This window comes from Acanthochromis polyacanthus, chromosome 18, assembly GCF_021347895.1.
Source record: "Acanthochromis polyacanthus isolate Apoly-LR-REF ecotype Palm Island chromosome 18, KAUST_Apoly_ChrSc, whole genome shotgun sequence".
Lineage (NCBI taxonomy): Eukaryota > Metazoa > Chordata > Actinopteri > Pomacentridae > Acanthochromis > Acanthochromis polyacanthus.
In genome coordinates, this window is record NC_067130.1 from 26009369 (window position 1) to 26153547 (window position 144179).

The 144179-nt window shown below is 40.0% G+C and overlaps 1 protein-coding gene across 2 annotated transcripts; it reads right to left on the minus strand.

Annotated features, from left to right (window-relative positions):
- Nucleotides 1-2069: 2069 nt before the first annotated feature.
- On the minus strand, nucleotides 2070-120174 carry LOC110959476 (leucine-rich repeat transmembrane neuronal protein 4). Of its 2 annotated transcripts, none has more exons than XM_022206356.2 (3): nucleotides 119323-120173; nucleotides 105705-107266; nucleotides 2070-8224 (listed from the first exon to the last, which is right to left on the minus strand). In XM_022206356.2, exons 1-3 carry the CDS (start codon nucleotides 119324-119326, stop codon nucleotides 7901-7903), a joined length of 1890 nt encoding a protein of 629 aa, XP_022062048.1. In that variant the 5' UTR covers nucleotides 119327-120173; the 3' UTR covers nucleotides 2070-7900. The 2 variants fall into 2 exon arrangements, 1 of the variants encoding a protein (XP_022062048.1); XR_002596230.2 differs by having other exon boundaries at nucleotides 8110-8224; nucleotides 105642-107266; nucleotides 119323-120174.
- Between the last annotated feature and the right edge of the window lie 24005 nt (nucleotides 120175-144179).

The window sequence follows — 144179 nt, forward strand, 5'->3', positions numbered from 1 at the left end:
TATTTCTAAATGCTCCCAAACTTTTGAATAGTTCAGTTAGTGTAACCTCAGTCTTCTGAGTGAATTCCTGTTGCTGACTTGCCACCGTTCTCCCCTAATGTCTTCACGCTAACTTTAAAACAAACCTCTTAAATCGGAAGCCTTTCCTGCTACGTCACAGAGGTATCTTTTGATGAGAAAATACATTTATTTCAAAGTGATACTACACTTCTTCCATAATGTAAATGACAATGTAGTTTAGTTTCATAGGAATGTATTATTTGGAAGACAGAACTATAAATTCATATGAGACTGACGTGATTATGTCGGCAGCTGCCAAAGAAAACTAACTTTCACTTCTATGATGCACAATGTGTGTTGTTGACTGTGCTTGCAGATCACAGTGTGAGAAACAAGAAAATTCTCGACCAAAATCCTTCCAAGATTTATTACTTAAAGAGCTGCAGATGTGTCATTCAGCATCGTTCTGATTCTGACATATAGGCCTCTCCAATGCATCTTGTAGGCAAATGAAGGCCTAGCTTCTCGCTCTTTTGTACACTTTTGAAGCAGCATAGACACTACAGCTCAGACCATGTTTTGTTGAAGAGGCCACTGATGAGCCTAAAGCCCAAAGCAGTCTGAGCATATTAGATGGCTGTCTTTTACCATTGTAGTGCAGGATCCAACAGTTTTAACTGCTATTTTAGCTCTGAGTGTGCCAAAACACTGACAAATAGTAGTTACTGGATGTTACTGCACTTCTGTGAGCATGGAGGCAAGAGAACAATGGGAAGTTTATTAAGTTTGCCTATTAGCTGACTATTATGTTTAAGATGGTGATGTTGGAGAGATAACTACGACTCAATGAGAACATCAGGAAGGCAGAAAAATGGCGAAAAATTGATATTTCCACCAGATTTAGCCAACAGACCTGCACAGTAGTGTTTCGAGGTTGGTGAGAAGTAGCTACCCTAGAAAAGGTACATTTTTGTACCCCTAAAAAGACATTCTACAGGGGTGGTTCTTGTGATTGGAGCATGCTTGAAGGTTCAGGCAGCCTTTAAATTGCCCCCAAGCTCCTGGAGTGGAAAATTACCTAACGGCAGTGTATTGTACACACTGGATGACAATCTCCTCACACATTGGGAGATTACTGTCACAATGTGATCACACACCACAATATGTCTCACACTGTGGTCTGTGTTCCTTGTTCTTCGGGTGCTCTTTGTGGATTCTGTTCTATTCTGAGGAAGCATCTTTCAGAATAGTCACAGGCCATCAAACCCTGCTGAGTGTGATTGTGTCCTCTCTTTGGACCATGTGATTGCATTCTCACAGGCGATAAAAGGTCCAAATTACATTAATTACTGTGAATTTGCTTGGAACTTTTCAGCTTGTCGGTTAATTGCAACCCACAACATTTTGTGTTTATACATTTTTTGGACACTTTACTACGAGTGAAGCGAATTTCCCCAGACATGCATACATAATTCTTTCACAGTTTGCTAGGGGATCCTTAAATTACAGTGAGTAACTGAGAGGACAGTGAGGATGCTACCAGTCTAAGAAATAACTGCATCTGCTTGAAGATGTTTAAAACCGAGCACGATTCCAAACAGCTAGAGCTGCTTTCTGTGTAAAAAACCAGAGAGCTTGTAAAATCTTGCAGAGGCCACAGAAACAACTACAAAATGAGATGATGAGAAGAGTTTATTTTACTGCCGGTGTTTTCAGGGTAAATCATCACAGTTAACACCGAAAGCTGGCACTGTAAAGCACTCCCATCCCCGAAGTATTTGGTTCAGTTTCTGTCTGTGTTTATTTGCTACAGAAACTAACACGGAGCTCTGCACACAATTAACAATTCAAGAAAATGCGGGCTCCAAGCACTCAGCATTCTCACTTTTGCTCCTGAAGAAGACCAGAAGATTAGAAACTCCTCCAAAATCAAAGAAAACCATGTACTTCTACACCAATATTATAGTTGTGTTCACATTCTGAGTAGTTCTGTCTATGACTTGTTGTAAATTAGTAGAGCTCCCCATTCCCACAAGCTCAAATACAACAGACAAACAAGACACCACTACTCCCATCTTTAGATGTTTATTTCTGATATCATCATCAAAATTTTTACAAAACATTTTCTGACAATAATATACTCAAAGAAGAGCCATGTTTTTGCGCTTGGACCAGGTCTCCACAAAAATGCTTTAGGTCTGAATACAGTAAAAATAACAAAAAATAAAAAATAAAAATCCAAATTAAAAAAACTAAATAAAAATCAACGACAAACCAACTACCAAACAATGCAGCGCATATTTACACCCTACAGAAATTGATTCTCTCTGCAGGAAATGGATGAGAAGGAGACAGCAGGGTTCCCATGGTTTATATGGAAAGCATTTAAGAGGCAGCAAAAAAGAGGGGAAAAAATAAAAAAGGGAAAGTGCTTGAGCCTGCAAGGAAAAGAAAAAAAAGACTAATTCTGATATTGCTTTCTGTCAGGTTCCCTCCTTTTGCTCTCGCTGCACTCTCAAGCCAACTGCAAGAGAAGAATGCAGCCCATTTGAATAAAAACCGTCCTTTCTTCAGTGCTCACATTAAATCCAATTAGGGCTATAAATGGGGCTTTGTACGACAAACGAAAAAGTGTGTTTCCCCCGACAGAGGTTAATGATCATGCCTTGGCTTTCTGTGTACCCTCTGACAAGAGCAATGGCCAAAAAACAAAGTCAGAACAATACGGGTCAGAGGTTAAAGACTTCATGCTAATGTGAAACAGCATGGAACAATAACAATCAATGGGGACTGAGCTGGCCTGAACATCAGTAATGGTGACGTTGGTTCAGAGGAGGTAGAGGTGTAGGTGCTGCTATAGATACACACATATAGGCCATCTGGGTACATGCAGGGCGGCTAACTCACCAGCAGAGCTTCCAGTGTCTCTTGAGTGTGACAGGGTTATTAATTCTTACCATTTTTTTTGAGTCTGTACACACATTAATGGCACGCGAACAGTAATAGAAACTCAAATTGGTAAGATAAGGGGCAATCTTTCTATTCCCTTTAACATCTTTTCTTTTTCTTTTTTTAGCTCCCTTACTCATGTGTCCGCTCCTACGAGTCATGACTGTGTGCCCCCACACTGCCTGCTGGTAAGATGCAGATGTATGGCAGAAGAAGAAGAAAAGCAGCAAATAAATGTCTGGCTTGGAATAAATTTTTCAAAACCTATTTATCAGGGAATGGATTAGAACCTACTGAACCATCACAGATGGCCTTGGGTGAACTGGAATGGATGTGAGCGTCAAAACCTGTAGCACTTTATCACCGTTCATCAAATCTTGTGCAGCATCGCCCATGTCTTTTTCTTTCTGTGTGTATGCATTTACACGTGATTGTTTCTGCGGTTAAAGACCGACAAGTCACAGTGGATTCTTGCCGATAGTGTAATTTATAACACGTTTCGAAACAAGGTGTATCTTTTGTGTGAGCATGCATAATATGCACAGTTTCTGAAGATACAAGTGCGTGACTACTGAATGCTTATGTGTCAGAGCCAGGCGTGAACTAACCGTGACGTCACCCGTTGGTTTCAACGCTGAGAAAATGAAGCCTGGACTTTGCTACTTCCTGGTCGCCATTTTGGATTTTTTGGAGCCAGTGACGTAAAAAGCGTCATCAAACAGGCTGGACCGGAGAGCAACTAGGGGCAGGACCAGTCAATGGGACTGTCAATCAAGTATAGCCACGCCCCCTGGCTCTGCCAACTTTAACGATTTATTTAAAATTTAGTATTTATTTATTTTAAGATCGGCCACCTGATCTCTCATTTTGACCATGAAAACTAACGGGGAAAAAATCCTGAGCTGTAGAAAATCAGTCTATCAAATTTTATTTTTTCCAAAAATGAATTGGGGTCTATGGAGCAAAAGCTTTTTGGAGCCAACCCTAGCGGACGGTGTGATATTGCAAGTTTTTGACACTTCCGGGTGGGCTTCAATTTTGGAGCCAGATGCTACGTCCATCTTTATATACAGTCTATGGTCAGAGCTCGGTTGAAGCTGTTTCTGTTACAGTGGAAATAAAGCTGCCTGGGACAGAAGAAGTATCACAAAGCTTTCATTGTAACAGAAAAGTGTCCTTGCACTCACCCATTTGTCCCGCTATGTCTGCCCTATTAGAAAACATCTCTGTGCACCCCCACTTCTCATCTCCTCTGCTTTCCCTTTCCCCTCAGAGATGTGCATTTAGCTTTTCCTCTGAGCATAAACACTGAAATATGAAAGTTTTTACTGCAGTTCCTCAGACCTTTTTTCACCCCACCCCAAGCAACAAAAAGAAAAAAGAGGCGGAAAAAAAATTTAAAGAATGAAAAAAAAGGTTCCCAGTGGGGACTTCAGCCCAAACTCAAAGAGTGAAGGGGGTTGGGGAGTTTGGGGTGTACAAAAATCAAATCATAAACAAACAAAGCAGAAGAGAAAATAAAGCCTGTTGGCATTGTGGGGCAAGCGCAGACAGTCCTGGAGTTCAGCTCAAACATGCATCATTAGCATGCAGCGCTTGTGCTTCCAGCTCTCTGATGGCAAAAAAAGGAAAAAAAAGACGTAAAAATGGACAAAAAAATGAGATAATTACTGGCAACAGGATTCGAAACATCCTGCTGAATGTATCAGATTTTATCAGGGAGGTATTCATGATTAACTGATCGTTTATTAGTCGCTGATTTAATTGTGAACATAGGAAGATTATATTAGCATTTCATAATTACACATGAAGGGCAGACCAGCTTTGATCTCGTGTTTAGACTGAATTGAACCATTTTCGGAAAAAGCTGAAGCAATTACTGCACGTGGGCAGGGATATATAGCATTGGACTATTAAAGGGAAAGTATGTGCCCAACACAAGCCTCTTTCTCTGTGTAGCAAGCCTATAGTGCCGGGAATTTAAGGGATTTAAGGGCATGAATTGGTCAGCAGACAATTTACTTTAAAAATGGTGAAGTTGCCCATGACACGTGCTGCTGGTTCTAGGGCACTCCAGACAGGAAATATCTCCCCGTAGTGTTTATCTCTGGTTCAGCGCTCTTCCCTAACTGGGCATAGTTTCCCAAAATATCAGCATGCGGACAGAAATAGAACATCATTACACAGGTTCACCTGTGTCACCAAGCGGCAGACATGAAATTCAGGCCAAGGAGTTATCAGGGGTGATATAGAGCAAGGCAAGACAATACATGGATAGAATCGAGAGAGCTCCCATTATCAAGACATTGGCACAGCTGCTATTACAAAGTAAACTCCACCAGCACTATTAAGCAACTGTACTGAGCGAATCAACTGCTTTTTTATGCAATGTCCTGTACACGAAGGTGACCCCCTTCTTAGTAGTGATACCATGAAGAGTTTTGGGTCACTTTTTATGTTTTGGATCTGGTTTTTGGTAAAAAAAAAAAAAAGAAAAAAGAAAAGAAACAAATACACACATACACGCACACAAAAAAAACATTTAACGAAATAATGGCACAAACAGAAACATCCGTCACCAGTTAAACTCTTGGTATAAAGAACAGCACACTTCTTCTCCCCGAGTAGACCTTGAAATGGCAGATAGTGTTGAGATTCTTAAACAAGAGGATTGGGATGTAACACATCATGCAACCGCCACCTGCAAGGTGAGCTCTCAAACAGAAAATCTATGAAATTTTGGCGCTTGAAGTACATCTACGAGGACATGGCTCCCAATCTTCCCTTCTTCACATTATTAAGTAAAATGATTGGATTTGAGAAATAACCTCAGTTAACATAGCTTGTGTTTAATGGTACAATGGTAGAATAGTGAAGGGAGCAGATAGAAAAATATTTATCATTGAAACAACAAGAGTATTACAGTAGGAACCTCCTCACCGAGTCATCTTGGTAATATATTCCCACTGGAAAGTGAATAAGGCTCCTCTTCTGTTCACAAGCAGTTTGTGTTTCAGAAGAAGTGAAGTTCATACGTGTTTTTTTTTTCATTTTCTCTTTAAAGACTCATTATTTACACGATAAATAAGTTCTATTTGATTTTTGTCCTTTTTGATAAGTCTTATAGAATTTCTTGACATCATCTTTGAACACCTCAAAAACTGTCCTTTTTGTTCCATGACAAAATTATGAAACAAAATAAAATCCCTTATTTACTCTCTTATATTGAGGATGCACCCACTTTCATTGGGGAGGGGGGAGTTTTGGCCCCTCTCAGTTTCATTAGTGGATCAATCAGTCGCTCTGCGGGAGGACCAAGCACGGCTTCCACGAAACTCCACGAAAACGACCCCTGGGTGCACTGCTCGGATGAAGCCGGAGATGAAATTCGACATATCTGAAGTCCTCGATGGCTCCGTGAGTCAGTGAATAGCGGTTTGCTTGACATAGTGGCCAACGGGTTACTGAGTGCAAAAAGGACCAATACTGCAGGCACACTTTCCGGAAACCCCCTCCCCCCCAAAAGAACGAGATGTCAGGCGATATTCCCAGCACAGTTTGTGGGTTCATATGGAGGTCAAAGAGAAGTCAATGTTCTGGTTCATCATTGCCCCCAGTGGGCACCATCACTCTGTTGGTTGGAGAGTTGGGGGAGGCAGGAGCACATGGCCTGAGCTTTATTTTGCCAAACCAGCAAAGATGGTGCTCTTCAAATGCTCCAGTGTGATGAAAGTCAAACACTGACTGTTTCAAATGACTGTTTGGGGCAGTGAGAGTGGTTTGACCTTCAATAAAAGTGGACCTTTTGTCAATAATATGTACAATACTTTTCATTCAAATGTACTTATTTTCACATAAATTGCCCATGATTGCCTTTTTAAAGCGCAGTGATTCATTCAGCTGGGATATACTCATATACAGTGACTTGCTATTCACCTGTGTAAAGGGTCCCTGTTTGTTTAAAAAAAACGGATGGAATATACAATTTATGCTGCTCTGGCTGATGTCGTTCATAGCTGAGGTCATAGATCGCAAGTGACTCGGTGTTTTGGAGGTAAGATACAACACTATGATAAATATCTTCTTGAATTTTCAGTTACACTACTCTGTTTATGTGTAATTACTTTGCTAATTTGCAAAGACGATCTCAGTTCTTCTGAAACTAGCAGGGGGTTAATTGTAAAAGTGAGCTGGCAATGGCTAGTTCAGCAGTAGAACAACTGACGTGAAAAATTCCCTTAGCTAAAGTAGCTTATGTGCATTAAAGAAAAATATATTAGTAAACTCTTTGGTTTAACATGCACATAAATGGAATTCAGATACAACATCCAAAGAAACGAAAGAAACAGAATCACCATGTAAGTATTTGTCTGTATGAAATAATGGTGCAGGTTTGCCTTTTTTAACAGCTAGTGTGTAGAAATGTATAATAATAACAATAATAATCACAGTACAAAGCCTCCTGCTCTTCACATGGTGTCTAGCTCCGTCTCTTAGATCTTTTACCGCTCCGACTTGTTTTGTGACGAGAACTTGTTGATTGCACTTTCCCTTTCGCTCCTGACCCAGTGCAAGTCGACTGCAGTTGCTGTGAACAGGTTCGCCCATGATGCTGACACGGGATGTGGCAAAAGACCAGAGCTGGAACAAGGTAATAACTTTTTTTTCTCTCTCATATGTTGAATTACCTCTCATGAGTCAGTAGTAAGGGGCTTTTCTATGAGATGCTTTGGAAAAAAAGAAAATCAAAATGATCAGCGAGGGTTGTCCCACCCCACTGTATACTGGGAGTGTTTCCGAATCCCTCCAGGCATAATTTGAAAGTTCTGTCCTCTTCATTTTCATTTACTCCTGTAATAAAAACAAGGCCCCACTGAACAACCAGCTCACCTGCCCCTTCGTTTCAGTCAGTCGGAGGCAACTTGCCCCACTTCTGTAAAACCCAAGCTTGCTAGCGTCCAAATTTGAGCGTGCCAGTGCGCTCGACGGGAGGAAAAGGCCCACCACTGGGACCTTCGGTCGGTGGTCTGAGGGTTGCTGGAGGAGAGTGAGGCCCTGGTACAGGGGCACCTATGCTGGCAGCAGAGGGCACAGCTGGCAGAGCCACTGTCTGTATAGTTCCCCTATCACATGGCCCAAGGTCCTCCAGGCCCTCCAGGCCCTGGGGAGGTCCCTCGTAGCCCATGTTGAGCCGCAGGGGTTGATGGGCCTGGCAGTAGTCTACAATAGGCTGTTCGTAGCGGTAGAAGGTCAGGGCACCCATCTGGTGAGGGACCTGTTTGAATTTATAGAGAGCAGAGAGGAGCGAACAGATGAGGTGATGACGGCGTGGAAGACACATGTGAATGTACAAGAGTGAAGACAACACAGAAGGAAAAAGAGGGAACACATGGGAAAGAGAGAAAACAAATTAGTGATATAGGTTCATAGCCAACTGTACATTTAGATACATCACCAAACAGATTGTTGAAGAGCAGCTATGTACTTATGTCCTCACACTAGGAGAAAGTGTTGTTTCTTGCTACAAGACAATACTCATAAATTTTGCAAAGCAAAGAAAGTTCTTCTGCAGGGAGTAAAGCTAAGAACATTTTTTATTGATGAGTGGGTGGTTATTCACCAGGACTTAGTCAATCGACCCTCTAAAACCCCCAAACCTGCAGGCGGGTTTGAAAGTCATGGTATTTAAAAAAAAAAAAAAAAAAAAAAATCACAAAAAAACTATACACTTTTCAGAGCCAGAAGCTGCAAAAAACTAAGAGAATTGTTTGATTGTCAACTTCTTGATGGCCCTTGAACTTATCATGTGCAGCTTTTGGTTACATCTGGGAAATTAACTAAATGTTAGCTCAAAATTGTGGAATGTCACTTTATTGAAATCATTTCATTCTGTGCTCCTTAGCACAGTCATGAATTGACTGCTGTGACCAAAAAGCACTTGGCGGAAATTCAGGAACTTTTTGATTAAACTGCAGGCTGTACTTACTCAGAGCAGATAGAAATCAAGTATGAAGCCAAATTCAAAATGGGGTAAAATGTCTTCAGTAGATGTCAATATGTAAACACCTTTGGACACTGGGAAAAAAATGTTGTTCATTCTGACTCCAGATTTTATTCAATTTTTTTGTAACAAAAATAGTTTTTGAGTTCTTTCTACTTCTAGTTACTGTGCTGATTCCATAAAGGTGCAAGACTTTATATTGCAGAGAAAAATGAGCACATAAGAATAAAACTGTACCAGAAGCAAAACTGCTTGGGGTTTGGAGGGTTAAAAGCAAAGTCAGTAGCTAGATCACCTTATTATTTCCCAACAAATTTTCAATATTTAATGTGTATGTTTCAACCAATCATAAAGTAAAAGCCAAATTTCACAGTTTAACCTTTTAGTCCCTGAGCCGTTTTTGAGGCACCTCCACAGCCCCCGCCGGCGGGGGCTGTGGAGGTGCCTTAGTCCCTTAGTAGGGACTAAGGGGTTAATAATTACCTTTCAAAAAAATGAATAAATGTGAGAGTAAATTCTTAGTGGTGGTTGAAGCATTTACAAAATTACATGTTAGAAGCACAGTTGTAACACATCTTTCCACATAATAATTGCCCTGATTACTTTGCCAAAGCCAACCTAAATAAAACGTGTTTTTTCTCATAGAGACCCCTCTAAAAACCCCAGGTACAGCAGCCACAGTTGCTTTGTTTTCACATAAATATTACGTACTTCCAAATGATGCTTCATTTTTCAAATGCACTTAATTTCATACACATTTCGTCGTGTCTTCTGTATGACTCTGAGTCTCACAGCTCAGTCAGCTTGGCAGCTCACTGCTGGCTCTCCGTAATCATCCTTGCATGGTGACCACCTGAGCCTCCAGTTAACCAAAACCTATTTGGAGCACAGGCCCTTTGAAATATGCTCTGCAAAGCATCTGTGACAACCACTTTTTTTCCTTTCTTTGCAAAGAAGTAAGAAACATCCTCCCTTGAACTTGGACTGAAATGCCCATTGTGCCGGACTTAAAAAATTCAGAAGATGAGAATTTGCTTGTGTGTGGATGCCACACAAATCAGGCTACAGATGACAAACCCCCAGATGGTTTTGCGCTCAACCTTTTGGTACAAGAGCTGAAGCACATAAGACTGTGCTCTCTCCGGTGCCATGTCACTTGTGTCACAGCCAGGAGCACTTATCACATCTGGCTGTGTCTCTGGTCTTGTGTTCCCCTCCACAGACCTCGACACAGTGCCAGACAAACAGATGAGCCTCCTGTGCCACTCTGTTTCCCTAACTTTAATTCACACACTTATTCGCCAATTAAGAGATTTCTAACAGGCCGTGAAAACAGTGGGGTAAGATGGCAGCTGACCTGGATTAAACGCTGCAGCCTGGCGGAGAGACACATCATCTGATCCGAGCGCACAGGCGACAAGAAGCGGCACAACAAATGCAGGAGCTGCAGATATGACACCGACACGGAAGCCATGAATAATACAACCCCTGACTCTTGCGGAGGCATTGGAAGCAGAGCAAAATGTCACAACCGTACCATCTTTCATGCAAATCCCTTGGCGTTGTATTTCTAACCTTAACTAGTGGTTGGAACCAGATCTGGAGAACATGATGCTCTTTTAAATAATCAGTTCCCCCAAATTTGGAAAAAAAAGAAATATTCTGCTACTCTCTACGGTATCTAGCAGATAGTATTGGTTTTAAGCACAGGGACGCTGGCATTTTCGTAACTTTGCTGTCTTCCCCCTTACAAAGAATTGGATTTTAATTGTGCTACTCCATAGCACTAAAACAAACACCAAAACATCCTACCAGCAACAATGGGCAGGGTGTCCTGGACAACAGACAGACATTTGTCTCAAAAAATCGGTCTCTAAGAATATAGCTGAGGGAAGAAATTTGAGCTACAAGCACCTACTCTTGAAGTGCAACAGTCTGGAAGTCTAACAGTCAAATAAAATCTAAATGATGTCAACAAAATTACGTTAAATATAAGAACGTCTTTGATATAAGCAACTCAAAAAAGGTGTTTTCCCATAATCTCGTAGCTTCTTTAGTTTAAAGCACACAAATGATGGGATTTCTATTCAGTCTATTTGACTCAAAAATCGGTCTCTAACAAAATAGCTGAGAAAAGAAATTTGAGCTATAAGCACCTAAAGACAGCTGGCAAATAATTCAAAAAGCAACAAGGGAACAGACCCTTGAAGTGCAACAATGTGGGTGGCTAACAGTCAAAACAAATCTAAATTAGGTCAACAAAGTGACATTAAATGTAAGAAAGCCTTTGGTATAAACAACTTGAAAAAGGTGTCTCCAATATCCTTGCAGCAGATAGTATTGGTTGTAAGTACAGAAATGACAACATTTCTGTTCCTAAAGTCTCTCCCATACAAAGACAGTGAATTGAATTTTATTTGCACCTCTTCATAGCATGGAAAGCTCAAAAGCAAAAGATCCTTTCAGTAACAATGGGCTAGTTATCCTGGATGTGACTCTAAAAGCAGTCTCTAAGAAAGTGACTAAGAGAAGACATCTGAGACAGAAGACAATTCTGGTACATGAAACTAAAAACTAACTGGTGAACAGACCATTTGAGTGCAAGAGAAACAGGTGTAAATAGAAAAAAAACTGGCAGTCTAACAGTCATAAAATCTTAATTATGTCAGCAAAATGACATTAAATTACAAGAGTCTTTGGTATAAGCGACTCAAAAAAGGTGCCTCCAATATCTTTGTAGCTGCCTTTTCTTATTTCTTTCTTCTGATAAGAGAAGTCACATTTAAGGTAACAGAAATGAATTTAGGGCACAAAGAAAAAAGCCGACTGTGTCAATGAAATGCAGATATATGCAGACTGAGATGGGGGAATAGCGTGTGTGTATGTGTGAGAGCAAATTTCAAAGTCCATTGGAAGCAGTCTGGCCTAAGCAGCCTGGCAGCTCAGGAACTACCTTGAACCATGGAGCTAAGATAAAGCCACTCTGAAAGTATTAACACCATCCATTCATCCATCCATCCATTATCTATACACCGCTTAATCCTTATTAGGGTCGCGAGGGGGCTGGAGTCTATCCCAGCTGACTTGGGGCAGAGGCAGGGGACACCTTGGACAGGCCGCCACTCTGTCACAGGGCTACATATACAGACAAACAATCACACTCACATTCACACTTACGGGCAATTAAGAATAATCAACTAACCTCAGCATATTTTGGACTGTGGGAGGAAGCTGGAGTACCCGGAGAAAACCCACGTGTGCACAGGGAGAACATGCAAACTCCATGCAGAAAGATCCTGGAAAAGCCAGGACGTGAACTGGGGATCTTCTAGCTGCAAGGCGAAAGTGCTAACCACTGTGCCTCTGTGCAGCCCAGTATTAACACCAATTCTGTTTAAAAATAAAAACCCAACAACACACCAACAGTGTCACTTGTAGCCTCAAGCTGCACTGTAACACGCCTTCATGATGCACTGCAGCCTTATTCCTACACCTTAAAACAAATCTGAGAGCATGTTTGTGTGGTGTGGCAATAATGTAGTCAGGCAGAACTTTCTATTTTCATAAAACACCTTTCCATCCCAGGCCTTTTCTTTCAAGTACACCTCCAGAACCGCAAGTCGGCTCGTCTTTCTATACCTCTTTCCTCCTCAAATGGACTCCATTAAGCGGGGCTGACTCATTACATTATAGGCACTCAGTGAATTACTCCCCTCATTCTCCTTTCAGTTTAAACCCCTTCACCAACCCGCCGCCATCACCTCATCTCCTGTCACACACCTCAGTCCACCTCAGCTCTGCCTGCTGATGTCCAATGAATTAATTAGCCAACATTAACTCCTGACCATTTCAGTAGATTCTATCAGATTGTCAGGGCATAAATCTGGCCTTGTGCAGAATGTGTGTGAGTGTGGGTGCACGTATCTCTACATGCAGGGTGTTTGATGGGAAAAAGAAGAACTGTCACGATCATCATGTGCATTCTTTACAATTCAGGGCACCCAGAACAGTGAATGCTGAAACAGTCATAAATATAAAATAACCTTTCTTGTCCGACAAATTTACTGATCCAGAATGCTCTTCAGGTTGGATTTTTCTGTTGTGCTGGTTCTATTCGAGCTCATAAGGAATGCTAACAGCCCCTTCTCTTTGCCTTAGGAAATTAGTAATTCTTTGCACTCAATAGTCTGTTGACAGCCAAATATGTAAATGGACAACATCTGGTCAGACTAACAAAAATACAAAGTAGACACGTCAGTTTACTTACCAAATGTTCTCAAAATACGTGACATGAGTAGGGATGAGCAGTGCTAAGATAGGGCTTATCTAACGCTGTGGAGGAGTCGCTGCTTTTCTTTTTTTTAAAGATAATTTGAAAACAGCCAATTCTAATCCATTATTATTCACTCAAGTCCTCATCCAGGCTCTTTTGACCCTTTATCTATTGCTGACATCCATTCCTGCCTGCTAGATTAGTGCTTATATGTGTGCGTGTGTTTTTTTTTTTTAGAAAGTTAAGACCAAAATAGATGCATGTATGAGAAGTTTGACTTTAAAATTGAGCAAGAGTTGGAGTTTCGCCGTGCCGTGCCAATCTGCAAAGCATTCATGCATCTGATTTCAGCATCTTTGCAGTTTTCAGCCGTGAATTACAGCTTTTTTAGCATTTCTTTGAGCAACATTCAAGTGCGCAGTGTGTGTGATTTTTGATTTTTTCTTTTTGTGCCGAACTCTGAGGAAATGCCTACCAGTTTCATCGTCTGATAGAAGGAAACCGGCTGTCTAACTCACTAAATCTGTAGCTTTCGGGCTTGTTGAGACATGAGCGCATAATTTACATATTCAACTGTGAATGGGCACCCAATTATGTTGCCACTATAAGGGGGGAAAAAAAGTAAGAGTAGATGAAATATAGCAATTGCAGATTCTTGACAAATCTGTTATTGTCCGCTGAGTATCATGTTTTGTTAGGGATACTTATTCTTATTCTTTTCTTAGTCTTTATTCGGATCATACTTGATGGAAACTGTAGCATGATAGCAATACATTTAAGTACGAGTCCTGGTCCAAGAGTCTTGCTGCATTTGGAGCTTGTATTTGATTATGCTTTCTGTTTTTAAAGTGCTTTTGTATATTTGCATGTGTTTTGTCATTTTGCAGCATTTTTACCCCAAAAGCTAAGCAGTTTCTGGTAAAATAGTGAAGACATTTTCTTTTTTTCCCTGATTTTTTTTTTAATATCAACAGCCACATTATGCGGAAGGTAGCAGGAAAGCACGAGGACATTTAAAAGACAAAGCTATTAGCCCAACATTTATGAATTATGACTTTCGGTTTAAGACAGAAGAAAGACCTGGCAATTATCCTCCTCCTGAGAAGAAGTCGTGCAAGAATGATGAAACATTTGTTGTTATTTTTGGTCATGTTTAGGTTACAATATGAACAGCTGGCGTCCCTTAGAACAATAACTGACAAATAAGAATCTGCAGTTCCAAAGGTACTGTGACTAGAAGGTTTGTGTCTCCGTAGAAAACGGATAAAAAAAGAGAAGAAACTGCAAAATTATCTGAGAGCCTGAGTCTGTGCAGAAGCAACCTCCATTGTATACTGTACACTAAAGCGCCTACCTGTCAGAAGGTATTAGCATAAAGAAAAGAAAAGAACGACAAAGAAATCCCCTCAACTCCCTGTGATGCACTGCTGGATGGATGTTTGCCCCTTTGGATCTCTGCCATCATCACCTGCTTGCGTTTCAACTGACAATGACTGGCATCCTGCCTCTCGGTGGATCTTTATCTCTGTATGTGTGAGCACACTGTAGAGTTACCTAAGGCTCAAAAAGCTCCGACACATCCTGCCAAAGGAGATTAAACCACATCTCTAAAGCGGAATCTCTTCTCAAATTGCTTTTAATGGCTCTTATTTCTTTTCTTGCACATTGTGAGCAAATGTGTGACTTCAAAAAAAGGTGCTGTTCAAATGAGGTTATTATTATACAGTGAGTATCTATTGTTAGCATATTTCTCTTCTTCAGCGACACCTCTGTGTACCATAACCAGAGGCTGTAAAAACTTGATCAGATGATTGCAAAACATTTTCGTTCTGTGGGTGCCTAGTTTCTGCTTTACTTTCTCACAACAGCACTAATTTGTTAGAGGAGTCATCAGTGACTTTTAAAAAAGCTCTAAATCCCATAAATTCATTTTTTTATAGCATTCTAGTGCCCCTTAGAAGTTTTGTTTATTTTTTGCATTCACGCTTTTATGAGCAGCTAAGGAGGCAGTAACAGTGCCACAGGCAGACAATTCTAATGCCTCCCTGGGCTTTAGGAGCATTACGGTTCAAAAGTCTGCCGCTTTCCCTGCCAAACACTTCGATTCTCTCACGTCATTGTATTGTGGCACACAGAAGCATAACAAAGTGAAGAGGAGGTGAAAAAGACTCCCACTAAAATGTTGCTTTGGCTTTACTTTTCTCCCCTTAAGTTTTCTGTCTTTATTTTTATTTTTTGCTTCATTTTTTAATTTGTGTAAATCCTTGTATTAAGCAGGAAATTGTTATTGTATCATTTCGAGTGGGATTTTCTTTTTTTGTTTTTTTATTCCCAAAAATCCAACAAGGCTATTACCATGCATATGTAGTATTATAATTATTATTGCATGCATCTGTCTGTATTGTTTTGATTTTTTTTAAAAAGTAGAAATGGCTGTTTAACTACTGCTCTCTTTGTCTATTCTTTATCCCTCTAGTCTCCTTTGTAAAAGTCTAGAGATACTACCATAATTCATTTCGGTTCATCCATATTTAAAGCTGGCAGTGACGCATATTTGATGTAAAGGTTCAGTGTTTATACTGAAACTGTTCCTACAATGCTGTTATTGCACAACTGCAGCTGACAATTATACATTTCTCGTAAAATGATTTCAGAAATAATGAGGATTGGAATAAGAGTTGGTATAGTAACCATATTTTTCATAGTGTCATCACATTGACTGCAATCCAGTCTTAATTTAGTCAGTTTATACTAATTCAGAGGTAGTAGTGGAAGCAGTTGTGCTATTAATAGTTGTGGTAAAAGTGTTGTGTAGTAGTACAAAAGCAATAATACGTCCAAAAAAATGACAAATAGGGAATCAAGAGTATTGTTCAGTAGCTGTATCAGCAGCCTACTCTTGGTTAGATTTCCTCAGCAAAGCAGGAAAAAGCAATTAACAGTTGCGGCTTACATAATTCCATTCTTGCTAATAAGCAATGTGTGCAAATATATACATATGGTACTCGTGTCTGTACATTACTGAGTCCACATATTCAACTGTTCATTATGTGTTCAACAATGTGACTGAGTGCAATCATAAACCAGCAAATTAACTCAAAGAACCTCTAATAATTCGAGCACCTAAGCCGTAATCACGTGTCCTCTGTGAGGCCGCGACTCTGTGGGTGCATGCATGTGCAACAGCGTGTGTGCATGTGATCGTTCACGTGCACGTTTGGTGTGTGGGAGAGTGTTGCCTTTTCAAATGCACGCTGCTCTAGCATTGCGGGGGCAGTCGGCGCAGATGTTGCCAGGCGGGCATCAATGACACGGAGCCCACCAGTCAGTGTGCATGGACGTGTCTGAGGAGGTGTGAAGGTAAACACCATCAGTTTGTTTTCAGACAGCGCATCCCAAGAGGTAGACTTCCCAGCTGCATTTGAAAGTGTGTTGGTGTAATAGACCTCAGTGCATGTAGTAGTGCACATTAGTGGTGTTAACATCTGTGGCAATTGAAGGTTGCTTTACAAAAAATACAAATATTCGTCACAAAAATACTACTTTTGTGACTTAGAGAGAGGGTAGAGACTCATTATGCATATTTTTACCTCCATGCTTTTAATCTGAAATTCCTACAGCACCTTTACATGATAAAAAGGAACCTTATTTATCTCATATTACCTGTTATGCAGCCCATTACCTGTTTATAGTATGACATAACGGTGAATTTGATCTTTCAATCACGACTTAAATTTTTTGCCGCGTGCCTAAGTAGATAGGTGTCAGAAATGTGCTAGAAAGCCAACTGAAGTGGAAAACATCTGTTGAAATACCAAAGGTAATATAGCGAGAAAACATTTATTCATGCTGTGGGAAAATTACTGTATAGTAAGTCACTGCACTGTCGGTTATTTGTATGCTCAAGTACAACAAGTGCCTATAATATTACTCAAGTAGACCACTTCGCAAGAACATGTGCATCCATTTGCCAAAACAATCATAATTTGATTTGGTAGATGGGCTGTGAATGGTGTAGTAGATGGCCATGTAAAGGAATTACAGTGACGTCAGCTTGTCACAAAATTGGAAAATAACACCAGTAACCTAGGATTTAAGTGATTTTTCAGCCATGGGTTTACTTTTGCAAACACATCTAAATAGTAAATGCAGTATCTCAAATTTTTATCTTTGAAAAGTTTATTTTAAGTATTAAAATGCATCTCTTTTCCCTTCCTTTTAATAAATATATTCAGTTTGTTGTAGCTTGCGGTTTGCACTAACTGCTAAATTGAGGTACGCAATGTTAATTCATGGTTAGATCAACTGTAAGATTACTTTTCTTTACAATTACGCTCAATCATGTTCCCAACCTGACATGCCAGGTGATATGGGAGGTCGCTCTTGGAAGCAGTATAAAAAAACGGCAGCAGCTTTCAGAAACTAGTTGGCAGGTGATTGGATGAACCATCTGTCCATCTTCATCTATCATGAGCTAACTCACACCTAAAACAGGCCTGCACCTGCCAGTAGTTCCTCATAGGACGCGGTTCATCCAACCAACCCTGGAACAGTGACAAGTCCATAGTTTTGAAGCCTGGCAAGATGGGTTCTCTTGCGATTGCGAACTTTCTACCATGCAAAGTAATCATGCTTCGGCATTATGGACAGCTTTAGTTTGTTTCTCCTCCGCAGAAACCAAGAAACCAATAAAAACCTTCAAAAAATATGAGCATTGGTCCCTACTGGTCATAACTGTGTTCTCCAAAGACTGCACTTGCCAAAAATGCACACTTTAAGGAGATCAGATTTAAACCTTTTTTAAAGCTTTGATAAAAGCTTTCCTGAAATTACATCTTGCTTTCATATTCTATTCCATTTTTATGTCACATTACAGAAGCTGAAGTCATTCTAACTGCCTTTTTGACTGTCTTTGAGGATGGACGACTACTACCTGGGATGTAAAGAGGCCTCCCAGGACTGTACTAGTTTTAGAGTCATAAAGGGTCAGTTAACTTCAGTGGCAGAATGTACAAACTTGACATTCCCTTGCAGAGCTGTGCAAGAAAATGAGCCCACATGTCCACATTTTAAACTAATTGATTCTCTAAACAAGCCGTTAGCCTCCCACTAATTCCTTAATGACTGGAGGTCCCTTTATGTGCAGTGACTCTTGATTACAGGTCTCTGACACCACACACACACACACACACACACACACACACACACACACACACACACACACAGGCAAATACACTAACAAATACATACACAACCAGGCTAGTTTCACAGAATAAAAGTGAGAGTGAAAACTGGTGAAAGACAGGGAAGGAGAAAGCAGGATCGAGGAGCCCCTTCACGCACTGATGAGCGCCCACTGTCGGCTCATCATGGCCTCCTCCCATTCTGAGGTACGTATAGTAAAGGAGCTTCTGCAGGCCACAGCAAATGGGCCATGAAATGTTATTCAATGCTCAACACGTTCCTCGGCCTGGTTTTGCTTTCAAACATAAACCGGGCACAATATATAATTACAACAGCCTAATGAAGGCATGGGCCGAGTGTCTGTGGAACAATGGAAAAGGGACAGAAAAGCTCACAGTGTACAGTATGTGCTTGCTGTTGTTGCAGTTTTTTTTTCATTTGGAGTGTCATGTTGTTTTCCTTTTGTCAGAACAGATTACGAGCTGCAACTAACAATTACCGTCATTGTTAATTAGTTTTGGGGGTTTTTCTCAATTGTTTCTGTAAAGAGGAAGATGGTTTGAAGGCTGCAGCTGCATTTTTGTGTTTCAAGAACAGTTGAAACCCCAATGGCATTCAATTTACAATGACATATTTAGTTGATATTCTCCTAAAAACCTGCTAAAATCAAACATAAATCACAGATAAGGCAGTAAATGACTGTGATACTTGCATTTAAGATGCAAATACAACGTGGTCTAACAAGTATCAGGTATTTTAGAACAGTAATCATGAACGAAGCTGAATGACATTTCTTTCTTTCTTTTTTTTTTTTTTTTTTTGCTAATTCGGGACAAATTTTCCACTGCAGGAACTTGAAGGTTTTTTAGGGTAACCTGAACCTTCGTCCATGTTCTGAAGAACCAAAAGTAGAACCGTTGCTCAGGTCCAACGGTTTCCAAAAAGGAAAGGATTTTTTTCTGAGTGCCATGAAAATCTGCTGTGTGGGTCTTAATGCTGACTGTATAAACTCAGACAGGTCGACAAACACCACTTAACGTTACCATCAACAATGTAAAATCCTCATATAGGAATGACAAAACTCCATTATTCTAATCACTGCATGCTCAAAGAACCCAAGTAACATCCAGTAATAACTATTTGTTGCTGTTCTGACACTGAAAACAAAAAAAAAATTGGCCAATTTTGGGACTATTCCTGGAAACATTTGTTCCTCGTCCCACCTGCCCCAAATTCGTGCAGTAGAAAGCCATGCATTGTTCCCCACTTGCCACCATTAGAACCAAACCGATGCTCTCTCATTTCGCTAAATAGAGACAGAGCATTATGAACACCATACTGGCTAGCAATAACCGTAATGATTAATCAGTTTTTATATTTATTTCTTGCCATCATCCATTCAGTGAAATAACTCTTCAATTACAAGTGAATCCAAACATGTAACCCATCACTGGAATTAAATATCGGTGTTGTAATACAACATAGCCCTATAGCAGGAACCTTGTGCAGCTAAAACCACCTATAGTATTTCATTTTTTACGTTATCTGTATGCAAATATTCAATGTCAGGATGCTCAGATGTTATTTCATGGCCTAACAAACAACCCTCAATAGCTTCCAGCTCCATTTATACAGTAAATCTCCTGCGACCATCAAAGAGTACCCAAACGCATATTAAGAAGGCCGACTGACAGCTTGTGTCAAAGGAGAACAATTTGTAGTTTCATTTCTGCCGTCCCATAATGAATTCAGAGTTCTCCAAATCTCCTGCCTGGTGATGTCTTGCATTAGGTGCTGCTTCCAGTCACGGCGGCACTGTGCAGTGTGTCTGAGTAATGAGCATGACCCAACATAAACGCTGTGTGGCCAACTTCGCTCTACACTGGGAGCGTCAGTCGCACTTTAATCAGGGATATTGGGGAGGAGTATGCCTGGGAAGGCAGGCTGAAGCTTTTAAAGACCTGACTAATAAGACATGTCAAAGGGAGCTGGGCAGTAGCCAGAACTGATATGCAGACTTTCCCTATCTGCTTCCCATCCTGCCTCAACAGCATTCGGACACAGATGGCCTTTTAACAAAGCTGGATATTCACTGATGCAAACAAACAACGCAAAGCATCTCAAAGCAGCATGTGGCCTTCCTGGTTAATCATTTCCTCCCTTTTCTCTCTTGGCTCCTCTCACAGTTTTTGTACTCTTGTCAGGCTGTTTTCAAAGTTAAGATAAGGTCAAGAACTTCTTAATTTTTTTTTTGGAAATAGTTTAGCGCGGGGTCCGGCTTTTCAAATTAACACATTCTGTTTTCCCAATGAAATGTGTGAAATGTTACTTTGTTTTAATTATTGCTTGGCAAAATGCTCCTTTCTCAGTCACGCATCCGTCTCTTGACGATTGCATTAGTAAGGAGGCATAGCAATGAGGGGGCTACTTTGATTGAGTAGGTATTTCATTTGAGACGAAGACTGAAAGCAAATGAGCAGAGAGACGAGGAGGAAAAAGAGGTACAGTGGAGAGAGCTGCATTGGTAATATGCTTCTGACTGTATAGCACCATGCAATGCAGAGAGCTGCATTGCTAATATGCTTCTGACTGTATAGCACAATGATATACAATCATAGGTAATTGACAGGCTTTTTTTTAGTCCATCAGATGCAGTAAAAAGTGGAATGACTACTTGGGTATAGATGTTAGATGACCTAAAAAGACAAGAAAAACATATTTTTATTCTACACTTAAATTGCCTAAATTGATCTTCCTGTTTTCCATATGAATCATTCATATAAACCTGGGTTCTTCCTAAGATTTATTTCTATGATATCTCTGTAAGTATGATTTCGAGAGCCAATTCCGGAAGTACTTGGCATGTAACTTTTTTCATTTTCTTTTTTTCTTTAGCAGACAGAATCACAGCCACTAACTTAAACTAAAGGGATGGCAATAACTTATTTGGCAGTAATTATGATAGATTGTGGAGTGTTGAATTAATGAGGAGGCGTATGTTTTCAACTGAAAAGGTAATTAGCCATAGGGCTTAAGTAATCGCAGGAAAATCCAGGTCATTACAGGCGGTCCCTGAGGGGACAGTTTTTGCACACACTCGCAGCAGAGCAAATCCCTTAAGAGAGAACCTTTCCACTGAGAAACTTTGACCTGACAGTTCCTTTGAGGCTATAAAATCTCTAGTCTGAATTTTAATAAGAAGCCGTGCACATGTGAAGGGAGACATAGTCATCTGGAATACAGAGGAACTGCGGCAAATAACCTCTTTGATGACCTCGCCATTGTTTGACAAGAAGTGTAGTCTGGTGCCTGTTTCACCTCTTTTTCATTTCCTTTTGATACAAGCAATGTAATTCCATATTTAAGACTATAAATACATCTTTCTATATTTGCTTCTATTTATCTATGTGCTTTATCAATTAAATGAGACATAAATAATATTATTAGAATAGAATGACACGGTTTTTATTGCATCCTGTCAATCATTCCCCAGCATGTCTTGCATCTTCGCTTCCCATCCTCTTCAATTATTTCTTGCAGCTTGACTGACAGGAGTCCGTCTTATATGGTGTCTGCTATTTTGCTGTTTTCGTCGCTACATTGCAACTTCCATTCGGTTTTTCCTGAGTTCCTTGCAGCAGCTGTAGTGGTTGTACATTGTAGTTATGGGTCTCTGCACTGTAATTCTACCACTGGTATATCTGCCCACTCTGTACATGTGAGACCTGACACTTCTGTCTATACGAGAAGCAGAAGAAGTACATGTTTTTCTGAAGCTCTTCCCTTATCTGAATTGAGGGTCTGGGGATAAATAGTGTCAGATACTGAAGATTGCAAAACTTTCAAAGACAACCTGGACTTCACTGGACTTGTGTGGAAACGTCACAGGCGAATGTAAGCTGCAAGAAAAACCAAGTTTACCAGAAACCAATTAGTTTCCTTTGTTGGGTAATCATGTTGTTCAACTCGTAACGCACACCGAAAACAGAGCACAACATGTCGCTGTGAGGAGAAACAAGCAAACACTGAGTGACTGGACCGATGGCACAATGGTAAAGCTCACGAGCTGCCTGTTTAGCAAATGGTAATTAAAACCGCCTGAATCCTCAAATCCCTGATAAATATTTCATCAGGTGGCTCTTGGTGATTGCTATTGTAATGGAACAACAATATTCAAATTGCCTTTAGTGAAATTACTGCAGCACCCCTATCGGCACCTCCTGCTCCTAATGATTCTCCCGCCCACTCTTCTTGTCACGCACACACATACACGCCGACACTTGTCTATACACACACAGATAGCATACACAAGCCTGCTTAAACATGCAGTGTACAGACATATGTACACATGCACACACAAACACACACACAATGAATAATGCTTGTACACAAACACACAGTGACAGGAAGCTACTGGACACTGTAACAAAAGCACTAAAATTGCATGTATTAAAGCACTACAATTAAAAGTGAATGCAACAAAAACAGGAATTCCTTGCCCTTCTGCATGCGAAGGCAAGCACCTACATAGAAAGTATGCAAAAAGAAAGATTATTTCATACATTGATGCACAATATGCTAATGAGTATAAGGATCTATAGCCAAAACTCCCATTTTTGGAGTTTGTCCACTCACTTTTTTTTTAAGCATCAGAGTTGCACTCTCACCTCCAAAGCGTAAAATGACTCTTGTACCACAAGAGGAGTTTTTAGGCAGGACCGCTGCTGGACTTCAGAGCACTCCTGTTAACAGATGAGGTTACACAACCAGAATGGGGCAAGCCAGGGGGAATCCAAAACCTGACAGAATTTTTCAACAGCAAAATGCCCCAGTCTAGTGCACTTTGACCACAAGTCTGTCTGAGCCTACAACGATATTTCCATGCACTGTCAGGCTCCCTGTCACCGTCTCTCACCTCTCAGTTCTTCTCTTACATCATTTTATGTATTTATTTTTTTTTGCCTCTTTCCCTCGTCTGTACCTGCCATCTTGTCATTTTTCCATGCTCCGTTTTTACCAGATCAATGAGAATTATACGCAAACTTTAATAACGAAGGAGGCGGTCATCATCACACCCTGATCAGTTATATTTGAAACTGATTGAAACCAGTCTTACTCTTTAAAGAGCTTATTTTGTCTATTGCATGCCTTGATTTGCACCTCAGACACTGAAATCTAACTTTATTGTTAACATATGATTTCAATGAAATGGCTTCTCATGTCATTTCCATCAGTGTACCACCTAATCTACTCTTTCCCCCCTGCTTAGCAATTCTTTGATTGCTGAAAATAAATGAATTAACGTGAGCCACTGCTGCTACTGTTGAGGAACCTCTTCGTGTTCTGCAACGGCAAAATCAAACTCCCCCTTGTAGCTGCTTCAGAGGCCAACCTTTTTCTGCTTATCTTACACTACTTTCCTGTTCAAACATTTAAGTGAATGCGAAGATGTGATCCTGCCTGTTAGAAATGAACCTCAAACCCACAAATATTAAACAGCAACGCATTTTTTTCCTCGTGCTTTTTAAATTAACCAAAGTTTCACGCTGACAGCGCTGTAGATGTTTCATCTGGAGGTAAGCGGGTGTCATGATTTCATTTTCTCTACTCAAAAGAAATTTGGGACGAACCTGACAGGCCTGTCCTCCAGTGACTGGCTGACTAATGAGCTGGCAGACTGTAGACACAATGAGCATATTGCTAAGAAACATCAGATATAATAGCGGCTCTGGTGAGCAAATTCTGTCATATCTTTAGTGCTTGGAAACAATAAATAGTTGAGCTTGTAGGCATATTATCAGATCTTCTTCCAGCCAAGTCATGCTTCAATGCAAACTCTTGAGTCCAAGAGTGCTGATAGTGGGTTTGGCAAGAAACAATCACTCACTCAATCAACCAAACAGATATTCTTAAAAAATTTAGATTCATATACTGCATCATCGGTGCCCTCTCTGTTCTCTGGCTTTGTCCTTAGTTTTACCTCAAATTTCCTTCCAATGATTGGCAGATCCCCAAACTAAACGTGAGACAAACCAGCAGGCAGGCGTGATTTGTATCCTGGCATGTACTTCCACAGAATTTAAAGCTGACAGATGTACAATAACTGGGCTGCTCTGCCCCGACTACAAAATCAAACTTTCCCTGCATCCGGTGCAAATGTGTGGGCAGATCTTTAGTAACACAACGGATGATGGAGGTGACAGAAATCTGGAAGTGTGCATTAAGGACCTGAGGGATCTCTCATGTCCTTGGCAGACTCCACTATCTTCTCCACAGCGGCATCTCAGACAAATTCTTCTGTTTATGAATATTAGAGAAATAAAGAAATTCATTAATACAGTCAGATCTGTCTCCTGGCGTGATATTACTGTATTTGAATACTAATACCCAGTTTCATAACCTACTGAGACTTAAAATTTTAATAGAGTGTATTTGGGTGTCCTTGTCAGAATGGTTCATTACCTCCCGCAACAAAAGTAAGAAAAAAAAGATGAAAAGACAAAATAAAACTGCTTTCCAGTATTTGCCATTTTTGCAGCAGTTGGGGGTTATTTCAGGGTAATTTCGTTCTTGTTTCTGTTTCAATTTCACTGCAAGTAAACATGGTAAAACTCTTTATATGGGCATTTGTGGAAGGCGGATTGAAATGATGTATCATCACTGATGTATTGCCGCTATCTTTTTTGTTCCCTGGCCCAGTTTTCATGAGTCACCACATACCTTGGCATACCATATATTGCTTTTTAGATTAAGTTTTGCTCCTTAAAAATGTTTCGCTCGTCATGCATGTGGCACTCTATGTGTTCTGTAGACTCTCTATCTCTCTATCTCCATGAACATTTGCTTGAGATGTGAGGACTGGTGAGACAGAGCACTGAAATTTACAAAAAAAAAAAAAAAAACGTTCTACAGTCTCCAGGCATGGCATTACTAGTATACAGACAACAACCATATAGAAAAAACAATTAAAAAGATTGTCTTCAACATCACAAAAGTAACTTTGTGCAAAAAAGAAATAAAATCTATATCAAAATGCATCTCAAAAGACCACTTCCTATCTCAGTGACAGAAGTATTGCACAAATGAATACTGTCGAAGGAGGTTATCGCTCACATTGTGATTTCATTGGTGTGTCCTTATGAGCAGTGACAGAGCAGAAAACTCAACACAAAATAAGCACTACTGCAGATGAATGCATAAAAACTAACTCAAAACAAGGAATAATGATATAAAAACTCTATGAAGATAAATATGAATTTTGCTCGTTCCTGTTCCTGTATATGCTGTAACCATGAACATACAGATGACAGAACTGTGCTACTTTTGGTGCTGAAGACAATAAGGGAGCTGTTTTTGTACGATTATTAGGACAACTTAAGGATGTTTTGTTCTTCTTAAATTAAAGTCATGTCTACCACTGGAAATGATGATATTTCTTTTGTTTCAGCTTAAAATAAGCACAAAAAACTCTACTGATGTGGCAGTCAGGTGCTAAGAGTTAATACCACAATGGAACTTTGAGATGTTATGATCTGGTGCTAAAACATCATCAACTGGACAGAATGTGTCAGATATCTGTAATATGGGGGGGGGGCATATCTCTGTATTCAATTCAGCTCCTCATCAAATGCCACATACAGGCTGTATTTCATGCAGCACATTGGTGAACATAGCCCTGCGACAGACTGGCGACCTGTCCAGGGTGTCCCCTGCCTTCACCCGAGTCAGCTGGGATAGACTCCAGCACCCCCGGCGACCCTAGTGAGGATAAAGCGGTGTATAGAAAATGGATGGATGGACGGACATTGGTGAACATGACATGTGGTCTGCTGATCATGTTAGGAGTCTTATCGCATCTAAAAGCCTGGAAATGCAGCACATTGTGTTGTCCAGAGCGAAGAAAGAAAGAAACAAAGGATTGAAGACACTTCCTTCAGCCTCACTGATGCATGTTCGCTTAGACATGAAAGCAGCCTGATGGCTTTTGCCTTTTTACTGCATTTCTTTATTTTTTTTCTGGGTAATTGCAGTTTCTTCCTTACTTTTAAAGCCCTGCCAGTCTGCCTGAGCTAAATGACGGCCTAGTGGTAACTGAATTACAGGGAGGAGAGGAGCCAAGAGTCACCTTCCTCTGACTTGCTCACTAAGTGGTCTGGTTGCGTGGTCATGTCCCGGGCATTAAGATGAGCGTTTCCATGGCAATTTCTCCAGGCACATATCAAAAAAAAAAAAAAAGTTCTTGCAAGTGTCTGATGCAAACCCAACTCAATTAATGCTTGATGTTGCAGCTTTGTGCCACAAATGGATCATTTTAATATGTACACAAATCACCACAGTTCGTGGAAATGTGGAATTCCATTTGCTGTTTTCCCACTTTACTGTAATGGCAATGAGACTGAAAATAAATAAATAAATCATTTTCTTAAAAAAAAAAAAAAGACAAAACCAGTATGTTCATCTTGAATGTCTTGGAGAAAACAAATGGTAAAAGGGCTTTTTTTGTTTCTGTCATCTCACTGTGATGATTTGTATCATTTGTGGCTGTGAAATGCTGTTTGAAATCACATAATGTGGCACCCACCGAGTAGCTGTCATTATTGCACTGTTTATTCATAGCAAGTCTTGTAAATGTTCAGCTTTCAACTGTGGCGTGCTTCTACGATGAGGGGTTTGTGCTGGTTTTAATACAAAGACATCAGGTCTTCATATTAGCAGGATGATTTGGCGTTGTGTTCTGCTAAGAGAGACGGTTCAGATGGCAAGCAAGTGCTACATTAGCAGAGGGCTGTTGGAATAAAAAGCCCTTCCAACAAACTGAGCTCGAGAGAATGCTCCTTTTGACTAAATATGAATGACTGAGAGCATCATATTTATTGTACAGCATACATACATATGCATTATGCAGAAAATCTGCCAAAACTCCAAATTTCCACCAAAACTGTCTGTAAAACCGCATTTAAGCAACCAAACAAAATTCCAGCTTCCTCATATATTCATAAAAATGAAATATGCAGGCAAGTTCAAAGGTATATTGAATTAATAAATCCATCAAACATTGCCACAGCATCTTTGTAAACATTGTTCTAGCTGTGGTAAGGGAAGGATTTCCATCATATCAACAGTAAAGCAGCATTTCACTACCCGGAGGGAAAAAAAAAAAAAAAAAAAAACGTTTGGCAGCCCAGCTACAGTCAAACTCACCAGATGTTTGACTCTAGATAATTCCAACAATGGTTCCAGCAGGTTTTGGCCGCCGCTCTCTACTTATACTCGACGCTGTGTGCTACAAATTTCCAACCCCCCCTCATAAAATCTGAAACAACAGAAGCCAACAGCACTGCTAGCCACAGAACAGGAGCAACTTTGTGATGGCAAAACTGCAACCAGCACTTTGATCTGACAACTCCTGGCTCATGCCGGTGAGTCGGTTTTTAGCTTAATTATAGTACATGGGAAGCTTGCAGGACTGTGTGTAACAACATCCTTCTGACCATTTCTGTTTTTATGAATAAAAGGTTCGAGCAGCAGGTGGATACTCAGTCGGGAATAACTAAAATGTTAAAGCAATTACATCTTTTATCCAAGCTAAAGTATCAATATGGCAGTGAAAAAATACTCAGTTACAGGTAAAAGTCTTGCATTTACAATCCCACATAAGGAAAAGTACAGCGAATGTAGTTAAAATACAGTTAAAGTGCTTGTTTGGTCCCTTTGGCTGATATATTATTATATTTGGCATTATTAAATTATTAATAGTAAAGCATTAGTGTGTCATGTTACTGTGTAGCTGCAGATGGATCTAGTTTATATGACTTCCCTCTTCTATGCTTATTATTATTTCTGCTGTATCACATTTACACTTTTTAAATACTATCTAATTGTAAAATTTCAACACAATTTTGCACTTTATTTCTTCTACCTGCACGGCTTGCACCATCCTTTGCACCTTGGTCTATTTTTCCTTAAATGTAACATGCGTAATCACCTCACCTTTTGACATTTCTCTTATTTTTGAGATAAACTGCAGTAATCAGAACATTCTACACCATGTATGTAGAAAAAAACTAAACTCGAAGCAGGTGGAACATGATGGAAACTCTGCTTTAAACATAAACTACATGTTGATGCAACAATTTTTTTGTCTGTTGATTACATCATCAATTAATCATCATTTCTAATAACAAAATTGGCAAACAATATGGTGTTCCAATTTTTTTAAAATGTCAGGATTCTCTAGTATACTCTGATTTACCTCATTGTAAATTAAACATCTTTCTGCTTTGGACAAAAAGAAACAATTGGAAGTTGTGACATCAGCCTCGGTTTTCTATATTCATGTTTTTCAGTATTTTTGAATTAAGTAGTCTTTAAGGAACACTGTATCAGCACTGATTTATGTTTGCACGTCTATAACATCGTCAGACATATTATTACTGCTATACTGCATTTAGACTTTTTAATACTCTTTATTATGAAAAAATACTGGCACAATTTTGCACCTTATTAATTCTACCTTACTAATACTACTATAAAATTGAGGAATAACTGTAAAAGTAACTAAAGCTGTCAGATAAATGGAGTAGAGTAGAAAACATATTTCCCTTTAAAAAAATGTAGTGGAGTGGCTGTATAAAGAAGCTTAAAATAAAAATAGGTAAGAAAATGTACCTCAAAACTATTAATTATTTACTGGCTGGCTTGAACTCATTGCTTGCTGGTTTGGTTGCAAAGATATACTTTCTCAATGCTAGACTGACTTGTGTTCTGTCTGCTTGAGCATCTGTGTTTTGTTTCTTTGGCTGAATTTATTACTTAGTGGTTACTGATTATTATGCTGTATGGTTTCACCAAACTATTTAGTTTTCTTATTTGTCTGACTTGACTCTTGACTTGAGTGTCAAGGCTGTCACAATTTTTTGATGTCTTTGGGTTTTAATGCAATTATAATGACATTTATTTAAGAAATGCATTACAAAGTATTTTAAAGTGATTAATAAAGAAGAAAACATTTCATATTGGAAATGCCAAGGGGTGAAATTTTCACCTGTCAAAATAATATCTCTCACTTCCTGATCTTTCCTGAAATTGTTCCATTGATCATCCAGTGAATTATGCAGGATCATGGATAAAAAGAAAAAAAAATAGTTTTTTTTCCATGACTAACTAAAACAAGTTATGATGTAAAACTCCTTAAAAAACAAGCAAATTTTAACTTCTGTTTTTCTACATTAAGTAAAATATTCAAATGTGTAAATTATTTTGTTGTAGCCACTGTTTCTTTATGAATATATAAAATGTATTTGACCATTTCAATTGTAACGAGACACCCTGAAACAACTGTCAACCAAATTTTAAATCACTATTTTGTCAAATGTAACTTGTTATCTAAAAACAAAAAAATAGATGAAACTGAGCAACCCAACAGCTTATTATATGACTCTATTGCGACAGTCAACACTGTTGCAACTGGGGATAACAAGAAAAGCACTCAGAGAGCACAGGACCTCACCAAGACTGCTCAATTCTTGTATGAGTTCCGATGGATAAGTCCTGATAAGTCTGCCGTAGTGGATCTGTAGTAGCATCGCAATCATGTGATCATCGGCAGGCAGCGGACTTAGTGTCCACTTGTTGTCATAGTTACAGTGACGCTGTGCTGCTACACAAATGCTCAACAAATCATTGCCAAAATCTAATGAGGTGGTTCCTGTGTCATTTCTGACGTTCCCTGAAAATTCCACCCAAATCTGTCAGTTCGTTTTTGAGTAATGTTGCACAGAAACAAACAGAAAACAGGAAGACAAACGTACACCCATCATCACATAACTCCACCGCGTTCCTTGGCGGAGTAAACATAACCTTCTTGTTGGTTCTATAGTGTGTGTTAGAATGTTGATTGTTCTAGTGTTAAAAAAAACATTGAATCATCATGGAATTTGGCTATCAGTGTTTAGTTTTAGCCATATTGGTTTAGTATTTTTTACTAACTACAAACCCACAAAACACAACTTTCTGGTGGTGGTAGGGGGAAAAGACTACCAAAGTCATTAGGAGTCATCATCTGGGGACCATAAATGTAGACACAATAGTGGAAATTCATCTAATAGTTGCTGAGTAATGTTAATCTGAATGAAATTTCTTACCAAAGTGTCACATTGATGCTACCATTCATGTTATCATGCATGACAATATGGATTTACTTGCATAGAGGAAAGAAGCATAAACCTCATCACAACTTGTGGCAATTACAGCACAATGTCTTACAATTTTGGTTAATAACATTGTTTTTTTGGCATATTTAAAACATATTGTCTATGATATGCCAATGCTTGGTAAGCTATAAATGTGACCTCAATGACGGTATAGTAGATTCAAAAGGCGGGTATGACAGGTATCACGTTTTAATTGGAATACAGCACTTCCTGTCTTTTCAATAACCAACTTCATAGGCTGATCTGAAGTGATGAGAAGTCTACCTCTCTGATAGTTCCTGCATTATTAAAGACCTGCTGCTCATTTATCACTATATCAAAGTTGATTTTCAGCCATAGGGGATTGCAAAGTTGCAAGGTTATGCATTTCTCCTGAGGATTATAACAGCAACTGTCATGCATGTTTTCCTGTGTTGGTTTTTTGTTTGTCAGATTAACCGCTACCCTAAATACGTGATGCTTCCCCGCTTAATGAAACATGTAAAAATGAGATAACGCCATAAATACATCCCTGGATGCTTCAATGTAACTACCTCCAGTTGGTTCTAAGCGGATTTAGGTGAAGAAGAAGAAGCAGTGAGGCACTATACGCTGACTTTCCTCAGTTTGTTTTTGTTCCCCTTCTCGTTGATAGACATATCACTGAGCTTTGATGTGTCTTCATGAAATCTTGAACTGCATTTTAGTGTCACACTGTCATGCCACCCATTGGTCTCCAGATGCTGCAACATGTCAACAGTCACATTTGCCCGCCCTTCAGATTTGACTCCCTTGCCATTTTCTTAGCCTGTATTTATGCAAAACAAACAGTTTGGAAGCAAAATGCTAGTTTACTGTTGCAGCAGCTCAAAGGGCATGTTTTTTTTAAGTTTCTATTTCACAATGCAGCACATATTTTGCAAAGCTGGAGAAAAAAAAAAAAACAAGCAAAATTATATTAGGAAACAAGGGGAAACTGCAGATTTAAGAAGCATGCCAAGAGCAACAACATTTAAATTCAAATAAAAATGAATTATTTTCTTAATAGCCTTCAAGTATTCGGAGTAATTTTCTCCATTTTGGTTGCTTTCTTGTTAAGTAATGGCTGAAGAAGCTCACCGCTGCATAAAAACATAGGTCATATTATCTGTTGGTTAATGAGAGCTTCCTTTTTCGTATTCTGTGAAACATCACAATATTTACTAAGAATGCAAATGCAAAGGAGTCCAGAAAACCCCTTCTAGCATCAAAACTGCGCTTGTGTTTCGGGATACAGTAAACCCCTACTGGCTTTTATGCTTCGTTTAGCATGTAAAGGCATCCCGAATAAAAATTAGGACAAACAAATTTGCGTCAGTGGGAGAGATTGATATGTGCAGTAGAAGTGAGAATGGAGGGGAAAAAGACAAGAGCGAAGGAGGCAGAATAAAGATAAATTGGGGGAAAGGTAAAAAAAAAAGAAGCGGGAAGAGGGAGAAATACAGGGAGAAGTAGAGAGGACACATGAGAATACAGTCATGCGCCTACTGAGCCATGGCGCTCATGACTGGGCTGTGGCACTCATTATTGATGTAGTAGAAAATTTGCGCTGACAGGAAACGAAGCTGCCAGCTGTTCTTCCCACCCCCCCTCGCCAGTATGACATTATCTCAGAAAGATGGGCGACGGCGGCAGTGTATCCCATCACCTGAGCTGCCCCCGGCGTGTTCGGAGGAGAGCTCGGTCCCAAAGTGGACACTTACACCATGTAGGAGGCTACGAAATGAAATAAGGGAAAAAAACTGTATAAAGACTCGTTCACGGACGGACGCATGCAGTCAAACACACTGCTAGAAATTCAGCGCCTTTAAACAATATTAAGTGTCCCAATATGGTGCACCAAACAGGCACTGCTGTGTGATGCAGGATGCGACATGAAGCTAAGTGTAGTACTGTAGTAAGCTGTGAAAGCAGAACTGGACATGCGGCACATTGCAAATTTGCTTCATCAAGCGCTTAGTCTATAATGTTCCTTCAGTGTTCATTGGGTATTGACTGTAAATTCCATAGTTGCAGCTTTGTGCAAGTAGAGAATATGATAAAGTGAAAGCGAATAAGCCTGGACCTGACAAATGACAAAACACTATGTGGAAAGTACTGGAATACAGACCACAAGTATAATTGCCTGCACATTGTCTCATTTTGACACCACAAACCACTTTTTTTGTCATTGCTGTTCTTGTACTAGTAGTCAACCACAGGTCAAAAACTGCTCATATGGGTGTTATGAATCCCACAAACAACCTGTTTTGACATTGAGGCATAACAGAAAAGAAGACTGCGATGTGCAATATCAGGCACCTTTAACATTCTTAGTCGATAGTGTTCTTCATAGCACAATGGATAATGACACTGAAATCCAAGATTGCAGTATTATGAAAATAGGAAAAGAGCGAAGTGAGACAGCCTGTCATCCTGGCGCAAGCAATACCGAGGCATCCAAACAACTTTGGAATCACCATGAATGCGCTGCCAGATAAAGCAAAAAAAAAACCTGTAACTACCCAGGTAGCTTCAAAGAGTGAAAGGACTGATTGAAAAGAAGTAGATTTACATACATTTTAATGGCATATCGTGTCTGAGGAAGGAATGATATACATATCGTAACACCACCTTGGATGGAGGGAGAGCGAACCATTTATACATCCCCCTGCCACCTTGTGTTTTATGCACATACTAATAAGCCTCCTCATGCTGAGGTAGTGGAGGTGACATGTCTGTTTATAGGCTGATCTCATTAAAACAGAAGGAGAATGGACTTTTCTGGTTGCACTTTGGCAGCTTCTGTTACATTCCAGCGTGCACTTACAGGTATAGCTGACATTCTGCCGAGGGGGAGCAACCCCCCAAAAATCTGCTACAACAGACAAAACTAGATTTTGAACTCTGCCCGGCAACCAGGGGCCACTGCAGATCCCTGCACCAAGTGTACACCACACTAGTGGGAAAAATTCCCCCCAGAGCTATAAGAGACTCCACCAAACAGGACAGACGGAGCAGGATGAACCTCCTCCGCACCAGCTTTCCACTTGAACTATACAAGTGCCACCAAGATAATTTTTTTCTGGATTATTTTTTACTTTTTCTCCTATGCAAGCTCAGATTTAGTTAAACTTTACAAAAAGAAAAAAAAAGCCTAAAAGCTGCTTCCCATGGAAAAAGAAAAAAAAGAAAAGTGGACATAACAGGTTTTCCCCACTGCTATCTTTTAGTGGCTGTGACTGCCACTGAGTCATCACCTGGGGAGAAGATGAGGAAGCATTTTCTCACTTTAAAATTTCTCACTACATCTACATAGTCATGTAGTGACTTGTCAAAATATCTTCAGCGCCCTGTCCGGCGAGACCTGAGAGTTATGCTCTTAAGTGCAAAAGCTCGTCATTGCCGAACAAGTAAAAGTCGTCTCTGACCTCTGTAGTGTGTGAACCCCTCTGGTACAATACAAAGCTGACAGCCTGGCTTACACCACAGAAAACACAGAGACACACTCAGCAGCACCACCAAGTACATGCTCATACAGCCATTCATAAAAGTGGGTGGAGGCTGTAAAAGTAAAGTTTACCTATTCTTTCAGACGTAAACCGACTTCAGTGTGTTTTTCGGCAAAATTGTGATGCTTTTCTTGGAGTCTAACATTTACACCGTGATTCAATTTATTGATAGAACGTCCATTACATTGGCTGCTTAGACTACATTAAACATTGCACTTACTGCAGCACTTAATAGCTGTCTGGACTTATTTTAATTTGTCATAGACACAATTTAAAAAGGCTGTATAGGTCCAAATCTGTAATAAGGGACACTTAATTAACTGAGTATAGTTTGGATATATCCTGACAAGATCTGCTGTTTGAAATGGATTGGTATCATAATGTGATATAATGAAGTTCCAGCATTGATGCCGTAGAACCTCTCCTGTTGCATCTGGAACATCTGTTTTAAAGGTGTTTGCTATGTATGTTTGTATATTTTACTAGCTCTGCCATCTCTCAGTACAGAAAAATCTCAACAACTACTCAACTACCAGTCCTGTACATTCACGGTCACCAGAGGATGAATCCTCATGACTGACAATCCCTTTCCTTTATCTGTAGCGTAGCCACTCGATTGTGAAATATCTAAGGATCTATTGCATGGATTAGAGCAATAGATGCAAAAATTTTCTGCGGAAATCCATGGTCCTCAAAGGATCAAGTCTTAGAACATTGGTGATCCCCTGATGTTCCAGTAACAACATTAAAAGGCTGACATTTGTGTTTGACAGCTCTTTGATCGGTTATTAGCAGTTTGACCAGTACTTTCCTTTCTAAGCAAATAATTCCCATCAAGACTGGCTGCACTAGTAGCGTGATAACACGTTAAATGAATCTGCTAAACTAGGCCAGCATTGTATGTCCTGATTTTTTGCACATTAGTATTGTCTTTGTGTGCATGTGCTCACATTTAGCACTTGACTCAAAGCACCACTGTGCAGAATACAACAGAGCTGCTGGCATTGCTGTAGACTCTTCATTTATTTTGCAGTATGTTTTTCTAAAAGAGAAACCTCTGTGTGTCCCTTTGCATGGCTTCTCTGAGGTGGCATAGTTTGTAAAGCCCGACTATGTTCTGTCTAATCTTTTCAGTTTCATTTTTACCATGTTAATTTCACATGCAAGATTTTTAGTTCTCTCCACACTTCTTTCTAACTCCTTTGTTCGGCATGAAATTGCTGAATCCCAAACACTTTCCACTCGAGTTACAGTGTGTTTTCACAGCATAGACATGACTAAGAGACAGTTTACACCACCATCCACCAAATATGTGTTTTACCTGAGGAAACCAATTGGCTTCTTGTTCATATTTTCCACTTTAGGATCATATTGGGGATGGTTTTATAGTCTAGGAAAAAATAATAATAAAAGCAACAAAAATATACTATTATAGCTAATTTCAAATGTTGCATGCCTTTGGATTTTCTTGTTTGCTTGCTTGGGGTAAATGCCACATCACATACACTGCAGATGCGTGTAATGGGGGGAAAAATGTGGAGTAGAGGTCACGTTTATTCAGCAAATAGGTAATGCAATGTGCTCTTTCGGGCACTAGCATGAGTATTTACAGCTTGCCTCTAATGGGATCTTGCTTCGGGAAAAAAAAAGCAGCCGACTTATCAGCGGGGCTTTGAGCTCTTTTCTATAAAGAAACATTTCTCACTTTTTTACCACTCTGCTGCTGAGGGAGTTTCACATGGACTGTTTTTGACTCTCTTTCACCCCCACGTTGCACAAGAGTGCATTCTGGAGGTCCAATGAATAAAAATGCCATGTCAACTAGGAAAGAAGAAAGAAAATCTCCACTTAGAGCTGTCAGTGATTTTCCCTTCCTGCCTTTACTATGGAAAGCTAGTAAAAAGTTCACCTTCCTCACATAAATTGGATGGGAGATTTATTTCTCCCCTGACATTCTCTCTGGAGATGCCACCGGGAACCTGGGCATCTGCTCTTTGGTGAAAGATGACAAGGCTATTGTTAGGGACGGCGGTACTCGAAAGGTATTCTCTTGCCTCATCCCCTCTGTCCCTTTTCTATTTCTCTATCGATCTAGTTCTCTTTCTTTCCACTTTTGAAACCTGTCAGAAAGTAATGATAGCCACTTAAAAGGCAAAGGCCAAGACTCACATCTGTCTATTTCACCTTATTAATTTCAATATCATTCCGCTTTATCAAACTCAAAAAACCCGTGAGACAATCCAGCCAAGTCGCTGGTGTCAAGAAAGAATGTGTATTTTGACAGATGGTAAGTGTGGCACTCCCTTGGGTTTAAAACTAATCTGAATAGTAATTCTCTGTCTATCACCAGCCTCCTTCTTTCTGGTTGCTAAGAAACGTGGTATAGATCAAATATGAAAAGGGGAACCAAGAATATGTAGCAATCCCTCTATTATGGCTATAATTTAGTACTGAGTACAGAGAGATAAGTGCCAGGCATTCGTTGACTGAGCCGCTATTGTATTCAGGGTCTGGCTGACCGGGTCAAACTGAGATTGTTACTCCTCCAGGGCTGCCGAGGCCTCTGGGAAGAGTGCGTGGGTGTCAAGGCAACTGGGACTCGCATGCAGACGTCATCGGACCCAGATTAGGGGAGTACGACAGGGCAGACCCCTAATCCATCATCTGGGAGATTACAGGAACATGACACAACGCGCCACCAAATCCCTTTAATCATCCAAATGTTCCATTCTCAGCCAATGGTGCCACTGGAGGAACAATAAGTGCTCTGGGGAGAGGAGCTGTCGCAGAATATTTTCTCCCGGGGCCTTGCTGGCTTGCCTCATGACACTCACAAGGAGCTTAGGTTTCAGTAATATGGAAGAGCTACTCTGGATGGGGCCAAGTCAATTAAGGCAGACTAGTGGTTTTTTTTAGAAGAAGGGATGTTAAAGAGACGGATATAGGGATGAGCAGACGATGCTTGTCTTTGATGTCCCGTGGGCTCTTACAAATCCCTGTGTTGTGAGAAAGGGCAATTAGTCTGATGCAGCGGATGTGTCATCTGAGTCAATCTTATTACACCCTGAGAAAACAGACTGTCTCAATCATTTTTCTTCAAGAAAAGATAAGGTTTATGTGCTACTTCAAAGGAAGGGAATGTGTTCCACATGACGTAAAGTCAAACAGGAGCGAACCGAGACAAAGACTTTAAAGATTTAAACCAGGTTTCCGAACAAGAATGATTAAATATTGGCTGCCGCTTCAGGAAAGTATATTGATTTTTAAATACCTTCAAGCTGCGGCAACCCTGTCTCTAATAATCTTTGTTTATATACTACCATTTTCTTTTATTACAGAATATGTAATCATTGCCTGTAGTCTGTTTATTAACCACAATTGGTTATCTACTACCCTGATTTTGCAAGGAGGCTGTTGGGGTAGATGACGGTCCCACAGTGCTAAGAAACAGAATTTGATAAGGACACTGGTTTGCATCCAGAGTTGCTTGTATTTTCAGGGTTTCTGCACCAAAACCAAATTGGTTGTATGTTTATTATAATCACTTCAACTCATACATTGCTGGCACCATGAGTTAGGTAATCTCATCTATGTCCTCCAGCTCCCTACCTGAACCAGATACATGTCTTGACAGATTGTTATGACTCAGTCTGATGATCAGACAGCTTTGTCACACACATAGTCAAAAATCAATTCTGGATCAAAACTTGGAGTCTTCAAAAAGTTTTGAAGAAAGAGTCTTCAAGCAGTCAGAGTCTGATACGAATAATGTTTATTCAATACAGAGGCTGTAAGAACAAACATGAGCAAAATCTCGAGATTTTAACTAACTACACAAAGTGTTACATGGTCTTATATACCCACGCGAATTCCTTCTAAACACACCTCTTCCGTTCTGGAAGCCACAACCCATCATCTTAAGACCCAATCAGAATACACACGAAGTAATGTGTGTCAAAAGTTTGACCGCCTCCTCTTTTTTATTTCTGCTAGGTTGGCATTGTTTCTGCTTGGCTCAGCGTGCCCCGGGTTTCAACTCATGAGTGTAGACGTAGAGGGCATGAACTTCCTGTCTTATATGGGCTCCATAGTCTTCAGTTGGATTGCTGTGTCTACAGGATTTTTCACTGCATTACTTCAGCTGAGATGTTAGGTCTCCCAATCTTGTTAGTCTTTGCTTTTAATTTTAATTTCTACATCCTATTTGTCTAATTTTATCATTTGGGTCATTCCGTATAAAATCAACCAATTTTAAGAAAACTTCCCACCTGACCCTCTCAGATTTTGCTAAGTTTTTACATACATTTAGTACATTATATATGATGGGAAAATCCAAAATTTGAATGCTTTATTGCCATTAGTTTCAAAGTTATGGCCATTTGAAGTAGGTAGGGGGTACCCTAAAATTGCGGTCAAAATTAAGACTTGAAATTTTCGACTATTTTTAGACTTCTATAACTTCTGAACAACAAAAGATAGAGATCTGAAATTTTCAGAATCATTTCACAGTGACTTATAGTCCTCAGAAATGTGAAAATATTGACTTTATATTTATAATTGCATGTTACAGAGAATGAATGAATGAATCCGAAGGTCGGACAGATATTTTTGATTTTTAGCTGTTCATATTTCATGCATTATTCTATTACGGATTCAAAGGTCAATATCAGCATGTGGGATAGGTGGTATCAAAAAATAAAAGACATCATGTGAAATTACAGGAATTTCCCTAAATTTTGACACCAAGCACAACTTGCTTCTATAAACCCTTCTATGTTTAATGTTGACCTTTGAATCCGAAGCTCGGACAGATATTTTTGATTTTTAGCTGTTCATTTTTCAAGCATTACATACCATAGCACTTTCATTTTATACAGATCCAATCCTTAGCCAAATTATACCACATAAAATTTCTAATGGATATGATGATTAGTTTTGGTGTAATGGGTGGCCATATGTAGCAGCTTAGAAGTTCGTGATGGATAAAATCGCAACTTTGTCATTCTCTGTAACATGCAATTATAAATATAAAGTCAATATTTTCACATTTCTGAGGACTATAGGTCACTGTGAAATGATTCTGAAAATTTCAGATCTCTATCTTTTGTTGTTCAGAAGTTATAGAAGTCTGAAAATGGTCGAAAATTTCAAGTCTTAATTTTGGCTGCAATTTTAGGGTACCCCCTACCTCCTTAAATGGCCATAACTCTGAAACTAATGACAATAAAGCATTCAAATTTTGGATTTTCCCATCATATATAATGTACTATCCATCCATCCATTTTCTATACACTGCTTTATCCTCACAAGGGTCGCGGGGGGTGCTGGAGCCTATCCCAGCTGACTCGGGCGAAGGCAGGGGATACCCTGGACAGGTCGCCAGTCTGTCGCAGGGCTATAATATACTAAATGTATGTAAAAAACTTAGCAGAATAGGACAGGGTCAGGTGGCGACCACTGGTTGAAATGAGATGGAATGACCTTCTTTCAATGCCACAATACGATGAACCTGATTCTTCTTTTATATTTCTGCCAAGAGAAGAGAAAAATCTAAATTAACTAGGCCCCAGTTCCCTTGCTGGAGGGAATATGGCTCAGCACCGAACCATGACAACCTACCCAGTGTCTTGTCCATACATCCAGTCTGTCCATTTAATTGCCAAGACACTGAATTGGAACTGGTTTAATGCCACTTTTTTTTTTTTTTTTTTGCTAAATGGTGGCTCCAGAGTCCAACAGGGGGCCTTTTTTTCAAAGCTACTATCTATATCAGATACTGGGAGTACAGAAGATCCAGCTACAAAAAGAAAATGATAATAAAAATGCTGAATGAAACTGAACTCTAAATGTCCCATAGGTGTGAATGTGTGTGTGATTGTTTGTCTGTATATGTAGCCATGCGAAAGACTGGTGACCTGTCCAGGGTGTCCCCTGCCTTCGCCCGAGTCAGCTGGGATAGGCTCCAGCACCCCCCGTGACCCTAGTGAGGATAAAGCGGTGTATAGAGAATGGATGGATGGATGGAGGAATGAAACTGAATTCTTAAAACTCTCATGAAAACATGAAAGAATTGCATTTTTTTTACTCTGTGCTATTTAATTCATGTGTAAATTCAATCAAGTATTATGCCTTAAAGTGCATAAATAGCAGACTGAAACAAATGGAATCGATGTAGATGAAGGTATTAACCCGCAGTACAACTCATGTTTGTGAAATTATACAGTTAGGTCTCACTCTTTGTATATATTATGGTACCATATGTGGACTTAGATCTTGTCCTCTCTTTATAGTACAAATTATATGCCTCCAGGAACACATGTGAACACATGCTAAAATACAGACAGACAACTGTAGCTTTTCTTACTTGTGTTTTAGTGCTATTTCTGAATATGTACCTTAACCAGTGACGTTCTCCCAGTACAATCTTTTATATTTCTAACTTATCTCTAATTCTACACCCACAATCCACTCAACACTGCTACAAATGATATGAGTCATGCATTTATGAAGCTGTGAGACACTGAATATGTCATAAGGTTAGTCAAATTAACAGCTAGTGTTTGCATAGCATTACTGTTACAGATGTAGTGACAGGAATTCAGACTATTTTCAACTGTTGCCCGACCAGTGAAATGGATATCGCTTCAGTTGTGTTAAATGCAAAACAACCCCTCAAAAATATAGCTCGTTAAGGTGGATTTCGCTCAGCATTGCGCAGGTGATTTGAAAACCGTCCTTGCAATCAAACGACCAACACAAACATCATTTAATTTTTATACAAGGCCTAACACATCTACAGTTTTGCCCACACAAAATTTCTAATGCAAACTCTGATTTTAAATGTGCATCCATTTTCCTGCACAATATGTCATAAATCTGATTATTGCACAAGCTTACTGATACCGGTCACACATAGGTAACACAATTTCAGTCTGAAAACAACACAAATCCTTCAGTCAGTGAGCAGTCACCTATATATACACACACAAACACATACTGTTCACTCAGGCAAGCTTGAAGCAGCTCAAACACCAGCCCTGCTTATGAATGGCCCGGGACTTCTTTGAAGCTATGTTGCAGGAAAATAGCATACTGACCTTTACTGTGTTTTCTGAGTAATAGAAGAAAATCCAGTTTGAAGTAACTGCTTGGTACAATATCCATTTTATAAGAAAAAGAGAGGGAAAAATGCTAAAAGAGGGAGGACTAGTTAGTATTTCATGTTGTCAGAATGAAAGTTGATATTTTTTCCTTAAAAAATCAGGTTTTCATCAACCGGTAAAATCCATTTTAGGTCAAAATGTCATCGGGAGCATGTGAAGTATTTGTCCTTGCAGACAGATGAATAAACGTAAAAACACACATTAGCTGTACGACGAAATTATTCATGCAATTTTATAATACATCTAATGTGTATTTTCAATTTTAACATGAGTCATTTTGGTTGTGGTCTTGAAATTCCATTGGTTTAACAGGCATTGTGTCACAGTAGCACAAGAGTTCCCAGAGGGGAATTTCAGACGCTCTGATGACAAATCGGGTTTCTGTTGTGGTGCTCATGAACCTCTATAAAAACCTTAAAATAAATGTTTCTCAGAAGTCTGGAGCCACTGCTTTGAACATATTCATATTTGACTCCATGGCCGAGTCGCTGCCTGTGATGAGCTAAATTTGCTGCTCAGAAAATCATCTCAACAGTGCAAATGACTTCAAACACAGTCTCAAAAGAATCAATAGCCATGCATAAATCTTTAATTAAGACATTAAAAGAAAATCAAAGACAGAAATAAAGTCTTTATGTTCCAGAGAAAAACATTAGAGCTGACATATTGCTCCTTTTATCATCATGTCACACAGACAGATTTGTGTCACAATATTGTCCTGTGCTTCTCTCTATGATTTTTAATCCACAATCATTTTATTCTTGTGAGATACAATTAAAAAGTGCAACTACAAGATCCTCAAAAAGGCAATTAGAATTGGTTTGACAGCTTGACTTTTGGCTTAAGACTTCGATAATCTTTTCAGTCACATCTATAAATTTGGCAGTTCTATTCTAGGTTACATATTGAAAGATATTTTTCATCTGTGAAGCCAGAAGCCTCCACTAAGAGTCAGTTTTTGGTTTTTTTATGGTTGTTTTTTTTCAGACACGGCAAGCGTTTTGGTGTCCAGCAGCAAATCAAGCTGTCTTGACGTGTTTTCTTTGAACTGTCAGCAGAGACCAACATGCTGTAGCTGCTTCCAAGAGCTGCAGTGCAATAAGAGAAATATATACAAAGCTGCACTGCATACATTTATTCCCCAGGAGGATGATACTCTCAGCTGTATAATTACCTAAATGACACATCTGTGTTATGACACATTATTGCTTTTGTAATTCAACAGTCATATGTTGCAGGGTGTAATAGGCTCATATCCACTTGCAGTGACTCAGATCAGCTTGCTGAGGTTCTGTTTTAACTTTGACAACAAGTCACGAACTTCATACCTTAAGGCTTATTATGTTGGATTTGAATTCAGATGTAGTAACTCTGAATGCAAAATGAACTGCTCACATCAGGAAAACAAGCTGCCTGTCATAGGGTGAAAGAAATAAAGGCCAAAACTAATAAAATCCAACTCAAGTTGCGATAGACTTCAATGAAACTTCAAAACCTGCCTGAAATGAACCTCAGCGTGGTGTTATGACTCCTGTTTTGCTGGTAAACCATAAAATACATGCAATGATTTATGTATACTACATTGGTTTTTAACCCTCATCCAACCAACATACTTATATACAAGGACTACTGACTCAGGTCCATTGGGACAAGAAGAAGAAACTGCTTTAGGAAACAAAGATTGCAGCATATTATTGACTACTTTTTTTCTCTCTGTAAACATTATTAGTTATGAACTATACCTTGATATGGTATCAAATTTTAAATATCTAGGATATTTACCATTTGTTTTTTAAGGGGAACATCAGTATATGGTTCAGAAAAAACCCTGAAACTCCTATTTTTTATTTTATTTATTTCAGTTCTAGTGTTTTAATTCTCCAGTGTCTTCCCGGGGGGGGGGGGCTCCCACATGGGGAACCGTTTCTGTCCATGGGGGTGTTAACCCTTGTTCCACATACCCCTTCCCCTATTGCCCCCATCTCCCACCCCTACCTCACCCCCTTCGCCCATAACCCCCACTGGTCTGCGACCCTCTCAGTGTAGCTAGAGTGGCTATATAATGAGAGTGGCGACAACTGGGGATTTGAAGCCATTTTGTTTCCATTCACTCAATATGGGATGCGCAGCGCGAGGTGCACATTCACGAAAACTATGGATTGTTTACTGATTTCAAGACATGTTTTGGACAAAATAATTTACTGGCTTGTTTTGTCTGGATGTCCAAGGTTGGATTATGGCCGTTTTGTGGAATATTTTCATCTGTGACTCGTTTTGAGCCTTCAAATGTGAGTTCTGCTGTTTACGTTATTTGCTGTTTGTTGGACAAATGTGTTTATATTACCCGCTGTGGTAATCGCATCTGAAAGTGGTTTATACCGGCGGATTCATGAGAATCCAAGCTTTCCATGGGTGTATAATGTTTCTATCATCGAGCTTGCAGCTTCGGTCAATTTAGTAAAATACGTTTTCCCGTCCGCCTGTACGGTGCTGCAGCTGTAAGCATATGGCTAACAGCATCCTCATGCTAACGGCGGCTAACAGCCCAGAAACAGGTGAACACGGTGCCTGTTCAGGTCATATGAGGCTGATAAGTGACTGCAGGTTGGACGGAAAATAGGAAACAGAAAACTGTCAGCTGTTTGTTGAATTGGAAATCATATGAAAGAACAGGGAGGCTGTTGTCGAAGCTCAGATGGGCCGTGAAGTTTAACGGGTTACCCCGTTAAACTTCAGCGGCCCGTATTTCATGCATCTCCATGCATGAAAATGGTCAAAGTCAAAATAACCACAACTGCCTAAAATCACATCAAACTTTTCTATCTGTCCTTCACCCATACATCATAACATGAAAGTACATACATGGGACTAACCTGGCACAAAAATCATGATGAAGTCGGTTTCCATCCCACTCTCTGGACTTTATTTTCCCACAGTTTCCTTCTTTCACTACTCCTGGGAAATCTAAACATGTGTAATCCCTTCTCCGATCGATTTGTGCACCCAAAGGCACAACAGCCCGTCATTTTTCAGGTATTTATGAAGCCAAAAAAGTCCTAGAATTACTCTCTGCGTTGTAAACAACGTTAACAGGCATAACCGGCGTTCATGAATTGGAAACAAAATGGCTCCTATAGATCACGTGACCAAAATTTTTGGACCCGTCATGTCGCCACTCTCATTATATAGGCACTGTAAGTGTGGCTGCCCCCCCTCCTTCAAGGTAGTGTCTTCCTTCTAGCCTCGGTGCCTCGCCATGTCCTGATGATGTCATGTTGTATGGGTGTGTGATTTCTTTTTTCTTTTTTTTCTTTGTATTTATTTATTGTCTTCTTTGTTTTTAATTCTTGTGAAGCACTTTGTGTTGTTCTGCATGAAAGGTGCTATACTAATAAATAAAGTTTGAGTTAAATAAAGTTTGAGTTTATTAGGATTTTATTACAGAAACAAGTCTTGCTTTTCTTTATGTGTGAAACACAAGTTGGTAGAAGCAACCTTTTTGCCTGTTATTGACTATGGAGATGTGTTGTATATGAAGGCTTCTGCTAATAATCTTAGCATGCTGGATAGTGTGTATCATGGCGTCTCCTTACTCACCATTGTGAGCTCTATTCTAAAGGTAACTGGACATCTTTAAGTGCTCGACGTGTCAGTCATTGGTATGTGTTTATTTAGAGAACCATTCTGGGTATTGTTCCTTCCTATTTGTCTTGTCTTTTAACAAGGGAACATAGAAGTCACAATCTCCGATCTATGGATACTCTGCAAAGTAAGATCTGAACTGGGCAAGAAAGCATTTAGATTTTCTGCACCTGATGCTTGGAATATATTACAATCTGAACTTAAACTTCAAGTTTTTGTTACACTGAATGAGTTTAAAGTTGTGGCAAAATCCTTACAGTCTATCTGGTCTGTGTGCAAGTGTTATGTGTGCGCAAGTTTTAACGCTGTTAATGTTATAACCTTGAAGTGATAATGCACGCATATTTGGTAACAGTTTCGGAACTTTTAGTAAACGCTCACTCATTCACAGTACATGCCGGCGGGAATCCACAGGTGCGTTCCCCATCAACAGTCCTGGGGGGAGAACATCCAGTCAACACTAAGGTTCCGGGGTATATTCCAAACCGTGACACAATCACTCTGTATAAGAGTTAATTTTGTTGTTTACTGTTTTTAATGTGACTATGCTGCTGCCCTCTTGGCTAGATCTCCCTTGTAAAGGAGATCTCTGAGTCCCATTGAGACTAACCTGGTTAAATAAATGTTAAATAAAATAAACAATGAAAATAAAGTCATCTGAAAGCAAGATTTTTTTTAGGAAACTTACAGTTAATTTGCATATTGTGTAAAGCAAAAATAGACTTTTTTTTAATGAACTACAGCTTTTATCCCAAGCACAAGCCTCATCAGTACTTAAACACATATTTAGCATCCTTTCATTCTTTTAGCATTCAGTTTCCAATAATTTCAAGTAAATATTATTTGTGTTATATATGCGTGCATCTCAAAATTTCCAATCCAATTGCTAACTCAATCTGGCTGCCTTTGTTGCCTAACATCTAGCACTAAATTCCTCCAAAGCTATATTATGGAGAGAGATTCCTGATTTCTCATAGTCAAAAGAAAAATGGCAAACTTCTTTAAATCTTTCTCCATGCATTGCCTTCTTTCTGGCACCAAACTCACACTATATGATGTCTTCTACTGAAATCATATGCATTGCATGCTCGTTTGGTCAGATCTTCCATAACAGAGGATAAACATTTAGTTTGGCAGTCATAAACTTGTCATCATGAAATTATGTTTACCATTTTTGACTTTGAACATCATCTTATTGTAAGAAGCTCAGTATTTAGAGCGGCGTCTCTCAGTGGTAACACAGTGTTACTTTAGAGAGACCACGTTGTTTTTATCTGATTTGATTGCTATTTATTAGTTTATTATGATGTCTATATTTTAACATGATGTACACTATTTATTGATGTTTGTATTGCACTGTAGCCACTGGTCGAAAAATGAAATTTCGTTCTCTTGTGTAAGAAAATGCACAATGAAACAATAATAAAAAAAAAATCTTTTGACCTTTTCTTTTGACCTTTTTGACCACATGAGGACATCTGTATCTGTTGCCTTCAAAATGACTAACAGAGAGCCGCAGTCTGCAGATAAATTTGGACCAATTGTAAAGATGGAATATTTCCATCCATTTAAACTGCCGAGGTGGATTGGAAATCAAACAGGCAATGATCTGAACCTTTTAGGAACAAAATAGTATCCAAAGTCACGGAAAACTGAACAATGCACCTTTTTGAGCTAGGACAAAAAGTAAACATTTGGGTCAGCACATTGAGGGTTAAGAAGCTATTTTGCTCTTTTGCTTCAATTTGGAGCTAACCTAAAAAAACAAAATGCAGCTACATTTTCCTCAGTTGGGTTTCAGGTTGAGTGGATCAGAACAGAGCAGAAGTGAAATGAGATTAAATTTGGCTCGTTCTTGAAGCACAAATGTTGCTACAGTTAGTGAGGAAGAACAAAGTGTAGGCAGTGCAGCACCCTGACCTGTTGACACAGCCGTGCATCCACGTCTGTGATAACAGCTGGGTCCATCTGTCTCGGTCGGGGCAGCTGGGGTGGCATTGGATGGGTTTCAAGCTGAAGCATGCTCCCACCACCGCTCATCGCTACTCACCTCCCCTCTCCCCTGCTGTATTTGTGCAAGACAATGTAGTTTTGTAGGCGCATGCGAGAGCGTGGGCATGTGAGAGAAGAAGCTAGAGACAGAAGGAGCAAGAAAGTGAAAATAAGCAACAGAGAAAGTTAAAGAAAGCAGCAGTGATGTGATGCCTGTTCCTGATGGAATGAGATGTGTTTGGATGCCTTCGAGACAACTTAGTCAGGAGGAGCAGGGGGGGAGCGAAAACTCAGCAAACACATAAATACAGTATGTATTTGTTAACATCAGTGTGTGTGTTAATGGCCTGATGGTGGGTTAACTAATGGAGAATGGCGTGTGTGGGCCCTGCAGTGCCATGTGACAGGGGACAATCCACACACCTGTGCTCTCATCTGCTCCACCGTGGGAGGACTGATATTAAGTCATTACTGCAGGCACTGCCAGAACACTCCGATTGCGCACATGGCTGGCAGGGTGAGCGCGCTGCCATCGGATCATGCAGGCTGCCTTTTTCATCAGCCCGGCCTTCTGAGCAAACAAGAAAGAAAACAAAACTGCTGTCGTGGGCACTTACAAAATGCACAGGCCCTTTGGTAATGGAATAGCATAGGATACTATATTATCCCTTTTTTTTTTGTTGCTTAAGATGGAGAAATTGTCACAAATATACCAGCGATATCTCAAAAAAATTCAGCAAACAGCAGCTTATTACAATCACTTGATTTTGTCTGACTGACTCACCTTACACCCGGATGCAATCAGCCTCTAACAGGATTGTAAGGCTGTGAAGGGTACTTGCAAAGAGGAACCATTATTTGGTGAGCAATGAGAACAGCACCTCATCCTGCATAGCAGCGACGGCAATACCACCCACTTAGTGCAATACAATAAAATAAAAAGCAAAAGACAATGCGGCTCTCAGGCAGTGTGTTGTATGTTAACTGTACAAATCACTGGAAGGCACACTACAGCACTGCAAAAACACTGTAACATAGCAAGTGCTGTGTGCTGCCCTAAGGCTAAAGATTTCAAGGATCATGATGACACCATGATGCCATACCTTGTCTCTCACAAGCAGATCACACCATGAGTCACTGCAGAAGGAACCACTTTAGGGATTTTGTTTAAAATAAATAAATGAATAAAAAAATCTTTCACACCAGGAAATGATTTTGAAATATTTTGAAAGGAGCCAGATTTGTAAGCAGAGTCACACATGTAACATTCATAATGAAGGTTTGCGAGAAAGAATGCAGGCGACATGCTTGTAAAATTCTAAATAGCTTCTGTAACTGTGAATCTTCCCATTTAAAAAAAAATTAATCTCTAGTCATTCTGTTGGTTTATTCATGTGACAGACAGAGCTTTGGAGATCAGGATGAAAGAGAAAGCACGAGACACAAGATGGAGAAAGAACTCCTAATAGATATGATTAATAAAAAAAAACAGTAAACACAATCTCCTCCAATTTGACTATCAATCAGGCCAGCATGGCTGTGTGATACAGGGCTTAATTATGGCCCAAATGAACATTGACTGTTTTCTAATGGAATTATTCAGACAGCCTATGTTTGTATATGCCAGTCTCTAATTTGCTATTCCCATTCATTAGGTGGTCTTTGACTAATGACATTTATTTATTTATTTATTTTTACAATGTTCAGAGGCTAGATCACTTTCAAAGAGGACCACGCCATGATTGCACTTGATTTTATCCCTTTATCCTCCGGGTAGCTTGGCAGGAGTGACCGCCATTATTAGCAGCCTGGTGAGTTAAGCAGCGGATTATGGCTCCGTGGCCCGGCTGGTAACCATGCGCACGGAAAAAAACAAGAGGAAACATTCCTACATGGGGTAAGTGAGGGTAAAAAGAGACAGTAGGACATGCTAGTTCTATAGAGAAGGATTTAGATGTGGGAAATAGGTGCTGAGCAAGAGTCGGGTGACATGAGAGGTGACTGCAACGGGAATTATGTCGTCTGAATGCTCACGAAATGCGAGTAGAAGATGCAATCTGTGAAGTTCCGTGACCATCGGCGTAAATTGAGAGAAAATAAAAGACATGGAGACAGATAGAATGTTGAGGAAAAGAAGCAGAATAGATTGAAATACAAGACCTCAGGCCTCGTTTATGCTCCAAGACTCCTCGAGCCATCACTGCCGACTGAGTACCTCCTTTGTGCATACAGTAGCTTCACTGCGAAATGACCTCCATTTGAGTTATTTGAGGACCAGTGGTATGGTTCAAGGTGGCTCGAGGCCATGCTTCAGTAAGTCTTTTGGGAGCCGCACTCTTCCAGCTGCATCCCATGGTCCTGAATCGGTGTGTTCAGGGCTGGAGAAGGTGCTACACAGCGAGCAAAACGGCATCCTCATTTGGAGTCGGCGGCGCTTTTGTGAGGCTTGATGAAAGTCATCATTAAAGTTGCATAATGCCTCTTGAGTGCCAACGACAATAACTTATGACATCTGTCTCAGTGCTTCATGTTGGCTGTCACAAGCAGTTAAGAGCCAGTTCTTGCGGTAATCACTGTGAAGATGGATTACTGGGGATTTTGGAAGCCACTCCTACATTGTTTGCTGTCATATGGCAGAAAGATTTAAATGTTATGAATAGAAAGGTAACACTGTCGGCTTAGTAAGACATTAATGTTGGCAGCATGTGTTCATTCATTTTTGAGCAGGCCATTTTCACACATTTTCAGTCGATGCATACACGCTTTTTTGTATTTGGACGTGTTTTGGTTTGCTTATGTGGCTTTCTAATGGAACAGAGAAGGAACTGACAAGTGAATACACCCAGATGAAGCAACGCGGAATGTTGCACTGCTTAATCATGTAGAAATATAAATGGAGCACAACTTAATGGTATCGCTGAAATGCAAGAGGGGGACGGTTATCAACGTGACACCTTGAATCAATCTGTCTTGTCGGTTTAGTCTCCAGTTGGGAAGAAAGAGTCTGATAGTGAGGAATGAAAGCCTTGATTGGGGAGCGAGAACATATGCAGAAAGGACTTTGCTATGGGGAAAGGTAAAACTATTTACAGCGGCAGTGTCTTGGGAAATAGGAAAAGGAGGGAGAAAAAAAAGGGCTTCAGGAAAGCTTTCACCAATGTACAAGGCAAACAAACAAAGCAAAGAACACAGATTGGAGTGAGAAGCAATGCTTCAAAGCCTGCAGGTTGATTTTCAAAAAGAATTTCATTAGCATATTGTAGACTGAAGGACATCTTGGAAAAAAAGAAGAAAAAATGCAATAAAGTGAATCACATGATAAAGCCAATTACAGCTATAGCAACGGTAGTAATACAATTACTTTATACTCTAATGAGAATGATAATTAAACAGTAGCCAGAGAATCATAGAACTATCATAGAGAATATGCTAGGCTTAAAATATGATTAACAGAATTCATATGCAGATAAAGCACATGAGAGGCACTTCGTTAAATCATTGACACTAGATGAAGAAAGGGGCCGTAGCACATTGACTGAAATACAAATCATTCAGCCTCCCCTGGAAATAATTAAGGACTGTCACATCCATGAAGATGAATGGTAAATAGTAATGCTGTCAGGGTTATGGCCTGAGACAGCAGCGTCTTTGTGCTTTCCTCACAGAATCTGAAGCTTCCCAACACCTTTGCTCCCTCCCTCTTTTTGCACTGGCTTTTTGCCCTTATGCTTCATTTTAGCACCTTTCAGATGTGTCAGTGCAAGTGTTGTGGATATAGTCAAGTTGTCCTCCTCTGTTGGTTATACATGCTCTTAACCCACGGGGCTCGGTAAATTAGGGGGTATAAGTCTGCCTCTATGCAATTCTGCTATGTTGTGCAGATAAGAACCAAAACAATTTGCAATTGCTAGCATGTCCAATCTAAGAATCAACTAGTATCGGCTCTTCTGTTAAGCACCTATGTGAGAAGTGACTCTCCAAGCATTTTGGCAGATGTCTTATTCAGAATCTATCAGCGAGTAATATCCCCGAGCAACGACTGTATATCTGATAACTGATGGTGCACAACCCCTCACTTCCTCCTCCATTTCCTGAGAGAAAACCTTCAGAAGCAGCAATGCAGTGCTGATAAAAAAAAAAACAAACAAAAAAAACATGCAACCCTTTATTTGCCCCGGTAAAAAAATTGCCGGAGCAAAGAAGCATGGTATAAGCTAATGGCTTCTTTGCTACTGTAGCAGATGTGAGATTTCTTTGCTCCCCTGCAGAGCAAACCATATGCTGTTTTTACAAGCAAAGGGTGGAAAATAATGGGATCAGGTCTTTCCCACTGCCACATTTTTAGGGTCAGCAGCTCACTTTTTACACACCTAAGAAAGCCAAGTGGACAACATGCCTGCTGCAAAAACACAGTCAAGTAGATGCAGGGACATCTTTTTTTGTGCACCATGCTTTCAAGTACACGGAGTGGTGTGAACATTAACAGATTTAATATGTATCCACTCGACTTGTCATTGCCTGCTGTTAACCATTCTTTGAGGTGGAGAGAAAGGGCCTCTCGCAGAATGGATGGTGGCCGTCCGTATGCACAGTGCACAGGAACCAATTTTAGATGAAAACCCACACAGGGCAAGGAGTTTTCTCTTCCTGAGCGCTACATTTTCCTTTGACATCTTAAAAGCCATTAGTTCAGCAATGCACACCAATGCTTTACACAATAGGACTTGGAATGCTGCCTTTTAGACATTGTACGTGGGACAAACAACAGGGCACTTGCATAAAGGGATGCAAAGACAGGACAGTAAAACAGAAATACAGTAATTCAGAGTGGAACGATTGAAGCAGGGTGATGGAGGGAAAAAAGAGGACCTTTAGAAACACAAAAGCCTATGAGACTTGTCCGAGCCAGCCAAATCCATTAAGTTTTAATAAAAAGACCATCGTGAGGGCAATAAACTTCATGGAGTCTGTAAACCTTGACATTGCTCGCTTTGTTTTTTAATGCCTGAAAGTACATTCAACTACCCTCCAGATAATCGCTTTGATCAAACTTTTAAATAAAAGATAATATGTTAAATATGTACATATTTTTCTACCCTCAGAGCACAGAACCCACCTCCGAAAGAATACATTACCACTGTAAACACTGTAAGAAGTTCTAGTTTAGACAACCTTCTGCCATGTGCCACATTGTATAATCATGGGTATGAAGATTTATGCTTCTCAGTGGGTTTGAGTGGGCGTCACAGGAAGAATTGCTTCCATATTTATCGAATCAATGCGTATGTTGGGGGAAATGAGACCATCAGCAGCGTTATCTCACTATACCCACCATTAAGGTCCGTCAGATGTCATGGGTTCCTTTGTCTGACCTACTTAGGAGGCACATTATCAGTCACTCTGAGGTATCCTGCACCATATTTAAAATTCACTTCCCTTTTGAGGTTCTTTCCTCTCTGCTCTCAGACTTTCAAATGAATAATTTTCACTTATCTTCTCCCACTTTTACATTCTCCCTGTTTCCTTTTCTTTTTCTTCTTCTTCTTTTTTTGTATGTATGTAAATGGTGCCCCAGATAGGGTAGCAATGAGTTGTTCCATTTGCAGATATCAGTTAAGTCAACACAACACAGAGAGAATGAGGCAAAAGGTTAATTTCGAAGGTTTAATTTTGTAAACACATATGAAATCCCCCTTTTTTAACGTCAAAACAGACCAGTGCATATTTAAGCTGCCAGTCCCAGCCTGAATCAGATCACAAAAGCACCGGAATAATATCCACATCGTATGTGAGGAGATTTAAAACCGTTAAAGGAAACTGTCTTCAACATTTATATGGCCGATTGCTGACTGATGGTGGATCCAGGACAAAAAACAACACAAGAAACAAGACTGATAATCGTATATAATACTTTAAACTGAACATTTATTCTTCTTTATTTGTTACAGACACTACTCACTGACCAACAGAAACACTGCAAAGTGGCCCAGTTAGCCTGGAAGGCTCAATTTTGCCTCAGAACAGATGTTAGCAGACACCCTGGAAATAAATTAAACAAAGTAGGATGGGCACAAGGAGAGAATATTTAAAGATGCACAGCATCAACACAAGACATCATGCGGTAATGGCAGTGCAAAGGGAACAAAGGAGATGCTCTGTGATTGTTGGATACAGAATGTGCTTGAATTCAAGGCATGCACGACTCAGCATTCAGCAACGTTTACCAGCATTGACCAGGCGGCATCGTTTGATCAGCACTTAATGACACTTAACGCAATCGCTTCAAGACAGCCCTGCTTATTAGGAGTGGAACAGATGTTTTACCAAAGTGATCTTGCAGTTTTAATTAGCCATTGATACTAAATGCATTCGCACCGGCAAACAGCGCAGTTTGAAATATAGCCACGTGCCACAGGAGCCGAACCTTGATAGGAAATGCGAGGAAGAGCTGTGGAATTGAGGGGTGGGGAAGGGAGTAAAGGGAAAACTATCAGTGGTGGTGGTTAGGAGAACAGAAATTGTGGGGCGCTGTCACAAACAGTGATTTGACCATATACTCATTCTGTCATTCGTGGGTTGAGCTGCAGTTAAGAAGATTCATGGCCAAATCTACTGCTCAGAAACATCTGGCGGTTTATCTATGGAGTTAGGCCCCCATGCTGTGGCTGCGCAGAACATCTCTAGGAAGGAAACAATCACCATTTCTTTCCCCCTATGACGCTCCTTAACTGCACAATATTGTGCTGGCAGTTATTCTTTCAAACAGGTGCGGTCATGAGGCCCAGTTCGAAACTCCGGAGTACAGATGGCTGTGGTTGGACGAATAAAATACAAGTATCATTAACTGCAGGATTGGAAACCTATAGTTTAGCGATAAACAATTTCAGAACACCATGACACCATGAACTATCAATTTACAGTTGAAAATTATTGACTGGTCTTATGCTTGACACCCGAGACTTTATTCTAACCACAACGAATTCTGAGAGGCTTTTCCAATAGATATATAATACCAGTCCATCTACAGGAGCAGCACAGTCCAGCTTCCCTGAAAGCAATTCTCAATGCCATACACAATTCCAGTCTCCGACTGATCCCCTTTTCACCAGTACAGGAGTGTGTTCATCATACACACATACACCAGCAAACAAAGGGGGCACAGGGCTGATTGCCTTTTGTCCACCCCTGAAAGGCTGGCCACCTGGATCCTGCTCACCTTCAATAGGGTTCATTATAGCGGCTGTGCACCCATCCAGCTGCTGCTTAAACTCTAAAGACATGGTTCTGTCTTTCTGTCTCCACTGCTGGCTCTCCAGTGCTCTTAAAGCCCCAGACCCTTCACCTTCTGTTGGCCTGTCACACCACAAAAGGCCCCAGTGTTATTTTTTTTTTCCTCCAACACTAACTGCCCTGGCTCTTGTCTCTTTTTTGTGCCCTGAAGGCCACATCTTCAAGTAACATCACAATAGCCATTTCTCCTCCCCTAAAGATCTTGGTGTCTGTAAATTATATATGGCTGATGTGAACCATTCTTCCTCTAACAGTGACTGAAATGAATCCCCTGTTAGAGATTACTGTGGCATGTAACAGCCCTTGAGCGGCATGGTTTAGAGGGTTTAACAAGGTTAAATGAGTGTGCTGGGATGGTTAGGAAATGAGGGGAGGGTGTGTCGACGGCATGGGAGCAAGAGAGGAAGGGGGCTTGAGTTTTTTTTTTCATGTCTGAATTTATAAAAGCAAGATGATGCATCATGAGCCTTTATAAACTCATAAACACCCCCGCTCACACCACAGACAGTAAAGGCAGAGCGACAGGGGAATGACAGTAAATGCAGCACAAACAGGCTCAGAGCCGTGGCTGTGTCCATGTAAAAGCAGACATAATAAAAAGCTTTTTAATAGGAAATGTCCCCACTTAAACTCTAATCTACGTGAGCATCGCATTAACCAGAACCTAGTAATGAGTGAGACGGAGGGATGCACATGTGGAAATCACAGCATAAACCGGACAAAGTCTGCAAAGCTGCAAAGCTGCAAAGCTCCTCCAGTTGGTTCACTCAGTGGCTGAACCTGTGGTCATCTTCTCGTATCTTTTTTTCTGCTTACAGGAATTAGAATACTTAAACGTGATTGACAGAAGAGAAATGGGGATTTGAATTTGCATTTCCTCATGTGGTGTAAATAGAAAACATACCTCGGCTCTCCTGCACAATCTGCCTTTTTTTAAACTCACTGTCTTACCCATTTCTGTGCACATACACAAAAAAGAGGGACTTTCTGTGTTTTTCACAATTTCTTTAAACAAATCCCTGGGACACTCTAAAATATTAAGGCTGTTTTCACAGTCCTTTCGAAGAAAACCACACTCATTCACAGACTTACTCCGACTACTTCCCTACACGAGGATGGAAAATGAAATAAATGAGCTCCCCTTTTAATCGTACTTCGTTTAAAATTAAACTCATATTATTATTCATCGCTATACGTTTATTTATGTATGCTTTTAAAACTGGTGTGCCAAATGTATTCAAGCAAAAAAAAAAATCACACATTCCTTAAGTTTGATCATGTTTAATTTAAACAGTTTCTCTAAACAGCCACGATTGGTGATAATTTCACAGATACGCAGCTTTTTTTTTTTTTAACTCATTTGCATTGCTTACACAGTTGGAGTGGATGCCATGTTAAGAACAAGTGCAAGCCGGTGTAATAGCAGGGGAAAAAAAACACATAGCTGGAGTCTAGTTGTGCACGTGAATGTGTGCTTTTACTCCACCAGGGTTAAGCTAAATGGAGACTACAATCTCGTGTGTGCATGTGTGTGTGCTTGATGGGGACTGTGATTGTATTTTCCTTTCTCCTGTCCCCTCAGGAGGTGACATGGTTGGTATTGTAATTCCACTCTCATTTCCTTCGTTGCAGCGGCGACTGCAGACTTGTCACTCAGGAGGAGCAGAGAATAGGCCTGTCAGTCAGTCAAGGACCCATTACCAGAGCAGTGCCTGAAAAGGCTGTTTGCCCTGCTACTTGTTAGCATAACTAAATTTTAACACTTTGTCCATCCGTGCGCACTATGATTAGCGGGATGGGCTACTGCAAGGAAATAATTGGGAGAGAAAGAAAGACGGCAGAACAGAGAGCCTAATGGAAAGAAAAATGTGTAAAAAGGGGTGGCATTAGATTACATTGTCTTGTTTGAAAGACAATAGAGCGGAGAGGGAGAGCTTAAACTGCAGAGAGGGTTTAAAGAATAAAATAACAAGACGGCTTAGGAGTTGACTCAAGGATACAGTTAGTACAAGATATTTCCATCTGCTAAAAACATGGCACGATATGGAAAGAATTGCAAAGACAATGATGGACTGTCTGCAGCAGATGGATGCACAGGAAAAACAAATAATGGCAGAAGACAGTAAAAAAAAAAAAGCCCCAGAAAATGCAGGGAAAAGTAGAGCAAGGTTGCTTTGAAAAAGGAGAAGCAGAGAAGAAATCTAAGTAATACAAGGTGACGTGAGCAGGGTGCGGTGCATGACAGGTAGAGTGGGTGGTGGCACGGTGCTTCTGCCCCACTGTGTGCCTGAAACAGAGCAGAGCTCTAACCAGAATACTATCCATCACACAGTCAGTCACAAGTGTGACATGACAGGCGGAACCGTTCCCTGTCAAGGCAGAAAAATATGAAAAGAGAGCATTGGGGTGTGGATAAGCTAAAACAAAAAAATATATATAATAGAATGTGAGAAAAGAGAAATTACAATTTAAAGGCGCACAGATGCTTGGAACAGGCGAAGACACAGACAATCATTTCAGACTGGAAAACAATGATTTAAGTTTGTTAAAGAGAAACATTAAATAGCTGCAACTCCTAAAGGGCTCTTGGAACTGGATATTACTGCTTGTCCTAATACAGTTATGTACACAAGTTTCCATTCACTTGCAAGGAGCATGTATGTCTCCTATAACTCCAAATTTTCTATAATGAATCATTCAAACTCATGCATCTTTGGAATATCTTCTGTTTTCTTACTGATCATGGGAGTAACACAATTGTGCCATGCCCTTTATACTTACAAAAAATGGTTTGCACAGATGATTTTGGGATCTGTTGCTGCTTTGAAATGGCTCCACATGACTTTCTTGACTTGTTTAAGTCAATAATTAGCTGTTTCAGATCTTTACTGAGCTCCTCAGATTTTCCCACTGCAGTGTTTATGGGTACAATCAGTGTAGCAAATAGACCATATATACAGTTGTGCTCATAAGTTTACATACGCTGGCAAAATTTTGTGAAATATTGTCCATTTTTTTTAGATAATATGTTTGATCACGGAAAAAAACAATTCTTTTGTTTATGGTTAATGGTCAGACAAAGTTATTTACTGTCACACAGTTGTATTTGCTCTGATCATTCATGTTTTCGTAAAAGAATGACACGTTTTACAAATTCTGCCAAAGTACGTAAACCTATGAGCACAACTGTATATTTGCTCAGAGGAGTCACCAGCTGTAGTCAACTGTAATCATTCACAAGAAGTTAAGAGGCCATGCCACAAAGAAAATCTAATAAAAACAGATTTCTACATCACCAAAACTGGTAATTCAAGTTGCTGTATATATTTTTGACTGAGCAGATTGTCATATTTCCAGAAGACTTGAATAAAATAATGAAAGAACTAAAATACAGGATTTTTTTTGCTATAAAGCATGTATTTCACTGATTCCAACATAGAAAATATAGAAATATTAGATTCATTGAAAACTACTAAACTGCTATGAAGTGTCTGGACTTTACAGCTGTATGGAAACTTTTGTTCATGACTGCATGCAGCAAAACTCATGATTTGTCATTGTGTTTCATTGCGTGAAAGATTAAACCTCTACAAATACACTCAACACTTCCAAAGCTTCCATTTGAGCTTTGTAGCCACTTTCAAACATCTGTTTTAAGGAAACAAGGTGTGACTGTACAGTACTTCATATGCACAACGCAGCACAAAGGCAAATTTAGTGACTAGCTGGTGAACAATATCTAGCAGCTGTAAACAGCTTGATTTATCTATTTTTCTCAGATATGATGGAGATTTTAATCTTTTTATGCCCACATGTGTCTTTCCATAAATTTGTGTGCAGTTGCATCTGAAGTTCATTATGTATTACAACTAAACACCCATTAAAAGTCTCACTATGTTGTGGTTTAGTTGCATACACCATTATGTCATCAAACAACCTAAATCTATTTAATGCTGTATTTTCTGAATCCCTGACATAAACCAGCGTGGACCCTGGAGAGAGTGATTGCTCAGCCTTGTAAGACGGTTTGCATTTTCATCTTATGTAATTCTTTTACAGGCCAACGACTTGGTTTAATCTCTTTCTCACGGAAAACAAAGCAAATCTCACTTCTCGCCTTCCCCCTTCCCCACTTTCAGACTGCGAAGTTGGAACAAAGCGCCACCAGAGAAAAAAGTGTTTACAGCTCAAAACGACCCCAACAATTATGATTCCAGCGCTGCACTGAAGTACAAGACGAATGTTGCTTCTATGTGCGCTGGACTGAATGAGGCCACGTGTGTTATAAAGTCCTAGTTTGTTTGTTGTGCAGTAAAGTACAAACAAGCTGCTGTTGAGATGAGGAAGGAGGGGGAAAAAAATCAAGTGTGTTTCTCCCAGGATCTTGGAGGATATAGTAGCTACAAACTAGCCCAGTGGAGGAGAAGCCTCAGGAGCCATTATGGTGAAGAACTGCAAAACACTTAACCCTTTCATTGGCTGGATCTCATTCATCGCCTCCGTCCATTTTTGTATTCAGCTCCATCCCTGCCTCTCTCCCTCCACATTATCTCTCTCCTGAGGGTTAGTCCCTCCTCTTTTTCCCGTTTGTATGCTCTTTTTTCTCCCTCTGTTTCATTTTTCCCTCTTGTTCTCTTTGTCACTGAATCTCTGTCTTTCTATCTCCCCCTCTGTGCTGTTCCTGGTGCTCAGAGAAGAGGCCTCCACCGGGGACCTGTTATCGATTGAACTGAGTCAGCTATGTCCACTTTAATTCATTAAACTCCCGCTGTCAATGCCCATTGGGCAATTCCAATAATGTAAAGGGACAAGCCGGAGCCTATACATGTTGGGGTTATGCATAGGTGTGTGTATAAGGACCATATGGAGACAGTAATTGCATGCATGCCTCCACATCTTTTGGTGGAAAAATGGAAATGAATAAATCAAGGCATAGCAAGGAAATCCAATATATTTTCTTCTAACTTAAGGGGATAACAATAATTGAATTGAGGTAATGCAGAAAGTAATTTACATTGTTTCATACACATCTCTGCGTGCACGCATGCATGGCATCTCATACACTTAGCTGTGCCCTGTAGGTGAAAATAAATTATTCCTTGGTGGTAGGCAAGCAAAAGTAAACAATGATGCCGAGAAATCACCTGAAAATGCATTGAAATGAGTGAACTCTTCTGCTAACGTATGACTATTTTATGACAGAACTTGCATCTCATATGGAAAAAAAAGTAAAATGGAAGAGCCACAGAAGTAGAAACAACAACATAAGGAGCACAGCGAAGCTAATCAGTGTGGATTTATCTTCAATCAGGATGTTGCTCTGTTTCATCTCCTTGCTTAAAAGGGCGAGCGGTATCAGAACCACTCTGATCCCTCTCACAAGCCACTCGGCCCGCTGTGTGAAACTGAATCACAAGAAAATAGGAACAGAGCTGCATGTATGCAATCACATTATACACTTGTCAACTTAAAAGGTCAATATATTAGTTTAGAGCAACTTGATAATACAGTTTCCAGTTGCAAGTCAAACTCGTCGCTCATGTCCTGTTTTTTAAAAAAAATCGTTATCTAAAATTTCTTTGCATTTTCTAGAAGTAGCTCATGATGTGTATCCTAATTTTATGATCAAAGATAAAAAAAAAGAGGAGAGGAGGATGCCACAGCTGGGCCAATTTTCCACACAGAGATGCTCCACATACATTTTGATATGGGATGTAGCAGAGAGTAAAGAGTTTGGCAGCAGCAATCTGATGTGCGGCATCTCAAGCGCTTCCCCCTGTTTCCGATCGATAGCGGGAGCAGCCACAGTATGTGTGAATATTATGTGCGACTGTGCTTTCATCTGCATTGGTCAATATGAGGCAGCATCCATCTATTGGCATCACTCTCCACAGATGAATCTCCGTCTTTTTTTCCTTCGCCTCGAGTACCACCTCTGGACGCAACACATCACACTACAGTCGATAGCTGATAGACAGCCAACGCTAAATATAAGCCTGTCTTTTCACCGCCACTGCAATCTCGCCATCACCCTGCTACCCACCCCTCTCCCCCTCTGCTGTATACTTTGTGCGCATGTGGCCAAAGATGTGTGTGAATGTGTGTGTTCAGCTTCCCGGGGGGAAGAAGCAGTGGTATTCACCAACCCTTATTAAAATGCCAGTCTGGCCTAACAGAGTTAGGGAAAGCACAGGCGACTGTCCTTGATTTTTCTCATCACCCTCCAACCCGCAACACGCATACATTCACAACCTTCACAGTGCAGGCACACCACATGCACACACACACGTGCGCGCGCACGCACACACACACACACTCCAGCAAATGTTCACTTCACAGCAGGCCAAGACCTGATGAACTCTGTTGTTTTCTCTATCCGCCCTTCTCCATCTTCCTCTTGCTCCTTTTGTCATTGTCTCTCCCTCAGCACAAAATAAGAAGGTGAAAAGCAAGCCGGAGGGAATTAATGGCCCCGCTTTGATGCATTATATTTGTGGTAGGCTATTGTGATTCCAACACACTTCATTTATATGATAAGCAATGCGTTTAACATAAATTCATCATCCGTGCTACTCATCTGTCAAAGAGTGACTTGTATTACATTTGGAAAGCATGTGTATGCAAATTATTACTGGTGTTGCCTAACTGAACACAAAAACAAACAACTTGCTGGTAGAAATTTAAAAGCAAGTTAAAAAGGTGCATTGTGAAGATACAAATCAGCAAAATTACACAATTTATCAAAGCCAGAATCTGTAAAAACAACAGATACTGTATAATCATTGAAATTTGAACTTTGCAAATGTTCCTGAACTAGTCATCTATAATACCATTTTTTGGGGAAAATTGATCCAATCCAAGCTTGAAATTATGATATTTCATCAGTCAGTTTATGTCTACATCTACAAACTCAACACTGGGCAGAACTGCAGGCTGTGTACACAGAACAAACAGGGGACAAATATGAAAATAAATAAATGGTAAATGGTCTGTATTTACTGTATATAGTGCTTTACTATACCAGAAACAAATCGCTTTACATTATACATCACATTCACCCATTCACACACATTCACACATTGATGGCGGACGCTTTTGTGCAAGGCGCTAACCACGACTCATCAGGAGCAGTTAGGGGTTCAGTGTTTTGCTCAGGGACACCTCGACATGAGCTCTCCAGGCCAGGATCGACCCTGGTTACAAGACGGCCACTCTGCCCACTGAGCCATGCCGCCCCGAATAAAAAATGTAAGTCATAAAATATCTATAGTATGTGAAAACATGCTTCTTTTTTTGGTGTTGATATTACCTGGCAGTTAGCAAAATGTTGTACACATTGATTCCAGGTGTTTTTATTCTTTGTACAACATAAATGATCGAAGAAATTCTACTTTTCTCCCCCCCTATTTAATGATTTAAAGCATTATAAATTTGCTACACTGCAGAAAATACATTTTTCAGTCTGTCCTACTTCTAGCTATGGTTACACTGTTTTCACAGAGGTGCAAGACTTTATATTACAGTGAAAAATGAGCTCACAGTGAGTAAAAATATGACAACAACATCCACAAACTGCTTGGGGTTAAGATAGTATTTCCATTTACAGACTGGTGCAAAAAGTCAGTCAAGGTTTTTAGTGGTTTTTTTGGAATGAAACCAATAATTTAATTGTTATTTCTTCAATTCTGCATGATCATAATTGTATGCATTGAATACATTCCTTACCTCATCCGGTTATAGTGAGTCTATCTTGGTAATGTATGCAAACTTAAAACAAGTGAAAAATGGTGACTTATTTTCAGTTTTTTAATCAGTTTAAATTTCTGTTGAACGATATGTTAAGTAAAGTGCATCTAAAATGTTTCTTTTTTGTACTTATACTAGCAAAAGTGTGTTTTCAGAAAAAGATATTTTGCCAGAGACACATTTTAAAAACACATGGCAGCATTTAATTAAAGTCACAGTCAAAATAATGGCTTTCGGCACTTGGGGTTAAACTCAATTGCCTTGCACTGATGTAAAAACCTGAAATATTTCACACGCATTTAAAACTTAATTCAGTTAAAGTTGTATGATGTAATAAGAAGTGACCCACAACCCCAATTATGTTCTGCAAAGGCCTTAATGCTCACAATGAGGCCAAAAAGCCAGTATGAGAGGACAAACAGCAAGAACAGTGATACATTTAGACAAGCGAGTCACCATCCTCATAATATTCAGTCCAACATTATGTAATCAGGGCAAGGATGAGAAGCGAGTCAATAGAATTTTAGTCTTATTAAATCAAATTTATTAATTAACTGTTGGTGTTTTGAATATTCTAAAATATTTAAAAACAGACTAAAGGTTAAACAATTAAAATGATTATGCTTTGCACTGGGTAGTCAGACTGTTAGTAAGCAAATATGATGGACAGTACATACATGAGTTAAACTGGAAGGTACTGCTATCTGCTCTGACTGTTTCCTTATGAAACAACTTTTCATAGTCTGGTATTTAGCCTTTCCCTGTGGACACAGTCACTATTTGTTCTGCGAGGAAGTCGGGGTTACCGACATTGTTTAGTCTGTACAAGAATCCTAATCAAACACCAATATCATTTTCATTTAATATTATGTCTTCAGCTCAGATGAAGTGCTTAACTGTCATGTAACATAAGTAAAGATTCAAATGTGCACGTCATGATGTTTCTATGTGTATACAGCTAGTACTGTAAATGGATATGAATGACACCCAATGTCTACTTACAGTTTTTCTGCATAGCCCCTCTCAACAATTGCATTTCCAAGCAGCTAAAGTGCAATCTTAATCATGAAATGTGTTTGCTTCTGGTAAATAGCATAGCAGAACATGTTTCCACTTTCAAGCAGCCATAAACTCAGAGGTTGGAGCTGTAGCTTTGACATTAGTCTGATGCTTGTCAGACTCATCGGATGTTTACCGCGGGTATACACCAATCAGGCATAACATCATGACCACCTGCTTAACATTGTGTTGGCCCCCCTTATTTGATCAAACATGTTGTGAACCACTGGGCCAGGACGAGGAGACCTCTCAGGGTGTCTTATGGGGTTTGGCATGTTGACAGTGGATCCTTTCGGTACTACGGACTGTGCAGTGGGGCTTCTGGGACTCAACCTTGTTCCATTGCATCCTGTTGGTGCTTGATCAGAAAGGGGTCGAAGAAGTTTGGAGGTCAGATTAACATCTTGGGTGATTGTCATGTTCCTCAAGATGTTCCTGATTGATGTTTTTGCGATGTGGTGGGGTGCATTTTCAGTGGGGGTAGGCCATTGACAGGATTGGATAGGATTGTTACTTGCATGAAGGAGTGTGCTTGTTCTGGGACAACGTTTATTTGGGTGTCTAAGTCTTGTCAACACAGATTCCAAAATCCATGGTTATCAAGAGAACAATGTTATTCACTTTATCTGTCAGTGTTCATAATGTTGTGGCTGATAGGTGTAAGCTTGCCAATGGCGGAGCTTCTCTCCTTCTGCTACCTGTTACCATCTTTAAAATCTCCTGTGTTATGAGAAACAACAACCTCCAAGCAGCAACCTAACACAAAAATCAATTTTTTCATTAATTTGGATCATGCATGAAGACAGCCCGGCTAGTTACATTTCTATGTATTAGCCAAAATTTTCATGATAGATCGCACTATTTTGAGGGGACACCATTGCTGTATCCTTGGCTAAGCTCCGCCCAGTACTGCTGTGATTGGTTTAAAGTAATACAAACGAGCTGAAGCATTAAAGCTCACTGTTTAGTGTCATTTTCTCTCCGTGTTTGGTTACGGTTAGGCACCAAAACTACATGGTGAATTTTAGGAAAATGTTGTGGTTTGGATGAAAATACATTCTTTCACAATATGTTTGAAGCTTGTTCTCCATTTACAAGGTTGACAGAGTGTTGCTTATAAATAATATGTCAGAAGCAACAGAATAAAAGCAATGCAATTATTAGCATAAATTTGTTGATTGAGAACATATTTTTATGTGTTTCTAAAATGTATTACAGTTTAGCTGTATGGGAACATAATTTTTAATTTGTAGTATTTTTCTTCTGCAATGCATATCTAAACACAGCATGGACATGACAGTACTAATGTAATATACTGTACTAGTGTAGTACACTGTATTAAATATATTAAGTATAGAGAAAATAGGAAGCCTTCAGTACTTATTCTGCATTCATTTGACTCTGTCTGTATTTGTCATTCACTTACAGAGATGAAGACCCTCTAAAGCACCACATCCTCGAACAGAGAGCTCACCTTCATAGCCTAATGAACATGTTGAAATTCAATGAATTTTAATTTGCCATTATATTAGAACAGAGGATAAATGTGAGAGAATATAGTAGGAGGGGGAATTGAAAAGAAAAAGGGCCATCGCATTGGTTTTGTGCATGTTCTTGATGAAAAGAATGAGAGAAAAAAAAAACAATTAGCTTAGAAGCTATAATCTCTATCTTGAATGGATGGAGAGGTACTTAAACGGAAGTCTTAGCTTATCTTCCTTACTCAGTTTGTCTCGTGCCCTCTAATAAGTCTCAGTTTGCCAGGGAGTATGGTTCACACAAAACAAAGAAAGAAAAACAAGTGAAGAGAAGGCAACAAGGTTTTGATGGTGTTGACGTTTTATTTTCCACCCCTGCAGGGTTATCTTCTTGAAAGGATGTGTTCTGAAGAAAAAAAAAACAAGGTCATGGAATCTACAATAGACTGGATTTGACAGGGGCGTGTTTGCTGTTACTTTCTTAAATTTCCTGTACAAAACATGACTTTAATTTGTTTACTATTTAATTCCTGTGTGTTTGACTCCTTCTTCTGTCTTTTTGTAAGTAACGTCTCACCTTCTGGTGCTATTGCTAGTTCTTGGGAAACCTGCTTATTATTATTATTATATTTTATTCACATTTGTGTTTGTGTGAGTGCCCCTAGATTCTGTTTATGCACAGACATGAGGTCCACAGGCAAACACACGCCCCACCCTCGCCTCTCCACCCTCGTCAGGATGGACATTTGTGCAGTACAGCATAGTTATAATTAACAACTGGCCTAGTAATTCTACCCTTCAACTGTGCCCACCAGGCACACTACTCCTCCAGCACAGATGCAATCAAACAATGGGCTGGCCCTTCCCGCGTACATGAAATTTTTAGAAAACACTCCACTTTACCTCTGCATGGTAGCACTTCTCAATAGTATCCCTGCAAGCAATTTTTGGCATGTGGCACAAGTGATTTTACACCGCGGAGGATATCAAGCCTCATCCATGGAGAGGCCAGGCTGCAGGTAGTAGTCTGTCGGATGCTATAAAGCATGGCTTTGTCATTGGGGGTGTCAGCATGAATTGTCACCTGTGAGCCACATCTATCATGCGGAACTATCAGCTGGAGTAAATGTCTCATCTGCTTCTGCAGCCAACTTCCTGTGCTGCCTTACTGCTTTACTGAGGTTTGAGAAGGAGACTATTTAGACAGTTTTGCATGGAAAAATCTAAAGCGTACATTTGTACAGAAGAAGCTCTATAAATCATTCTTCTTTTCGCCCTTTTATTGTACTAAAAATCAATCAGCTGAGGTTGTATAATGTGAGAAAGGTTCCTCACAGTGAAACTGTCAATACAACTTGCTGGTTTATGGACCCTTTCAGCTCATTGTTTTGGTTTTATGGAACATTTACCGCATGGTTTCAGTTCCGGCACTCTCATTAAGCAATCTGCAGCTATTCTCCGGAAAAACAACTGCATGAGTAAAAGCTTTAATAAACCCACTGCACACGGACAACGTTAGTAACTAACTAGTCAAGAGAAAGTAAGCGAGATGGATGTACCCCCCAGCAGACGGCAGAAAAATAAACAGAGCTAAATGTAGATGTGTAAACTGGCAACTGTTTGTTCGTGTGTAATCCACAGCAACTTCACATGGCGATCGTATGTCAGAGTAATGTTGGTGGAAGCTTCTTGTTAGGTCCCAAGTTTATGTTTATGTTTATTCATTTGGATCCCCATTAGCGACAGCATAAGCTGCAGCTATTCTTCCTGGGGTCCTAAAAAATTACAATGACATACAATTCTAAAAATACAATCACTCAATTAATCAAACAATAAAATATGTCACATTTAAATCACTCAATTAATCAATCAGACAATATCAATAGGCAAATCACATTTAAATCATACCGTAGTTTAAGTAAACATAAAGTGTCATCATAAAATGACACTGAAAATTACAATAGCAAATAACAACAGTTCTCCAAGTGACTCAGAAACCAATAATAATGTAGCTTTAGGTGTAACAGCAAAACCAATAGTGCTATAATTGTCTTGCCATTTGGCACATTTATCTACATCTACTATATGTCTATATTATACACATATATAGCAAATGGAGCTTAAAATATAATGTTTAAATACTATAGCAGCAGTAAAGTTCCCTGTAGCTACCGTGTTGTCAAAAGTAAAACTAAAACAGCAAAAATAGCTAAAAGCACAGACTCTTTGGGACTTCCGCAGGTGCACATGTTTTGCTCCAAGTGCAATAAATTAAAACATGAGTGGAACCCACATGCCGGTTTCTTAGCATTCTTCATATTTTGTCATTTAAAGGTAAATGGGTTACTTTACCGAAATCATGAAGCAAATTTGGAGGCAACTGCAGCATCTTCGGATTGAATTAACAATCTGTCTACTTAAAAGAAATGTGGATTTCTAGTCACTGTACTGCAATAACAACTAAATAATGCCACTTAATAATATGAGCTGCATGCCGGGGAGTGACCTTTTAAATCTGTCAGCACAGCAACCAATGCACCATAATGAGCTATTAAAAAAAAACAAAAAACAAAAAAAACTTGCAGGGCAAAAGTGAAGAATGGAAATTCAAGAGTCACAATATACCAGCTGTTCTGGCACAAGTTAATCCTCGAGTTATTTATAATATTCAAAATGTCAGAGAGATTGAAAAAGAGAAAGCTAAAAATAATTGATGACGGAGGAGGTTGTTGCGATATGTGCTTCTCAGCTCTTATTCTTAACATCAAAGGCTAATTATTACGCAACGAGAGCATTTCTAAAGTACAGATTTTTAGTTTTAAAGCACGAGAGGCATAAACAACTGGAAACTATTTTTCGATGAGCATGACATGGCATGCTGCATTCCAATGGAGAAATTAGCTGCAAATAGCTGATAACTTCTTGTGATGGAGAAATTAATCGCAAGGCTCAGAACAATTAACGGCCCCTTGTGCCTTTAAAAAACAATTATTTCTTGAAGCTTGAAGCTTTTCTCTTCCGTTCTCTTCTCTTCAGCAGCAGAAATCTAGCACTGTTTCTGTGGCAACTCGATTTCAAAGCATCAGCGCTCAATGCCAGACATCACTGGATAAATGAAGATTATGTAAGTCTGATGCCCAGAAATTATCGCAAATTGAAGACTGGTGGGCAGAAAATAGAAAAACAAAGCGAAATAGCAGCACAGTGCTATGACAAAGCATAAAACAAGACAGAAATGTGGATGCAGTGCAGGGTCATGCACACACATGAAAAAGATGCTGTTGTAACTAACTCTGCACCCATATTTGATTTATCTCAGTGCCGGCCGTGCCTGGGTGACATCAAACTCCTCCTATATCTCATCCTCTTCCTCCTCCCTCCCCATCACTCCTTTTGGTAGGAGTGAGACAGTACTCCCACAGATCACACAGCTCCCTCCTCCCCTTCCCCTGTTCGCGCCTCACTCACTGGTAAACATTTCATCACTCCTCAAGGAGAGCTATAAAACACAGTCCCTACTCGGCAGATGATGCGGCAGGAATTCACCGGTGCACACACTACTTCTTTTTTTTTTTTATGCATTTAAGGGGAAAACCTGCATAACTTTTAGTGGATGAAAAGATACTGTGCCGGCCTTTAACTTTAAAAGTAAGACAGGGTGCTCCCTGGAGCAGCAGAGAAAATGAGTTAGCAAAAAAGAAGGAAGGAGAGAAAGGGAAATGTTATGTGGTTTTCTTGTTGCCTAGATACCAGAGGGAAAAAAAGAGATGGCCATCACAACTTCCTGTTAGCTATGTTAAATTGAAATGTATTTCACAGTAGAATCTCCCCAGACAAGCATTCCACTTATTTGCTTGAGTTGTGTGATTGTGTGCATGTCCTGAGAGCCCTCATTAAAGATGCATGCAGTACAGTATTTTTCTGTATCATTTTCTCGAGGTGATCATCTTCTCCCTCTGCTCTCTCGGAGGGAGTCGTCCGCCCACTTTTAGTTTGCTTCTTTTCAAGGAGTTTCTCATCTCCGCTGTCACTTGTTGGGCTTCTCGCTACACTATTCTTGAGCTTACCGTGCAAAGTAGAGCAAGGCTACTGATGATTTGGTGCTGAAAAGAAAGGAAATTTTACAGAATCAAAATCAAAAGCAAGATGCGTGTACGGATTAGTGCAACTTTCCCTAACAAACAATCCGATTTCCCCCAGAAGCCTCTGAACGGTGCATACTCGGAGCCTCTCAGTTGTATATGAAGTACTTATTTCTCGCTGCTGAGCCCAGAGGAGAAAAAAAGGAGCTCATTACGAACTCTAAAAGATTTACGAGCTATTACAGAATGACTCCAACTGTTCATTTACTTAGATGTGTGTTTATTTGTTTACTTCTGTATTAAAGCACGGATTAAGTGATTAAAACCAAACATGATGAAGGTTGTTGTTCCTCTCGGTGGGGGGAAGAGGACTGTTGTGTTACCTCCCTGTACCTTGGCTTGTAAGGAAAAGTGGGATGTGAAGCCAGCTCGACAGCTTTATGGAGGGAGTAAAGCTTTACGGAGAAAGGCAAAATCATGTGCTAAGCCGTTAAATTAGCATTTAAAGTGGCCAGTCTTAATTTCTTGCTGTCAGATGGAAATGTCAACAGTGATGAGGTGAGTGGAATCTCTCCGGAAATGACTACCTTTCTTACTATGAATTCTACATTGTTTGTTTGAATTCTTGCTAAGCCGATCGCAAGCATCTGTTTTGATACTGCAGGGAGGGGGACAAAATTGCATTACAATTTGCTGGTGGAAAATTAGAGTTTTAATAAACTGCTTTTTGAGTGTCCAGAGGGATGTCCATTTTCATTTGCTGTAATTGTTTCTCAGTCACGTGTAAAGAAACCAATGTCTAAACATTCCAGTGGGACACCTGATCAAGGAACAGGGCTGATTGTACTCATATATAGAAGTCTCAAACTGCTGAGAATAGATTTAGTTGCAAGGAAAACGAGAAAAAAATTCAGATATTTTTTAGGCAATCTTCGGGCCATATTTAGTTGTCACTTCACCTTACCATTTTATTACCTTCACATTTCACTGTTATAATTTTCGACTGCATTAGTAAAATAATAATGTCCAAGATTAGCCATTGTTACACACATCTAACACTACAGTTCATTCTAATACAAACTACTTGATTAAGTCTTCTTAGTCTCAAATACTTATGTAAATCAAATGTTTAAACAACCTCAAAATAATGGACCATCAATTGGTTCAGTGCGTGTGCTCATAGCAAATTTCATGCACGTTTTTTGTTTGTTTGCAGACTGCAAGCCTACTTATTTAGTTGGGATCATTGCGGCACATTTTTTTTAAGGCAAATAGTGCACACTGTTTTGTCCATGTTGGTTGCCTCATCTGAATCTATGAACCTAAACCAAACTCTTTTAATAAAAACTCCATGAAACATGGGTAACATTTCACTTTAAATTTAAAAACTAAAGCAGAAGTGTTGTATTTTTTCTTAATTAGAAGCAGAACATTTGCACTTTTCTTTCTAATTAGATTGATGTTATGATTTAAAGTGTGACATCAAATTAGCTTTTGCAAGCTTGAGTGACAAAAAAATCGCAAAAAAAAACAGAGGTCAGAGATGACTTATATACAATCCAAATGTGATAATGGGAATTGGTTAGGCAGTTTAAAGGCTTAAATGAGCAATAAATTAGAGAAGACTATTATTGTGATAGTTTAATATATGACACAGGCATTGGCCATCCTGGTGACCACCCTGGATCTGATAGGTCAAGTTCATTCAATAAAATTCAGATGTTTAATAGATTGAGAATAGAGGCTTTTATCTGTCATTGTTTGAATCCAATTAAATTTGTGTGGAACTTCTTGCAATCAGAAGCAGTTTGTATGTGGCTATAAATTATAAAAGTTCAAGTTTAACTGAATGCATCTTTGGTATCTGAGTGAAAATGAAAGCAGTGACTGTACAAACTATCTCAAGCAGCAGACAGTCGGTTGTGTGACTTGACCACAAACATTAGAGACCTACAAAAGCTTGAGTTTAGTTGGGAGAAACCTACAGACAGACCTAAAGTTTCCTTTGTCGCTTCCAGCTGTTTGTAGGAATCTTTTCTCTGAGTAAACACCTGCACCATCAAGCAGCAGCAGCAGCATTTCCAAAGTGAGAGAAGTGCACACATTGATGCAAAAAATTTCCTTACTGAGATTAAACAAAGGCTTATCTTATCTTAGAACACAGCAGTAACTTCATTAATTACTTGTAATCATAACTTATCCCAGATCAGGAGACGAGATCAATCAAGATCGAATGATATATGACATTTTGTGCTCTTCGTTGCATGAGAGTGCAAGTGAGCTGTCATAGTTTATAACCTACAGTTAAATCATGCATCACAAAGCTCCATTCTGAGCTCCATCACAGCTGGATATTATTTTACTGTATAGGTCAGATCTGTCTACTGCAAATATTTACTGTCACATTAAGTGCTTTTATTATAGAGTTTTTTTCCCTTTTCACAGCAGGATAGTTGAAAACATGACATTAATGTGCATATGCATTTTTTAGAACCAAATGACTAAATACATCAAGCAATTTGACTCATACTAAAGAGCACAAATAAGCATGATTGTGCTCTTATTAAATTTATCCAACATGTAACTGCACAGTTAAGTCACATATATGATGCGCAGTTTGAAAATATGGCCAGAATAAGCTGCTTGGGAGTCCCTTATCACCTTTTAAAAATTGTTTTCTCAATCCTTTGTGCACAGTATATTGTAATACAAAACTTTAGATTGCCCAAAGGATGTGTGCTAATGCCTTTAACCATTAAAATAACTGGCGAGATATGGTAACAGGTAGTCTAGTAACAATGTAAACACAGTTTTTGAACCATACCTGATTGTAGTTTTTCAGCATTGTACCACAAGTCGAACTTGTATCTTCTACAACAGACAACAGCATCTGTTCTCCTGGACTATTTTGAATTATGTTCACCCAAATAACCAGAATCATAGCTGCACCTGCTTTAGTTTATGCAACTGCAAAATAAGAAGCCAGAGTACACCAATATATAGTATCTTCTTTTCAACTTGCCTCAATATTACAACAACAGTATCCCTGAAATTCATGCTTCTAGCTTTTTGTTCTGGTGTGCCACCTCTTGATTGTCAGTGGCCCCATCTGGGCACCCCTATGAAACCATTTCTGGAGGAACCAATAGGAGAAAGTGGAAGATCAGTGGAGGGAAGAGGAAGGAGCAAGAGGTGGGGAAGAGTGGGTTGAGAGAAATGTTATAACTCAAACTGGCTCTCTGGGGTACGGTCTCTAAATTACAGTGAGATGTGGACAGCTTGTCAATGCTGAGGCCAGAGCCAGAGCTGTAGAGCAACACCACACACACAACAGTCTGTCCGTCCGTCCGTCCGTCCATCCGTCCGTCCATCCATCCATCCATCCATCCATCCATCCATCCATCCATCCATCCATCTATCTATCATTTGTTTTCTTTGCTGACTCAAAACTTACAAAATGTTTCCACAAAAGCATGGCCATCCATAAATCCACAGACAACTGAAGCAGAAAATCGAATGGTCCTTCCAAATTCCACACAGGCCACTTTGCCTTTCTTTCTTTTTTATCTTCTTTTTTTTTTTTTTTTTTTGCAAAGATATGTTCGTCCTTCTTTCGGAAAAGTCCTTCTGCCTCTCAACTTAGTACTTCCACTGACAAGTGTCTTGCAAAAGAGTTGAGTCAGACATTTTTTCAGTTCATCAAGCCCTCACCATCGCAATCCATCTCCCACAGCCATAGTTAAATCAGAGGTATAAATTTGTGTTTAACATCTCATAGTTGAACAGTGCAGGATCATCACAACAACTGTATCTTCTTGCAAAATCAATTTCGAATGCAACCCTCTGCGTACGGGTTCGATGAATGCCATTTTTCCCATTCAGGCGGCTTACATTAAATCAATAGGATGACCTCAGTGCAGACACTGTGTATCCACTGCAAATTAAAATGGATATTAGGTTTGCGTCAGATATTGTTTATCAGCATTACTCAAGAGGATATTTAAAATGTATTGAAATGGGGTTGTTGCTTTTATCCTCTGGCTGAATAAGTTTGTTTAAAAGTTCTGCATAAAGAATACAAAATGGAGACAATCCTGAAGCTAGACCATAAAATACATTACTTTAAAAAAATGTTAACATCATTGCAGTTTTTCTGTCTAACTCAACACAGTGTTTGGAATAGGTACAAGCCTCAAAAGCTGCAAAAGAAAATATGCATCATATGTAGTTTGTGGCTCTAACACTACTTTTGCAATCGAGCCAAAAGTGGGATTTTATCTGATGTATCTACAGTGAAGAATGCTTTTTACTATTTTCATGTTTTTTGATGTGACCATGGAGAGCACCTACAGTAGACTCTGCAGTGACTGTTTCTTTTGTCTTGTTGGACTCTCCAAGGTTTCTGTCTGCTCTTCTGGAGTTCTATGAGCAGTATCTATTATTTACTAATCATAGTCTTCTTGGGGGAAAAAAAAATTCTAGTCCAATGTAGTAGACTGAAGCAAATAATTGGAACACATAATTTAATACATGGGTGATTCTGCTGCTGTGTTCAAAAAGACCACCGGGCCCTGCTGTTTTTGCTGCAGGTATACATCTCTATTTGTTCAATAATTCAGCCACTGAAATGCTTTATTTAGTAGAACCCCTCAGCTCCATCTAATTATATTTTCTGCCTTTGGAGCGTGGAAACAGTATTTATACCGGCTACCAAAACTCCCCACACCCAGGATGGTGTGAGGGTAACTCACAACATCCACATCCACATGTTTATGGAGCAGACAAAGTGTGAATTGACTAACCGGCTTCATGCATCTCTGCCAAAACATTTTAGCGGTATTCTTCACTTTCAAGCGATGGAGAGAAAAATGGTGGTGGGCTGCAGGCCTGCCATCAACCAGCTGGAAGACAGTCAAGTAGCCTGGCACCCCCCTCCCTCTCAGCAGGCTTTTAGTTCCCTCTGTGTCAATCAATGTAGATAGCTGTCAGTCACAGAGAGAGTCAATGAGGAAAAAAAAATATCCTGAAGAATCCCATAATACTCCCGCTGTGGCTCAAGGCAGTGTGAATGATTGGAGATGCTGAATCAGAGCGTCTGGTCTGAGGCCTGTTGGCTCCTTGCCTCACCCAGCCGCCGCCATTCTATGCCCGCCTGTCTCCTCCCGCCTGTCTCCTCCCATGCTCATTTACAGTCAGCTTGTGTTTTAATGTGATCCATTTTCTCGAGCCCTGCCACGGGCTTCTGCATGTCTATGTGCTTGGCGTCCAGCTCCCTCTGAGAGGAGGAGTTGAAGACGGATACCTGCTGAGTCGAGCAAAGCTGCTCCATCACCGGCCTGATGCACCATAAAGGACCACAAAGGACGCCCAGAACCTATAGCAGCCTCCTGGGGATGAGACAGACATTTTCTAACCTGTTCTTTCTTGTTTAGTCAAAACAACATAAAACAGTCTTGCTTCGCCTTGCTTTTCTTTGAAGATGTTTCGAGTTTCGGAAAGAAGGATTCAGCAAATGCAAAGTGTTTGACACTGCACAACAATTAGAAAGACGTGCCTATAGAAGCACCTTGGCATAAAAGAAATGGAAGTTGAATGGATGGACACTCTTGTTCTTTTCCAACAGCACTGCTTCGCTGCTTTAAAATGCACTATTGAATCTTCCTATCTCAGTAATGCCAACTTTAACCACTGCCCCCTATTTCTGGTAAATGAACTGCTCTAATAGCAGTGATGCTTTCAAGTGTTCAAGAATACACACAGTAAGTAGCTTAGCTAATCGGGTAGGTGAAACTGCTGCTCATTCACTTTATCCACCTACATCTTTCCCTGAACAGACAGTGTGTTGAACTGTATTGTGCATCAAGCAAAACATCTCCAAATCATTTCAGATATGAATCTTGTTATGTAATACAGACTTGACGAATAGATGATTATATCAGCATTGTGCAAAAACTCCATTTTGAGTAAATCTGAATGTTTGTCTTCATTTTTGTAGCACGGTTATTTCTAAGCATTCACACTTCTCTATATTTAGCCCTATAATATAGTGATTCAGTGTGTGTGGTGCTGAAGCTGGCTGCATAGACAATTTTTGCATTCACATTTGCCTAATGTAGGCATACGCTGTGTAATGGACTTGATATAGAAAGATGCACACTTGCATCCTTTTAACATAAATGTAAATTGCAGAATAGCCGAAAAAGCAGAAGCACACCAAGTCTGTCCTAGACCTATTATTAAAACATTGATTCACTCGCTTTTTGACAGGAAATAGAGTACTGTTCACAGTCTAATGTGGCGTCCCAATCTGGGTGAGTTATGCTCTCACTCAGGTCATGTTACCAAAACACAGACAAAGTGACAGCCAGAGACTCACAATTCGGTTATGTTTGGTCGGCACTGTTGCATCCTATAACAACAGGTAGACTAACATAGAAAGAAAAATGTGATTAGTGTACTAGCATGGCACATTAGTATGCCAATACGCTTTTAGATCCAATTATAACCCTGTTCCCCTCTCCTCCCTCAACTAGCCTTTCAGAAATAAAACCCAAATTTCTCGGCCCTACTTCCATGAAGCAATTTTCTGGAAAATATGCAGGGATTTGTTCAGCTTAGCCACGATGGAACATGGCAGAAATTCTAAACAAGCACGGAGAGAAAGAGAGAAAGAGAGAGAGAGAGGGAGAGGGAGACAGAGGAAGAGGAGAAGGGAGGAACGTGGGACACACCACAAATGATGAAGGCAGCAGCAAACTCCTCCAAGCATTTGAGCACCCCATTCCCCGGGAGACGAGTTTAGAGCCTCTCGTACTGTTGCTCGGAATGCACTCGGGGAATATTGACACTCTCCTTGCATAGCAGATGTTATTAGGGAGGACGGAAGGATGAAAGGAGAGAGTGTCTTGAAAAGGAGGATCATTAAAAAATGTCTAAATTTCATGGCGACAACTGGGCAAAAAGCTCGAAAAAAAGTGTTTTGCTGTTGTTCTGTAGACTCTCCAATAATGGATTCCCTGCAGAATCCAGTATTTATTTAAATAAATGCATTATTCCTCACTTCTTCCGTCTTTCACCATCTCTCTAAAATGTTGTCAAAATTAGGACTTGCTTGTAATTTTAATAGAAAATGGCATTTTGCTACTTTAGTGGTGCAGCAGGTTCAGTAGCATCGCCACATATCCTCATTTACATTGCATCTGTGGAAAAAGGTAGAAATTTGATCTCTTTACAAGCCAACTACTGTATATGGAACTTTGTCAACATCCATAGATGCTAACAACAGCACCACAAACTGATTTAAAATGACCGAAGAATGCCCTTAAGTGTACGATTTACATAGGAATTTGTGAGTGATGGATTACCGTGTACCTTGCAGAAGTGTTTATCCCACTCAAATCCCACTCAGAACTCAAATTTTGATTGAGGAGCTAGACTACAGTGGCAAACTGAATTTGTAACTGTTAGAAGCCAACAGATCGGCTTGAAAAATATAGTCGAGACGTCTCAGGTTAGTAAATGATCCTAGCAATGTAGAACCTGCCAGCAGTCGTCGTGTTGTTAGAATTTCCTGTGGCAGGTGAAGAGGGGAGACGCTCCTTACACGAGCACAATTTACCAGGGGGCTCGTTAGACACACATCAAGTTTGAGCCTGTCATAACTGATCGGTGTACACCTCTGCGGCGTTCTGGGCCTGGGGCCTACGCTGTTCACCTCACACTTCGCTAATGGCCATCTGTGGTCATTATAGCCCACCAATGAGTCACACGCTCGCTCCTGAATTCAGCCTCTGCTCCTCTGGGGGCAACGCGGTGGGTTTTCTCCGCAGCCGGAGCTGCCACCGCTGCTACTGTTGTTGTTGTTGTTGTTGCTTACTGCGGCCATTGTTATTGATGTTTATTCTCTCCTTCTACCCTCTCAAAACATACCATACTGACCCACCAGATTGCCTGCAGTCATGCAATGCCTTGTTTTTCTGCCAACCAGATGGGTAAGACTCACATACACATACCGAATATGAACTTTCTAATGGAGGATCCTCTCACGCTGTTTCTCCGCAGAGAGTATATCCTTTTCATTCTGGTTCAATCCCCCGCTCTTACTCCACATCTCTTCTGTTCAGCTCCTTCAATATCTCTGTCTCTGTGCCCTCTCACTAGCATGGGCCCAGCTGGATTAGATCACTGTGGGTAAACACGTAGTGGTGTTCCATCAGGTCTGAGAATGGTGGGACGTTTCATCAAAAAACTCATTCCTCATGTGAGAACTAATGCACTGTAGGCGAAGTCCCGGCTGTGCCAGGGCCAGGATGTGTGGATTCAGCTACTGCCTTTCCCCAGATAAAACCCCAGTAGCAAAATACAAACGCACAACCCATAAAAGAATGTGGGGGGAGATTTTATCGGCCTGCAGCCCCAGACCAGTGGCAACTTTATCTGTTTTTTGTGCAGGGGTGGACAGCTACGTTTCCACAATGTGTGTCTACATGCCCCACTGTGTGAGGATGCATTTATATGAGTGTTTTTCAGAGTGTTTTGTGTGACTGGATGATAGTGTCCAATCATGTTTCAACATCAGTCTGTGTCCATGCATTTTTTCCATTAAAGTTAGCTGATTATCAGCTGTTGCGCACCGCTTGATGAGGTTACAAAATAGTGGCAGGAGTTTCTCTGTCTTCCCACTAGTGGGCAGCTCACAGTAGGATTTCCACAACCTCTAAAATCCAGCCGCCTTCCTGTGGCTTCAATAATTATACCACCCATCATGACAAAGAGCGAAGAGGAATACCAATGAGTGAGAACAGTGAGGATGACAAAGCTGCCACAACAGCATGGGTTCTCATTTATATGTGCGTGGACGAAGTCTTATCATGGGCAAGGAGGCAATTCTAAAGAATGAAACCACTCATCGGCAATAGAATATAACAGTTATTCCATACAAATAAAATTACACACCATTCCGCTGTGGGAGGTGGGCAAGGCAAAAGACCCCCACGAACAGAAAACTGGATATCAAATTAAATTTGACAGACAGGACTATTTTTTTTTTAATCTCATTTACTCTGCACAGATTTCTCATTCCAGCTTGCAAACCTGACAATTGTGGCACACGGCCAATTCTTGGCAGTCGAAGATACGAACAGACATTGTACACAGGGTGACTGTGAGGCTATATCCTGTCACTCATCTCAGTTCAGAGGGGGGAACTATTTTCTGTTTCAGGCAGGGAGGAGCGAAAGGAAACCAGCGGAGAATGATGAAGCAGCAATCATACAGATCGTCCATCTGGCTTTGCCAACTTCAAGCGCCAAGGCCTTTTCCAAGAATGAAAGACTCAGCTGAAGTCTTCTTAGACAGGCCATTATCTGGACTACATTCCCTAACCTTCAGGGCAGTGCATGCAGTGATAGCTCCATCCCGGGGGGAGATAGGAAGATAGACAGAAACTGAGACATATAAAACTCAGAGAAATGAGAAATCTGCATCCCGCCTTGGCAGAAGCTATATAGAGAACAAGTCTTGTGTTTTCATTGATAAATGGCTGCAGAGAGAGTGAGTGGGCATTGTGCCTCACTCTATCATCCAAACAACAGTATCTCTCTCAGGGAGTCCTTCCGTTTCCAAGCCACCCCTACTGGCTGTGGCTCTGGACTGATCTGCCAAGCCTTCTCGCCTATAGCCGCCAAACACAGAATTATCCATTGCCTGCTTGCTCTTTCCCTAATTTCCTTCCCTTCTTCCCCTTTTCCTACGTCTCTTCTTTAGTGGAATGAAGCCACTGACAGGCAGATGGGCAGATGGGGATCGACAGTGTTCCCTTGGCCGAAAGCTAATTGGGAGAGACTGGGAAAGGATTTGGAACCGCTGAATGGTCCTGACATGATGAGAAAATCAATGCACACTTCCAGTGTATTTGCATCATGCTGAACCGAGGGACCACAGTCTGATGCTGTCTCTGCTGGGAGTCATTAAGAGTTTTGTTTCAACTCTGACCTCACAATGTGACAACCCACCTCGAGACTGATTGAATTGAGCGTAGCTGGCCATGTGGGAGACAGGGAGGCAATACACTCAGTATTTTTGTGCATTTCTTATGACAGCCAAGTGCCTGCACTTACTATTCTTACTCTAAATTGATCCGTTGGGCATCTCTTCACACTGAATATGTAGGATTGTAGACATGAAGCTTAATGCTAAAGTTCTGTTCTGATATCTGTCGATCCCTGTGTAGCAACTGAGTCAAAAACGACATTTACAGTGTTTGCCATGATAAACAACAAAAGTTTAAATGCTTTACCAGCAGCTTAGAAAGTCACAATAAACTGCATCATCGGTTACCACAGTTTTGTTTTCACATATTTATTCAAGTTTCTGATCAGTAGCTTCATTCCAAATATGTATTATTAATGTGGGGAACAGCATAAATTGGTTAAAAACACATTACTCTCCATCCAGCATATTGTTGCTACAGTCATCCAGCAGCAATACCCCAACCGGGATTGTCAATGTACACACAAGTAAATAACAGCTCCTCAGCTTATGTGCATTATTTTGGCATGTTGTAATTAATAACAAACTGTATTGGTTGACTCAGCAGACACCACCGAGTCCACTGAGCTGCACATATGAATGCCAAGGGATACCCAATACTTGATTCGTATTAAGTGCCAATGGTTTTGATAAACCTTGCACAGTTTGTTACAAAATCACTGCATGTAATGTAGAATGAGGAAAAGAAGCAGAAACTGATCAACAAAGTGGCACCAGTAAAAAAAAACAAAAAAAACAAAAGGAGGCAAAATTAACTGATTGATCTTGGGAATGAGTAATACTTTGGCCTAATTTCAACGCAGGCTAGAGTAGCTGTAGAAGAACTGTAAGATTTAAAGTTTCTTGGCAAAGAATGCCATCGGTGTCTGCCATTAATTCAAGGTACAGTTTTGGTCAACAAAGGTTGCACTGTCCAATGAGTTCACCTCTCTTTGTGTGTTTTTTACACACCAATGTGTGGATACCAATAAATCCAGTTTATGGGACTGGAAAAAAAATCATACTTTGTTGGGATGGTAATGGAATTCTCCTGGCACGATTTGGATCTATAATGTTCATGGTATGTGGCTCATATGGGAATCAGCATGGAGCATGTGAGTGCCTCAGTTTTCCATTTGTCCCATCCAACTCTTGTTTTCTACAGCTTAAAACTGAAATGTCCTCTGAGCAGGCAGAGCTATGAGATGTTATTCATCACTGGATTCATACCATTAAATGTACCATTATTTCCTTGCTTCACTGACATTTTGAAGTATTATTTACTATTACAAAAATATATGCGTATGTGTGCGTGTACATATGTGTGCGCGTGTGTGTGTTGTCCAAGAAATGACTCTGAAACCAAAATATATTGATGTACCTCATAATAATCTGCTTCACTGAAGGTGAAATGGACCTCTATTACAATGACTGCCCACAGTAAATACATCTTGAAAACAATGCAGGTCTCTGCATACCTTTGGGAAGCAGCACCCAAGGGGGAGGGGGAGGAGGGGGGGAGGGGGTGGTAGAGTTTAAATCTGTGCTCTAGTAAAAAGCCCACCTGCAGCTTCCAAAATGAGAGATGGTGGAACATAATGTAAACGCGGTCCCTCAAAATCTGTAAGCCTACAGGGGACTGTCTCTCCCTGCGTGGGACAGATTGGCCTCATCATTTTCCAGCTGCGTGACCAAAGAAAAGTGGCCTCTGATTTTGCCGGAACTACATCAGGTATGATTGTGTGCAAGCTAACAACATATCAGCAATATGAAGATCTGACCTGAATTGGTGTCATCACTTCCAGCTTCATATAGAAGAAAAAAACTCATACAAAGGTTGATGCCAAGTAAAGGTTTCACTGATGCAGTGGACAAAAGAAAGCATATTTTCGTATTTACCTCTAGTGCTAGCTAGGATTACAGCTTAAAGTCAAATGTTCCATTTATCTGCTGAAGTTCATAGATTTCTATGTTAAAGTTTCTTTGCATAAATAATGTACAAGTTGGTTTAGATAATCCAGAAACTTCCCAGTTGAGAGCTTCACTGGACCTACTTTTTACTGTTAAAGTATTTTCTTCAAGCTTTGAACACCACATACACATCCAAGTCCTCTTCACTGTATTTGGGTGGTGGCATGAATCTCAGAGATCGATATCACAAAAGCTGGTTATATAAAGGGAACACAGTAGTCCGCATGGCTAGATATTGATAAAGGTGAGGGGAAGGAAAAAAACATTTTGTGATTTGAGAGAACCCATCCTTTACACACATAGTACGCAATGACAATTTTGAGGGTTTAGGATGCTCCCTTTATTCTGCAACACTTTCTGAACTACTCAGATGAACTGAATCGCTGCTGTGTCTCAGTATGCAGTCGTACCTTATCCTGGATCACAGCGCTTATGCATTTCATCCTGAGGATTTCACGGATAGCGCAGAAAATGTCCTAAACCTGATTTTGTAGACAGCCTTGGGATCTTAACCTGTGCGCTCTTTGTTCCGTAGTTTGTAGACAGCCTTGGGATCTTAACCTGTGCGCTCTGTGTTCCGTAGTTTTTCCTGCGCTCACCGACCACATCTGGCAAAACTGTCTGAGGATGTCGGAATGACGACTCAATTCCTTTGACTTGAGCTAAGATGTTAAACATAGATGTAAGATATTAAAGGCGTGCCGGCACAATGGACTATAAATTTACCCTCACTGCCAGAGTTTTATGTAGAACAAGCAGAGTGATGATCAAAAGGCGCAGCTTGATATGAGTAGAATTAAACAGCAGCAGAGAGGAAGAGATGAAAGATAGTGTTCTCACAGCATGGACAGAACAAGGGTCCCTCTCATTTATTTTCTGTGTAGTGGATCATATACTTGCTTAAAGACCTTATCCCGCACAACAGCTCAACACAAATCGAACAAAAAAATAAATAAAAATTCCCAGTTGTCATGGAAACATCCGCTGGCCTAATGACATTGCCCTCATTGTGACAGGCACTTCTTTTACAACGACAGGTGAAATGAAAAAACAGCCAATTCTCATTCTCAACCAGTCAGCCATTATATACGAACCCTGCTCTTTCACCTTCCCCCACTCCTTCTTTATCACTTATCTATTTCCCATCTATTTTTTTTGTTGCTCCCCTCTTATGAAGCCAAACCTCTCTGTCTCCTGTTCGCTCAAAGAAAACCCCAACACAAACTCGGAGAAGTTGTTTATAGTTGCACAGACAACTTCCTCCTGAGGTTCAGGTGTCCCAGAAAGCCTTGCAAATGCAGTTGGAGATTAGCTTTCTGAGATTTTTTTTTTTTTTATTCCCCCCACCACCTTATTCTTTTCTCAGAAATACTGCAGAAATGCATGCAAATGTGTGAATGTTGCCAATCACTTGCTATGAAGTTATGTGTTTGAAACTTCCATATGGGTTCCTTTTCCATCTCCCCAGGGACAGTTTTGAGGTGAAATACTCGAGTGCCCTGGAGGTATACAGAGGGGTGAAAGGTGAAGAGGTGAAGACTGTAATGTGCATGTGTGGATGGAGTGCATGATATAAACTGCATGTCTGTATACAGGAGAAGCATCACTGAGCACTGATTTAATATGGAAAGAATGTGAGGTTCGGAATTGGAAATCATCTCATGTCTATGTATTTTGAATATGTTTTGAGGAATTCAAACTTCATAATAGGCGCAAAGGGGAAACAAATCATGGAAATCATGGATTTTGCAAGCAGCAATGCTGACTCCTCTCAAGTGGAAGAGACACAGCTGTCTGTTCTTGACTAGACTCAGCTGTTGCACATCTGAAACACAATTTGAAAGGGACTGTGGCAGGTGGAAGTAATCGCAGTCTTTACTAGAGTGACTGTTCTGAGAGTTTTAGGATCCCAGACGAACTCAGAGTATTGTTTTCTGATGAAAAACTGTGGGATGGGATCAATAACCTTAATTAGTGGAAGATGCCCTTGGGTTTTTTCCCCTTTGTACAAGTGGAGTATTTTGATAAAGCTTAACATTGTGTCACTCCTGTACTCATAGAGCTCACTCCCTATCTCTCTGCTTCCACAAAAAGGTAGATTTCCATTTGTTGCTAATAAGATTTCACAGAGGATTCACTATTTTGACTTGTTACTCCTTTGTCTGTGCAGTGCCAAGGGTGAATCATTAAAATTAGCAGCACTAGCAGTGACATCGGAGTGTGTGGGTAATAATAGAGTACAGATTATTCGCTACTGCTCAGATGAACTGAGCTGATAAAATTACTGTATTAAGTGTCTATTTTTTAGAAAGAAGTGAATTAATTTCACCCTGCAGAGGTGTGCAATTGGTTGGTCAAATTCCTGCAGAGAAGTACAGTTCTGGAATGTATGACTGGCATTATACAGATCAAGACTTAAGTGGATCAGTTCATGCTGGAAAGGCCCACTGTTAGCCACGGCAAGGGGAGTGTTTACTGCTCAAGTGTCTACTTGTGGGTATTAACCAATCCTCCTAGAAAAAGTAGGCCATGCAAATGATGCACAGTAGGCCCTGGGAAAGAGAGAGCTATAGAAGTAAAGACACAGCGAGAACCAAAAACCCACACAGAGGAAATGGGCCACACTGAATAGGCCAAAAAAAAGAAAGAAAGAGAGAGAAACATTGCACCAAAAAAATCAGATATTCTCAAAGAGGAGATGCTGAGATGCAACACCAATGAATCATAGCATCACAGAACAAGAAATGTGGGAGAAAAAGACAGTAAACTGGAGCAGACTAAACAGATTTATGTTCCCAGCTCAAGGACGGCGATGGTTAAGTCTGCAGACTGCAGTGTAGTGGTGAGTCACCGTATACACCAGTTACAGAGTGCAGAACATTGAAATCTCCCAGATCTCAAGCCCGCACAGCCTCCGAGTAACCTGGGATTATCGGCAAGGGTAAGGAGTTAGAGACCAGGCTGTTGTACAGAAACCAGAAAAAAGCCTATCCACTCTGGCTTGTGTTTTGGCCCCACTAGTTCGTAGAGGGATCTCCCCATTCATAGGTATCCCAAAGCAGGAGCTGCAAGAGATGGTTGAACTTCAAAAATCCTGCAAGATCCCACCGGAAACCGTCCTCTCTAACAAAAACCTTCAGGATTTTTTTATTTTTTGATAGTGCATCTGAATGCAAGTTCACTGCAAATGCCACCCAAACCTCATCTAATATGGTGGAAGCAATCATGACTAAAGTTTGACATTTGAAGCATTATTACAGACTTGTAGGGAGGAAGGCAGCGGTAGCAGCAGGGAGGAAAAGGAAGTTTTAACTTCTGGAGTGGCAAGACAACTTCACCTCAACCCCTCTTTGGTCTCTATTTCAAACAGTGTCCTCCCCTGACGGAAATAAGAGGTCAGAAATGGAGGGAAAAAAATTTAGAGAGAGCAAGGGAGTGAGAGGGGATGAGGGTGGGTGGATGGGTGGGTGGGGGAATATGGAAGAGACATAGAAAATGAAAAGAAAAAACTGGCAAGTGTTCTGTGGAAGTGCAGCAGGCATGCAAGATGACCTTGATACACAAATAGCCCGTCTTTCCAGGCACAAAAAGGGGGAAAAGCTGAAAAATCATGCCTTAAGATATCTTTCACATTATGGTCCATTGGCATTAAGGCAAATCTGTTTCAAGTAGGGCTGGGACTTTAACGCATTAATTTCAATTAATTAATTACAGAAGAAATAACGCCTTAAATAAATGAACACATTTTAATTGCACCTTTCTTAGTTTCCTAATTTGTGGCACACCGGTAACACTGATGAACACTCGAGATCAGTATGTGAACCTGAAGTCTGTCTCCAGCACACAGTCTATAGTCTGCAGTGAAGAAGATACACAGCGTAAGGGGGTTTGGTAAACAGTGAAGGAAGATGAGACTCATTGTGCTTGTTGGGAGGAAAGTTTTCTTTTAAAAATCTTCCCTGTCTCAGCTTAGATAAAAGCATGGTTGTATGCAAATTGTGCAACAAAGAGTTTTGTGATCACCACAGCACTTCAAGTCGACGCATCACTTCAATGCTAAACATGTTGCTGTTAGCACCAGAGCTAACATTAGCTACGACAGTCCTGCTAACGGCTAACGGTGTAGCCATCCCATAATAGAGAACTTTAGAAGACACTGAAAGTGCTTTAGTTTACAAAAAAGTCTCAAAATCTTGATTGTAATCGCTGTAATTGCATTTTGAGTTTGCATTAATCTATGAATGTTGTAGACAGATGAAAAATGCAGAAAAATAGAAATGAAACAAACATTTTGTGGTTTAAGTCATTACACTGCCAAAGAGGCGGAGCCTTGGCAGAGTAATAAGTTAAACCACAAAAATCTCTGTCTTTTAATAACTTAATTATAAACTTTTAGTTCATGAAAAAATAGTTTTGTTTATAATAAAAAATTATATTCCCCAAAAAAGAAACATCAAAATGACGCCATTTGTCAGACCCAGAAACTATGAAAACAGAATGAATCTGTGGATTTTCAACTTTCTGAAGGTCCTTGAACTACTTATGCTTTTGTTATCTGCCAACTAATTTTTATCCACAACAACGTTGTGGATAAAAACAAACTAAATCCAGGCTTTAAATCATCCAAATCACTGTTTTCTATGTGTCCCATTTTAAAATTGAATGAATTTTATAAATTTTAAATTATACACACGTATATGTCTATTAATTGATTCAACTGTTAACCAAAATGTATTTGAATTCAAAATAATCACTTATTGTGTCAAATATTGATATTTGACAAAAATGTGACTAATTAATTACAAAGCCTGTAATTAATTAGATTAATTTTTTAATCACACACCACCATTAGTTTCAAGTACTTACCACCTTCTGTTCTGTTATTTTCCCTCTGCTTTCTTTAAGCACCTGACATGATAAAGGTGGGAAAAGAGTTGACTCTTAAAATCCTACTACAGTATTTGACTCCCCAAAACTCATCTCTGTGTATCATATTTACACATTTCTAAGCTTAAACAATCCCTTCATACCTTAAAATTGCTTAGAAGTAACTCTACACTGTTGCTTGCTCTAGAATGCAGGGATCTCTTACCACACCATATTACTCCCCAACATACAACTCTTCTCAAATACTATAAAACTACTTTATACCACACAATGCAAAGTTGTAATATTGGAGAAATTCCACCATATATATGTGCAAGCCTGAAACAGATTCTGCAGAAGAATAATGATGCAGAAAGCTCTATCCTGTAAGCTGAAAGAATCGATTCCCTTGGTTTTGGTCCACACAAAATATGCATATTTTTCAGACAGCCATTGGTCCATTACAGTTTAAAGATGGAAATATTCAGCAATGACACTGACTGCTTAATCTGTTCATTATGCAGTATGTCTTCTAGCATGTAAAAAAAAACACCATATGGATATGTTAACAAAGTAAAAAAAAAAAAGAGAAAAAATATTTTCAGCGAAGACGTGTTTAAAATGCATCAGTACTGGTAAATTCTACAAAATATGAATGTTTGACTTATGCACTGTCCTTATAATTAGATTATTTTGTTTTTAGGTGCATTGATATCTTCAATGAAAGCATCTCTGAAATTAAAACCGAGAGTGGGATGGAAAGATTGATGCCTCTCTGTATGTATGGTAAATGTGAGGACACAAGTACTAGGAATATGGCAAAACGGGTTACAAAATCTACTGTGACATCCTAAATTATCTTCTCATTACCATTTTAGCGAACAAATGCCTTTAATTACACATCCAGAGCAGCAGTAGAATCCATTTATTCTGTTCATCTGATGTAGGTTAAGTATTTACCACTAACTCTGGAGCCAAATATGTTTCTTTAACTACTGTTCTATCTTCTTGACTGACTACAATCACTAACGTTGTTTCTCTTTTTTTGTACTGGGCAGGTACTGTACAGTGGGTTTATCAGGGCTTGTTGCTGGAAACAGTTGTCGACTGATTAATAAAAATAGCCAAATTTGTCACTGCAGATAAATGGTTTGAATCTGTTTTAGCCTAATACTAATAAAGCAACAGAATGGCTGGTTTGTTACACTGGTAATCTCTACATTTGAACTGAAGTATATGATCTTTCATGCCAGAAAGACAAACAAACCCTGATGAGTTAATCATGCAGCTCATTATAAAAGCAGCATGGTGCACGAGAATGTCAACAGTTAGTCTTGATCAGTATTCACAGTGCAGTCATTTTGAATGGTCATGGCCACCGGTGGAATAACTGCCTCATTATTCTGGGCACAGAGCGAGTGGGCTGGGCCTCATCGCCCAGCATCATTAAAGTCAGCATCTTTGAGCAGAGGCCCTTGGCCCTGGTTACAGATACTGCTATGGTCTGTTATCCAGCCATGCTGGAGGGATGCATCCGGCGTTTTCATGTGGCAGTGTTTGCAGATTACTGTCGTGATCCGCAAGCAGGAGGTGTAGTGCTCGGAGGACCGCGCCATCCGGCCACACATTGACCACCTGCATTGTGAGACACTATATATCTCCAAAGACAATGTGGTGCAGTCACTTTCTGCTGCCTACAGCTGGGCTTTTGTCTGGTCCTCTAGTGGCAACGCAGGCAACAGCAGAGACAAACATAGCTTTGCCTAAGCTGCCCTCTGCAGCAACATGTGCTTGTTTATCACATCAGAACATATTGTCACCGCTCGGTCAAGCCTGGAAAGATGGCAAAGCAGACAGACCAGGAGACAACAGGAGAAAGAGACAGAGGAGTGTAGATGGAGGAAAAGAGGGGAAAAAAAGCATGAGGAAGACAGGGAGAGTCGAAGAGGGAGCATCACAAGATTGGTGAGCACGTCATGGACGGGAGAGGGACTAATTAAGGAAGGCTGGATTAATTAGGCTTCCAGTCTGCCTGCCTCTCATACTCCCACTGAGCTTCATGCCAGCACAGGCCCAAACCAACTCCCAAAAGCCAACCCCTCTATTGTTCTGCAGATTTTCCGTCCATTCATTGGAATGTGTGTTCTCTCTGTGAATGCGTGCCGCCAAGGGCTTTAAAGCTATGCTGTAAATTTAGTAAATTACAGTAAAAACCTAAAAGCAACATACATAATCTTGCTTGTATAGATTGCACATGCCTGGTTGCATGGAGGATACTGCAAGCCGCATTTAGGAAGTGAAATTTTCAACAAGGTGGCAGATTTCCCAGTTAAGAGATGTGCTTTACAGTGTTCATGATGTTACCTATTCAAGTTGCACCATGCAAGTAAATTCAATAATTTAGTCCTTCGAAATCCAATTTTTACGAGATGTCTGAAATGAGAAAACTGAAAGTTGATTTTAAAAGAAAATTTCAAACAAATTTATTATTAAGACTTCACATATTCATTTTTCTCCATTTTTGCTGAAAAAAATAAAACACAATTGGCAATTACAGCCAAGAAACATCTGAGGATTCTGCAGTGGGCATGTGAATGAACTCTACACGAGTTAATACTTGGTTTAGAAATTGCATTTTTACACAAGTAAATTGCTTTCATAGTTACATTTTGGTGCACAGCAATTGCTGGCTGGATTAGATTGAGAGGAGTTTCGGGGGCGATTGAAGGACTACATTTATGAAGTGAGTAAGTCAGAGAGAGTCCAAAGATTGATTCTCACATCAGAGACGGAGTTTGAATCCAGAGTCCAGCCTGTGGTTCAGTTTTGGTTTGGGTTGAGGAAAATTGTGGTTTTCAGTTTTGTGTCTCAAATCACTGTGAACTTTTTCTTTATTAAATTACATCAAAATCTTTTCTTTTTATCTAAGTTCAGCCTAAACATAACGATAGAGCAGACAAAATCATTAGCAGATGGGTTTTGTGGGGAAAAAAAACTTACAGAATATAATAAATATTTTTATTCAGATTGTATTTTCTGTTGCAATTCAGTTATATAGAATCATGGAGATATGTTTATTTTTTCACAGCTTGAAAAAGTCAAGTTATATCCGAACAGGCTTGCCAATTTCTTATCCCGAGCAAACAAATCCAGCACCAGTTCATCGTGGTGAAGAGGTTAAAGTAGGTGAAGAGGATTCTTAATCTCGGACGACTACAAGAAAACTTTACCACCCATATTGAATGAAATGCCCTCAATGACTCTTTCCATCTTCTGCATGATGAAAATGCAGTGAAAAGGCTTAGATGGGAGATAAGAGTGTATATTTCAGTCTTCTAGGAAAACAGCCAAAGACACAAGTGTTCCTTTACAAAGTGTTAAAATGAAGCAGGGAGCTCAGCAGCCACAAGAGGCCGGAGAGCCTATGAAATCAATATGAGAATCACATGAACATGGGGAGAAGTTGTGGAATTATTCATTGTGTTAACAGGAATACATCCATCCCCCCAAAATCCCCCTCTCCTCGATGTTGACGACAGAGACACCCCTCCAAGCTGGAGTGTAATTAAAACCTGCCTTTAGCTGTCCTTCACCTAATATCCTTGGCTCCTTCTGGGGGTGGAATATGATGGGATGAATATTTATTGTGGGTTCTGGCTCTGAAGTGCTGCATGGAAAGGCTGCTAGGAAGAAAAACAAAACAAAAAAAAAAAAAAACAAAGTGGGGAGAAAAGCTGGTTTCGCCATTTCTGGCCTGATTGACGCTCCAGCTTGCAGCGAGTAATTCATTCTGAGAGGGAGGCACAAGTGCCCTGCTCCTTCTCCCAGCACAAGTTTATGATAATCCTAATAAATTATGATGCACTGCACAGACATTAAAAACTCTGATTGGCACTAAATCAAACAGGCTGTGCCTCTCAGGTCAGAGCAGAGCTGTGAGAGCGACTGTGAGTGCCCCGCTCTCCCCTTCCAACTATCAATTTTTCTCTCTCCTTAAATCCTACATCACTCCCGGTCCACCTACCCATTTCTCTCTCTTTTCTCCTTTTGTCTACTCCTGTCTTTTTGGCTCAACTTGTAATTTTCCATTGCTTTTTCTCTGCCCTTTCTGTAACACACCTTTCTTTGTAGCTGACTTGGTAAATTTAGGTGACAGCGTAAAATGTTCCACCTAGGTTAAAAAAAAAAAGTCTGTGAAATAGAGTAAGACTCTCAGTACCTTGGGAGTGTGTTATTGTACCATTCCTGTGTTTGTCACCATTGCTCTGTCTGCACTGTACTTTTTTGAAAATCATTTCTGCAGGTGATTTAATTCACGCCTGAATGGATAACCAGATTGTCACCCACTGCTTTAATCTCATGCAGGCACACTGTGCAGATTATTCTACCTTCATCAGTTATAGCGGTCATAGGTCCAAAACATCAATTTGTTGACGCAAATCTTGTTAGCTTGATGTTGATTACTGCCCTGCACTGGCCCTTTTTATGAGGAAAATTGAAAAAAAAAAAAAACTAACCTCCACTTGCCTTGATTAAATAATGTGGCGAAAAAAAAGTGCTTAACTGTTTAATTCGTGGGTAGCCAATCAGTTTAGAAGAAGGGAAAAAAAAAGAGAATGCAGAATTTCATTGCCATGGGTCAAGTACACAACTATTTCAGTAGTTCTCTGAAAATAGCATCACTGTTAAAGGTTCTTAAAACACACAAGGGCTGCGTTATGTCACAGGGGAGATCAGACTTGCCGAAGAAGAAGTGAGCAGTTGGAAACATCAGAAACGAGTTGGAGGAAAATGGCTGATGCGCTTAAAATGTTCTATTCTCATTCACTGTGACATCCAAATCTACATGTTACAGTGATGCTATTGGTTGGTAAAAGCACAGAGAGGCTCCTATTTGATGATGAATGCTGTAACGCTGAGGACCGTGACCCCATTCACAGGCACCATGCTCATTAATGGCTATAATCAGTGGCAAAACAACAGCAGGGATCACACCTCAAAGGCTGCATTTCAGGTGATATGAATGAGTGAAATGATTTAACCCATAAGAACCCACGGTGACACCAGTGTAACAAGCACTTTGAGTGCCCCAGTCTCTTCCTTCTAAAGCTTTTTGTCTGACCTGAACTCATTAAGTCCTTTAAGGAAAAATGGGTCTGGGTTCTAATGGCTTAAGAGGCCTTTGATGGTCCCCTACTGAATCTACCATACATATTTGATGAAAGAATGTCTGGAAAAGAATAGTTATGAACATAGAAAATGCAAAAACATGTAATTGTTGACTATTACCAAGAAACAGTTACATTTTTACATATGATTATTTGGCTGACTGCAGCACATTTGAGTATTTAAGCAGGGACACAGTTTGGAAGATGATCCTTCTGCAGGATTCTTAGATGTTTTTGTTGTTTGTTCAATACAAGACCATCGGATTAGTAGCACAAACAGTTCTGTAGCATGAACTACCACTATGTCTTCCAATATATAAGCCATTACGAGGGTAATAGGTGACAATGCAGGGTCCAGAATTTTGAAATACGAGTGCTTTATTCTCTTTATGCACACTAAATGGAGTATACTTCTCGGATGATGTAAGGCCCACTAGTACCTACTGTACAAATTCAATATGCTTAGTCATCTTATTGGCTGGGATTTATTGTTTTAGGATGGCACAATGCAACCCTGACAAATATTTAATACCAAAACTTGCCATGAAAAGAAGCAAACCGCTCTGGAGACCCAAAGTCCTAGTGGACAAAAAGCTCATTATTTAATTCCATTTCTTCTTCTTGACTACTATATTACACTGTTTTGTGACTTCTGACAATTAGGCCGGATATTGGAGATGTGTTGCTGTAGAAGATGCTTGATGTTACTGTAGCTTTGACCTGCTGCTGAACAAACCTGGCAACCTGATACCACAAACCTCCATTGGTTTGACACTGGGACAAGGAAGGCAATTAATTATGCTTTAAAAGAGTATACATAGGGAGGCAGAGGGTCAATAAGCACCCAAAGCTATTTGTTTCGCACTGTATCTTTAGAAATAAGTGCAGAGACAATAATAACGATAATGTTAAATTGAACACCAATTTGCAATTATATCAGCAGGATGATTTCCAGTTATTGTTATGGTAGGTTTTTAAAGATGTCCAAGGTTTTAAAAATGTGTAGTAACTGCCATTAAGGTGACTTTCTCCTTCATTTCTTCCTTTTTTGATTATTATTACTTGTGATTATTTTCACATTTCAAGGTACAGTCAATGAGCACAGAGTAGGGCCCCCAGTCCCTAAATAGCCTCACTAGCATCATGGCACAATCAATCCCCAACGCATCCAGTGTCACATTTGTCAATACAGTGCTTTTATTACCTTGCTAATCCAATCGATGGGAGGGACCATTATATTTTACTACTAAAGATGGCTTGAAATTATATGACATTTGTTACAGGGACCATGTAGGACGAATATCACCTGAGCACTGGAGAACAACAAAACCGCAGCTGCTAGTTCTTCCTTTCTCCTAGTCTTGTCACAACTGTCTCGAGATGTTTGAAACACCTCCCGTGAAGAGAAAATTGCTCCACGGGGTTGGTACTTATTCATAGAACATGTGTTTGTACTATTTTCACTGCAGCTTGGACATGCAAGGCCGAGACGCTAAAGTGAAAGCCATAGGAGGACAGAAGTCATCAATCACAGGAGGTGTATATTTTCCTGCAGCAGCAGACAACCTGCATTCAGGCTTATGCGGTGAGGCCACAGTGCGGGATGCTAGAGGTTGACAGAAACAGGTAATTAACTAAAAATAATATGTGCTTGACACAGCAGAGAAAAGGGCTGTAAAAAAGGGAATAGGAGACACAACGGAATGAAACCTCCGAGAATAGCCTAGCTGGGGGAGATGAAGGTTACTTTGAATGCCAACATGAGTTGATGCAGCACATGCAGGCAGCCTGCTCCGACACCTACATGCTGCAGGAGAGATGAAAGTTGAAAGGCCTGGGAAAATTTCGTTAGATTTCCACATCAATGTATTTCACTCACTCACAGCCCTTCATGTGAGTTTTTATACGTGCGGCATAAAAAACTGGCTGCACATCACAGCAGTATCAGAAATTGATGTCTGATTGCTTTTTTGCCATGTTATGGTTTGTAATGGTCTGGTGTAACATGTAGAAATGGAAATGCCCTTACATGTGCATGCTGCCTTTGATATAAACGATGTATGGAAAATGACTTGAGTGGATTGAAGTCGAAATTTAGAAAAGGGAAATTGTGCGTGTTGATGTGAATATCTTTTCAAACAAATTTCGCAAGCATGAATGCACATTATATTGCACTACCCATTAAGCTGGAGTGTCCTGATTTAAATAGTTCAAACTGTTTTGTTTGTTTTGTTTTTGCCCTGTAGTTTTTAATATTTATACCATAAATAAACCCAGAAGCTGTTAATTTGAAAATTGATTTTAAACTCCTTTTCAGCATGCCAGAAAACCTACATTAACATTAAATGTTGTTGATTATTATTACCATTACTATCATTATTATTATTATAATGTCTTTTAACTCGATTCAATTAATTGTCAATCATCAATGAGTTTATCTGACCCTGCAGTGAGGACTCTGCCATGTTAATTAAAGCAGCTCCAGTGCTATTTACACCGGCTCTCTTGGGCTATCAGTATATTCAATTGCACACTTGTGTTTTTCATCTCTGAAGTAATTTTTCAGTTCAAGTCACATAAATAACCGAGAAAGTTTTGATCAAAAGTAGCCCCTTTAATTCCAAGGACACAGGCACTATCTTGACTTCACAGAGTTTTTTTATCTGACCGATGAGGGGAAAGAGAGAAAGCATTCCAGATTGCTGGATCTTGCCTCTGCCTTATTTTCATATTTAAAAAAAAAAAAAAAAAAGAACTTTGAGGCATCAGCGATCACAGGACGGACAGCTATCTGTGGACAAAGGCCTGTGTGTCTTTCTGGACAGGCGCCTGCCAATCTAGCTGTCGAGTTTGGATGACTGCCTGATTTCTCTGGCTTTTCTAACTGCTTCTCCTGTCTGCCTGTCGACTGCTCCATCATGTCGAACGTGCCTCTCTGCCAGGTTCGCTACCTGCCTTACTGCCAGTCTGTCCGCCCTGCCTGTTGCATTTGCTGGACGGGGCGACTTTAATGCTGTCAGTGCCAATAAAAGCACAAACAACTCTTCGACTCTGGTGGGAGCAGAGGTTAAGCCATCATTCCCACTTATGCAGTCACCTTTGTTTCAAGCTGGAATTTGCATGGTTTGCCAGCACGAAATACAGATTTTTACAAAGGCAACGCAAGATGTTAATATTCTAACAATCCTCCAGCATGCTGGCATTCTGTTTAACACTATCAGATTGATTCATAAAACTTTATTTGTCCGCGGGAGCACTGTTACTTATCATTTATTCATTACCCTCGTGTGACCAGAGGCATTTAATCACTTTCTGGACACATTTTCATTGCATAGGAACTTGTGCGACCTCGTGTATAAGACTGACATTAATGTCCATGAGTACAAATGAAGATATACATTTTTACATCCTAACAAGTGCAAGCAATCCGCCAGGACGCTCAGGGAGCTGTCAGTCTAGCACAGCATGTACACCCCCACACACTGAAGAGGAGAGCTCTAATCAGTTAAGTGAAAACAGCGGGTGTGCCAAGGATGCACTGGAGTGTTGACCCCAACAAGAGGTCCTGAGATGTTACAAAACAGAAAAAAAAATCTTTAAAATTATGTACATTCTCGCCTCGTTTCATGGTTAAATACAGAGACACTACTGCACAGCATATAAATAGCGTTATGAAGTGAGCAGCTGGTCTAAAATAGCCAGATAGGCTCAAAAATCCAACTGAGGCACGGATCTTTTTGAATCCTAATCCTCTGTCCACCCACATAGAACTGCACAGACAAAGCATCTACCCCTCTCCTATTGCACAGCATTCCTTTTAATTATGGTAGTTAATTAATTAGGACGAGCCATAGAATCACATAACAACTCATTCTAAGAAGTAATGAATTGAGAGTTTAGTTCCTTGAAAGATGCAGGCCTTTAATTCAAAGTCAGATTCTCGACACTAGGCCCCATGAAACCTATTAAAACGAAATATAAAATTGACTTTGGAAAGCTAAAATATTTCTGTCTGACAGCGGCGTTATGCAAGGATGACGGGCTAATTATACTTGACTCATTGTCAATTCATTAAATTGCACATCATTTTTTGGTGAGACCGAACAAGTCTGCAGAACTTCAGCAGAAGTGCTTCACTCAATGGCGAGTGTCCCTAAGATTTAAAAGAAGAAAAGAGTGATTAAAAATGCCTATCACAGTGATGGCTTTGTCACTTTTTATTTCTTCATTTTACAGCACTTTAGGACTCAGTAGATGCACTCCTACAGGTACTTAACAGTGTACTCAGGGACAGGTCCATTAATGACTCAGCACTCCTCAAACATTCTAGTGTGCAGGTATTTGAATCTAATGGGCAAGGTGGTGATGTTACTTTTACAAAAAAAAAAAAAAATAAGGTCATACAGTGATGAGAAAAACTGAGAGTATCACAGGGCTGGAACCATGCTAATGTCATCTAACCTTACATTTAGCCAATGTGCATTTAATATCACAAACAAATCAGCTACAAAGGAGAGAATGGACATGTTTTACGACACACTGGTAATGTTAGAAGTAGTCTGATATCACTAATCCACTGGGGCCTGAATAGTTCCTGTGGTGTCTAGTGCTTGTATGTTGGCTTTTGGATCCTGTGGGTTGCAAAGTGGGACTTCCATGTATCAGGCTTGTTCCGGCACAGCCCTCAGATGCTTGATCGGATTGAGATCTGGGGAATTTAGATGCCAGGTCAATGCTTCAGCCTCTTTGTGTTGTTCCTTGAGCCGCTCCTGAGCAAATTTTTTTTTGTATCCTACTAAAGGAGGCAGCTGCTTCCGGGAGTGTTTTTGCCATTGGGGAGGAACATAAATGTTCAGCAGTGATGTTTAGGTAGGTGGAACCTGTCAAAGCAACATTCACACTGATGCCTGAATCCATGGTTTCCCGACAGAACATTGCATTGTAACTAGAAGATCAATGTCAGTCACTTAACCTGTCTGTAGGTTAATGTTGTGGCTAATCTGTGTATATGTGGCTACAAAATCTCCTTTTTTATCAGTCTTGTCTTTGTTTATTTGGAACACAATGCTCATTCTGGTGTTTTCTAACAAAACAAGAACAAAAGAATCCCTTAAATATGTTTCCAAACTCAAGTATTGTTTGATTAGCTACACTCAAACACATCTTAGTGGGCTGCAAGACCAGCCTTGCTCAAGGCCGTTACACCTGCGGCACAGCCAGGTGCTGAAGTGTCTGGCACTAGTGCTGGAGACGCAGTGCATGAGTGTTAACGCCCTATAACCCATGTCAACCTGATGGCAAGAAGCAACAATCGTCTGGGAGGGTGAGGGTCCTCTTGAGTGGATCCCTCTCAGCTGCCCAGGATCTGGACATTGCGATTGGAGGATGCTGGTAGACATGGACAAAAAGCTCTGTTTCCCACCTGAGATCGCATCCACCGGCCTGCGACCAGACCTACTGCTATGGTCAGCTTTGCTTAGGCACATCTACATCATTGAGCTCAACCACCTCAACATCCAGGCTTCTTCGGGAGACAGGAGTATATGAGAAGGCCCAATGTCACGCGATCAAGGAACTCTCCAAAGGGAAGTCAGTGACTGTGGATGAAGAAAAAGGACCCCATCTACTCAGGTGAGTAGATGGGGGTAAACCTGGGACACTGGGATTCACTGCTGAACCCTCTGGTGGTGTCGTCTGCCTAGCAGCGAAACACTGATGAAGGAGGGCGCCCACTTGATCACCCAGAGGATGCTCACACTCACTTGACCAGCCCACAAAGTCTTAGGTGTCTCATGCATGCAAGAAGGGATATTAGCATCTAGTCCTCCACTTGAATTTCCCTCGGGATTAATAAAGTGTCTGTCTATCTGTCTATCTATCTACACAACAGATCTAGTGAGGAAGAGCACACCTTGGACACTAATCTTAATATCTGTTAATAAGTCTGTCACATTATTATTTTTTTTAATTTAGGTGTTTCCTAAAATTTCCATCAGATTGAATAAAACATTACAGAACTGTAAACAGTTTTTTTTTTTTTTTTTGCAAGTTTCATACAAAATACAGTAGGTGTTTATGGCACTTCTTTATATTTTGATTGGATTTGATTAGAAGTAAAAAACACCTCTTTGAAAAAAGTTTCAATCTAACCTTTACCTATATCTTTTTTATTGCGTATATTGCATATATTATTTGCACCTGTTATGGAGGATTATGAGTTTAAATAGTCAGGCTTCTTCTTTAAATGTCCTATAATAGTACTGCTTAAAGCTAGAGAACATTTATTATATAATATTAGTAAAAGCACATGTCTCAAAATTAGGACAATGAATAGCTTGGTAAAGGTTGATAGAAGTCATCTTAACCTCAGGGTTTAACGAATGCCCAATCTTGAAAATGTAAAGGTCTCAAAAATACAATTCAAATGACTTTGAAATTATTCAGTCTGCAGAAGGGTGAAAAGCTTATTTATTAGAGGTTTTAACCAAATAGGATTTTAGTATTTCTTCTGCACAGTTATTCCAGCAGGGACAGCTTTTGTTATGAAATACTGCAATGAATGTCTTAGTGAAGAATCACCGTAGGGTAGATGCTAATTTAGAGTTTAAAACACATTTTCAATTGCTGCTGCTGTAAGTAAATACAGTGTCAGAAATGAGTTGATGAGCCAAACACGTATCACGCCAGGGTGTTGCTCTAATGTGATAATACTCTTTTGGAATTTGTTCTATCAGTAATTCCAGTTTTTCTTTTTTTCTTTGTCCACCTATGAGCAGTTACAAAATGCCATTTTACTTTCTCCATCCAAACGGGGGGTTCAATAGCTGTTTAGGGCAGCTGCACTTCATCAGTAGATAGTGAAGCAGGCACGAGGTAGTAAAACAGGCAAAGGACCCCTGCAAAACAAATGAGCTCAGCTTTGAAAAATGGCTTTGGAAGTGAACAAACCAGTAGGGGGAAAAATAATAATAATTGCGGAGCAAGTGGGTACAAAGCAAGTACATCACATTCATACTGTAAAAGGTTTTAGGATGAGTATGACAGAAGAAGAGGAAAAAATAACCAGGGCAGTGCATCAGGAAGCTTAGCATTAATGATGCACTTGGGTTGCTCTGTGAAAACTGGGAGGAAAGAGAAAAGAGTCTTGCCTCTTTTCCAGGTAATGTAATTGCTGTATTGGTGATCTAACACCCTCATTAAGCATGGATCAAACAGCAGTGCAGAAAGCAGCGGCATGGAACCAGAGTGTGAAACAGACAGGATTAGCGGATGAGAGAGATGTTCTCTCACGTGCAGTGCATGTTTGAAGTCTCCCACATGGCTAATTGTGACTGAAGACACTTGCATCGAGAAGTTCAGCCTCCCCACTGAATTACAGATAGCTTATGCCCTTGGCTAGCCTCCCAGTGTTTGTGTTGATTTTTTTTTCTGAGCAATTAACAATCTGACACTCTGACCTTTTACTGTAGAGGGATGGAAAGAGCAACAGGGAGACAGTGAGTCCACATCATACCTTAATATATAACCACTACTTTTCATTAGTAATGGGCAATGTAGCAGAATAACAATATACTTTACCTTCAAAACCATCTATGTTCTTTGAGTCATTTGAAGGCCATTATAAAGACTGTTTTTTTAATGTAAGATCAAAAAAAGTCAAAGGTGTCAAATTGCAAAGCAATACCTGCAAAAAGAAAAAAAAAAACACAATAAGCTGCACAAAACAACTAAAAAATATCTTAAACATGCCAATTGCTTTTTTGTTTTTTCAATTAAGCTGATAAATTTGACTTATTTTTAGCTTTTTTGTCACGAGAAGGTTGTGATGGTCACAACACTTGCCCTGGTGACATGCCACCCAATTTTAAATCCTGGTTTATTTTACCAACACCAGTCTTGATTTTGTTGAACACATTTTAATATGAAGGTAGAGTTCAGTGTCATCAGCATAACTGAAAATAGGCAGGTATCCAAGATGCTTACTGCACAGATAACTTGGTGAAAAAGGTCAAGCACTGATTACAGATAATCAAGATATATATTCCTTATTGAACTATAAGTCATTTTTAATTAATTGCATAGGCTGTAAATGTCAGATAGTTCTGAACAACCTAAATCTCACAAACAGATTTTGTCCACCATTCTGCCTGAATGGTTTAAAAACCTTATCCAATGACTAATCTGATCTCCTTGAGTGATTATTATTTTAGCATAGCAGATGATATCTAGAAGAGTTTTTTGTTTTTATTTTGACATCCTTAAGAGAGGGATAAAGTGAAGAGAAGGAAACATGCAATGGAATTTGAGGATCTACTGTTTTAAAAGCCAACAGACATGCTTTTTAAAAAAGAAGATTAATTTCTCTTTACATTCTAGGTGGTGGCTGGTTGAATGTGCATTTGAAAGAAGTGGGTGTCATATAGCTGTATAGGTTTTAGCACCAGAGGAGTGTGGGCTTCTTAAAAATAGGAGCAACATTAATTACTTCAAAGACGGCTGTATGCAGTGTGACATTATAGTAAGTGGATGATTGTAGTTTGGAAAAGGTCAGCAGCGGTATCAGAAGAAGGGATGAGGAGGCAGAGTCAAAAGGCCATGGAACAGTGCTGTCGCTAGAAATGAGTTTCAGAACTCGCTAAGAAAAAGAAGGTATAAAGTAAGGTAGTGGAGTGGGCTTGGCATACAATCAAAATCCTTATCAGAGAACATTTTGGCTACATGGTGCCCCTTGGAAAAAAGGGCTATCTGTGTAGTTCACATGGTTTTACACCAGGAGCAGGACAGAACTAATAGGGAACTGAAGGTGGTAAAGGCTAAAGAATGATGATGGGGTTGCTATAACCATGGGTATTTTACAAAGTGAAAGGAGGGGGAAGGGGGGGGTGGTGTCAATTAATTGTATTTTAATTGAAACACTACAAATGTTACTCTGGAGTGCACCCTGAGTGCAAAATAGGTTGGAGGAAATACATGACAAGGGGCACAGAATGATGTTCCGATACATGAAAAGGTGACATCGGACATGAGTTTAAGTGAGGTCCACTTTCCACATTAGGAGCAGGCTACAGGTGGAACAGAAGAGATCAAAGGGAGATCAAAATGACAGAAATAATCCTCTCTCTGGGATGGCAGAAGTGGCGTAGAAAAACTGGGATTGCACCACCTTCAGGCGGTTCATCAAATAGGCTGCCATTCTCCCATTCATGTCAAGTAGACCTAGGACATGATAAGGGGCAATCGTGTGATGAGGTCAAGGGTTAGTATATAGTGATGGCACAGACTCCAAATGAAAGAAAAGTTAAGAGTGACACAGACTGAAAAAATAAAAAAAAAAGCAATTCCCATTCAGGAGGGTTGAACAGACATGAGCTGCTATGTCCTCGAGCCTGAGGAGAGGTAGTGGGGCTGCGAGGTGGGCAGGGTGCAGCAGGTGCCGCCGCGTTCTGCCGAGTGATTTATGTCTGTGTGGAGGCATCAAAATGTAGAAACAAGATCGGAGCACATTACAAGATGAACTTGGGACTTTGTGGACTGCTGACAGATAGTTCCTGTCTCCCCTCAGCAATGTTTTAAGATGAGACAGAAGGACAGACAAGGCTGAAGCGAATGCATTTCAAGGGTATCTCAGGGAAAAGATTAAAAAAAAAAATGGAGGAGAGTTGGAATGAAAAGGAAGCTTGAGGAAGCAGGACAGCTAATCTGACAAGAAATAGCAGGATATATCGGTTTCACTTTCACTTTTTGCAAAATAGTTCCAAGTGTTTTCATGTGTTGTGACTATAACTATGCAGATACGGTCATGGTCAAAAGTATTGGCACCCCTGGAATTTTTTCTAGAAAATACACCATTTCTCCAATAATTGTTGAAATTACAAATGTTTTTGGTGTATACAGTACATGTTTATTTTCTTGATGTGCATTGGAAAAATACAAAATAGCAGGAGAAAAAGCCAAAATTGACAGAATTTTACACAAAACTCCAAAACTGGGCCAGACAAAATTGTTGGCATCCTCAGCTCAATATTTGGTTGCACACCCTTTGGAAGAAACAACTGAAACCAATCGCTTCCTATAACCATCAACAAGATTCTAACACCTCTCAGGTGGAATTTTGGACCACTCCTCTTTTGGAAACTGCTCCAGGTCTCTCAGATTTAAAGAGTGCCTTCTTGCAACAGCAATTTTCAGATCTCTCCATAGGTGTTCAATGGGATTTAGATCCGGACTCATTGCTGGCCACTTCAGAACTCTCCAGTGTTTTGTCTCCAACCATTTCTTGGTGATATTTGAGGTGTGTTTCAGGTCATTGTCCTGTTGGAAAACCCAAGACCTCTGATGCAGACCGAGCTTTCTGACACTAGGCCCTACATTGCGGCCCAAAATATTTTGTTAGTCTCCAGATTTCATGATTCCTTGCACACCGTCAAGACACCCAGTGCCAGACGCAGAAAAACTACCCCAATACATCTTTGAACCTACACCATGTTTGACTGTAGGTACTGTCTTCTTTTCTTTGTCGGCCTCATTCCATTTTTTGTAAACAGTAGAATGATGTGCTTTTCCAAAGAGCTCTACTTTAGTCTCATCTGTCCACAAATCATTCTCCCAGAAGGATTGAGGCTTACTCAGGTACATTTCTGCAAACTCCAGTCTGGCTTTTTTATGTCTCTTTGTCAACAGTGGGGTTCTCTTCAGTCTCCTGCCATAGCACTTCATTCAGATGGCAACGTGTGGTCCGAGCTGACACTTTTGCACCCTGAGTCTGCAGGACAGCCTGAATTTGTGTGGAAGTTGACTGAGGATGTTTATCCACCATTCCAACTATCCTGCGTTGCATTCTTTTGTCAATTTTTCTCTTCCGTCCCTGTCCAGGAAGATTAGCCACAGTTCCACAGGTTATAAACTTCTTGATTATAATATGCACAGAGGACAAAGGAACCTCAGGATCTCTGGAGATGGTTTTGTATCCTTGAGATAGGTTACACATATTTTTCCACAACTTTGCTTCTTAAGTCCTCAGACATTTCTCGGCTCTTCTTTCTCTTCTCCATGCTTGGTGTGACACACATAGGCACACAACACAAAGGCTGAGTCAACTTTTATACATTCTAACTGGCTTCAGGTGTGACTTCTATATTGCCAGCACCTGTTACTTGCCACAGTTAACTTTAAATGAGTATCACATGCTTAAAATGATTTACCCACAATTTTAAAAGGGTGCCATCAATTTTTTCAAGCCCATTTTTTTCCCTAAATTTGTGTAAAATTCTGTCAATTTTGGCCTTTTTCTCCTGCTTTGTTAATGTTTTTCCAATGCACATCAAGGAAATACATCTGGGCGTACCAAAAATATTTGTAATTGCAACAATTTCTGGCAGAAAATATGTATTTTCAGGAAAAATTCCAGGGGTGACAATACTTTTGTCCATGACTGTATAGCTGTAAGATGCCAAAATGCAATACTTTTGACAAGAGCAGTCCAATGCAGATATATTAACTCAGCATGAGAGAAGGGGTGAATTTGAATGGAAAAAATCTAGCTATAGACACTCAGCTCAGATTGGACAACTGGGATCCTCTACTACATCTGCTACTTCAACTCATATCTGCCTCGAATAGGACTTTGGCTGAGTGTTATGCTCTTCTAAATGTACATATTAATTTAAGACATTAGATTCTAATGTACCATATTTTTCTGCGAAACAGATAAAAAGACGGTAAACATCCAGAGTTCTTCCAGAGAACATATTGTATGTTTGCAAATCTGCAAGACTCCCAATGTAATTGCAAGCCCTTACAGAATAACATATCACTGTTTCATATAAATAGCCTTCACATGACTTTTCATTGACATTTACAGCATGCTCATAGCTCAAAAACAGCCTGATTCCATCTAAAGCTTCTTTTAAGATGTGAGGAATATCGGACATGTAACCTGCTAAAACGATCGAATTGCAGCTCATAGGAGCACAACTCCCACCACTGTGTTGGAGATAAGTTTTTTATTCATTGTTTTACTGCTTAGTATTATTTTTTGTTTAGTGAATGGCTCAGCTCAATCTCCCCTTTATCGGCCTCCTTTGCTTGATCTATTGCTGATGTGCCATAAATCAGAACAAAACACTTTGCTATTCATTGCTTATGAATGAAAATATTTCCTGAACTCTTTCTCCCCCTCAAGTTGTAACACTGTTTTGGATCTATGATGCTGATTTGGCCTTCGCCCCTTCTTAATATGAGCTAATACCTGTTTTATTTCACTTGTAGGATAAAAGAGTCAGCAAAATAGCCAAGTTCAGTCGAGTCAAGATAAAAGGCTGTTACTGGGGCTCCTTACAGTGGAGGTCTTTATCAGATACCATTTCCTATAGCTCCTCCCCGCACCATGCAATAGTCTCAGAATACTCAGTTCAACAAACATGGGGCATCAAGAATTAAAGCGAGTATTATAAAGAAAATTCAGCTATTTCATCTCTTGTAATGTTACATATTGGAATTCAACCAACAATTTTTGTTTTTTTTTCTTTGCTTTCAACTACTGTGACAGTATCACCGCCTTCCTGAAGTTGTTAATTCCTTCTGATCCTGAATGCAATAGCATTCCATTGTTTGCCTCATATTCTATCACTGCTGACACTAGCAGTTTTCTATCAAAAGACTGGTGGCATATGGTATTATTGTTCTCTTTTTAAAAATGCCAGTGTGAGGGTCCATTATATAGGCCAACTTATCATAAAACCCCTGAGTCAACTGTGTAATTTTTGGATATATATATAATAATAAAAATGGCTTAACAGAACTGATGACTGAAACTGTTTAACAATGATCTGAAATAAACAGAATCATGTAGCTTACCGAACACCTCAGGGGTTAATATTAAAGACACAGATGCCATTTCCAGAGCTCACCTTTACTGCAAGTATCATTCGACCTTTCTTTGTATTGATCTGATTTCTGTGGGCAGCTGTCTTCTGCAGTGTACTTTTCAAATTAACTAGATAACCATTTACATTAAAATGACCAGCATCAAGAGTGAAAAAAGGCTTATTTTCATATTTTTGAAGGGGGCTAGTCAATGTGACATATTTGCAATGTTTTCGCTCATAATAATCGTGCATTTTATTTCACTGTGTATTTGCTCCTTTTATCATATCCACTGTATGTATTGGTTAATGGACTGCATTTCAAAAGCGAGATCCTGCTCTGCTCAAGCTCTTTTTCTGATCTGAAATGATGCCATTGCACATAATCATGGTATACTGGGTTGAAGCCACAAAAGATGTGTCAAAAGTATAACCAACCACATACAATCAAATAGAAGGTCATCTGGGGATGTGCAGAATGAAACAAAGCTACTGAAAATTACATATGTATGTGTTTCCCTTCTGCAGAACACTGAAATAATCAATTACTGCAATTAAAAATGCACACTCGATATCAAGCAGCAATGGGAGCCCAGAGGAGCAACTTGAAAGCTACATAGAGGGCAGGATAAACAACCACAAAATGGCAGCAGTGATTTGTGCTCCGGTTTTACAATCAAATCTGTGAGCTACCTGCAAGTATTACATATAGCCAAGCGACCTGCCTGCAGGGGAGTAAAGCGGTCAGTACCAGGAATGGAAAAAGAATGATGAAGCCCACCTCCTTTTCTTTTGAAACCTTTGCATTTACACAAATTCCTTCTGAAACAAAAACTACCAGAAATTCATTCCAATGCCAAAAACATGAGTAACTGCAGTGAGTGTGAGTGGGTTGTAATGTGGAAATATATAAAGAGTTTAACCAAAATATGATTTTACACCTATTGGGTCCCCACCCTTGGACTGTGGGTTACCAGATCATCCAGGTGGGATTAGTTCATCCGTGGTTTTCTGTTACAAATGTGCTGGTTAATCAGTAATAAGAAACATTTCTGCAGAAGCTTTGCTGTTTCAGTTGGAAAACCTGAGTCAGCTGCAGTAGAAACAATGTTTTTTTTGTTTTACTTTGAGGTTTGTTTGTTTTTTTTTTACCAAGGATAGTACAGTATGTCGTATGTCAGATACACAAGAGTGTAGAAGCTGAAAAAGAAAAAAAAAAAGAGTGGCATTCCCATATTGGTGTAGTTTGTACATACTGTTCTGAAGAAATTCACTTTCCTGTGCACAAAACATTTCAAACGATTGCCACTCCTTCTGGGACTATCAAAGACTGCTTCTTTCTCTTTCCTTCTCTCTGTCAAAAAAAAAAAAAAAAAATATATATATATATATATATATATATATATATATTTTTTTTTTTTTTTTTTTTTTTCCATTCCTGTGTGAATTGAAACGTGAATGGCCAGTGAAAGTGTGCATTTAGGTTGATGTGTCACAAATCAATTAAGCAAGTGAGTAAACAAGTGAGTAACTTAGCAAGTCGGCATGAAAAGGAGGCATCAAAAAAGAAGCAGAAAGGAAGTGCTGTTGGGGGACTATGAGATTAAGTATTTCCCAGCAACTAAAGTGTGAAGTCATCAGCTCAGGGGAAGCTCTATTCAATGACAAGAGTCTCTATTAGCATTCCCATCCAGTGTCCAGAAGTGAATCTTCCCACCATTCAGCTATTCTCCCCACACAATACTGCTCATCAAAAAGTGAACAACACAAGAGCAAACACACAAAGCAGAAAGTGTGTGATATGCAAGCTAAAAAAAAAAGCACACAACTACCTAAACAAGCACAAATGTCTTCTCACAAACACCACAGCTAAATCTCAAGATAATGTAGAATGAGATATGTAATCAGTCTCATTTATCTGTATTTCTGCACAATTCTGTGGCAAAACAAACATTTGCATCTCAGCAGAGATTAGGGTTTAAGCTAATATATAAACACCCATCTGAAAACAAGTGATATCTTGTTTTACAAAAAATGATGCAAAAACAACCACCTCTTCTTCATTCTGAAATATTCCATGGATACACAGCATTTTTCTAACCTGCTGTGTAATGCTAAGTCACCAAGTAGCAGACTTATCTATCAAAGCAGTATAAATAGTTACCTCTGGTCGCCTCGCTGTGGACAGAGTTTTGTTTAGGAGGAGTGGCGGTGGTGTGGGTCATACCTCGCATTCTCGGGAGCCTGAGATGGTATAGGTGCATGGTCCGGTCCCATTGACAAGCACATCCATGGCCTCAGAATTGGTGGGCTTGTAGTCCACATAGTACTCCTGCAGGGGAGAGCTCAGGGTGCGCTCTGTCTCTCTAGCTTTCTTGCGACGTTTGCGAGCTGCTGCCGAATGCTCCTGCAGCTGTTTCACACTGCTGGGATAGCGCTTCCAAGACACGTAGATCACCAACAGGATCATCGCAACAGATAGAAAAAGGGCAACGCTTCCAGCCACAATCTTATGGAAGGACACAGGCTCCAAGTCTTGGTCAGGGGGTAGTGCCACAGGTGGGGTAACCGCTGATGATGTGGGACCCCTACGGGATCCCTCACCTCTCTTTCCAGAACCGGTGGGTGAAGCCAGAATGGCCGGGCGACGGTCGGTCTGCACTGGGACACTGGAAGGGTTTGGAGGAATACTCACTGTGGGCATCGTTGCAGGGTTCAATTGACAAACACCGAAAGCTTCGACAGCATCCATTACTTTCTCACCCTGGGCTTTCTTGGGGGAGGCACAAATCATGGTTGTCTCCTTTGCCCCTCTAAAGTTTCTCAGCCAGGCCACCAGAGGACAAATGGCAGGGCCACAGTCCCATACATTCCCAGCTAAGCTAATCATAGTCAAAGAGATCCAGGCATCAACCACCTCCTGAGAAACATTGGTCAGCTTGTTGGAGTCCAGGTTGAGGGTCTGCAGGTTGGGTAAGCATTGGTAAACTACGGCATCTACTTCCGTCAAATCATTTCCGGATAGGTCTAGTTTCTGGATGGAGGCCCAGGTCCAGGTCAGGCCCTGGCTCATCGAGCGAATGCGATTCCACTGCAGGTAAAGAGCCCGAAGATTGTACAGGCGAGGAAAATGGGAGAAATTGATCTTCGAGAATTGGTTATGCTCTAGATGCAGCTCAGTGAGCTTGACAAGGCCTGAAAAAGCATTCCGAGTGATGCTGCGCAAACGGTTGTAACCAAGATCAAGGAACTCAAGATTTCTGCAATCTTGGAAGAGACGCACTGGAATAATTTTTAGAGAGTTTGAGCGTATGTGAAGGCTGAGAAGCTTACGCAGACCCTGGAACTGGCCAGGCTGCAAGGCTTGTAATTTATTGTACGACAGGTCCAGGTTACGCAAATTGGGAACAGGGTGGAATGTGGTGTTGTGGAGCGATGTGATCTTATTGGAACTCAAAATCAGCTCTTTAAGTCTGCGAACTCCCTGGAAGGCCATTGCATCCACAGAGGCAATGTAATTATGGTCCAAGTAGAGCCAGATGAGGTGGTTGAGGCCTACAAACTGGCCTCCGCGGAGACTGGCGAGGCTGTTGTACCGTAAAGACAGACCCTCACAGCCTCCTGAGAGGTTCTTGGGGACATCACGAAAGGCGCTTGACTCACAGTAGACAATTTTTCCATCACAGCGACAACTCTTGGGGCATGGGCGCTCACTGAGAGATGGATTCGCCGCCAGCCACACCTGCATCAGGAGTTGGACCACTAGCCAGCGACGCTGCAGAGCAGAGCCTAAAGTGAGAGAAATGAGAAAAGACAACAGAAAAGGAGAAACATGTTACAAATGAGCTTGCTACAAACCCCCAAACTCTGAATTAATATTATCCACATTTCACGACATAAACAGATGCATTCTACAGTCCTGTTAGTTTGCTATTCTTTTTTTAATATGAGAAGTTATGGCATCCAAAAACTGCAATGCCCTCATTTTGTTTCTCCTTAAAATGAAATGAGAGTACAGGGGATATATTTATTCACACCAAGAAGTGGATTACTGGCCAAGAAATGATGAGGCCCAGCATTCTTGGCAATTTTTCCTACAACTTCTAAAGAGGTGTCCTGAGGCAAGCATCAAATATCTGTGGTTCTGCATTTGGGTGTTTTTTTCTTTTGATTGTCAAGTAACAATACAGATGCAGAAATGCTCATATTCAGTGTGATGATTAACGAACAGAAAGCACATGAACCCTTTGACTAAGTCGCCAAACACCATTTAGCTAGCATAGTGAGTGAGAGTATGGATACTACCTACACTATCCTAAACAAAGGAAGACCTTCCATATCCTGATGCATGGGTACTGGAACTTAAAAAGCAGAGTCCTTCGGCCCTTCAGGATCTTTTTTTTTTCGAAGTGGTTGAACTTCCTTTCACCTCCTTCAGAGAGCTCTTGACGGATCTCTTGCTCCTTCTACCCTCACTGAATTTCATACTCATATTCCTCTGTGCTATTTCCACAGTGTATGTCCTTCCTATACTTCACTCCCTCCACCATACACACCAGCCAGGCCCCATTCCTTTTCTTATATCTGAGATTCTCATATTCATCTGTCAAGTTTCCAGAAATATACCACTCCTTGGGTTCCAGATTTCTAGGTTCCTCCCTCCACTTAACTGTCTTGTAATTAGTCCCTTTCATTTTCATACTCGAAATTTTCACATTTACTGTTAACACTTCTTCATAATTATCTATGTTTACAGCATACACATCTAGGTTTATCACACTCCAGCATTTCCAAGAAGATTGTGTTTGAGCTCGCAGTACCTGCAGCTACACATTTAATCACCAAGCATAGTATTAGCAACACCTGCTTAACTGCTTATTCATGCAATTATCCAATCAAGTCATCATGTGGGGGAAGTGCAAAACACAAAATCATGCAGATACAGGTCAGGAGCTTCAGTTAATGTTCACATCAAACATCAGAATGGGAGAAAAAAACACATATATCTCATTGACTTTGATTGTGGCATAATCATGACTGCCAGGTGGTTTGAGTGTTTTCTGAAATGACTCATCTGCTGGATTTTAACGCGTCAAGAGTTCACCATGAGTGGTACAAGATAATCCAGCAACTGTCAGTTCTCTCGAGAAAAAAAAACCCTCCTTGCTGATAAGAGAAATCAAAGACGAATGGTCACACTGTTGCAAGCTGATAAATAAGAAAGGTTACAGTGACTCAGACTTTTTACAATTTAGGTGAGTAGAAAAGCATCTCCGGTCGCACACATCAAACTATGAGGCAGATGGGCTACAACAACGCAAGACCGCGTCAGGTAGCACTCCTGTCAACAAAGAATAGAAATATGAGACTGTGGTAGGAGCAAACTGAGCAAAACTGGACAGATGAAGATATTGGGAGAAAAAAAAATGTAGCCTGGTCTGGTGAACCTTGATTTCTGCTGAGGCTGCAGATGGTGGGGTCGGAAAGGGCATAAACAGCATGAAGCCATGGACCTAACCTTGTGTCAACAATCCAGACTGGTGTCGGTACTCTAATGGCGTGGGGGATGTTTTCCTGCCACATTTTAGGCCCCGTAATACCAATTATCCATCATTTGAATGCCACAATCTTTCTGAGTATTGTTGCTGACCATATGCATCCCTTTATCACCAAAATTTATCATCTTCTAATGACTAATTCCAGCACGATGATGTCGCAAAGCAGGCCGGTTTCATGAACATGACTGTGGATTCGGTGTACTTTCGTGGCCTCCGCAGTCGCCAGATCCCGATCAAACAGAAAATCTTGGGGATGTGGTGAAACGAGGGGATTCACAGTAGAGCCGCTGTGTTCTAAATCCCGTTCCTGCTGGATTTCAGATCATCGCCGCCTGCTCCTGCGTGTGCATTACACTCTTGCCCACAAACATTCTGACCATTCACACCCACTACATAGAGTTCCATTGATTTTGTGTCTTCACCCGTCCTACTGTGAGAACATGTTATTTTGCTGTGTAGTGTCAATGAAGAGATGTATACCTGTCAGCAGCAACACCACTGAGAAATCATTTTCTAGTGTATGCTTACATTCATTGTAAATGCAATGCAGAAAGTACATCTCTTCTAGGTCATAATGGCATTTTATTTTAACCTTTAATTGTTTTTTACATTTGTTTATCATTAGTTCTTTGTCTTGCAGAGAAGGTTCTATTGTACAGTGACAATGGAGGTAATGAACTCAACACTTTGATTTATCAGAATTGTTGCATCATTACACACAATTGGAAAAACAAATTAATTGCTTAATAACAAAGTTAAAAATTTAATGCATCAAATACAGGAAAAGATTGAAGGAGCCACCATTTATATAGCAAAGCATGTGCAGTAGCGCACAAGCTCCTCCCACAACATGTCTGGAAACAGGGTTTGGGGCTTATTTTAAGGAAGATGGAGCAGGTGTGTCACCTCAGCACAAGATGAAAGATATTTACCAACTGAAAATAAATCCTTCTGCAAATTATCACAGTCTTTTTTCTCCCATTTTTACCAATAACAATTGAGAAATTGGTCCAAATGTCAAACTTGCCTTTCTTTTCGTTTGCATTGTAAAAAAAGAACACTTTTAATATTCTTTTTAACTTCATTTACTTATTTCATCCAGTGTTGCATTCCTGAACCTGCAGTTTACCTGCAGCAAAGCTAAAACTACCCAGTCCTATGAGATTCCCTCCAGTGGATGCCAATATAGTCTTCTTTGTTCACTGCTTGAATGTACAACTAACAAATATGCATAAAAGAGGCCCTAGCGAGTATTAATATGGTGTTCCTAATAAGTCCTAATAAGTAGACAGTGACTGCACGTCTTCAATTTGCCACATTGCGACTTTTATGTAGGTTGTGGTAAAGAAATGGAAATGCAAGACTTTTCCGTGCACGTACAGGGAAGAGGCATCTGTATTATCAGATCATAGTCTTAGTTTTTGCTTTCAAAGGTTTAAAAAACATGTAGACCATAATTGAATGACGGGATTCACAGTTTTTGTGAAACCGCTTCTTTAGTTTCTTTCTTATTTTCTTATTTATCCTTTTTTGTTCTTTTTTGTTTTTTGTTTTTTTGGAAGATTAATATACATTAAGAAAATAATGCAACGACTTACATGCTACAGTATATCTGTGGTGAATTTTATTATCATAAAGTGTATCTTTAAGGTAAATTACAGGTATGTGGACTCCTCAGCTCACTGCTTTCCTTGGCTCTTTCAGAATGATGTCATCTGCGGTGCATGTTTACAGTGAATACACATCGACAGCTTACAATTTACTCAATCATATCTTTATCTGCATTTATATTCAGCCCTTCCATAAGCAATCGTTGCACCAATTGCAGCGACAGATAAGCCATGAAGGGGAGCCTGTACCGAACAAATTAACATTCAAGAGCTGATGGTTGTGTGTACAATCCTGGAGGCGTTTCAATTTACACTCCAGCCACTCCGCGTTTAACCAAACCAAAACAGAACAGATCCAGAGTGAATCATCACTTCTGCTTTCCACAGGTCCGCATGAAAAGAAAAATCCCGATAAACCCTATGGATTTACACAATTCATCACTGCTGAATTAAAAAAAAACAAAACAAAACAAGTACCTGAATGTCAAATGTGATTATGGGGAATGGCTACATGCGTATATGGTGTGGATTTTGAGGGGGTAGATGCTGTTTCAAAAGCCATTTGAAAAGTGAGGAAAAGTGGTCAGTGGCTTCCTGTGATATCACTCCTTGTTCTTAGGTGAGACAGAGTTGTTTCCATTAAAATCGTTCCCCTTTACAGAGCCACTAATGATCTGTCATTAAGATACATCGATTTCCCCTTGAGGAGGTAGCATGAGGGGGATTCACTCCTTATGTGTGTTTCTCAAGACGATATTGTCAAGTATGGGCTTTATTACCATCATAACAGTGAGATAAGATTAATATGTCAGGTAAGAAAGTAGCCCCTTACAAAATGCATAATGTGCTGGCAGGCTTCAAGGCGAATCCACTGTCTCATTATAATGAATGCGTCATGAATGTGTAGACGTATTGCCCTGGAGATGAACTTTAACCTGGAACATGGAATCTGCACACTTTTGGGGATACAAGTGGTGCTGCTGAGATGCAATTTTGTGTGTTTTTTTTTAATCTTATTTCTTTTCTGTTATCTTAGCAGGATTTGTCAGAAATAAATGCCTGACACGGAGTGGCTAAGAGGCATCATACAGCATATGGTATCTAACATAGCCATTTCGCTCCTTGCCAAGCATCTGCTGATCCCATATGGGTATTGTATGTGTATTTTTCTGCGTCTAAGAGTGTGATGGAGAGAGACACACTTACTCTTTGTTTTCGAAGGAATCTTTCATCATTCCTTACAGATGGAGGGAAGCATGAAACTGTGCAGATAATTTGTGCTGGCTATTGATTACACCATCAGATACATCAATCACATTTCTTCATCTTGCATCCCGCAATTGTGATACTTTAACATGAATGCTGCGGTGAGAGAAAGTCGATGATCACAAGATGCAGTATTTTTGAACGCGGCCAATTTGTTGTTGTACTCTTTGGTTCCCGAATGTGACTTCAGCTAATTTGCCAACAGCCTTTTGCCTCAAAGGCTCACAATAAAATATAAAGAAATACAGGTGGGGGAAACAGAAGAATGCTGATGTAGAAGAATGCCCATGTGTAATGTTTCACATGCATTCAAAGCTATTTTATTTTGACTGGTGAAACAAACTGTGTGGGCGGTTAAACATGAAAACATGCTTTCTAAATTCCGTGTTTGACTCATCTCCCATGAAGCTGTAGAAAGAACCCCCTATTGCTTTTATTTCCCATGTGCATAATAGGCTGGCATTATTACAAGTGGCTGTACCATCTCTTACAGATTGAGGCTGCCTCACAAGACACCTCTCTCCCCTTACTGACACTCTATGTGGTTTAATGAGTCCTCTATGCGCTAATGCTTCTGTAAGCCATCTCCTTCTCCAATACTCCTCTAATCTTATTCACAAAGGAGCACAAGTCACCCTCTGAGGTGTCACTCAAGGGGTTTGTGTATCTATTACCTCATACCTGATGTACCTTTTCACCAATACTGTTCTTTCGCCATGTCTACTAAAATGAAACACTTTTTCCTTTATTCTCTGTTGCATTGTAACTATGCTATTTGCCCTTGAACCCTGCAGCCATCAGGATGTTGTTATAATGTGAAGTCTATTTTTGTGTACTCGGTCAAAACTTTCTTCTCTGCCTTTTCATTTCCTTTCTTCTTGTTCATTTCCATTTTGACTCCCAATCTGTCTTTTGTTGTTGTTGTTGTTTCTTACTTGCTTTCTTGCTTGATGAACATTTTTTCTGGCTTCCTTTGTAGTCCTCGCTTTGATTATGAATAGTTCTTTGCTCACCATTTTTCTCTGTCGCTCTGTGCAGTTGTCTCTCCAAGTCTAATGCAGATGGATATGTCAAACCTAAAGTTTGTCTAAAGGCACATGTCTGATGCTTAGTTATGTAGCAGACAGCAGTGCTGTCCTCAGCATGAGAAGATGGCTATTTCTGCCTCTCAACCCCAACACATAGAGAGAGTAAGTGCACTTTACTGCTGACCTAAAATAAAACCAAATGTAGCTTAATAACTTGGCAAATGGACTCGCTAACTGGTGCACTTTGAGTGCACACAAGTGGCTCATTGCTATTTGCTGCCTGTCATTGACAAAACTGCAACCAGCCTTAGTCTTCAATGCATATAGAGGCTGGACAGAAGCCTAACACGTAAGGAAGGACGTCCCCAAATCAGCCTAAGCCATCCTATTAGTCTCCAATTATCTTTGAGATGATAGCAAAGCCTGCCAAGTTAGACCCATTTCAACAGTGGTTGGAAAATACTGTATCCTGGTGTGCCTGCCATGTATTTGTTATACTGATTAGGTAAAAAAAAAAAGCACTTTGGGAAGTACTGTGATGAATATTGTGCACAAACAAACACACATGTACATTCAAGTATGCCTGGCTAAAAGATCATACGGCAATCTTCTGGAGTAGAATCGCTATCCACAATCTCAATCACATTTCTCCTAATGGATTTAGTACAACTTATAAAGGTTCAACCTGAAATGGTGATACTTATCTGTGCATTCAGGATGTTGGTGTGTTCGCTGCTATTCTTTGCTCATTGTGATGTCTTCAGTTTACAAACTAAGTTTCACTTCTAAGACGTGTGCTGCACCCAGTGACGGCCACCTTAGCGGGGCCGCAACCGGCCATGCTTTTGCTTACTTTCTTTGCAGTAGCATCGATTACCCAGGGCTGTTATTACCAGAAAGGTTATGTTATCAGTGCTGTTTAGTGGCTTGTTTGTCAGCAAGATAATTGAAGAACTGTTGCAACGATTTTCCTGAAAATTAGTGGGGAGATGGTGCACGGACAAAGGTCAAAAACATTGAAATTTTCTGCACATCTGTATCAATTCTCATTAGAAAAGAATAAGAAATCTAAAAAACAATAATATCAAAAACCAGGTTAAGATCATCCATTATATAGATCATCAGACTGTCCACCCCTACATATTTATACACTACTATTCAAAAGTTTGGGGTCACATAGAAATGTTCTTATTTGTGAAAGAAAAGTAGTTTTTTTCAATGAAGATAACATTAAATTAATCAGAAATACAATGTAGACATTGTTAATGTGGTAAATGACTCTTGTAGGTGGAAACAACTGTTTTTTTAATGGAATATCTCCATAGGGTTACAGAGGCCTATCTCCATCAACCATCACTCCTGTGTTCTAATGCTACATTATGTTAGCTAATGGTGTTGAAAGGCTCACTGATTATTAGAAAACCCTTGTGCAATGATGTTAGCACATGGATAGAAATGTGAGTTTTCATGGAAAACATGAAATTGTCTGGGTGACTCCAAACTTTTGAACGGTTATGTATTTGTGTGGACAGAAAATAATGATAAATAATAAGTCCTCCCTCTTTACTTTATTGTAGTGGAATAAGGCCAGTGTTACACTGTCCACATCCACGGATAAACACGGTTCCACTTTAGACTTTGCTAAATGCATTATCTGCACAAGTCTATGCGTCGCCCAAAATGTGCAGACAGTCCGCGTGGCTACCACACTACAAAGGCAGTAGCATATGTGCTCAGTGGCGATCTACTGTGCATGCACCCAATGCTTCCTGCAAACAGGCTAAGTGGACAAGAAACTGGTCGGCTAGGCATCCGTGTGCACATTTGTAAGGGAGTACAGCCAAGGGTTAAATCTTTGTCCCTATCCAAAATCTATGATGAAGTCACAGTATTTTCCATTAAGGTTACTGTAACAATATATACCAAATTTTGTTTAACTGAAACGGTTGTAGTTACAAACTGATTTTGAGTACATAGGATAAATGTTCAGGTGGGCAAAAAGTCAAAAGTTTTTCATTTGTCATTATTTCCAAGTGAAACACTGCAAAAGAAAATCCTGTTTTGTATCAACTGTTTCATATCACTCTAAATGCCATGTTTGTTTCCTCTCTTCTTTTGCCATCCTACAATAGCTTAGATACACACAAAAACAGAAGCACTCCAGTCAAGTTAACCTCATGATTCAACACAAGATTGGAGAAGCTCTAAAACCACCAGCAGTTCTTAAAGTAGTGCTTTTTTGGGGTTATTTTTCTTTTCTTTGAGTGGGGATATTTTTGGAAAATAGGGATACTGTTTCCAGTCTACACTGCTTCAAATAGTAAATTCAATTAGTCAGTATTAGTATTAGTAGTTAGTCAATTAGCTCAATTAAAAATTCAAATAGTATGGGGATTTAGACTGCATTTCAGGGTTACCTTTAGAATTGAGTTTGGTTAAGAATGGAGGTCATACTTGAGCTTCAGATTCGAGGCTCCAAAATCAGTCCAAAATGACAGCAAATTGCGCTCACCCATCAGTCACTTTTTCTGTTGAATTTGTGCATCAGCTGTTTCGAGCACCGACTTCATCAGACTGAGCTACTTGTGGTCTGTAACTCCCTTTAATCACATTTTAAGTTATGTCTTGTGAAACAGTCATAACGTTTGTTTCTGGCTTCCTTTGACCGGGGCCGTCGTCTGACAGCTTGATTAGATTTTCCATTACACATTAATATTGGCAGTGCCACTGAAGAACTATTACAGACTGTACAGCCACTGCAATCCTAAACAGTACAGGTAAAAGCCAGAAAATTAGAATATTTTCATAAACTTGATTTATTTCCGTAATTGCGAACAAAAGGTATAACTTTTACATTATATGTAATCATTGCACGCAGACTGATGCACTTCAAATGTTTATTTATTTAATTTTGATGATCATAGGTGGCAACAAATGAAAATCCGACATTCCGTGGGTCAGAAAATTAGAATATTACCTGAGGCCAATACAAAAACAGGATTTGTAGAAATGTTGGCCAACTGAAAAGTATGAACGTGAAAAATATGAGCATGTACAGTACTCAATACTTGGTTGGAGCTCCTTTTGCCTCAATGACTGCATTAATGCGGCGTGGCATGGAGTCGATCAGTTTCTGGCACTGCTCAGGTGTTATGAGAGCCCAGGTTGCTTTGATAGTGGCCTTCAGCTCTTCTGCATTTTTGGGTCTGGCATTCTGCATCTTCCTCTTAACAATACCCCACAGATTTTCGATGGGGCTAAGGTCGGGCGAGTTGGCTGGCCAATTGAGTACAGAAATATCATGGTCCTTAAACCAGGCACTGGTAGATTTGGCACTGTGTGCAGGCGCCAAGTCCTGTTGGAACATAAAATCCCCACCTCCATAAAGCAGGTCAGCAGCAGGAAGCATGAAGTGCTCTAAAACTTGCTGGTAGACGGCTGCGTTGACCTTGGATCTCAGGAAACAGAGTGGACCGACACCAGCAGATGACATGGCACCCCAAACCATCACTGATGGTGGAAACTTCACACTAGACTTCAGGCAACGTGGATCCTGTGCCTCTCCTGTCCTCCTCCAGACTCTGGGACCTCGATTTCCAAAGGCAATGCAAAATTTGCTTTCATCAGAAAACATAACTTTGGACCACTCAGCTGCAGTCCAGCTCTTTTTTTCCTTAGCCCAGGTGAGACGCTTTGCGCGCTGTTTCTTGTTCAAAAGAGGCTTGACACGAGGTATGCGGCAGTTGAAACCCATGTCTTTCATGCGTCTCTTGGTGGTGGATTTTGAAGCACTGACTCCTGCAGCAGTCCAGTCCTTGTGAATCTCCCCCACATTTTTGAATGGGTTTTTTTTCACAATCTTCACCAGGGCGTGGTGATCCCTGTCGCTTGTACACTTTTTCCTACCACAGTTTTTCCTACCCTTTGCCTCTCCATTAATGTGTTTGGACACAGAGCTTTGAGAACAGCCAACCTTTTCAGCAATAACCTTTTGAGTCTTGCCCTCCTTGTGCAATGTGTCAATGGTTGCCTTTTGGACAGCTGTCAAATCTGAAGTCTTCCCCATGTTTGTGTAAGCTTCAGAACTGGACTGAGAGACCATTTAAAGCCCTTTGCAGGTGTTTTGAGTTAATCAGCTGGTTAGTGGGTGGCACCAGGTGTCTTCAAACTTGACCCATTTCACAATATTCTAATTTTCTGACCCACGGAATGTCGGATTTTCATTTGTTGCCACCTATGATCATCAAAATTAAATAAATAAACATTTGAAGTGCATCAGTCTGCGTGCAATGATTACATATAATGTAAAAGTTATACCTTTTGTTCGCAATTACGGAAATAAATCAAGTTTATGAAAATATTCTAATTTTCTGGCTTTTACCTGTACACTGCAGATAATGGATGCTGGGTCCTCCATCCTTCACAGGCCTTTGTTTTTTTTCGTTTATTTTTTTATTACTTTCAAAATAGGAACATGTACATGGAAACGTCCAGATATTGTTGATCCCCTCAGTACACCTGACATTTCAACAAGACTGCCTATTGGATGCTGCAGGGCCAGTAGAAAGTCATCTGTTGCATGCACTGTGCTACTCTGAACTCATGAACAAGCTACAATAATATGGCATGGATTTTAATTTTACCAAACTAACACTCAATCCATTCCAATTTTAAAAACATACACTTGTTCTGTTTTTCCTCCAGCCAAAAAAAAAAAGTTTAGTCAAGCAGAAGGAGTGTATGAAATGTCATTCAGATGCCTAAATTTATCTTAAAGCTCTGCATCTACATCTCTGGCTGTAGCTTTTTACTATCACCACCCCACTGTTCTCTTTCGGCAAAGCAGATCTCTAACGATATGGTCAATGAAACATAAGTGCATCGCATGCTGCTAATGAAGAGCATCACAGTCAGCTACAGCGGTGGAACGCTGAGACTACGACACCATATAATCATCGAATAAATGTGGACAAAACCGTGACGCTGTGTGGTTGATAAAAGTTACAGTTTTGGACTGATTAATGCTTCTGGTTTGAAGGCATGTGTACTCACCTGCATGAGCCACAATCGCTACATTTCAGGGATGCAGGACCTTCTGTCATGATTTGTCTTTAAGTCAGGAAACAAGCAAACAGGGCAGACTAGTGTGATGAACCTCGCTGTGCAACTGAATGCACCTGAGCTTCACGGCCTGCACTGTATGGCTTTGTGCACTGTTGTAGATTATATTGATGTGGTGCAGTAACCCACTGTGGGTCGATATATCATGTGGCCTCACAATTAATGGCACAGCACCACCAGTGAACTTGGCCATCTGTACACTAGTTAAGGATGGCTGGGGAGATATGGCAACGTAAGACAATCATGTCAAGGCAGGAAGATGCAGATATGGAGAATTGTGATGAAAAGGTGGGTGAAATATACCCAAACAGCCACTAAGAGATGTAGGAAAGTGAAGGGGTCTGGTGGGTTATGAGAGGGTAACTGTGCGCACGTCTACGGGAAACAGAAAATGGTAAATTCTAATTAGAAGTGAGAACAAGATGGGAAAAAAGCGTGAACGCGCGCAGGCACTGAAGGAGGAGATGGACACAGTATCACCCCATAGATGCGCAATTTAATACTGGATTTGTAGCTTTATTGTTAAAAAAAAAAAAAAAAAAAAACAGGTGCAAGACAGGATGGGTTCTTGAATGGAAATTAGTCTGCTAAGCAAAAATCTTGCACGACCGGTTGCCCTGAGCCTAGAAGAATTTTGTGGAGGCGTTAGCACAGGGCAGCAACTGGACAATGGGCTTCATGCGTATAGATAGGACGCACAAAAAAATAATTAGGATTATGCAGGACCACGCTTTACAAAGTTGACTGGCTTCCAACATTTACCGTGATTAGCATTCCGGTCTATGTCAATGAGCCAGCCTCTCTAACTAGTCAAGAAAACAATGCATAGTCCTCACTTGGGCACAAACAGGCTTTTTATTTATTTATCTTTGCAAATTCTGGAGCAAAATCTTTTACACGCAGAAGCTTGAAAAATACGCAAGTCTCCTTAATACCGCCAGGAAATGAAGGGGAGAACAAAAAACACATTGCAGCTCTCCGTTTAACAGGCAACATAACAGGTTTCAACCACATTCCACAAGCTTCACGAAGCACTGGCTAAAAGAAAATCCGATGTTGCAATATGGAAAGACGGGTCGTTTTTTGTTTGTTTGTTGTTGTTGGTTTTTTGTTGTTTTTTCTTTGCTTTTGACGCATCTGATTCAGAACAGCTCGGTAGAAAACCGACATCCCGTGGTGTGTTATGAGAAAGGAGGGCAGCCGGAGTGTATTTCTGCAACAGCCTGCGCTATCATAAAGATGGAAACGTAAAAGAAACTTACCCATATCCGCGTATCTCTTAGCTCCAGCCTACAGGTTTTAATGGCTTCTGGTGCTCGACATCCGAGTCCGCATGACGCGCTCTCCACAGACAGGTATCGTCCTAATCCACTAGCCCGGTCTCTCCGCGCAGCCGCCGACTCCAAAGCGCACCTGCCTTTTACTCTCCCGGACCTGGATGTTCTATCCGGTTCAGTTCTGCATGTATAACCGTACAACAGAACCGGGGCGAATGTCATTTACCTCCCAAACTCCAGATTAAAACGGTAGAAATCCCGGCTCAGAACTCCGTGTCCATGTCTTCGCAGCAAAAAATAAAAATAAAAAAAATAGGATCGTTTTCTCTCTCTTTTTTTTTTCAAGTAACAGCCAAAAAGAGTACTGCAGTTGGCGCAGACAGTATCGAAGCCGCATCCAAGTAAGTCATGTCTGTCTCACATGCGCAAAGAGACTCCTGCGAAAAAATCCAGTGGAGGAGAGGGAAAAAGAAGAAAACTTCACAAATAGGGTGGTATGATGCATAAAATCAGGAGGTAATTTCCCAGGGAAGTCAGGAAGCCCCTTGGATTCCTGGTGAACCTCTGCGTCTTTATTTAAAAAGATGCTCAGTCCGATCCGCGCATGGCGCACAGAGGAAAGTAGGCTTTCCCTACCTTTAAGTATGTGTGAAACAGTCAACGAGTGATAGTGAAATATCCAAATATCCACCTTTTCCCCCTAATATTCCTTTCATTCTAGCCGTTTGCTCGGTTTGAAATACAGAGGCGACGCTGTTGTTTAATCACGTCTGCATGTCAAAGCAACTTTGTCAGACAGAATCGGAATGCCCTCTTCTGGTGAGACGCAGATCCGGGAGCTTGTCAGAGGGAGCATCAGGAGTTAAATGTTACGGTGGCGACGGTTTTTTTAAGGAAGGTTGCCACAGACAAAACGGAATGAATCATCACTGTGTAGGCTAAACCAAGGAAAGCCTTTATTTTAACCATTTTATTAGTCTAAGTCGATGCCATTCTCTCAAGAAATGTGATCCACACTTTAGTATTTATGGTAAATGTTAAGGAATTAATTGGATATTGCTTTCTGAATGCCAATTCATGTGTTTTATGTTTGTGTATTTTTTATAAGGAGCATTTTGAGTGTCAGACCTGCAGAATTGTTGGAAAGTGATGGTATTTGGGAGGATTTTTAAGGATGTCTCCCTGAAAAGATTTAAAATTTGAAGGTTAAATCAGATTAAGGCTACATTTTGGGTTGGGCTTTTAGCTATAATGGTTAATTGTGGTTTAAAGCTAGTAAATTCATTTGCACAGGCTAATGTGTGTAAAAGAATGACCCGATTGTAAAGGCACCTTTAGCCACCAAACTGCAACGCTAAGTGTAAAACTGCTGCAGGATGCTGTCCATGGTGCTGAAATTCTACATGTAAATGGCTGGAACCACAACACGAACATTATCGCATCCTTGTTTTTCTACGTTCTTATCATGAAAAACAGAATTCTGCTTAACAATCTGCACTAACTTGTATTGGAAATGCAATTATACTTGACAGTGGCCTCCCTCTGCATCACCCCAGCTGTCTGTTTTTTAAAGCTTGGATGTGTTTAAGGAAGAAATATTCAGCTGAATTTTAAATGTGCTATGTATCTGCGCTGAGATTCCGAATCTGTGTTGCCCCGACGATCATATACTGACATCTGCAGTTGCCTTAGAAAGCATTCAGACCCTCTTTTTCCACTTTATTTTGTCAAAGATTGCATTTTAAATGAATAAAAAAATTCGCTTTTTCCCCACCAACCTTCACCTGTCGACCCATAATATCAACGATTTTAGAAGATTTTTCAAATTAATAAAACATCCACTGTTTAGAGTTTAGAAAAGGTTTCTAAAGATGTTGCAATTCACACAGCACGGCCAGACAAAATCAAGCACTGAAGTACAAGGAACCTTCTGCAAAATCATAGATCAGAGTTTCACTTCTATAAAACTATTTCTAAAGGTCGCAGTGTTCCCAGAAAAAAGACGCATAATGGAAAAAAAATTGGCACAACAAGGACTCTTTCTAGAGTTATCCATCCATCTAGCTGAGCTGAATGTCGAGCAACAGGGGACTGAGGTGACCAAGAACCCAACAGTCACTCTAACAAGGCTTTAGAAGAACATCAATTAGGCCTTTGTGGTAGATGAGCTAAACAGATGCCAGTTTGAGTAAACGTCACACTATAGCCTACTTAGAGTTTGATGAAACAGCCTTTAAATGAGCACGAGGAAAGAAATTCTCTGGTCTGATGAAGCAAAACTCCAACTCCTTTGGCAGATTTCCAACCAATATGTCAGTCAAACACCAGGCACAGCTCATCTGTTGGATAACACCATTGAAGCGTAGTCATGCATGGTGGTGGCAACATCATCCTCAGGGTGCTTCTCAGCAGCAAGGACGAGGAGACTGATCAGAGTTGAGAGAAGGATAAAGGCAGCGAAATAAGTCCTTGAAGGAAACCTGCTCCAGAGTACAAGTGACCTGAAACTGGGGTGACAGTCCAACTTTCAGCAGCACAATGACTCAAAGTAAACAGCCAGGACAGTCTCTCACTGTCCTTGAGTGGCCCAGCAAATGCTCAGACTGAAACCTCATCTAGCTTCTGTAGAGAGACCTGAAGATGACAGTTCAAAGATGCCACATATCCAATGTGACAGAGCTGGAAAATATCTGTAAGGAAGAATAGAATAAACTGTCCAGATTCACAAACACTGGAGAGCCTTACCAAGCAGATTAGATAATATTCCTCTTATTGTGAGTATTAAGATGATGAAATGCAGTGTAGCATCTAACCAGAAGGGTGGAAGCAGCAGTAAAGTATGGTATCTACAGTATGTTACAGTATAAACATAATTAACAGTATGGATCACACAGGATCCGATTGTTAACTGTATTTACAAACATTGAATAGCAGGTCTGTAATATAAATATCAATGAGAGCTGAAACCTTCACTACTGGTTGTATGCATTTATTCATGTTTTGGTGATTACAAGTTTGCCGTTATACCTTCAGTTTTTATGCTGCCACCCAGTCTGCTAGGCGCTGCTTCCCTCTCTTCAGAGAGCCCTAAAAACAACCCAGACATTCTCCAACACCAAACCTGAAATTCAGTAGCTTGCACTGGAGCTCAGCCGCTGTATCTGCTCCCATGCAATTTGGCTGATGACTTTACTTCTGGATTCAGTTCAACAAGCAGAGGCCATTCTGCTGACGGCGCTGAAACAATTAATACCCTGTGAAGTTATGGAGATACAGACAGTGCCAGCCCATAGGCTACAGCAGTGATTTCTCTTCTCAAGAAATATAACTATATAGTTTGCCTCCACCTTTTTATTCCGTCAATGAATCGCTTGTTGATTTAAGTGTCTGTCAGGCAGTGTTCAACACACGCGGGGTAAAAAATAAAGAAGAAGAAGAAGAAGAAGACAAAGATGTTACAAGCCTGGGACAGAAGAATCTCTTATGATCTGTTCCCATGTAAAATTGGTTTTCTTTGTTTTGACACTTTACAGCCAACTGTAGCCGGTCACTGTCATGAGCAATTGTGTTCTCCTGGAACAAAATACAGTTTTAAGGTAATATTTACCAAAACACTCTTCCCTGTGTTTGTTGCCTGGCAACGCTGGTGTGTTAAACGATCTTTCAGGTTGCAAATGTTGAGGCCTTCGGTGATTTTAATGGTGACATCCTGCACACACTTACATAGACACATGATATTTATTGCAATGTTGCTGTTGTTCTTTTAAAGATGAGGACAAGTATGAAACTATGAAATTAGCATAAAACTCTTCCAAATACAGATAAGTTAGAAATGGCAAGAGCATGCATGTATTTATGCTTTAATGCGTTTGCATGCTGTATATATTATTGTGATATTTAACGTGGAGAATATCTTGCATTATGAATGCATAAATGTCAGAATGCATGACTCGGTGACTAGAATAGAGGTAGCCATTGCTGCTCGAAAGCAGTTTGTAAGCTTATTAGTAGTAGATCTGCTCAGAGCCAAACAGAAATAAGTTTATGGATCTATCTTTAACTGATAAGACAGCTCAAATTTCCATATTAAGCTTTATACATCATAATATCTCCTCAGGATTTCAGCACTACTGTATAAAACAGAAATGGGAGGTGAACACACAGATGTATTAAGCGGCGATGGATGGTTTTGATGACCAACCTGCGTGACCTTCGCCGGTGCATGTGTTCCGTCTAAGTGATTCTGACAAAGGAAGATATTTTCAGGATATCTCCAGGGTGAGAGGCAGCTCCGTTCTGTCCTCCCCGTTGTTCACATTAGACTGGGACTTGTTCTCTCTAGTGTTCTTTTCTTTTTCCATTTCCTCTGATCTTAAGCCTGGCAGAATCATCTTAACCTGCCTCAAGGCAATTTTCAACCTGACATCGAGTTTCTCGAGTTCACCTATGAATGTGAATCATTGAGCAAATATCCAGGGACAGCTTATATGGTGAGCCATGTGAAACTTTTTCTCGTACCCCTTCTTTACTTAAAGATGTTTTCGCTACAAAGAACGTTATGATGCCAAGGTTGCTGCACCAGATGTGGTAGTTGTAAATCTCTGTTTTGCAGGTCGCTTCCATTAACCTTTACCCCAAGCTGACTTCCAATCTGGAGTGCTGTGTTTCGCACACGGCAGCTCAGGTTGGGACTGAGGTGTTTGGGCTGGGATGTACATGATAGCAGACATAATGAATAGTGCTTGAAGCATGTTCAACAAACCAGATAAAAGATTTCTATTTGTATTGACTGCACAGGGGGAGTGGTACAATTCCAGTATTGTGTTCTTTTTCCATGTGGTTTTTAAATACAGCACCGGAGGGTTTGCATATTTCGACCCAGTGACTGTTTACCTCATTCTCTACAGCCTGGTAAATTATTTTTTCAAAACACTGTACTGTGCTTCGGATGCATTACAGTAGTTTCAGGTAGTTTCAATTATTAGTTATGTTTAAATGAACCAATTTGCAGACAACTGACTTCATGTCAATTTTTGTCATGTAAATAATAGTGAATGGTTTGCTCATGGTTTGTACATTTTATTAAAATGGGATGACTCTATCAGTGATAATGGATGTCAGGAGTTAATATCTGAAATTCAGTGATTATATTGCAGTTATTATGCCATGCCTACCTTGTTCCTTCATAAATATGGGATTGAGCGTTGTTCACAATAGATGGTTGATATGTACTGTTGCATTTTTTGGTTGTTGTTGTATAATGAGCAATGCAACTTTTTTTTTTTTTTTTTTACAATCAGAACCATGTAATTAGCAATTGATTACAGTTGTCAAGAGGCTTTTAATTTGTGCAGCATATTTAGTTTATGGATCTCATCTCGAATAACCAATAATTCAATTTTATTGTAAGTAGAAGTGTGAATTCTGCGTACACATTTGTAGATGTTAAGGAATTAACAGGTAACTGCTTCCTGAATTTCAGTGAAATGTTTTCTTTTTGTGGGATTATGTTGCTTTGTATGCGTGCGTTTTGAATGATTGGTATTTTGAGCAGAATGAGGGTATTTTTTTTTTTGGACTGTGATGCTATTTTGGAGGATTTTTAAATAAACTACCATTCATAAGTTTAGGGTCACCTAGAAATGTCCTTATTTTTGAAAGAAAGCAGTTTTTTCAATGAAGATAACAGAAATATAGTCTAAACATTGTTCATGTGGTGAAAGACTATTCTAGCTGTAAATGGCTGATTTGTAATGGAATACTGTATCTCCATAGGGGTACAGAGGAACATTTCCAGCACCCATCACTCCTGTGTTCTAATGCTACATTGTGTTAGCTAATGGTGTTGAAAGGCTCATTGATTATTAGAAACCCTTGCGCAATTATGCTTGCACATGAATGAAAGTATGAGTTTTCATGGAAAACATGAAAGTGTCTGGGTGACCTCAAACTTTGGAACGGTAGAGTATGTATGACTGCAGTTTTCAAGTATGAGTAATACACTTGCTGCTTTTGTGTTGCTTATTCACCAGATATTTCTGAAATGTTAAAAGTTTGTATTTAAAGTAATTCAAAAATGTAATGTTTACATGTTTGGTAATTTAAGAAGAAAAAGGAAATACTTTACGCAACATGTTTATATAATTTATATTACAAGGTTTGCAGATTTTAATCTTTTGCAGCCATAACATCTTTTGCATAAATTGGATAACACATTGCCGCACACAGAATATAACTGCATGTTGCAGTGCTAGACATGGCAACACCAAGGAGAGGAAGTACTGCTGATTAGACGCATCCTATCTTTCGAGCCTGTCTTCCTTCCTTTAGTTTTTCCTTCCCAGATTTTGTTCTTCCCCCAACTGCCTGATTCCATGCCTGCTTCATGTGTTTTGTCCTGGCAAAGATGTGAGAGATAAGAGGTGGGCATCTGTGTATGGCAGTGCCTTGCCATCTGTCAGCTGCCCATGGGGTCTCTGTGGACATAAGCTCACATGGGTCGAACATGGGTAGGCAGAGAGAGTCTCAAGTATAGTTCAGGGGATCTCCAATACAATTTTTTTTTTTTTTTAGGAATAAAGAAAATAGAAGAGAAATAAAAGATATGGCTAGATAATGAGAAAAAAGAAAACCAGCCAAGTTAAGTTTTGTTGTCTTTGAAAACTAAAATAGTTCCAAAGCTGTAGTGTGATTTAATACTGGCACCATGAGATGAAAATAATACTTGAAACAAGTCCAAATATGATCCTCACAGCCTCTACACTTTGAACTGGCTGCAGCCATGTGGGGTCAAAAGTAAAGACACAAGGCATGTCTGCTAGTGCTCTTGCGAGGAGGAAATTTACATAATGTGAGATGATAAGGATCTATAAACCCAGCAGATCAATGAGGTCCAATTACAGGCCACTGGAGTTTCTTATCTGCTTCAGTTTAACTTTGTGCTGCCTGTGGTCCTCCACTTTCATTAAATCCCCAATGTGATTAGGCTAGCTGATTGGCACAAGTTGAAGATTATCACCGAATGTGATCGCTGTTTGCCTGCTTACTTTTGTGTTCAAAGACACAAGAAAAGCATCCTCAAGGACACGTTGCATGTTAGCAACTAACACTGTTGTGTGCCCCTGTGGAGCAGATATCATTCAATCCATTACCATATTACATCTCATTATTTCTTCTAATTCTAGTAATGGTAATGACTCTTTTTTTAAAAACCCAAAACAAAACGTAACTTTCTTTTGTAATGTGTTATTACAATTTTTTTTTTTTTTTTTTTTTTTGGGGGGGGGGGGGGGGGGGTTCACCATCTTACAGTTTTTGAGGGCTGTGAGCTGTGGGGCTACGCCTTTGTTAGAGTGCATTCACCAGTGAGAGAGTCAGAGCCATCCAAGGTTAGAGACAGAAGGCATATGGGGGGAAAACGCACAAATAAACATCCACAGAGATTTTATGAAAAGTCCAATCCACATTTTTTTAATACCTCACTGTCATCTACGTTTGTTTGTCTAAGGCTTATGCATTGTACAGTCTTTTGTTTGTTGGTGTCTCCCTTTTCCTGACTTTGATCTGCGCCATATCAATAGCATTTGATGGTTTGAGAAACAAAGAAAAAAAAAACATAAGGCTGTTCATCCTTTCCACTAACTTTATTGTTGACTTGTGGATTACAGATTTAGTGCGACCATCTCTTTCTAGTAGGCGAGGAGGAAGTGGAAAGTGTTTCCCGTACGGGGTGTTTATCGTGTCATGGTGACACACTGGAAGCTGCACAGATTAGCAAGCTTCACAAGAGCATTTTCTATGTGACTCAGCATGTTTGGCCAATTACTCAGCATGCTACCCGTCCCCCCACCCCTACCTTTCCCTCGACGCACGCTCTTTGTGCCACATTCCAACAGTAGTGGTAGCTCGTCTGACTCCGTTCCCTCCCCTCGTCCCGTTCTTCTCTCCTCTATTTTTGGCATCAGACATTCTGGGCACGTAGGCCTCAGCACAATGTAAATTATTCAGCCTGGCTTGCCAGAGGCTGGGAGCGAATCATAAATCGCAGATGGTCTCAGGCTATTTCATACGGGTGACTGTGGTTAAACACCAATGCACAGAATCATTTTCAAACCCACACAAATATAAGGTTTCATTACTTGTAGCGCGGCGAGAGGGTATTTGATTTTGATCTTGCACATTGTGGCCCCCTTTTTTCTGCTGCTGGATTCCAACCTGCACTGTGTGCTGGAAGCATGTGACATGTCCTGCATTTTTGGCTTGACTTCAAAGGCAATTTCTGCAGAGGTTAATTAACTATCAATGAATACGGAGTGTCTCAGGTTTTTCTAAACTTCCTTCCCTTACGAAAATCTCCTTGTATGCTGTTGTCCTGCACAGATCTTCTACAATTCTACAATTAGCAATCGTTTTATCCAAACTGACATACATCTGAGGGTAGATACAACACAAGCAAGGATCTTGTCAGGAGAAAACAACCTGGATAAGTGACATACAATTTGGAGATCATAACTTCAACACCAACCGGCTGGCAAATTTAGACACAACAATGTTTACTTTACAGGACTTCTTTTATGAGAAGACAAACGTCCATCCATCCATGATCCCTACACCATTTAGTCCTCATTAGGATCACAGGGGGACTGGAGCCTATCCCAGCTAACTTAGGGTGAAGACAGGGGACACCCTGGACAGATTGCCAGTCTATCACAGGGCTACATAGAGAAACAAACAAGCACACTCACATTCACACCTATGGACAATTTAGAATCACCAATTAACCTCTGCATGTTTTTGGACTGTGGGAGGAAGCTGGAGAAAACTCATGCATGCACAGGGAGAACATGCAAACTCCATACAGAAAAATCACAGGCCCAGGCAGGGACGTGAACTGAGGATCTTTTAGCGGCAAGACGACAGCGCTAACCACCGAGTCACTGTGCAGCCCTTGAAGGCAAACATGCACTTGAGTTTTTGGGTGAAACAAATCCAAAATGTGCATTTTAATCCACAACATTTCAAGATATGAGGCATAAGTTACCATCTGACTGGAGCTTAGACAACTGGGAGTACATCCCTTTTCTGTTTCAGCACTCTTTTAGTACTGTTGTCTTTGACATTTCATGCCTTTTTTTTTTTTTTTTTTGCTTAGAGAAGACATCAACCTTTGACATTTTGTGTAATTTTTTTCTTTTCTTTTCTTAAAGAATACATAAAGCTTCAAAGTGCGCTCTTTGCTTGCTATCTAATAACTAGCACCTTCGTGCTCTGGCAGGCTCGGTATAATGAGGCACTTTGAGATGTGTTACTTCAGGTGAAACAAACTTTCCTCTTTGTGTGTTCCAGAGCTCCAGACTTATAACCTGTCAGGCTGATGGCATGGAAGCAGCTCTCCTCCCTTGTTTTGCTTGTTGACTTGCCATGAAAAATGGGTGAAGGAAGCCGGTCTGGTGTCAGGCACAGATGCCAGAGCGAGGAGGCGCTCAGTAGGGCAGCACCATGTTTAGTGAGGCAGTTTGCTGTTTAATTACACACTGTGGGAGTCACCTTGCTCAGACCTCGGAGTTCACACGCTCAGGCCAAGGGCACAACATACTGGCTTCTGTGACCCAGATTTGGATGGTATGGGAATAAATTGCACAGGAGCACTAAAGCTCAAGCAGACAGAAAAGTTTAGCATACTTCAGAGGGCGAGTTATCGATGTAAATTCATTACTTGCGGCTATTTCCACCTTCACCTTAAATCTGCATTGAAACAAATTGTAAAGACAAAAGTTATGTTTCATCGCTTTTCAAAGTGAACCGGGCAGCTTGTATCAAACGAGCTCATTTACGCATTCAGAAGAGCAACATTAGCATTCAATTTGAGTCATTTTAATTGTCATCTAGTGCATTTTATCATCGTTCATCCCCTCTATAGCTCGAGTTGATGCTGGGCAGCATATTAGAGCTCTCTGTGTAAAAACAAAAACAAAAAATGGAAAGAATGCAAACAAATAAATATAGTTTCCTGCTGTGTCTGATAAAGACAGAGTGACAAAATGAAACAAAAAGCTCAGCATGTTAAAATACTCCATGTGGGTGAGAAAAACAGCCAAGTTAGGTGATAATTATCCCTACGTTTTATCACTATAGGTGTCTGACTTTAAAGTTTAAAGATACTCCACTGTTAGTAAAAACAACACTGGCTGTAGCAACTCTGAAACAAGTATTTACATTGTTATTTTTTAATGAGAACAGATATTGGATGAGATTTCACATCAGGAGCTCCCCTTATTTCATTTGACTCTGATGTTTTACTGCTACAGTTTTAACATGTGCGACAATGCAAGTGAACTCTGTGCGTATATTTCTGTCTTACTGACCCAATTTGAGGAGAAACCTATTTTCCAAGGCATGTCGGATAATGATTTCACTAAAATAGAACGAGTACAAAAGATGAGAGGAAATCACACCAGGTGATGTGTTCGGGATTTCCTGATTTCCTTGCTCTCATTCCACTTCATCTCCTAACCGCATAACGACAGCTTTATCGCAATGGCAGATCTTGGCCATGTGGAGGCTTAAGGCCCGTTTATGCTCTAATTCTCTAAACAGTTAAGGTGAAATCACAAAAGCAAAGGGTGTGTGTCTCAGCCATGTTGAACAAAAATTGCATTCCTATATGGCTGAACTGCCTTCTCATTTAGGTTTCAAAGGAAACATATTTTCTCCCTGGAAACTACAGCTATGTAGAGAATGCTTTTACTTTCAAAGTGCAGGTTCATGAGGAAAGAGGTTAGACAGTAGATACAATCAGGACACTGAGGTTCTTGTCACTGACTTTTACCATCATTCTTATCTAAAAGTTTCAGTTCGCTCCTTGTGTTTAAGCTTGTTCTAGGAGGATTTTTACTTAACCACACATTATTATTATGTGCGTAATATAAAAATATTATTCTAGAAATGTTTTGGAACCAGGTTAGAGGAAAAAGCAAACAGCTAAATGCCCAAGAGGAAAGTTGATGAATTAACGCACAAACACACCTGTCATTTATTGAAAATAAAAAAAGATGAGATTTAAATTGCACTATTTTGTTATCTTGTTAGGTTCAGGCACAAAAAACTACTCGATTAGGTTTTCTCAGACTGGTTTAAACAGACTCTTTTCCAATATGTTTCAAATTTCTCTTTTACTGTCTGAGGAACCGATGAAGAGCAACAGCAGCGCAATAAATTAAATCAAAAAGGCACAAATATAAACATATTTGTCAGAAACAAACGGAATTCCGGAGAAAATATGTTTCCTTTAAAAAGTAATTGTAAATCCAGTTAAGTTGCTTAGGAACAGGATATTTTATTTTATTTATTTTTTTTACCAGATAAGGCGGCTGGTTGTAAAGATAAACTCATGAAACTACATTTTCAAAACATTGCAGCAATGCACGCTGATGACATGAGTTGAAGATCCTCTTCTACTTTCAGTCAGACTTCTGTTTGTATTTGTCATTGCAAAATAGTCGCACAACTTCAAGTTGATACTGTACAGTATGACAAGGCTTGTTACAGAATTGTTCCTGTTTCACACTGTAAAGGTGTCTTTAGGCCACAGTTGAAACTCAGTGTCACATATCAAGAACAATTTCCAAATACGTTGATAGCTTTCAATTAGAGTGACACAGTTTCCCATAACTTCTCAAACAAGATTTTGTTGGAAATTCAACAAATCTAGTTGAGCGTCATCAATTCTGATAGAAAGACCGGTCAAAGATACAACTAGAAACTACAAAAAAAGTGCCTAATTGAGGTGAAAATAGCTAAAGGACATTTCAATTTTGTCATTTTTCCAGAAGACCAGAAAAAAAATCTACAAAAGAATCAAAATTCATGCTTGTTGAGTTGTGGCAGACGTCAGAAAGTCAAGCCCATCATGATATACACTGCCGTTCAAAAGTTTGGAGTCACCCAGACAATTACATGTTCTCCATGAAAACTCACGCTTTTATGCATGAGCTAACATAATTGCATAAGGGTTTCCTAATCATCAGTTAGCCTTTTAGCATGATTAGCTAACACAATGTAGCATTAGAACACAGGAGTGATGGTGGCTGGAAATGTTCCTCTGTACCCCTATGGAGATATTCCATCAAAATCAAACGTTTCCAGCTAGAATAGTCATTTATCACATGAACAATGTCTAGACTGTATTTTGTAATTAAATTAATGTTATCTTCATTGAAAAAAACTGATTTTCCTTCAAAAATAAGGACTTTTCTAAGTGAGCCCCAATCTTTTAAATGGTAGTATATATATGGTCTTCACAAAAGACCATATATTTTATTTATTTATTATTTTATTTATTATGATTATTTATTTTATCTTATTTTATTTGCCAGTGATTATTCTGTACTTTTTTTAATTGTGTCTGTAATCTCGACAGCATTGGAAATGAGGGAAATGTCCCTTCGAGACTAAATAAAGGTTTGAACTGAACTGAATTAAATATCTTTTATATTTATATGTTATATAATCTTTGTGGCATACTCTCCTGTAGTGTAAGTCTTCTGTGTGTAGGTCAACAGCCTTGAAAGTAACAATAATAAAACGCTCCCTTTCAGAATTGCAAGTAATTATTTAATCATGTTTGCTCTGTTAGACTGACATGCTGCTTAAAAGTAACCTGAACAGGGAGTAAGTGTAAATAAAGTCCATTCCAACTAAAATCAGTAGACATCGGAAAGACAGACACTCAGGACTCACCCTGGAATCATTTTCAAATTTCAGAAAATGTACTACTCAGTATAATTTTTAACATTTCCCTCCATAGTCCATAAACCGCCATGTCCTCTGCCGCTCATGGTCACATGTGGCCCATTTGACACGAAAAACGACCACGCACTCTGTGAGCGCCCCTCACTTTAACTTTATTTTTCCCCCTCCACACCCGCTCCATCCCCCATTCATGCTAATTTCCACCAATGATTAGTCAAGGATAAAGAAACGATGGGCTTTTCACACGTTGGTAACAAGTCGAAGGCTCTCACCCCACAAAGATTAAGGGAAGGCTCTTTTGTGCACTGTGGAGCGAAGCCCAATAAATCCTCATTGATGCTCTAGCAGTGTAATTATCACAGGACCCAGAGGCAGAGATCAAATCACTGTGTGCTATTGACAGTGTAGCTTGATACAAAAAAGGTACATTAGATCGGGCCACCAGAGGAAGCACTGTGGGGTTTATCAGTTTGACTTATCAGTCCTTGATAGCTTTAAAATCTCACACCTCTGCTTTATCTGCCTCTATTGGGTTTTGGCATATCCACTGTGGCCAATTGAAGCATGTGATTTATAAATAAGGAGGAGATAGAACAGCAATCCACTGAAGACATGGTTAGGTCAGGATAAAAGAATGACAGCACTCTGAATAAACACAAATGCCGGTAATATAAAGGCACAACAAAAATCAAAAGTAAGAAAGAAATGTGTCCGTTAAAGGTTGACAGGAATATTGACCAGTTTTGATGCAAGAAACTTGCAATTTTAAATCCTGACTCACGTGCTGCAGTTGTTCTCACTAATGTTATTTTCTCTTTAAAAAAACTGATTTTGTTTTGTTTCTCATGTTGCAATATGCAACCTAATCTCAGCTATTTTGCTTTAATGCTATAGATTATTCGTGAAAACACAGCTGAAAGGTTTTGAATGACTGCTTTCCACACAAATCCCGGCTTGATGGGGTTTGCTGCTGTGGAAGAAGGAAAACAAGATAATCTCTGAATGGCATGAAGTACTGAGGGGTGGGAGAGGCAGGGGAAAGATAAACAGCTAGAGAAAAGGAGAAAGAGGCAGAGGAATGGAGGGTGGTGGGGGGGAGAGATTCAATTTTTTTTCCCTCTCCCTCTACTCATTCTTTCGGTGTGTGGTGTGTGCGCTCTGTATGCATTTCTGTGCCTCCAGAAGGACCGGTGTTTGTGTGCACACACTGATGATTTTGACAGCTGGGCTGTATCAGCAAAAACAAAGCCTATAAATTGCAATGGTTTCAGATGCTCTGTGCAAGTATTGACTGCTAATATCTCGGCCGGGCCTGTGTGGAATAGCGCAAGAACAAACCAGACACACAGAAATATCTGTTATCTCCCACAGACACTATAATTCAACAGGAGGCACACTGTATATGTGAATAGAAGGAAATGCATCACATACATAATAATGCACACACGCATGCTCGCCTTTGAATCCCACAGATGCAACACTGTCCTCTTGTACTCATACATGCTGTATATACTGTATGCCCTTATTCCTGCATGTGCTGTATATGATTGGAGGTCTATGTGTTGCTGAATGTGAGACATTCCCTTCTGCACTTTCAATTTACCAAACATTCGCCAATTCTGCGCATTCATCAATGTTCGTCTGACCCTGCAAAACAAGAACCGCCCCTTCAAGGGAATGCTTAGCCACTTATGTGGTGTTTTAAATGCGCAATGCAAAAATCAATCATGATTAAAAGACGCAACACAACAGCTGTTTAAAAAAATGCATCTTAGCAATGAATTTATGTGAAACATTGGAGACTCGAGGGGGAAAAAGAAGGAAGGATGAACATGATATTTCCTCTGAGGCCGGTGGGCCTTATTAGGATTGATGAAGCTTGTATGCAAAGACACACACTCAACATCGACGTGCATTATTTTTTTTTAAAGTATTGTCCAAAACAGATTTTAAGTTTTCAAAGTTAGAAAGAGACAGCAAATACAGAGGATAACAATCTAAACAGCAAGTAGATGATTATCTTGACTAAGAATTGGAATGGGAATTCTGAGTCAGAGGCAGCAGAAGATGAAGAAGCTTTGTTACATCAAAGGTGAATCCTCGGCTATGCAGTAAAACCTAGATCAACTCACAGGACACTATTTCTCTTTTTGCTCCCTATTGTTATTTAGCTAAAACATGTGAACAGCCATGATTCCAGCAGTAATTATGATAAGAAGAAGAAGAAAAAAAGAAGAATCAAACAATACTAATCCTTAAAACAAGAAACGACTTGTTCAAAATAGCACCACACACTCTTGGATACTTTCCTACAAACCAAGACAGCAACACACTTCATCCGACTTAGCACCAGCTGTTCGCATGAGACCCTGTCCACAGTAAAGGCAATAAAGTTAAATGTTTCTACCTTTAAATCCAGTAAGACCTAATCTTTGAGACTGATTCAGGTTAAGAGCCTGCAGATCCAATCCATGTTGTGGGGATCACAAGTATTCCAAGACACCCATTAATACTCATTAATGGGATTCTCACAGGCTTAGGGCTGAGGATGATCTCCTCTAGCGGGTGTTGCTTTCTCTCCACAGCCAGCTGGGCCGACCGATGAGTGGATGATGAAGCAAGAACACTGCCAAGGTAGTTCATCAGAGGCTTGGCCAGGATTGGAAATTTGTTATTATTAGACAGAAATACATCCAGGAGTTCATTTCATCAAGTAAATTTGGGGGTATTACCTCAGGGAGGGTAGATTTATTTTCAAACTTCTTTTCTGCATAGGCACACATTGGCACAAACACAATGATAGGATTTTATAAAACTCGTAGCACCCCCATCTATCTGTAAATTCCTCCTGTGGTTGGTTCCTGAATCCTAAAGCAGCGGAAAATACAGTCGCTGTGCATGACGTCCTAAAGCTGGCCATTAATTTTCATTAAGTGCTGTCAGTAAGGACCATTAACTAGGCTAGAAAATAATCACCTCCCCAGAGTGGTGACCCATTTATGGCACAGGTAAGGGTTAACAGAAACAGCCCACCTTAGATGTAGCAACACAACACTCACAGCACACAGCACAGTAATGAACCATTTTGTATCAATAACACTAAAGCGGTAAAAAAAAAAAAAAGTTCTCTGTAGAGGAAAAAAGATCAAACACATGGCTTTTCCACCCCGTTCACATGTGGTCAGGTTTAGAATTTTCGAGGATCATTTTCTATACCTACCTACATTCCCCTATGAGACAAATACAAAGCTTACAGACTTAAGTCCCACAGTAATTATGATGTTTATGTTATCTTCCTGTAACCTTATTTGCATCGGATGGATGTGTCACCATTGGGAGATCCACATTAGCATGTTGGCACATGCTAACACCTAATAATCCTTGGCAGACCTTAATCTACTGGATAAGAGCATTATCGCCCTTACTTCACACTACAGCTGTGATCACTGGGATTACAGTGAGCTTTATGCGAGCATTTTTATCAAAAACATCTTTCAAGATTACATGCATGCTCAGAAGTGATTTAAGCAGGGTGATAGTGTTTTCTTTTTTATTGGTATTATATTGTAAAGTTAGATAAATCCTCCAGAGTGCGAGAACAACAGCATTTTTTCTTATTTTTTCGAAGAAGGGATGGAAATGATCAGGCTTTAATGGGGGCAGAAAAATCTGGGAGTGATACTGATATTCTATGATCATTTTGGAAACAACATAATAGTGAGCTTGTATTGTATAATATACAAAGGTTTTGATACAAACATGTAATCATGAAGTGTCTACAAAAACAGCATTGGTACAACAACACTGGTAGCCTCACGAGGCTGCCAATGATTAAAAAGTGCGGGTGAAGATAAATATTTGCAGCTAAGAGGATGTTTTTCAAATGGCAAAATGCATTAAATGAGAGAGAAAAAACCCCTTAAACTACCAAGTTAAAATATGAGTGTTTCGTTGACCCATCTGACGAGTTTTGATACTTAAATGTCATGTTGGAGCATTTTCTGGGAAAACTGACAATCTGTGGTATTTTTGGGGAAAAAAAAATACTAGTGAAATTGTGTTGAATAGTATTAATGCAAGTGTGTAGTCATGCGGTTTCTACAAAAACAGCCTCGTAGGACTACCGAAGATGATAAAGTGAAGGCGAAGATTAATACTTGTAGCTGAAGGGACAGGTTTCCCAAATTAGATGGCAAAATACATTAAATGAGTAACAAACTCTGTCATGTTAAAAAAATCTGGTGCTTTGTTGACCCATCTGAAGAGTTTTGATACTTAAATGTCATTTTAGAACATTTTCTGATGGTGATTTTGTCCTTTTGCTTCTTCCTGACAGTCTCTTTGTATTAAAGTCTCTCCTATGTGCTGACTAAAATCCCTTTAAAAACATCTGCACGTTGCCTATTTAGAGTATTTTTCCTTACAAAAAAGGCTTATATTTATAAGTTATTGCTTCCTTTGGAATTTGAAGATCTGTCATGTTGAACTGCAACTCAAGCACACCAGCTCAAATACTGTAAAACAACTCAACACAATGGCACGTTCCAATACTGGGGTAATTCTGCCATAATCAGAAACTAATTCTGAGGAGCACTGCTGCAGAAAGTTACGCTCTTCAAGCTGACTGGATCGATTCTTTAGGTTTATTACGTATGAAGCTCTGAATCCATATTTTTGAGACTATCATCACTACACTGCAGTCTCAAGGGGGAAATGCTCAACTTTGATGTTGATTTGGTGTCCTCAAGCACCTAAAACACCATATGGACATGTTAACAAAGGGAAAGGTACTTGATTTTCACCTGAGGGGAGGTTTAACAACACTAATTTACCCAACAGCATTGAATCTCATTGAATCTGTCGCCACGGACCTGGCTGCTGCCTCTCTGTATGGAGTGGCTGTGATAACTGCGGAAATATTTATCTTGGGGGTCTGAAACCCTGCTAATCTCCAGCTGAGGTAATAGAAAACTCAGAGGAGAGGCAGGCTAGGAGCAGAAAAGGTCAGGTCTCTGTGAGAATAGAGTGGCATTTCCCAGTCACAGTCTTGGGGGTCGAGAGGAAATAAAAAAAATAAATAAATCAAACATCTCGAAAACTAATAAAGAGTGGAAAATATGAAGAAAGATTATGACTTTAGAAGGCGAACTGCACTTTTTGAAGAAGCAAACTGAGAGAACACCACAGTGTGCATGATACAAAACAGAATTCAAATTTTTAATATAATTTCCAATTGTTTGATTTGCAGCATTGCAGTCATAATGCCCATTGAGGCTGTTACTGTGGCTACGAGGTCTAAAAATAACATTTTTAATAATATGTTTCTGTGTGAAAACATGCCGAGGAGATATGGTTTACAGGATTTATGTGACATTCCTTTGTGGTGTACGAAATGCACCAACAAATCCTTGAGCCGTGACACAAATTATACCGGTCTCTCTGTGTCAGTATAGATTACTGGACATTAAAACTGACTTCTATGGACGCTTTAATCCCCTCATAAAAGTTGCATTCTGTATAAGTATTTGCTTTTCAGTTGTTGCATTGAAACCCTGGGGTGCATCAGTAATTATAGGCTTTCAAAAATCACTCTAAATCTGACAGCCTCCAGTGTGAGAAAAAAAAAGATACAAAAGGGAATCCTTATAGTCGATGTTCATAAATACAACTTATATTTTAAAAAGTTTTCCAGATGGTGAACATTTTTATTGACTGTAAAGTCTTTTTTGGACTTCAGAAATATGTTTCCAGCAACAACTCCGAGGCACATAATACGCTTGCAATGTAAGCACTGAATACAAAGAATAGACTGCAGCTTGAAGATATTAAATAGCTGAGACCTCTCATCAGTGAACACAGGAAATGAAGATTACCGCACCTGCCCGTTCTTCAATGCACACCATGTACAGTCGATCATTTCAACACTGGGCCTGAACTGCAAAGAGATTCTGCCTGTGAAAGTCAAGCAGGAGAAAAAAACATTAAAAAAAGAGCAAAAAAGCAAAGGAAAGCTCAAGAAGCCAGTGGAAGCGAGCTGCAGATGTTTCACACCCAAGAGGGTAAACAGCATTTGTAGGGCATGAAATTGATTCAAAGCTTTTTGATGGGGAAAGAGGAGAGGAAGAGGGGAGGGGGGAAAAAAAAGGAACATCTAGGTAAAACAGAATCCAACCATAAGTTCATTTCAGGCTAATTGAAAAGAAGATGTTAAAAAATTAAACATAGGAGGCGTCTCGTTATTTACATTTGAAAGGATTTCTCACCGAAGATGAAAATCACAGAGGTTGGCGGGTGCAGTGATGTAAGGCGATCCCAGCAGGCATCTCACCTTTCAGTCTAAAGACCACTAGGCAGGCCGTGTGACACACATACTGTGCGATTCTTTTCCTTTTTTTCCCCATATTACGCCTTTGGTTTGAGGTGAAGTGACATCTTCTCAAAGTAGAGCTGTAAAGCCCGAGGCGTGAGAATTGGTGCTACATCTGTTTTTAATGGTTTTCCCGCAGACTCCCTTTTTAATGGGGCTGAAACACAGAGGCATCTTTTTTTTTGCACTTTTAATGCAGGTTTATAAAATTTAAATCATTCATCTCATTGAAAGAGAAAGTTGAACAGACACAGAGCTTTTTTTTTCTTAAATAAAAAGGCCTGTTTCTTGTGATTAAACAAGACCAGTGATATAAACAGTTTTCTGAATGTGTTTTTAACATTTAAGTTGAAGCTTTTTTCTGTCTTTTCGGTAGATTCAGCAGGCTTCAGAGGCTGAGACCACCTCAGGCTGCACCATGAGCTCTCCCAGGCCAATCACATAGTTCTCTCCTCAGCAGTACCTGTGTAATCCCAGATCAAAGGTCTCAGAAAAAATACAGGACAGAATCTCTTGGGTAGCAGCTATGTGAGTGATGTGAAGCTGCGATTTCTCGCATCCTTATTATTACTTTGGCTTCTGCACTTTAGTTTTTGGTTGTCTTTTAAATTCCATTCAACTTAGAGTTATATTATACATATTTAAATGTGTTCAGTTGATTATCAGCACATTGGACAAGTCTTTTCGAATTCGATCTGACTTTAGAAGACGTGCATTTCCACTATGAAATACAAATAAGAGTATGTAGCCATGGTAGTAGTTCTGGGGCTGCTACATGCTAGTGTTTACTGTACATGCAAGCATCTCAACTCACAGTGACAATTTAAATGAGCTTATGCTTTCTAAGGTCATCTACAGTGCAGCACACTCTTGGACGGATACAGTTGTTATTCTAAAACTATTCTAGCATATTTGCAAGCTAAGATTTGTCATCAAAGTGCAAAGTAATTCTTAAAGTGATGAGAATGTCATTAGTTTTGCAGATATTTACTCAAAAGTCTGAGTTTTGAAGAAAGAAAGTATCCGTAAAAAGAAAAAAAAATGATCCAATGAAAAACTAAATAAAAAGATGAGGGACAACCAACATTATTACAGCTCATCCTGTGACAAATCCATCACGAGATACTTCACGAAACACCATAAATCCCAACCTCATGGTCATGCCGGAGGAAATTTTAGGGATCAACAATGTCTGAAGCCTTTACATTGTTGATCACAGAGCCATTACATTGGGGAAACGTGGCAAACTTGTTGTCTTTCAGTGCTTTGGAATTTAGTGTCTGAATAATAGCCTGCTGGGCCCATCTTTAGTTCCAAAAACAGTCAAATATTAGAGTATTGCCTGCAACCTTTTTGCAGTTTTACCACCATGCATTGATATCTACACAGTGAGACTGTGATATTCTTAGCGCAACTGAAAAAAAAAGTAAGCCATGCAGCAAAATTCTGTATATTTTTCGCTTTGTATTTGACCCCTAGGATCTTTTGTAACACTTTTTATGGTGCTGTAAACCTACACAATGGGACAAACAGCATTAGAATATCAACAAAAGATGTCTGACCAAGATAGGTTTAATACTGGTTTTGCAATGTTTGGCTAAATACCTGAAAGAAATCTCATTTGTTTGCATTAAGAGCCTTCGCACATCAAATGCATCCTCCAGTTGATCCATCATCTGTAATCTGACTTTCATTTGGATTCACTGTCAGTTTTAGGTGTGGATTAGAGGGTAGAAAACAGCGAGGGTACTTTGTCGACAGTTGAAAGTTGGAAAATATGTGAGTGGGTGGAGAGCGATGGCTGCGGAGACAGCTTCATTTGGTTTCTCACCGGGTCCTTCTGTGGCTCTGAAGCAGATGTGCCGTGCAGGAGCTGTAACTCCAGAAAAGTAATGTGACGTCCTGCGCAGGGAAAAAATCCTGAGCTTGCCAAACACACAAACACACACATAAGCACCAGCCGACCACCATAGCTTGTTGTGTTGTAAATCATGGCCCTCTCTCTGGTCTATTAAGATATGGAAAGCTCCACATGGGATTTATACCGTCAATCTATTTTACTAGTGTTTGGTCTCAGTGCTGCCATCAGGTTTGTTCCTTAAGTGCCTTATCAGTTAAATGCAGCTGTGATAGACCCTGAGTTCAGCTGCAAATGTGGATGTGACTTTAGTATGAATGGGAAACTAAGTTTATTTGCTGTATGTACTGCATATATGCAGCACATAGATGCAATATTTCTATACCAACATCTTCAGTAACCTTTACTAAAATAGACTGTTTATATGTTGTTGATAGACAGAGTTGTGACATATCTAATTTACTTTGAGATCATTCCTTTCACACCGCCTGTGGTGGTATAATTTTCTCATCTAAGCTTTACTGTAACTGTTTTGGCACCATTATCTAATATGTTCTGGATAAAGTTAGATCAAGCAAGACAGCTTCGGTGCATCACACATTCAGATTCATATACAACTTCTGGACTCAACTGAGAGTCGCCTTTGGCCTATTATTAAAGGTCGTATTGCCATTTCAACAAAGGAAAGAAAATAGAGGCAAAAAAAGCCAGAAAAAAATACAAATCTAACAGGCTGATGCACTACTAGAATGTTTGCTTGTAGTGTCCACCAGTTCCCACATTATTTTAAATGGACTTCAGCATGAATATAATACTATAGTTAATGTATTTGGCTGACCAGAATGACCATTTATGTTTGTAAATAGTAGGTAAATGACCAAAGAGACACATTTGACTCCTCAATATACTAAAACTCTCCCCCTCTTTTTTTTGTTATGTTTATTCTTTACTTTAAAAGCCTTCATCGGTTTATTCTTTTATCTAGTTTTCAATGAAAATTGAATCATAAAGCATCCTGGGGTTCTTGAATCATGCCTCAGTACATTCTGAAAGGGGGAAACGTTTCAAACAACCCCGCAGACATCACCGATTTAACAAATAATGTCACCAGTGTTGCCTTTTCTCTTCTCCTCTTGTCCTCTCCTGACTGCTCCGACCACAGCAGCTTTATTGAGGCATGACATTACAGTCTGTTGGATAACCTCTCTCCTCCACTCATACCAGCTCTGCTATTGTTCGCTGCTTTTAGAATGTGTTATTTTTTTTCCATTTTAACATATTTTAAGCACATTTTAAAATAGGTAGCTGATGCGCATCGATGTTTATTTTCACCCTCTTGCTTTTTTTTGATTCAAATGTATAAACGCAGCTGCCAGAGGACACTTGGGACATTTTTTCTCTGTTTTTTTTATGTAACTGAATGAAATGCGCCTTAATTCTCCTGTTGTGTTTGCTATTTCTAAGTTGAGATGTGTAAAATATGGTTTTAAGTTGCTGTGATCAAAACACATTTTGATCATTTCCTTCTTTTTTTGTTAAATAAAACGCCTGCAATAAAAGTTACATCTATGGTGGAATGAGTCAAGTTTAACTTTTGGAAATACATTGCAAGAATACGATTAATGTTGTTTTTAACACTATCTGTCAATGGTTTTAATGTTCTGGCTCCTTGTTGTATCTGTGGTAAGTTTTGTATCAATAATTACTTATTTTAACAAACAGGAAAAAGAAAACACAAGCAAGTTATTATGTTTACATTAGCCTGCCATGATATTATATTTGGTTATACAGGCCGTACAGTCGTCCATTCTGCACTAGTAAGGGAACAAATTGCGCATTTGTTTTCTTTTCCTTTCTTTTTCCCAGTGTTTGTTAATAAATTCAAAGCACAGATTCACAGTGTAAAGGCTTACAGGAATTTGGCTTTATTAAGAGAACAAACAAAAGCTAATCCACATAAAGGAGAATACATGACAGCGACATTAGCCTTTCACCACCCGTTGTTTTGCTACTTGCACTATAGAGACCTTTTATATACTGCTGCTGACTGTATTTTGGAAATAAACATGCAATATGTGTTGTATAGAGGCAGTATAAAGGAAAAAATCAGAACATGGAGTTTTCCATTGTTTTCAAACAGAACTGGTTGTTTTTAGATGAGAGAATCCATTTCTTTAAAACTGGTGTATTTAGAGGGGAATTCTCTAAATGTATGAGCATTGTGTCCTGAATATTAGAACTGACCGGGAAAAAAATGGTTGTTCAGGTATCTAGCTTGTATCAAGGAGACACAAGAGACATTCTATTTAGCGTAATGCTACTGTAACTATATTGTGTGGGTTTATTCTACAAAAACTTTATAGATATAAAGTCAAATGTCAGTCAACGCTGATTTTTCAGTGTCACATTACACTGGTATGTTGTGCAGATGCATGAAAATGACGTGTGACATATGAAACAAATAGTGCAGGATATAAGGAGCAATACAAAAGTCAAAGGTCATGCTGGTTAAACACAGCAGGTGTCACAGGTCAAAACTGAAAACACTTTTGCCAATGAACTGCAAACTATAAAACCTGCTGGGAAACAGTATTGGCTGTTCAGAATGCAATCTGTTGTTGAGGTCAGCAGATGGTAAGGATGGTGAATAAAGCAAACTGTTTCAGGTTTATTGTGGTTTATTTGACATGGTATGCAAATGTTGTTTGTCACTTCAGTGACATGTCTATACTGGAACAATACAAGCAGTCAGAAATGTTCTGAGAATACTGTAAAAAATCTAATGCATAATTCTCTTTGACAAGTGCTGGTAAAATTACAGAGCGTGTACATGACTGACTTTTTCTCTGTTTTGTGTGCATTTGTTCCAGAGAGTTTTTCAGTTGGATTCTGATGATAGGCCACATGAATACATCTGGGACAATGCTAGTTTGGTTGGATGGAATGGTTCAATATGAACCCTCAAGTTATTGTGGCTTTTCTATCGCCATATTCTCCCTTTCTGAATCCTGTAGAAGACGAATTTTCTACATGGAGGTGGAAGGTATATGAGCGGCAGCCATACATTTGTGAAAATCTCTTGCAATCAGTGGTGTTGGCATGTGGTGATGCTTCTGTTGAGAGGAGGTGTATGGATGTGGTTAAAGAGGACATGAAGGTAGTTGGTGTGAGAGAAGAGGACGCAGAAGACAGGGTTAGATGGAGGCAATTGATTCGCTGTGGCGACCCCTGAAGGGAAAAGCCGAAAGGAAAAGAAGAAGAAGTGGGACAGGGGGTGAGGAGGAGGCCTTGACACATACTTTGGGATGTAATCAGTGGTCTTGGCTAGGGCTGGCCCGAATAGCAATTTCTGGGCTCTGGATATTCGGCCCCCATTAATGATGAATATCTGAATATTCGGTCCGCTCCATAACATCCAATGGGAGGGGGGTTGACAGATCAACGGACGGAGGAACAAAACAAATATTCGCTTTGGTCCGTAACATCAGTTGCGGTAAGTAAACGGAGGAAGGAGCCGAATATTCGGTTTGGTTCTTAATGTCTGACGGGGTGGGGGGATGGTGGGGGGTGTGGAGGTGTGTGTGTGGGAAGGGGGGTGCAGAGGGGCAGGGGGCGAATATTTCGATCTTAAAATTAATATTCGGACACCACCGTTACCACCAAATATTTGGGTATTCCGATCTTCGGGTCCAGCCCTATTCCTGGCATGTGGTGATGTTTTTGTTTATGCGTGTCAGGGCTGGATCACCACACTAGGTCTTTCTTTCCACGTTGCCTGACCAGAGAAAACATATCTTGTGATGTTGATGAGGTCCTGTGGCCTGACCAGGCTGAAAGAATTGATGCAGATGTGGTGTAAATATTTGC

What these genes read in the sequence shown, in the direction of transcription:
- LOC110959476 (XM_022206356.2), bottom strand. An exon ending in CAGGCTCCCGAGAATGCGAG is followed by an intron (nt 8,225 to 105,704) that starts GTATGACCCACA and finishes AAATTCAAACAG; the next exon opens with GTCCCTCACCAGATGGGTGC.